This window comes from Bubalus bubalis, chromosome 8, assembly GCF_019923935.1.
Source record: "Bubalus bubalis isolate 160015118507 breed Murrah chromosome 8, NDDB_SH_1, whole genome shotgun sequence".
NCBI classification, from domain to species: domain Eukaryota; kingdom Metazoa; phylum Chordata; class Mammalia; order Artiodactyla; family Bovidae; genus Bubalus; species Bubalus bubalis.
This window is the reverse complement of record NC_059164.1, coordinates 99,153,226-99,297,404: the sequence shown is the minus strand read 5'-3', so window position 1 is coordinate 99,297,404 and position 144,179 is coordinate 99,153,226. Positions and strand designations below refer to the sequence as shown.

Here is a 144,179-nt window from a genome sequence, read left to right as displayed (position 1 = left end):
AAAGGAGTCGCTTACACCAACATCAAGATCATTTTACATGCCTACCAACAGCTTACATTTAATGTAAAAGAGGAAGACAAGGTATTTCGGCTCCAGGTAATATTCTACTGCCATTATCTCAAGAATCTGAAATTTTTCTCTAGTCTTTTACCTTGAGACCATAATTTCCTCTTTTATTTATACCTGATTTTTTGTTGTTTAGCAACTAATCTCTAAACATGACTTAGTCTCTAAGTCATGTCCATTTCTTTACCACCCCATGGATTAGTAGCCCACCAGGCTCCTTGGTCCATGGGATTTCCCAGGCAAGAATACTGGAGTGGGTTGCCATTTCCTTTTTCAGGGAATCTTCCTGACTATAGAGGGTCACCCAAAAAGCACTTGACAAGTTGATTGCATTCCTTTAAAAAATACTTTACAATAGTTTGAAGCAATAAAAAAAAAAAAATACTAAAATGCAATTCATGTGCAGGCTGGTAAACACGAAGTTTAAATCTTCATTATTTAATTCAGCTTGACTCGTCTTAAATAGTGGCTCAACCAAGGCAACTTTGTCCTTTGGGGGACATTTGGTAATGTATGGAGATACTTTGTCACAACTAGGGATGGGGAAGGGCAATGCTACGGACACTGGTAGAGGCCAGGGGTGTTGCTAAACCCTACAATGCTCAAGACAGCTCCCTACAACAGACAAAAAAATCATCCCTCCCAAACGCCCAGGTCAAGAAACCCTAATGTGAACACAGTGACTTTCCCCGGCGTTTCCAGTTTTCCTTCCTCACATCATAGTCCTTTCCCTTCCTGGTCCAGAGATATCTTGTGGCTCTCAGGTCTTTAAAGAAGCAAGATTCTCTCCAAATGGTCCAGAGCCCAGCATCAAACTTGAACTGTAGTAGATGAAGCCTGCTCTTTGGTTCTGAAAATTCTTTGGGCAAATTTGTCTCAGTAAATACCCCTTCAGTTCAGTTCAGTTCAGTTCAGTTGCTTAGTTGTGTCCAACTCTTTGTGACCCCATGGACTGCAGCACGCCAGGCTTCCCTGTCCATCACCAATTCTGGGAGCTTGCTTAAACTCATGTCTATCAGGTTGGTGATGCTGAAAGGTTGTTGCTGCATCATGCAAAGATGCCGGGATTCTTGGCCCCTGGAGGAGAAGAATTCAATCCGGGGCCAGAGACAAAGCTTGATCACTCAGAGCTTTGTGTAGTAAAGTTTTACTAAAGTAAAAAGCAGATAGAGAAAGCTTCTGACATAGGCATCACAAGGGGGCAGAAAGAGTACCCGCCTGCTAGTCTTCAGCTGGATGTTATATAGTCACTAGCAGTCTGTTAATGAAAGAAAGGAATGTCTTAAAACTCAGAATGGCACCAGGCCCTCACCATAAGATGCATTTTGGGATAATCTTGGCAGCAAATGGTTCATCCTGGGCCATAAAATGATTAACTTGAATCTTGTAGAAGGACAGATTACCGTACAAATAGTTTCATTTACATAGATTAAGGGAACAATATCTGAGTATAACATACCAGTTTGTCAAGTAGGTTCTGAACTATTAGGCAGAACCAACTTGAAGATAGAGTTTGGGGTAAATGTATACTATGTTAACATAGCTTAAGACAAACATTTCCATAAGAAAAATGCATTGGTTATCTCAAGGTTTGAGAATAGTTAACTTCAGGTGAAACCAAGTGTCATTATGGCAGCAGAGTATTTTAAGAGAAACCTCCTTTTAAATTTGTATAGAGAAGGAAAAAATATCCCTAGTTTGTTTCCTCCTGCCAATTAAGAGAGATAAAAATGTCTGACACTTGCAGGCTATTTCCTCCCTTTGGAGATCCCTGGCCTTCCTGCCTGTTACCCTCTTAATGCCAGTCAACCATCTCATCCTCTGTTGTCCCTTCTCCTCCTGCCTTCAATCTTTCCCAGCATCAGGGTCTTTTCCAATGAGTCAGTTCTTTGCATCAGGTGGCCAAAGTATTGGAGCTTCAGCATCAGTCCTTCCAATGAATATTCAGGATTGATTTCCTTTAAGATGGACTCCTTTAGGATTTAGGGGTAGATAATACTGCTTGGTTTTGAGCCTTTTCTGAAACACTGTCATGTATATTTGAACCTGAGATTTAACACACTTAACTGCTGTTCTCAGCAAAGATGCACATTTGTACACCCACCCCCACAGTTTCTCTGAACAGTATCATCCTAAAGCCCTGATGGGCTTCCAGCTTCTCCACCTAGAGCTCACATGGCCTTGGAAAGTCAGACAAGCTCTCCCTGCTTCATTTCCACATCTGCAAGATAATATAATGAAACTATTAATAACTATTAACGACAAGGTAGTTTTATGGTCAGATGAAATAATACAAAAGCATTTCGTAATCAGTGAAACAGTAGAATGCTTTTGCCATTATCGTTCTTTTTCTTGCCAGTTCTTTTTCATACCTTACTCCCCTGTGGTTAATCTGTAGCCTTCCTGATAAGGATGTCACAGAGAATGCCAGTCAAACATTTGCTTTTAGCAACAAAATCAGCATATCTATAACATGAGTTTTTGTTACTCTTGCTCCTACCCATAGAGGCAATGAATCTATTGATGCATAATTACATGTTTTAAAGCATAGAGAAGGGATGACAAGGGACTTACTTCCCTGGCGGTCCAGTGGTTAAGACTCGCCTTCCAAGGCAGACAGTATAGGTTCAATCCCTGGTTGGGAGCTAAGATCCCACATGCCTCCTGGCCAAAAAGACAAAACATAAAACAGAAGTAATATTGCAAAAGGACAATATTGAAATTGGCCCCTCCCCAAATCTAGCAGAAAAAAACATTATAGACGTGATTCGGGATTTTTACTAAAAGACACCTGGGGATAGAAAATAAAATGAATTATCACAAAATACCATATTTTCTCTTAGGCACAATCTTATGATTTGTGGCTAGGGAAAAAAAGAAAAGCCACCATCAAATAAATCTAAGAAAGGACAAAGAATAAACAAAATTCTATAATCTCTGAAACAGAAATTTACTCCAACCCATAGAAAATAAACATAAATGTGTCAGACAGATCAATACCTAATATTTGTGTTAGGCTTAACATTTATAAAATGTTTTTATTGATGACTTAGTTAGTTTATGTTATAAAAACACAGTTCATGGAAGTTTGAATTAGCGTCTTCCTTGTCCCTTAGGATGTTTCTCAAAACTTAGTATAAATAATCCATTTACCTTGGAAAGCCTTACAATGTTGAGACCACTGTTCATAGAGTCATTGCTATATCTAAGCATTTGAAGCTTTCCCAAAGAACTTGAGTTCCCCATTGCTTCTGTCCTCCAGTATTGAATGGGGGAACAAGCCACATAGGAAAACTATAAGAAAATGAGTGACGCAAAGGACAATCCCAGTCCACTGGCTGTAAACGTTGGAAGGTATTAATGAGTTGGCTGTTGATGAAAAGGTCAGTTTTCATTCCAATCCCAAAGAAAGGCAATGCCAATGAATGCTCAAGCTACCACATAATTGAACTCCTCTCACATGCTAGCAAAGTAGTGCTCAAAATTCTCCAACCCAGGCTTCAACAGTACGTGAACCATGAACTTCCAGATGTTCAAGCTGGATTTAGAAAAGACAGAGGAACCAGAAATCAAATTGCCAACATCCGTTGGATCGTCAAAAAGGCAAGAGTTCCAGTAAAACATCTACTTCTGTTTTACTGACTATGCCAAAGCCTTTGACTGTGGATCACAACAAATGTGGGAAATTCTGAAAGGGATGGGAATACCAGACTACCTGACCTGCCTCCTGAGAAATCTGTTTGCAGGTCAAGAAGCAACAGTTAGAACTGGACATGGAACAACAGATTGGTTCCAAATCAGGAAAGGAGTACATCAAGGCTGTATATTGTCACCCTACTTATTTAACTTATACGCAGAGTACATCAGGAGAAACACGGGGCTGGATGTAGCCCAAGCTGGAATCAAGACTGCCAGGAGAAATATCAATAACCTCAGATATGCAGATGATACCACTCTCATGCCAGAAAGTGAAGAACCAAAGAGCCTTTTGATGAAAGTGAAAGAGGAGAGTGAAAAAGCTGGCTTAAAACTCAACATTCAGAAAACCAAGATCATGGCATCTGGTCCCATCCCTTCATGAGACATAGATGGGAAAACAGTGGAAACAGTGGCAGACTTTATTTTTTTGGGCTCCAAAATCACTGCAGATGGTGACTGCAGCCATGAAATTAAAAGATGCTTACTCCTTGGAAGGAAAGTTATGACCAACCTAGTTAGCATATTGAAAAGCAGAGACATTATTTTGCCAGCAAAGGTCCATCTAGTCCAAGCAATAGTTTTTCCAGTAGTCATGTATGGATATGAGAGTTAGACTATAAATAAAGCTGAGCGACAAAGAATTGATGCTTTTGAACTGTGGTGTTGGAGAAGACTCTTGAGAGTCCCTTGGACAGCAAGGAGATCCAACCAGTCCATCCTAAAGGAGTCCTGGATGTTCATTGGAATAACTGATGCTGAAGCTGAAATTCCAATACTTTGGCCACCTGATGCAAAGAACTGACTCATTGGAAAAGACCCTGATGCTGGGAAAGATTGAAGGTGGGAGAAGGGGACAACAGAGGATGAGATGGTTGGATGGCATCACTGACTCAATGATCATGAGTTTGAGTAATCTCCAGGAGTTGGTGATGGACAGGGAGGCCTGGTGTGCTGTAGTCCATGGGGTCACAAAGAGTTGGACATGACTGACCGACTGAACTGTTGATGACAGAGCCTTTTGAACAGCAGGTCTTAAAGACCCATCGTCTCCGCTTATCATGTTGCTCCCCTGAGTTACCTCCCAGACTTTACAGCAGCATGAAACACTTACCCCAGAGACTGCAGAGTGACTGAGTCTATTCACAGCAAGGTGAATCCTGGGTGTCAAGTATCCAACTACCCACATTTGATATCTACTTGTAATTCCTAGTAAACCACCTTTCAATTTTATAAAATGTGATTCTTTCACGCCATATGTATTCTTTGGTAAGTATGTATAAAGAAGACATTTCAGGATTATTTCGTTAGTAATGTTATATATGCAGATACTTTGATGTGTGTATCCTAAATGGAAAATCCACTCCCCTGCAGCTACAAGCACATTTTTGGAAATTATTCTTGATGTATATGAAGTGAAGTGTTAGACACTCAGTCGTGTTCAGCTCTTTGTGACCCCATGGACTGTAACCTGCCAGGCTCCTGTCCATGGGATTCTCCAGGCGAGAATACTGGAGTGGGTTGCCATTTCCTTCTCCAGGGGATCTACTCCAACCTAGGGATCAAACCTGAGTCTCCCACATTGCAGGCAGATTTTATTTACTGTCTGATCCCCCAGGGAAGTCAAATACTGTGTCTCTATATTATTACTGGAATCAGCACTGACAATTAATGGTGCCTTCTCTTGAACACATATTGTTGTTTAATAGTCCAGTGAGATTTCAGCTCTTCAAGAGGTCATTAGTTGTATCATGGACTCAACCGAATGCGGCAGACTTTGCAAGCTAAATCTCTGATTCTTCATCCATCCTGTCTGGTCTAGTTCCCTAAGGGTCCATTTCAGCATTTTCTATCACTTGTGGCAGCATGATCTTTGCCTTTTCTATCTAGGTTCAGGATTGCAAAAGTGACACCGCAGAGACTATTCATCTCAAACCCAGGAATATGCCTGAAAATTCAGGTGCTGCCAAAGCTGAGTAGTGGTCCCTGGCACTAGGATTCCACATCGGTTCAATTCAGTTCAGTTGCTCAGTCGTGTCTGACTCTTTGTGACCCCATGAATCGCAGCACGCCAGGCCTCCCTATCTATCACCAACTCCCGGAGTTCACTCAAACTCACGTCCATCAAGTCGGTGATGCCATCCAGCCATCTCATCCTCTGTTGTCCCCCTCTCCTCCTGCCCTCAATCTTTCCCAGCATTAGGATCTTTTCCAGTGAGTCAACTCTTCGCATGAGGTGGCCAAAGTACTGGAGTTTCAGCTTTAGTATCAGTCCTTCCAAAGAACACCCAGGACTGATCTCCTTTAGAATGGACTGGTTGGATCTCCTTGTAGTCCAAGGGACTCTCAAGAGTCTTCTCCAACACCACAGTTCAAAAGCATCAATTCTTCGGCACTCAGCTCTCTTCACAGTCCAACTCTCACATCCATACATGACCACTGGAAAAACCATAGCCTTGACTAAATGGACTCGCCTCTTTCACTTTCATCAAGAGGTTCTTTAGTTGCTCTTCACTTTCTGCCATAAAGGTGGTGTCATCTGCATATCTGAGGTTATTGATATTTCTCCCAGCAATCTTGATTCCAGCTTGTGCTTCTTCCAGCCCAGCATTTCTCATTATGTACTCTGCATGTAAGTCAAATAAGCAGGGTGACAATATACAGCCTTGACATACTCCTTTTCCTATTTGGAACCAGTCTGTTGTTCCATGTCCAGTTATGACTGTTGTTTCCTGACCTGCATATAGGTTTCTCAAGAGGCAGGACAGGTGGTCTGGTATTCCCATCTCTTGAAGAATTTTCCACACTTTATTGTGATCCACACAGTCAAAGGCTTTGGCATAGTTAATAAAGCAGAAATAGATGTTTTTCTGGAACTCTCTTGCTTTTTCCATGATCCAGCAGATGTTGGCAATTTGATCTCTGGTTCCTCTTCCTTTTCTAAAACCAGCTTGAACATCTGGAAGTTCACAGTTCACATATTGCTGAAGCCTGGCTTGGAGAATTTTGAGCATTACTTTACTAGCGTGTGAGATGAGTGCAATTGTGTGGTAGTTTGAGCATTCTTTGGCATTGCCCTTCTTTGGGATTGGAATGAAAACTGACCTTTTCCAGTCCTGTGGCCACTGCTGAATTTTCCAAATTTGCTGGCATATTGAGTGCAGCACTTTCACAGCATCATCTTTCAGGATTTGAAAGAGTTCAACTGGAATTCCATCACCTCCACTAGCTTTGTTCATAGTCATGTTTTCTAAGGCCCACTTGACTTCACATTCCAGGATGTCTGGCTCTAGGTCAGTGATCACACCATCATGATTATCTGGGTTGTGAAGATCTTTTTTGTATAGTTCTCCTGTATATTCTTGCCACCTCTTCTTAATAGCTTCTGCTTCTGTTAGGTCCATACCATTTCTGTCCTTTATCAAGCCCATCTTTGCATGAAATGTTCCCTTGGTATCTCTAATTTTCTTGAAGAGATCTCTAGTCTTTCCCATTCTGTTGTTTTCCTCTATTTCTTTGCATTGATCTCTGAGGAAGGCTTTCTTATCTCTCCTTGCTATTCTTTGGAACTCTGTATTCAGATGCTTATATCTTTCCTTTTCTCCTTTGTTTTTTGCTTCTCTTCTTTTCACAGCTATTTGTAAGGCCTCCCCAGACAGCCATTTTGCTTTTTTGCATTTCTTTCCCCTGGGGATGGTCTTGAGCCCTGTCTCCTGTACAATGTCACGAACCTCATAGGTATGAATTAATAAAAGGAAAAACAGCATATTTTCCAATTGGTTGTATTTTGTTTATAACAATATATTTGTTTCTATAAACCAAGGTAGTAACAATATATTATCCTCTAATAATTAAATATAAAGTGAAACATAATTCAGAACAAGGAAGAAATTCACACATCTCAGTAAATTCTCACAAACATCTGCAGTAAGTCAAGATCTTCCCATGTCTCTAAATATCTCTGTTTGGTCAAGTTATCTCACCATCTTCCTAAAATGGCCAAAGCTGTTTAATCTCTAATGACTCCCATTCTAAAAATGAATCTAGATCCTGTGAAGTGGTGGTACCTAGGCTCTAGCACTGTATTTGACAACTCAAGGTGTGTGCCCAGCCCAGACATTGTGACCATCCAGATTCACAGCCATCCCCATTCACCCATCCACAAGCATACACAGCACGGTCTGTATGCTGCCCCTAGGCCCAGCTTTGACCTTGGACATCATCAACACTTGCTGCCTGGAACTCAGTGCTCATACCCAAGCATTAATTTGTGAGTGCTTAATCGGGAGGAGCCTGGTAGGCTGCAGTCCATGGGGTCGCGAAGAGTCAGACACGACTAAGCAACTTCACTTTCACTTTTCACTTTCATGCGTTGGAGAAGGAAATGGCAACCCAGTCCAGTGTTCTTGCCTGGAGAATCCCAGGGACGGGGGAGCCTGGTGGGCTTCCGTCTATGGGGTCGCACAGAGTCAGACACGACTGAAGCGACTTAGCAGCAGCAGCAGCAATCAGGACATGAAGGACAGAGTTCTTTGAAGCCTCATCTCTCTCTCTCTCTCTTTTTTAAAGATACTTGAACCATATGAGAATATATCCATTCATATTTTTTATAAAGTTTTTATGAGTTTTTTACAATATTGCTTTCGTTGTTTATGTTCTGGTTTTTTGGTCATGAGGTGTGTGGAATCTTAGTTCCCTGACCAGGGATCAAACCTGTGCACACCATGCATTGGAAGGTGAAGTCCCAACCACAGGACCATCAGGAAGTCCATCTTGAAACCTCATCTTGAAATGGTTTACATATAAGGGTCTTAATTCTTCATGACGTGGAATCTAACTGAGGCATGCACGCATGCTCAGTCACTCAGTTGTGTCCAGCTATTTTGCGACCCCATGGACTATAGCCCACCAGGCTCCTCTGTCCTCGGGATTCTCCAGGCAAGAATACTGGAGTGGGTTGCCATGCCTGCCTCCAGGGGATCTTCCCAAGCCGGGGATCTAATCTGCCGCTCCTGCATTGGCAGGCGAAATCTTTACCACTGAGCCACTAGTATACTCTAAATAAAAACTTGACCATAGCAAGAGAAATAGGAAACTGAATTTTATACTCATTAGACTGTCTGTGTTGATGTTAGTGCCATCTTGGCACTGCATTGTTTTTACCACATAGTCAGTAATATTCTATAGGTCATTCTTTCATCTCCCCCAAGAAAACCCCCACAGCATATTCAGCAATCCACAATATTGTTGGGACTTGCCCTGGCTGTTCATATACACCTCCCTACTAGGTGAGCCCACCCAACTCCTAATTCTGCCAAGCCTATACCCGCCTTAGCCTTTGCAATTACTGTTCCTTCTTCCTGGAATGTTCTCCCTGCAGAAGCTTCAGTGGCTCACTCCTTCTCATCCAAGTCTCAACTCAAATATTCTGCTTCAAAGAGGCTACCTTTCATTACCCTACTTAGCAAACTTTGCCTCCCTCCAACAACATTCACTATTATAACACCCTTCTTTCGTTTCTTCATAGCACTAAATACTACCTAAATTAGCTTACTAATCTATTTGTTTATTATCCCCCACTAGACTATTGATCTACCTGAGAACAGGAATCTTATCTGTTTAGTTACCACTTCCTTCTCAATTTCCCAGTGTCAGGCACTGAATAAATATTTATTGAATTAACTACTTGTTGTAAATTCATATTATGTTTGACTATCTGATAAAACTATGTCCGCCTCATTGCTCTTTCTTGTCACCTGCCTTTAAAATATTTTCTATTGCAATGACTGTAATTCATTTAACTGAATTGGACATAAGCTCTACTCTAGACGCTGAACATATCTAGATATGCTCTCGGAGAAGGCGATGGCACCCACTCCAGTACTCTTGCCTGGAAAATCCCATGGACGGAGGAGCCTGGTAGGCTGCAGTCCATGGGGTCGCTAAGAGTTGGACACGACTGAGCGACTTCACTTTCACTTTTCACTTTTATGCATTGGAGAAGGAAATGGCAACCCACTCCAGTGTTCTTGCCTGGAGAATCCCAGGGACAGGGGAGCCTGGTGGGCTGCCGTCTCTGGGGTTATACAGAGTCGGACACGACTGAAGCGACTTAGCAGCAGCAGCAGCAGCAGCAGATATACTCTAGATATTAGATATCTGCTCTAGATATTAGATATTGTCACCCTGCTTATTTAACTTATATGCAGAGTACATCATGTGAAATGTCAGGCTGAATGAAGCTCAAGATGTAATCAAGATTGCTGGAAGAAATATCAATAACCTCAGATACGCAGATGACACCATCCTTACAGCAGAAAGCGAAGAGGTATTAAAGAGTCCCTTGATGAAGGTGAAAGAGGAGAGTGAAAAAGCTAGCATAAGACTCAACATTCAAAAAACAAAGATCATGGCATCTGGTCCCATCAGTTCATGGCAAATAGATGGGGAAACAATGGAAACAGTTAGAGATTTTATTTTCTTGGGCTCCAAAATCACTGTGGGTGGTCACTGCTGCCCTGAAATTAAAAGACGCTTGCTCCTTGGAAGAAAAGTAATGACAAACCTAGACAGCATATTAAAAAGCAGAGACATTACTTTGCTGACAAAGGTCTGTCTAGTCAAAGCTATGGTTTTTCCAGTAGTCATGTACGGGTATGAGAGCTGGACAATAAAAAAGGCTGAGCGCTGAAGAATTGATGCCTTCAAACTGTGGTGCTGGAGAAGACTCTTAAGAGTCCCTTGGACTGCAAAGAGATCAAACCAGTCAATCCTAAACCAAATCAGTCCTGAATATTCATTGGAAGGACTGATGCTGAAGCTGAAACTCCAATACTTTGGCCATCTGACGTGAAGAGCCCACTCTTTGGAAAAGACCCTGATGCTGAGAAAGATTCAAGGCAGGGGACAGCAGAGGATGAGATGGTTGGATGGCATCACCAACTCAATGGACATGAGTCTGAGCAAACTCCAGGAGACGGTGAAGGACAGAGAGGCCTGACATGCTGCGATCCATGGGGTCACAAAGACTTGGACACAACTGAACAACAACAACAACAACTACTTAGATATATGACTTAATAAAGCTAATTTTATTTTTCTGATTCTTAAATTAATATTTGTTGGTAGAAAACTTAGAAAATATGGGAAAATATACAGAAGAAAGCAAGATATCAACCATACTCCCATAACTCAGAGAATGACATGATTAATATTTGATTCCTTCTAGTTTTTATATGCATATACACACACACAGTTAACGGTTCTGCACCCTATTCTATTGTATGTGGAGAAGAGACTAGGGGAGCGTGAGAGGGGTTTCTCCACACCAACAAGAAACGTTCAGATATCAGCTGGATGTCCTACAGTTCTACCCAATTATGACACTATCTAAAATGGCAACCAACTCCAGTATTCTCACCTGGAGAATCTCATGGACAGAGGAGCCTGGCAGGCTACATCCATGGGATCGCGAGAGTTGGACATGACTTAGCAACTAAACCACTAAACCACCACCACCACCACTGGGGGATAGCACCAGATTCCAGAGGCAGAGGGGTCAGTCCTACAATCCTGCCCCTCCCCACCTCAGTTTCATATGCTAATCACAAGCCCAGTTATTATCTGTGCCTCTGAAAGTTCCATCCCTCTAATCACGTGGTTGGTTCTACTGGCAACCAGCCCCCATCCATAGATGGGATTCCAAAGTTATTTTATTAACACTATAAAATTCACCTTTATAGTTCTCAGCACTTAGGAGATTCTAAAGGTTTTAGGAGTTTTGTGTCAGAGACAAAGACCTAATATATATTTCTAATGATAAGTCACAATGGCACCATGATACTCCTTTTAAAAATTTACTTCTTTATTTATTTTTTACTATGCTGGGTCTTCACTGCTTCATGGGCTTTTCATTAGTTGCGGCGAGCTGGGGCTTGTTTCTGGTTGTAGTGCTTGGCCTTCTCACTTCGGTGGCATCTCTTGTTGCAGAGCGCAGGCTCTAGGGCATGCAGTTGTAGTTCCTGGGCTCTACAGCACAGGTTCAATAGTTGTGGCACACAGGCTTAGTTGCTCTGTGGCATGGATTGAACCTTTATCTTCTGCATTGGCAGGTGGATTCTTTACCACTGAGCTATGAAGGAAGCCCTTAAAATACTCTTATAAATCCATTTTTGTATGTTTTTATTATCTCAAGTTTAACATGCATACCATAGTTCCCCAGTACTGCTGAACATTGTCAGTGCTTATCTGTGGGAAAGTAAGTGGTGTGGTTTAAGAGAGAGATCAGAGACTGCAAGAAAGACTGTTTTCACTTTTTTACTCTATGTGCAGTGATGTTTCCTTAAAATTTTAAAAACAGGCATATATTCACATAGTACTTTTGTAAATGGAAATTGAAGAACATGGCCCTCCTAAGATCATGCTTTGGCAGCTCAGATGGTAAAGAGTCTGCCTGCAATTCAGGAGGCCCCAGGCTTGATCCCTGGGTCAGTAAGATCTCCTGGAGAAGGGAATGCCAACCCACTTCAGTATTCTTGCCTGGGAAATCCCATGGACAGAGGAGCCTGCAGGGCTACAGTCTGTGCGGTCGCAAAGAGTTAAATATGACTGAATGACTTTCACTTTACTTAAGATTATTCTTTTTATGTGTTATTTTGAAGCAACCTCAAAATTTGTTCTGAAAACTCTTTAGGCCTGTTTCCTGGCATTATCTTGACTCATCACCATGCAAAATTGAGGTAACTATTCAGACACAAATTTTGGTTAATTAAGGTCTTTCTTTAATTATGCTAAGAGAATTCACCCATATATTGATTCATGAAATATTTATTGAGCACCTACTATGAGCCTGTGAAATGAAAATATTTCCTGCCGTATCAGTAGACAAGAAATGTCACAGCCATCAGTGATTTCTGGCCTCCAAATGTGAAAGTGTGTGCTCTGTGCTAAGTCACTTCAGTCCTGTCCAACTCTTCACATTTCCTGCATTGGCAGGCGGGCTCTTTACCACTAGCGCCACCTGGGAAGCCAGGCAAAATGTTAATGAGGGCTCCCCAAACTGTGATCCAGCAGATGCTGCAACCCTCTGTGTTGATTGCTGAGGAGCTGGGACAATGCAAGAAGCAAGGTGAACAAAGAAACAGGGTTGGCCTCAGATAGCTGAGGTATACATGGAAGGAATGAATTCAGTGAGCCCAGAGACTTGCTTCTTCCCATACATAGAATGCTAAATTCCTTAACTTGATCCTTGATTGTTCAGACTGCCTGCTCCCTTTGTTGCAAACTCATTTATAGCCTGACTTCCCCTCCTGCCTCCTTGGAGCAGTTTTCTCAGAGCTACTGAGATGCTGTCTCTTGGACTCAGAGTCCTAAACTTTCCCACCAAATAAAATAGCTCTCTACTTTTAGGTTGTGACTATATTTTTTAGTCAACAAGCCAGTGTAGTGATAAATATCTGGTATATACCTTATAGCAAGATAGACAAGATTCTTATCCTCATTAGGCCTACTTTCTAATGCAAAAAGCAGACAATAAATAGGTATCATTCAGGATAGGCTAGATTATTCTGCAATAATATACAACTCATTGATACTACTTGTCTACCACACATTGGCAGGGGAATCTGCTTCTCATAGTTACTCAAGAACTCAGACTGAGGATTTCTTCTCTACTGGAAAAGAACATCGGAGGAGCCCCCAATGGCAATTAAATGTTTGTGGGAATTCTCTGACTGTCCAATGGTTAGGACTCTGCACTTTCACTGCTGAGGGCCTAGAATTAAGAGATCTCATATGCCATGCTGTCTGACCAAAAAAAAAAAAAAAAACCAAACCTCTTAAGGCCCAAAAGTGATATATCACTTACGTTCCTGGCTCATTTGCCAGAACTAGTCACATACCCCTACCCAGTCACTGGGGGGCCAGAAAGTACTCCCAAAGGGGAAGACTGAGCAAGCAAGACCAATGACTACCACAGTCATCCCTGCTCATCAGATATTAGGTTTACTTTTCTTCCCATTTGCAAAATATACACATATTCTCTTCCAGAGAAATAACACAAAAAATTTCATCCTATCACAACATCAAGCTCAAAGTCCAGGATCTGATAGTAGTCAAGCCTAGATTTGTATCTTCTCTGGATCTAGAGACATATGAAGAAACGTTTGCACCACACCCCTTACCTAATAGATAATGACAGAGGAGAAACTGGGTAACTGCCATAAACACTCCCATTTGAAATGGAGAAAAACAGGAGAGATAGCAATCAGTGTCCGGCAATTGTGGAATCCTACCAGGCAGACAACTGCAAGGGTGTTGCCTCCCAGTCTTTCCACTAGGGTGGGGGATGTTACCTGTTAGGCCCCAGTTCTGATCCATGGTACATTCCCCTCCCCCACTGCATTGTTTTTTCTCAGATCCTTAGCTCCATCTTCTACCTTCGAAGGAAGGTCTTTTCCTTCATTCCCCTGTGCCCTATAGACGTTGTTCAGTCGCTCAGTCGTTCAGTTGTTCAGCCAACTCTTTGCAACCCCATGGACTGCAGGATGCCAGGCTTCCCTGTCCAACTCCTGGAGCTTGCTCAAACTCATGTCCACTGAGTCCAAGATGCCATTCAGCCATCTCATTCTCTGTCATCCCCTCCTCCTCCTGCCTTCAATCTTTCCCAGCATCACGGTCTTTTCTAAGGAGTCAGCTGCTTGCATCAGGTGACCAAAGTAATGGAGCTTCAGCTTTAGCATCCGGTCCTTTCAACAAATAATCAGGACTGATTTCCTTTAGGATTGACTGGTTTGATCTCCTTGCAGTCCAAGGGACTCTCAAGAGTCTTCTCCAACACCACAATTCAAAAACATCAATTCTTTAGCGCTCAGCCTTCTTTGTGGTCCAACTCTCATATCTATACATGACTACCAGAAAAACCATAGATTTGACTATACAGACCTTTATTGGCAAAGTATTGTCTCTGCTTTTTAATATGCTGTCCAGGTTTGTCATAGCTTTTTCTCCAAGGAGCAAGTGTCTTTTCATCTCACTGCTATCACCATCTGCAGTGATTTTGGAGCCCAAGAAAGTAAAGTCTGTCACTTGTTTCATTTCCCCATCTACTTGCCATGAAGTGATGGGACCAGATGCCATGATCTTAGTTTTCTGAATGTTGACCTTTAAGCCAACTTTTTCACACTCCTCTTTCACTTTCATCAAGAGGCTTTTTAGTTTCTCTTCACTTTCTGCCATAAGGGTGGTGTCATCTGCATATCTGAGGTTATTGATATTTCTCCCAGCAATCTTGATTCCAGCTTGTGCTTCATCCAGCCCAGCATTTCTCATGATGTACTCTGCATTTAAGTTAAATAAGCAGGGTGACAATATACAGCCTTGACGTACTCCTTTCCCAATCTGGAGCCATTCCTTTGTTTCCTGTCCAGTTCTAACTGTTGCTTCTTGACCTGCATACAGGTTTCTTGGGAGGCAGGTAAGGTGATCTGGTATTCCTATCTCTTGAAGAATTTTCCACATTTTGTTGTGATCCACACAGTCGAAGGCTTTAGCATAGTCAATGAAGCAGAAGTAGATGTTTTTCTGGAATTCTCTAGCTTTTTCTGTGATATTTTTTGATGTTGCTTTCTCTGTGATGTTGGCAATTTGATCTCTGGTTCCTCTGCCTTTTCTAAATCCAGTTTGTATATCTGGAAGTTCTCATTCACGTACTATTGATGTCTGGCATGGAGAATTTTGAGTATTACTTTGCCATCATGTGAAATGAGAGCAACTGTGTGGTAGTGTGAACATTCTTTGGCATTTCAATGAAAACTGACATTTTCTGATCCTGAACAAAGAATAAGTCCTCAGGTTTTGAGCAGTTTTGTCAAACTACTTCCTGACCACAGAAAGGTGAGGACCAAGGGTCATTTTAAGTTTCACTTACAGTTTCCTTTAGTTCTCACTGGTAGATATTTTGGCACTACCCTAAAAATTTTAGTCATCTTCTTTATTTGACTCAAGTCATCTGAGACACAAATTTTTATATCTCTCTTGTGGGTAACTTGAGCCCATGAGGCTTTGTTAACAGGAAGACCTGGGCCAGTGTATCCAACTTACCGGGCACCACTTTAATCCACTCAGAGGTTTTAGTCATGAATGTCATATCCTTGTCATATGAATGTCATGAATGTCATATCCTTGATTTGATCCTTGACATAAGGCTGAATTCTAATTAGCCTTTGTTGCTCATCTCATTTAAAGATAAGAATCATTTGTATCTTCCAACAGTGCAAGTTTCCAAATTTCTGGATTCTTTATAATCACTTCCATTTCTAACTGTAAACTCAACAATTACTCTCTGGTTCATCTTTTCCTATAATGTCTTATGTAATCAGTAATTACCAACATTCGAATGTACCTAACAAACATATACAGAATATTTTATCCGACAGTATCAGAATACACATTCTCCTCAAGTGTACATGGAAAATTTTTTAGGATAGATCATATGAAAGTGTTAGTCACTCAGTCATGTCCAACTCTTTGCGACCCCATGGACTGTCGCCCACCAGGCTCCTCTGCCCATGGGATTTCCCAGGCAAGAATACTGGAGTGCCTCACCACTTCCTTCTCCAGGGTCTCTTCCCAACCTGGGTCTCCCACATTGCAGGCAGATTCTTTACCATATGTAAAGGGGAAGAAGCCCTTATGTAAGGCAACAAAACAAGTCTCAAAAAATTCAAGATAGAAATTATATCAAGTATCTTTTCTAGCCACAGTGGCATGAAACTGGTAACAGGAGGAAAGCTGGAAAATTCACAAATATGTGGAAATTTTTTTTTATTAACTTGTTTATGTTAATTGGAGGATAATTACTTCACAATACTGTGATGGTTTGTATCATACATCAACATGAATCGGCCATCGGTATACATGTGTTCCCCCCAAAATATGTGGAAATTAAACAACACAATTCTGAACAACCAGTGGATCAAAGAAGAAATCAAAAAGGAAATTTAAAATATCTTAAACCCAATGAAAATGGAAACACAACATACCACAACTTATGGGATATAGCAAAGCAGTTATACGGGGGACATTATGCAAGGTGAAATAAGTCAGACGGAGAAAGACAAATACTGTATGGTCTCATTTAAATGTGGGCTGAAAACTCCAGAAACAGTAGATAGGTGGTTACCAGAAGCTGTGAGGTGGGGGAAATGGGTGAAAGTGGTCAAAGAGTACCAAATGCCAGTTACAAGATGAATAAGTTCTGGAAAATCTAGTGTGCAGCACGGTGACTGCACTTAACGATACTGTATTGTATACCTGACAAATGCGGAGAGTAAATCTTCCAAATTCTCACCACAAGAAAAAAAGTAACTATGAAGTGACGGTTGTGTTAACGATACTTGTTGAGGCAATAATTTTGCAATATATACATGGGAAATCATCATGCTGTATATCATACACCTATTCAGTGTTATGTCAATTATATCACAGTAAAGCTGGAAAGAAAATAAATAAAAACATGTCCTTCACCTCCCCAACACCCCACTCCACCCTCACCAGGCAACACATAAAAATAGTTACCAACACATGCCACCAGCTTTCCATTTCCCATTCTCTTCCAACAGAGCTGCAAGTTTACGGCATACACTCATTATATGCTTCATCATGCTATCACAGGACATTGTTTTGCCAAATGTTTCTTTCCTGCGAATATGAATCACCAGCCATATGGCTTCCAATATCACTTCCTTTGTTGTGTACCACCTAGCCCCTAAATCAATGCCATCTATTGAAGACTTTTGTTCTAGTGATAGCCCACCACTGTCAGTCAAGATTGGCTCAGTGTTGCTGCGGTCATAAACACCACAATCTCAGTGGCTTGAAACAATGAAAGTTTTATTACTATTTTATTCATTATGGGGTGGCAGGGGAATTCTGCTCATCACGGTCGCTCAGGAATACGGCTGACGGCAGCCACTGTTTGGAATGTTGCTGGTTGCTGCGGGAGAGAGAATAGGGCCCTCTGAAGGGTCTTGCATTGGCAAGCCTGGAAGTGACTCATGTTACTTCTGCTCATAACTAATAGGCCAAAATTAGTTACATGACATTATCCAACCACAAGGAAGCCAGGAAGAGCAATTCTCTCTTGTGCCTCGGATGCCAGACAAAAGGAAAAATTGCTGAATGCCTGCCAAAACAGGTAACCAAAAAGCAATGAATATATTTGTGATAAGTGAGCTAAATTAAAAAAAAAAAAGTAGGTTATAGGCTAGACACGATTGAGGGACCTATTTAAAGTGAATAGTCTGGGAGGCATCTCTGAAGAAGTAACATTTGCGTTGAGACCTCCAAGTGAGCATGAATTAAGAGAACATTCCAGACAGGAAGCAATAAGCTTAACAGCCCTAGGCTGGAATAGGCTTGATTTTTACTGAAACTGCCAGAAGATGAGATCTATGAGAAACAAAAAAGTAAAGGGATGTGAGGGGAGTGTTATGGATGGGAGAAACCATCAGGGTCAAATCACAGAGGACCCTGAATGCCAGAGCAAACAAATAGAATTTATTCTAAAATGCAATAGGAAGTCACTGAAAGGTCTTAAGAAATGCATGTTTGATTTATATTTAAAAAAGTAACTGGCTCTGTGGTAAATTACTTGGAAAAGGGTGAGAGTGAAAACAGGGATGCCAGCTGGGATGCGATTGTAGCAGTGCAGGAGATGACAGGGTTAGGAAGGGCCGTAGCGGGGTAGTCAGCAGGAAAGATGCCAAGAAGTGAACCACTTAAGATATATTTTGCAGAGCTTACTGATGGATGAAATAAAAGAAAGGTTGGGAGCGGCAGGAGTAGTCTATGACTCGCATTGTCAAAGATGAACAAAGCAGGACATTAGTTAATGTGGTAAGAACAGATTTTTATTGGTAATAACTATTGCTGTAAGGAAAAAAGAGTCCAACATGAACTGAACAAAACTTCAGTTTGTACAGAGATGAATAGGTGTTTTAAAGAGAGAATGAGGGAAAGGCGGGGGAGTCAAGTCAGGGGAGTAAAAAATTACAAAAGATTAGTTAGTGTCAATGTGTCTGAGTCTTTCAATCCCATGCACTGTAGCCCGCCAGGCTCCTCTGTCTGTGGAATTTCCCAGGGAAGAATACTGGAGTGGGTAGCCATTAGGAGGGCATGACAACCCACTCCAGTATTCATGCCTGGAGAATCCCAAGGACAGAGGAGCCTGGCGGGCTACAGTTCTTAGGGTTACAAAGAGTCAGACTCAACTGAAGTGACTTAGCACACATGGACACAGTCAGTGTCAATGCAATTAGGCCAGCTGTGTCTGCTAGTGGTGATGACTGGAGTTAGGATTCTACCCACCTGCAGAAGCTGGGAGAGAGAGGTCCCAGTCTTGGGTGTTGACTGGAATAAACAGGGGCTTTGGCACCCTTGAATTTTCTCATCCAGGAACTTTAAGAGGATTGGGATTATTTTAGGATGTGGCCTCGAGAGGACCTATGTTCCTGTTCGAGTCTTTATAGACAGAGGTTGAAGCCTAGTCAAGGAGCTTCTGACTATAGTTTAGTCAAGGAGAGAAAATTTGTTGCTATGTTTTTGGTTTTAGTGGCAGGGTGCTTGATGATGTCATTCACAGAGAAGGGATGGTCTAGGGGACAACTAAATTTAGAATACAGAAGAGACCAGATCCTATTTTGGACACATTAAGTCTGAACCATTCAAATGAGTAAGAAGTTAAATATCAGAATGGATCACATAAGAGAAGTCTGGGCTAGAGATATAAATCAAGAGCTTTCAGCAGGATGTAACTCAGAGATCACAGAGGTGGGAGTTAGAAAAGACATAGGAACTTCAGGAGTTACCCAACAAACTCATCCTTGAGATTTGTTTCCAGAAATGTATCATCGTTAGGTATGTGAAATTGTATTTCTAATTGTCAGAAAGGAAAATTAACAGAATAACAATCAAGGTAGCTATTAAATATTTGGAGATTTTTTTCTATTTTTCTTTTGGTTTGAATCCTATCTCTATTTGCTACTGCTAAATCATAGGGCTTCCTGGGGGGTGTGAGTGGTAAAGAACCCACCTGCCAACTCAGGAGAGGTGGGTTCTATCCCTTGTTTGGGAAGATCCCTTGGAGGAGGGTACAGCAACCCACTCCAGTATTCATGCCTGCAGAATCCCAGGACAGAGGAGCCTGGCAGGCCACAGGCCATGGGGTTGCAAAGAGCTGGACACAACTGAAGCAATTTCATAGATAGCATATTCAAAAGCAGAGACATTACTTTGCCAACAAAGGTCCATCTAGTCAAGGCTATGGTTTTTCCAGTGGTCATGTATAGATGTGAGAGTTGGACTGTGAAGAAGGCTGAGCGCCAAAGAATTGATGCTTTTGAACTGTGGTGTTGGAGAAGACTCTTGAGAGTCCCTTGAACTGCAAGGAGATCCAACCAGTTCATTCTGAAGGAGATCAGCCCTGGGTGTTCTTTGGAAGGAATGATGCTAAAGCTGAAATTCCAGTACTTTGGCCACCTCATGCGAAGAGTTGACTCATTGGAAAAGACTCTGATGCTGGGAGGGATTGGGGGCAGGAGGAGAAGGGGACAACAGAGGATGAGATGGCTGGATGGCATCACTGACTCGATGGACGTGAGTCTGGGTGAACTCCGGGAGATGGTGATGGACAGGGAGGCCTGGAGTGCTGCGATTCATGGGGTCGCAAAGAGTCAGACATGACTGAGTGACTGAACTGAACTGAACCGAAGCGATTTAGCCACATATGCACAAATCATAGGTAATATATATGCATGTATTGAACACTGTTCTCATACACACTTAACATACATGGAAAACTGTACTGAGATAGGTTAAAAAACTTGCCTGAGGTGACACAAAATTAATATAGTTTGGGTCCTTTATTAAAACTAAGCATTCTGGTTCCAGTCTGTTTTCTGATCCCCTATTCTCTACAACAAGCCTGGAAAAGTAGCTTGGTTTATCATTTATCAGTTTCAGTTCAGTTCAGTCGCTCAGTCATGTCCGACTCTTTGCAACCCCATGAACCGCAGTATGTCAGGCCTCCCTGTCCATCTCCAACTCCTGGAGTTCACCCAAACTCATAACCACTGAGTCAGTGATGCCATCCAACCATCTCATCCTCTGTTGTCCCCTTCTCCTCCTGCCTGCAATCTTTCCCAGCATCAGGGTCTTTTCCAATGAGTCAGCTCTTCGCATCAGGTAGCCAAAGTATTGGACTTTCACCTTCAACATCAGTCCTACCAATGAACACCCAGGACTGATCTCCTTTAGGATGGACTGGTTGGATCTCCTTGCAGTTCAAGGGACTCTCAAGAGTCTTCTCCAACACCACAGTTCAAAACCATCAATTCTTTGGTGCTCAGATTTCTATATAACACAACTCTCACATCCATACATGATCACTGGAAAAACCATAGCCTTGACTAGACGGACCTTTGTTGGCAAAGTGATGCTTTTTAATAAGCTGTCTAGGTTGGTCATAACTTTCCTTCCAAGGAGTAAGCATCTTTTAATTTCATGGCTGCAGTCACCATCTGCAGTGATTTTGGAGCCCAGAAAAATAAAGTCAGCCACTGTTTCCATTGTTTCCCCATCTATTTGCCATGAAGTGATGGGACCAGATGCCATGATCTTAGTTTTCTGAATATTGAGTTTTAAGCCAACTTTTTCACTCTCAAGAGGCTCTTTAGTTCTTCTTCACTTTCTGCCATAACAGTGGTGTCATCTGCATATCTGAGGTTATTGGTATTTCTCCCGGCAACCTTGATTCCAGCTTGTGCTTCATCCAGCCCAGCATTTCTCATGATGTACTCTGCATATAAGTTAAAAAAGCAGGGTGACGATGGGTCATAAGTAATAGACTATATATATATACACATACATATAATTGTTCCAATAAGAGTTTTTATTATCTCTCTCTGTGTTGATATGTGCACACCTGGATCATTAGGGTTTAAGCACAATTCACCTAGTGGCTGTGCCCCAGGTTATTACAGTCAGTCTCTAGGAAAAGTGGAACTGGTTTTGCTAGAACGGTCCTGAAGCCTCAAAGCAAAAGAACAAAAATTCTTAAAACAAAATTTTTTTAAAAATACAAATTGCACCGGTCAGTTAAGTTTGCTCTGCTCTATGGCATCAAACTAAAGTCTTAAGTCTCTGGACAGCATTTGCCAGTTGGGGAGATGAGTCAGTTTTCCCTCCATAGAACATTATGTGTAGTATTGACACACAGCATTCATATCGTTGTCTTAAGTATGGAAGAGTTCCTTGAGGGCAGGAATTGTTTTATGCCAACCCCCCCCCTTTTTTTTTAATCTCCTTGGAAGAAAAGTTATGACCAACCTAGACAGCATATTATTAAAAAGCAGAGACATTAATTTGCCACCAAAGTCCATCTAGTCAAAGCTATGGTTTTTCTAGTGGTCATGTATGGATGTGAGAGTTGGACTATAAAGAAAGCTGAGCGCATAAGAATCGATGCTTTTGAACTTCGGTGTTGGAGAAGACCCTTGAGAGTCCCTTGGACTGCATGGAGATCCAACCAGTCTATCCTAAAGGAAATCAGTCCTCAATATTCATTGGAAGGACTGATGCTGAAGCTTAAACTCCAATACTTTGGCCACCTGATGCAAGGAACTGACTCGTTTTAAAAAAAAAAACACTGATGCTGGAAAAGATTGAAGGCAGGAGGAGAAGGGGACGACAGAGGATGAGATGGCTGGATGGCATCACCGATTCAATGGACATGAGTTTGAATAAGCTCCGGGAGTTGGTGATGGACAGGGAGGCCTGGCGTGCTGCAGTCCATGGAGTCGCAGAGTCCGACGCGACTGAGCAACTGAACTGAAGCTTTTTTTTTTAAAAGTATATTCTCTGTGCCCAGCAGAACCTGACATGTAGTAGGAGCCCAAGGATGCTCGATAGTGGAGGAAGGAAAGGAAAGATCAAGGGAAGGAAGGAGGGAAGGAGGGAAAAGAAAAGGGAAGGAATTCAATTTCTATTGAACACTTAGAAAGTAAGCAGGGTGCGCTCCGACATTATGAGTTGTTTCTTTAAGTTTTTCCCATTCACGCTGCGCAGTTCCTCCATTAGCGCTATGGCCCTTCTCGACCTCCAACCCAGTCGTCTAGTCTCCTAGACACGCCCACTACTCCCCGGCCCGCGTCCCCCCCCACCCCGCCGGCGGCTCAGTCACTGCGTCTGCGCACGCGGAGCGCTCCGCCGCGCGCCTTCGGGGCGGGGTCCTGAGCAGGGCGTTCCGCCGCGGGGAAGAGGAAGAGGAAGTTGGGGGACGGTCCTAGCCGGGAGTGAACCGGAAGTGCAAGCGCTGCTGCTTCTCCTCGGCCAGGCGGAACCTGCTCTGCTGGGCCCGGTGGCCGCAAAAAAAAAAAAAGAAAAAAACAACTTTTCTTTCTCCCGCCCTAACGGTCGCCGTGGCCAACTGCCTCGCCCGCCTGGCCGCCTACCCCGCCTTCTCTTCTGTGCGGCTACCGCGCGGCCCTGTGTCCCTCTCGCCCGGCGGTATCCGCTTGCCGCTGCCACCGCCTCCTCGTCTTGCTGTCCGGCCAGCCGGCCCGCCCCGCTGCAGTGATGTGCGACAAGGAGTTCATGTGGGCCCTGAAAAACGGAGACCTAGATGAGGTGAAAGACTATGTGGCCAAGGTAAGTGGGGGAATGAGTGGAGTCGGCGAGAGCACGGAGGTGGGATGGAGAGGAGGCTGAGGAAGCGGGGGCGACCTCCTGGATGGAGGTGGCGCGGAGAGAGTGGGAGGCCGGGAGGGTCTAAAGCCGAAAACTGAGTCCACAGAAAACGGTCGCGTTCTGGGTCAGATAACTGCCGTGGTGACACAGGGTCTTGCCTTCCTGGCTTCTCGGGGGAGGGCAGAGTGGGTGACCAGCTCTTCTAGAGTCGCTTATGAGCATTGAGGACTTGAGTTCGGCCCTGTTCGACGCCAGCATTACTTCCAATCTTTCTTTGGATGAGGTAATTCTCCATCTTGGACCTGCCCACTACTGAACGAAGTAACTTAAGTGATTAGAATCAGAGTAACGTTTTCTATTTAACTTTGGGCCTGTTACGAATTTTTAAAGTATTCCTTGACCGTGGAAAAAAAAGGAGTACCGAAAATAGCAGTAGTTAAAATTCTGAAACTTGGTGTCACTTCTCTGTGAACTCTTAACTTTGGGTGTGGCCTCTTTCCTCTCCCCCGCTGCAACGAATAACTTAATTTGCTTCCAGTGGTCAAGTTGTCAGTTAGCATCTGGGAGTGTTTAAGATACTTGAGCAGTTTTCAAACCAGCGGGTTAACTTCAGTGATTCCATCTTTCTCCTAGATTCCATCAGAAGTGCTTACATGTGTAATAAAAAGTAATGTAGTTTAGTCACAGTACATTTAGAGGGAAAATCATGATGAAGAAAGCTAATCTCAAACCTAAACCCAAGTGTGAATCCATGTTGTGATGGAGTGGTAAACTTAAAATTCCAATGGCCTGCCTTTGGACCCTCAAATTACGCCTTGTGTAATTATGAGAGAACTTATATGTGATTCTAACATGGTGATGATCTAAAAAGAAATCTTCCAAAACAAAATAGGACTTTATTACATAAATATGGAGCACATGTTGTTTCTAAAATGTATAACTTTGTGACATGATCATGGAGGGCATCTTGCTCAACGTCTAAAAGCTTGAGAATCTGATCCAGCTTCTAGTTCTTCAAAGGCTGTGACCACTGGTATAGGATGCTGTGTTTCTGCTTCACAGTGGAGTGTTAGAAGCAAGTAAGCAAAAGCAGAGTTTCTTAAAACTTAGAGGATTGTGCAGGGCAAGCTACTGTTAGTTTTTACTCTATTTAATACCATTGCAATCTAGACATTCCGCATGCAGATTATCTTCTTAGTCCTTTGAGATGGATTTTTAGGATACTGTTAACTGCCTTCAGCTAGTGGGAGTCTGAAACCAGTCTTTTTGGATGTTTCAATGTAAGGTTAAAGGAAAGAAGTTACTGGGAACTTTTCATGGTGTGATTCCAGTGGTGAGACACTGCATGCAGTACTCTGGAAGTGAGTGGGCTTTTGTTTTTCTGCTAATGGTGGCACCTAGTTTATTTTATGTTCTTGAGATTTGAAAAGTTAAGGACTGAGCTTGCAGCTACAAAAATAACATGCTTTACATAGTGTCTTCCTGTTACATTATCCTTGTGCATCTTGTGAAGTAAATCTTTCTATTGGTCCCATTTTACAGATAAGATTACTGAGATACAGGGTGCATATGGGGGGGAAAAAAAATCTAGTTACAGAGATAACAAAAGGAAGGCAGAACTAAACTGCTGACTCCCAGACTTAGACTCCTTCACTGCTCCAGAGTCTCACAATCTAAACTGTAATTGTGAAAATTTATGATACCAAGATCTCTAGCAGGACATTTCCAAGGTCCACATGCAGGCAGATTATGCACAGTTTTCAGTCTCACAAAAACATTTGTGTAAAAATAAGTGCTAGTAACAATGGATTGATTTGTTTTCGGTTTTTAAGTTAGGTCAGTCTATTCTGTTTAATTTTGATTTTTCCCTAATACTACCATACTGCCTACACTCATTAACAAAAAAGATGTGCATAAGAGGGAAGGATAGACATCAAAAGAAAGTATTAACTGATTTATGCAAAAAAAGTAATTCTTTGAACAGATCATGGAGCTTTTTCTTTTCTTAGTTTTTATTGAGTAAAAACTATGAGACTGTTGAGTCTCTTAAAATACCTTTTGCTTTGTTAATGAAAAATGATAAAAAACAAAACAGCCAAAAACTAGCCCTCCATTTTTCACTGACTGAGCTCTCCTATTGTGCCTTTTTATATTTCAAGTCCTCCTAACATGGTTTCTTCTGCCCAGCCTCCATCTTCCCTGCTTATTCATAGATTGACCTTTTTCATCTGGTGGGCAGTCATTATTATTTTCTAAGTTTATGTGATCTGCATTTATCTGAGTTGTGTACAGAGAAAGTACATAAAGAAACATGTCTTGTTATCTAGTTTTCCTTCTAAGGGGTGAGCATCTTTAAAATACTCCCCTGAGTATACCTGTGAAGATCTCTCACATTGTTAACATATAAGAATGGACCTGTAGGTGAAGCAGTTTAGTATTTTTCCTTAAAATTAATGTTTTAAAAAGCAATAATTGTACTTTTCTACTGACTTCTGTACAGAAGTCTGGAGTATGGATAGGCATAAATTGTTGGCTTGGGGTGAATTCTTGAATTCTGAAAAATAAATTCAAAGTTCCCAAACCACTGAAAATTATATGTTCCTAAATGAAAAAAGCAACATATAAAGAAAAACAGATTATTCCATGTTACATGCTTATCTGAATCATCATTAAAACAGTATCTGAAGCAGTTTGGTTTCTTGACTATAAGAAACTAAATATAAAGACTATATTAATTCTTCCATTTTTATTGGGCACCGTTCAGGCCCCCAGCACTTTGCTAATCTTGGCATGATAGTGATGCTCAGAAAATTTAAACATTAATGTTCAGCTGACCTCTGGAAAAAGCATTCATACTGATAAGGTAGCATGTAGATTAAAAGTAACATCTCACATATGACAATTTGTTCAGTTGGAAAACAAGCGAAAGACACAAAGTAGGATATTCATCAGCAATGGTGGTAGTAGTCACTGTCTTTAGTCTGTGTGATTCATCTGAATGCCTTATTTTTGCCTTCCATTTCTGCCTTTATGTTAATTTCTCCCATTGGAGTTAATTCAGCCTTCATTTGAGCTCCAGACATAGTAAATAACTGCATTCAGATAAATCCTGAATGTTTCTATTTTTCTTGTCCACCTTCTAATGACTTCATGACCCACCCATTTGCCCAAACTAGAAATTGGGGAATTTCCCCAACTTTTTGAGTGGTATCAAGACTACCTTATTTCTTAGTTCCTTTCTCGTAACATCACTACTTTAAATTAATTGCTACTTAACCACCTGGACTATATTTTCCTTGACTGTAGTTTCTCTCTCGTCCCTGGTCAGCTGGAACATCTCAGCTGGAGGAGTCTCTGTGTAATAGGAATCTGAGCGTCTTTTTCAGCCAACCTCCTTCGTTACCCTTATACTTTTGTGATTCCCCATTATTGATTTTTAAAAGGGCCAACTCCTCCTTGGTTTGGCATCCCAGATCATGAAGATCTGGCCTATGCTGGCCTTTTTAAACTCTCCTCTCTACACGTACTCTGTTCCAGACCTCGCCAAGCTGTTTCTTACTTGTATATTGTCTTCACCTGTGATCTTTCATCCTTCTTGACCAAGTCAGCTCACCGCAGTCCCTAAGTCCTACCTGGTGAGCTATTTATCCTCTTAGCTTAACTACCACCTCCTCCAGAAAGGCATTTTGACTTCACATGGAGTGCTGCTGCTTCTACTGTTTCACTTACCAAATTGCTATGATTTTGTTTGTGTGTCTGTCTGTAATTAAAGGCTGTGAGCCTCTGGAGGATAGATACATATATCCTTTTTCATCTTTGTATCTCCAGTATGGTGCCAAGGAATCTCACACATTAAAAGCATATGTTCCAAATAAATCCTTTATATTCTTAAGTTCACTGTAGTTTTAACATCCTGCATTAGTTACGTAATAATAATTATCATTGACAGGATGACTTATTTTGGCAGGTACTGGAAAGTACTCTGAAAGAGTTTTACCTCAATTTTTATTTGCCTTTTACCACAGCATTTCAGTATAGGTAATTGCATTCCCATTTTAAAGATGAGGAAATTGAAGCTAAAGAGAAGTTAAGTAATTTAACAAGATCACAAAATAAGTAGCATACCTGGAATTTAAACACAGAGCTGTCTCTACAGCCCATATATTTTTCACCGGATCGGTCTGCCATGAAATGGTTATCTGGCTTCTTAGCTCACAGTAACTTACTTGCGTGAGCACCTTAAGAAGATGAGAAAGGGGCTTGCAAGAGGCAAGCACTGCTGCTGCTGCTAAGTCGCTTCAGTCGTGTCCGACTCTGTGAGACCCCAGAGACGGCAGCCCACCAGGGCCCGCCGTCCCTGGGATTCTCCAGGCAAGAACACTGGAGTGGGTTGCCATTTCCTCCTCCAATGCATGAAAGTGAAAAGTGAAAGTGAAGTCGCTCAGTCGTGTCCGACTCTTAGCGACCCCATGGACTGCAGCCCACCAGGCTCCTCCGTCCATGGGATTTTCCAGGCAAGAGTACTGGAGTGGGAAGAGGCAAGCACAAGTTACTTGATTGTGAATAAGGCGATGGCACCCCACTCCAGTACTCTTGCCTGGAAAATCCCATGGACGGAGGAGCCTGGTGGGCTGCAGTCCATGGGGTCGCTAAGAGTTAGACAGGACTGAGCGACTTCACTTTCACTTTTCACTTTCATGCATTGGAGGAGGAAATGGCAACCCACTCCAGTGTTCTTGCCTGGAGAATCCCAGGGATGGGGGAGCCTGGTGGGCTGCCGTCAGTGGGGTCCCACAGAGTCGGACACGACTGAAACAACTTAGCAGCAGCAGCAAGGATATAGTAAGACAGCTATAGTTTTTTAAAATTTTAACTGTTTACTTTTAAAATTGTTACATTTGGAAATAATTAGCATGGCGACTTCTCTGTAAACTTTAAGTCTTGTCAGGTGCTATCTTTCTTAAAGTGTTGCTAAAGAAACTGATGGCTTGTGGAAACGTGTGTGCGTGCATGTGCGCATGTTCAGTTGTGTCCGACTTTGCGACCCCATGGACTGTAGCCCGCCGGGCTCCTCTATCCATGGAATTTTCCAGGCAAGAATACTGGAGTAGGTTGCCATTTCCTACTCCAGGGGATTTTCCTGACCAGGGATCTGACCTGCGGCTCTTGCATTTCCCGCATTGGCAGGCAGATTCTTTACTACTGTGTCACCTGTGAAGCCCTCATAGTCACACATAATCTTATCATTTGTATTAATAATTATCCTATAGAAAAGTTAAGTTGTGTCTGTTTGCTTTAAGAAGAAACAAAAGTTAACTGAGGTATTGCGATTTCTATTCAGAATGGTTTAAATAAATGGCATTTTTTCCAAAAAGTATGTTCTTAAAACTTTATTTGAATACTGTGAAGCCATGTAGAAGTGTAACTGCTTTTATTTATCACATCAACCCATGAACATAGTTAATTTGTTAACCCAATATTAGAGATTTTAGAGATGAAGAAACAAAGCCAAAGGTTAAACAACTTGCCCAAGGTCCTAGAGCTCTTGAGTAACAAAGCTGAGATTTTAAGTCAGTCTCTCTGACGTCAGAGCTCTTATTACTTAAGCATAACATTGACTTTCATTTTTCAATAATGCTAGATACCTCAGGGATGCTATATTATTGAGTATAATTAAGTATTCAAAATAATCACAGCAAGATGGTAATTATCCATTGAGACTACTTAGAGGTGAGCTTTGTGTTTAGTTTTGAGACTCCAGCTCAGGTGAACGCTTGTGAGTTGTATGGATAAGTAGTTACCTTAGAATCTCCAGCAGGTCTGATATATGTACTCTTGTTTACATGTGCTTCTGTTTCACTTGCTGTGAAACACTAGACATCAGGTCTCTCTAACTTCTCTTTCTCTGTGGTTGTCTTTCCCACTCCAGCCCCTTTCTAGTTACACCTGCTTTTGACATTCTGATAGGTTGAAAAGCAACAATTGTTCATCTTGTGAAAGAAAAGGATCTCTTGAACATGAGGGAAAGTATCAGCTCTAATCTTAAGAAATTGTATGACTTACTGGGATCACTTTTCACTTTCCTAATAAAATAGGCAATTGAAAAGAGGTCCTGATTCAAACTATCTTGCATATATCAGTTTTACATAGTTTCCTGTTTTTTGTTTCTTTTTTACATATTTGTCACTGTGTTTAGGCCCTTTCTGCAGCAGGGCCTGTGACCCAGTCAGAAAGCCAGTAGGTCAGCTTGTGTAAAAGGGTGCCCTCAGTAGATACAGAATAGTTTAGATACTTTTCTCTGTCTCTTACTTTGAATTTAAAATGAGAAGATCTTTTTTACATTGCAGGAGGAGTGTTTACTCATATATACATCAGCTATTTGTCATGTTTTGCTTTGAGATTCTAAACATTATAAAAAACTAGGGCAAACAAGTAAAAGTGTAATAAAGCTGATTTAAATTTTAGAGTAACATACTTATTATTTAAGGGATAAAGCTGTATTGATAGAATCATCAGTTCAGTTGCTCAGTCATGTCTGACTCTTTGCGACCCCATGGACTGCAGCACACCAGGCCTTCCTGTTAATAAAATGCGACAAAGTACCCCTTGCCCATTATCCCTACTAGAGTGTTTTTTTATTTAAAATACAGATTTTATTAGGTTTTTTTAATCAGAAAAGTATAAAAAAAGACAAAATTTGGTCTGTAATTCTGCTCTCTAGAAAATTACTGTTAACTTTAACAAGTGAAATTAACTCAGATACAGACTAGAAAGGAGAAGGCAATGGCACCCCATTCCAGTACTTTTGCCTAGAAGATCCCACAGACGGAGGAGCCTGGTAGGCTGCAGTCCATGGGGTCGCTAGGAGTCGGACACGACTGAGCGACTTCCCTTTCACTTTTCTCTTTCATGCATTGGAGAAGGAAATGGCAGCCCACTCCAGTGTTCTTGCCTGGAGAATCCCAGGGACGGGGGAGCCTGGTGGGCTGCCATCTGTGGGGTCACACAGAGTCGGACACGACTGAAGCGACTTGTTAGCAGCACAGACTAGAAAGTACAGCACCTGTGGCTCTCTGTGCAGTACCTGTGAACAGAGTTAGCCATTCTTCACAGGGCCACGTAAGTAATTCCAGGAAAACATTGGAAAACCCACTTACTCATCCATTTCCCCACTTTAAAAAATTATGCACACTTCTGCACTTTGCTTTTTTTTAATTCCTTAATAATTTATCTTAGGTTCCACATTACATTTATTCATCCCTCCTTTTTAAGTGGTGCATATTATTCCATTTTATGTATATACCATAATTTAACTAATGCTCCATAATAAACATCTTTTTTCTGGCTCACATTATTGTGATTACCTTTATATATATATATATAGATATGTTTGTATGTGTATACACACCTTGACAGTTTCTGAGGCCATAGCTCTATGACCCTCCTGATGAGTTTTATCAACTTAGACACAAGTCAGTAGCACACGACCATTCCCTAATGACATTGCATTTTTGCTATCTGAATAGGTGATTTGCATTTCTTTAATGAGGAAATGAAACATCAGAACTTTTAGCATTTGTATTCATTTCCTCAGATTTCTTGTTTATACCTTTCATTTTTCTAGTAGGTAATTGGTCTGGTTTTTAAAATTGATTTGTATGAGCCCTTTATAAATTAATTTTTTATCATACATTTTGCAAGTGTTTTTCCCGGTTTGTCTCTTGGCTTTATCTTTTTTTGTTGTTTTCAGTTCAGTTCAGTCGCTCAGTCATGTCCGACTCTTTGCGACCCCATGAATCACAGCACGCCAGGCCTCCCTGTCCATCACCAACTCCCGGAGTTCACTCAGACTCATGTCCATCGAGTCACTGATGCCATCCAGCCATCTCATCCCCTTCTCCTCCTGCCCCCAATCCCTCCTAGCATCAGGGTCTTTTCCAATGAGTCAACTCTTTGCATGAGGTGGCCAAAGTATTGGAGTTTCAGCTTCAGCATCATTCCTTCCAATGAACACCCAGGACTGATGCTGTTGTTTTACAGCAGTCTTGACTTTTTATATGATTGAATTTGTCACTTTTTCCCCTTTTGTGACTTGGATTTTGTGTACTATTTGAAGAGACTGTTTCTTCTCTATCAGATTATGAGTAAAGTTGGTCTTTTTTTTTTTTCCCAGAACTTCTGGTTTTCTTTTTTATTGTTTTCTGTTTTAGGCATTTGATCATTTTGTTAATTATTTTATGGGAAGGTATGAAATAGTAATATAGTTAGTGTATTTTTTTAGACAGTTTTCACATTTATTGTGTTTCTTCTTTGCCTGCTAATCTGAACTATTATCTTTGTCCTAAAGAAAATTCCAATGTTTCTTGCTCTTTTTCAATCCATACTAAGCAATTTTAATGGTATCTTCATAATATGTTTTAGTATGGGATAGAGCCACTTTCTCTCTTATATTCCCTTTAGAATTTCTGCAATAGTTTCTTTAAGAATTCTTCCTTTTTTTCTGTCATTTTAAGGAAACTGAGCATTTTTGGAACCACCCTTACCTTTAACCCATATGTCTTCATAAACATTGCATTTTCTTTTTCCTGGAATGCTTGCAGCATGTGATCTGAAGACATGCTACTTTAGATTTTAATTCTTTATGAAGTATCTCAAAGTGGGAAGGTATGATACAGTATGGCAGTATTCTTTATCAAAGTATTTGGAACAGCAAAGTTCTGTTTAGGTAATCAAATCACAGCTGAATTGATAATTAAGAATTACTTTATGGTACTATATCCAGGCCACCTTGTAATGAGAAATGTGAGTGAAAGTAGTTTTTATGCAACGGACTTATTTTTTTAAGTCTGCAAAACACTAATATGGGTGTAGAGGACCTGTGGTCAATGAAATCAACGAGAGAAGAAACAAAAATGTAAGCTGACCTGAGAGAATGAAGAGACACAGTCACATTACCTTCAAGTTCCCCAGACCTGTACAATAACTACTGTATGTAAATATAACCTTGAGCTTCAGGAAAAGTTTAAAAGATTTGATCTACTTTTATCTCTTATTTAAAATATAAGACAAGTGTGGTATATTTTGGAAAGATTTCTGTTTGACCATATAAAATAATGAGTATTTTGATACTTGGGTCTAAATTATTAGCCATCTGAAAAATTTAGATATCAGAAAAAGATAGATAATGTTTTTCCCATAGTATAATAAATGCCGTAATAGCAAAGTCCTTGTCCTGAGGGAATTTGGAATATTGTTACTGGTTTAACATGATTGAGTGTATTGACTTTGGAATTAAATCCTCCAGTTCTGGCTAGCTTATTAACCTGATCACTTTCAATGAGTTAGTTAACTGCTTAGAGCTTAAATTTCCTGAATTGGAGAAAAGGGGGATAATGATACCTACTTAATATATGTAAACTGTATACTATTTTCCCTGGAATATAGTGAGTGCCGATAAATGTTAACCATTGTTATTAATAACAACAACCCAACATTTGTTTAGAAGTAAAACTACTTAAAGATCATCTAGTCTACCTTCCTCATTTTGTAAATGAGGAAAAATTAGATATTAAAGGATTTGACTCAGATTATACTGCTAATTAGGATTAGGACTTCAGTTCACTTTTTCTGACTTGAACAGGTGCCTGTTTCACTGCATTGCACTGTTTTCTAATGAAGTGCTTTGTATAGCTATTACCACCGTTATATTCTTTTTTTGTTCCACTCTATTTGCTTGGTAAATTTCTGCTTATTTTTGAAGTTTTTGTTTTGCATAACATTTCCTGTGTTGTTAATCTCTCTTTTAAGCCAGTGTAGTATGCTAATAATATAGAGCTTTCTTGTTGTATTATGTTTAAGTGTAGAGTTGCTTAAACTTAAGACTTACAGGCTTTTGGCTTGACTAACAAGTCATTGGATTTGAGTTTGAAAAACTGTATGTGGCTTAAGAAACTCTTTCTGTGGAATATCTCTCTCAAGTTTTGAATGTTCCAAGAGTTTTGTCTTAATGAATGGTTATAAAAGCAAAGGTGCCAGGTATAGGAGTGTATCACTTGTTATTATTTAAGTGTTTGACTAATGCTTTTCAAACTGAGAACACAGAGACTCCTTCTCAAAATATTTCTGCAAGTCTCGATTTAATTTACAGTGTTTGTAGACAGGCATTTGTTTTCTTGGGGGTGGACCTTGCAGCCTTTGAGCCCCTTCCTGTTTTTGAAGAGTTCCCTGCTATATATATGGCTTCCCTAGTGGCTCAGAGGGTAAAGTAGTCTGCCTGCAATGTGGGGGACCTGGGTTCAATCCCTGAGTCAGGAAGATCTCCTGGAGAAAGAAACGGCAACCCACTCCAGTATTCTTGCCTGGAATCCCATGGACGGAGGAGCCTGGTGTAGACTACAGTCCATGCGGTCACCGAGTCAGACACAACTGAGCGACTTCACTTTCTTTTCTGCTATTTATATATAGTATGAATCTTGGTGAAATGCAAGGCCCAGCTCCCACTGCACAAGCAGAAAAGGACAAATAAATTGCTTTCTTTTGCCCAAAGTTTAGGAAATGGGCCATAACCCAAACATGGCTAATTGGGTGCTTTTATCTGGAGCCGATACTCAGCCACAGGAAAAGATGAAGTGTCTGCAATAAAGCATCCAGTTTCCAAAAGGAGAAGTAGTGTCTCTTGTGGCATCTTTTCTCTACCCAGGTGGTTCATGTCACAAATTTTGATTTTGATTTCTTGCCTTTAAGCTTCCTCACTTGGTTCCTACCCATTTACTGAGGGTGGTTCTTCAAATGTCTCAGCAATTCTGAGAGCTGCTTTTAATATCTGTACGTTTCTGTTCATCACTGTAAATTGGTTTCTGTTGCTTGCAGTTAAGAACCCTATATTAATTTTTACCTGCTTGTCTGCCCTGTTGTGCTATATAGTTTTTGAAGTTAGACCTTATCTTTGTATTTCCAGTATTTATCACAGTATCTCTTACCCACCTGTAGTTTAGTTAAATTTGAGTTGACGTATCTCCAACAGTTGACCCTTCCTTCGTTTTTTCCAAAGCTTTTTTTTTTTAACCACATTCCTCTTTAAAACATATGTTCTTAGTATAAATAATATTTCTTCATTTCCTCATTTAAAAAAGCTCAGTTTCAAACTACTCTGTTCACCTTTTCCTTATTACTATAATAGTTGTGAAAAACAGTAGTAATGATAGCAGTTGTATAGGTATAAAACTAACTTCCACTTATAACCTCTTATGACAATCATTTTAGAATTTCAGTAAAGTATTTTCAAATTCTTAATTTTGTTACAGCATTATTTACAATAGGCAAGATATGGAAGCAGCCTAAGCATCCATCAGTAGATGAATGAAGCCTGTGCCATGTGTATATATGATGGAATATTACTCAGCCATAAAAAGAGAATGAAATGTCATTTGCAGCAACATGGATTGACCTAGAGATTATCATATTAAGTGAAGTAAGTCAGAGAAAGACAAATACTGTATAGTTTGACTTACATGTGGAATCTAAAAAGCAAAATAAGTGAACAAAACATAACAAAACAGATGCATAGATAAGAGAATAAATAGGTGGTGGCCAGAGGGGAGGAGAGTGGGAGAGTTGAGTGAAATAGGAGATGAAGAGTTATAATCTTTCAGTTACAAAATAAATGTGTCACAGGAATGAAATGTACAGTGTAGTGAATATAGTTAATATGGTAATAACTTTCTATGGTGACAGATGTTAACTATACTTATCATGGGGATCATTTTGAAATCTTTAGAAGTGTGATTATCACTGTGTTGTGCACCTGGAATTAATGTAGTGTTGTATGTAGGTCATTTATATTTCAGTTAAAAAATAAGATTACATACATGAAAAAAGCTTTTAGTAACAGCATTTGAAAATACTACCAAGAAAAACACTCAAATATGTAAATAAGTCTTAAATGTGTTTCCGTGTTCAGTTCAGTCGCTCAGTCGTATCCAACTCTTTGCGACCCCATAGACTGCAGCACACCAGGCCTCCCTGTCCATCACCAACTCCTGGAGTTTACTCAAACTCATGTCCATTGACTCGGTGATGCCATCCAACCATCTCATCCTCTTTCGTCTCCTTCTCCTCCCACCTTCAATCGTTCTCAGCATCAGGGAGTTTTCAAATGAGTCGGTTCTTTGCATCAGGTGGCCAAAGTGTTGGAGTTTCAGCGTCAGCATCAGTCCTTCCCGTGACTCTTCAGGACTGATTTCCTTTATGATGCACTGGTTGGATCTCCTTGCAGTCCAAGGGACTCTCAAGAGTCTTCTCCAACACCACAGTTCAAAAGCATCAATTCTTCGGCGCTCAGCTTTCTTTATGGTCCAACTTGCACATCCATACATGACTACTGGAAAAACCATACCCTTGACTATACCAACCTTTGTTGGCAAAGTAATATCTCTGGTTTTTAATATGCTGTCTAGGTTGGTCATAACTGTTCTTCCAAGGAACAAGCGTCTTTTAATTTCATGACTGCAGTCACCATCTGCAATGGTTTTGGAACCCCCTAAAATAAAGTCTGTCACTGTTTCCCTATTGCCCCATATATTTCCCATGAAGTGATGGGACCAGATGCCATGATCTTACTTTTCTGAATGTTCAGTTTTAAGCCAACTTTTTCACTCCTCTTTTATTTTTATCAAGACACTCTTCAGTTCCTCTTCAATTTCTGCCATAAGGATGGTGTCATCTGCATATCTGAGGTTATTGATATTTCTCCTGGCAATCTTGATTCCAGCGTGTGCTTCATCCAGCCCAGTGTTTCTCATGATGGACTCTTCATATAAGTTAAATAAGCAGGGTGACATTATACAGCCTTGACGTACTCCTTTCCCTATTTGGAACCAATCTGTTGTTCCATGTCCAGTTCTAACTGTTGCATCCTGACCTGCATACAGGTTTCTCAAGAGGCAAGTCAGGTGGTCTGGTATTCCCATCTCTTGAAGAATTTTCCACAGTTTATTGTGATCCACACAGTCAAAGGCCTTGGCATAGTCAATAAAGCAGAAATAGATGCTTTTCTGGAACTCTCTTGCTTTTTCGATGATCTAGCAGATGTTGGCAATTTGATCTCTGGTTCCTCTGCCTTTTCTAAATCCAGCTTGAACATCTGCAAGTTCATGGTTCACGTATTGCTGAAGCCTGGCTTGGAGAATTTTGAGCATTACTTTACTAGCGTGTGAGATGAGTGTAATTGTGCAGTAGTTTGAGCATTCTTTGGCATTGCCTCTCTTTGGGATTGGAATGAAAACTGACCTTTTCCAGTCCAGTGGTCACTGCTGAGTTTTCCAAATTTGCTGGCATATTGATGGCAGCACTTTGACAGCATCATCTTGTAGAATTTAAAATAGCTCCAGTGGAATTCCATCACCTCCACTAGCTTTGTTCATAGTGATGCTTCCTAAGGCCCACTTGACTTAACGTTCCAGGATGTCTGTCTCTAGGTGAGTGAGCACACCATCATGATTATCTGGGTCATGAAGATCTTTTTTGTACAGTTCTCCTGTGTATTCTTGCCACCTCTTCTTAATATCTTCTACTTCTGTTAGGTCCATACCATTTCTGTCCTTTATCGAGCCCATCTTTACATGAAATATTTCCTTGGTATCTCTGATTTTCTTGAAGAGCTCTCTAGTCTTTCCCAGTCTGTTGTTTTCCTCTATTTCCCTGCACTGATTACTGAGGAAGGCTTTCTTATCTCTGCTTGATATTCTTTGGAACTCTGCATTCAGATGCTTATATCTTTCCTTTTCTCCTTTGATTTTTTCGCTTCTCTTCTTTTCACAGCTATATGTAAGGCCGCCTCAGACAGCCATTTTGCTTTTTTGCATTTCTTTTCCACGGGGATGGTCTTGATCCCTGTCTCCTGTACAGTGTCACAAACCTCAGTCCATAGTTCATCAGGCACTCTATCAGGTCTAGTCCCTTCAATCTTTTTCTCACTTCCACTGTATAATAGTGAGGGATTTGATTTAGGTCATACCTGAATGGTCTAGTGGTTTTCCCCACTCTTCAATTTAAGTCTGAATTTGGCAATAAGGAGTTCATGATCTGAGCCACAGTCAGCTCCCGGTCTTGTTTTTGCTGACTGTATAGAGCTTCTCCACCTTTGGCTGCAAAGAATATAATCAATCTGATTTCGGTGTTGGCCATCTGATGATGTCCATGTGTAGAGTCTTCTCTTGTGTTGTTGGAAGAGGGTGTTTGCTATGACCAGTGTGTTCTCTTGGCAAAACTCTATTAGCCTTTGCCCTGCATCATTCTGTACTCCAAGGGCAAATTGGCCTGTTACCCAAGGTGTTTCTTGACTTCCAACTTTTGCATTCCAGTCCCTTATAATGAAAAGCACATCTTTTTTGGGTGTTAGTTCTAGAAGGTCTTGTGGTGTTCTTAGAACAGCTTCTTTAGCATTACTGGTTAGGGCATAGACTTTGTATTACCATGATACTGAATGATTTGCCTTGGAAACAAACAGATCATTCTGTTGTTTTTGAGGTTTCATCCAAGTGCTGCATTTCGGACTCTGTACTGTGATGGCTACTCCATTTCTTCAAAGAGATTCTTGTGCACAGTAATAGATATAATGGTCATCTGAGTTAAATTTACCCATTCCAGTCCATTTTAGTTCACTGAGTCCTAAAATGTTGACATTCACTCTTGCCATCTCCTGTTTGACCACTTCCAATTTGCCTTGATTCATGGACCTAACATTCCAGGTTCCTATGCAATATTGCTCTTTACAGCATCAGACCTTGCTTCTATCACCAGTCACATCCACAGCTGGGTGTTGTTTTTGCGTTGGCTCCATCTCTTCGTTCTTTCTGTAGTTAGTTCTCCACTGATCTCCAACAGCATATTGGGCACCTACCAACCTGGGGAGTTCATCTTTCAGTGTCCTATCTTTTTGCCTTTTCATACTGTTCATGGGGTTCTTAAGGCAAGAATACTGAAGTGGTTTGCCATTCCCTTCTCCAGTGGACCACATTTTTTCAGAACTCTCCACCATGACCTGTCAGTCTTGGGTGGCCCTACAGGGCATGACTCATAGTTTCATTGAGTTAGACAAGGCTGTGGTCCATGTGATTAGATTGGGCCATTTTCTGTGATTGCGGTTTTCAGTCTGTCTGCCCTCTAGTGGAGAAGGATTAAGAGGCTTATGGAAGCTTCCTGATGGGAGAGACTGATTGAGGGGGAAACTGTTCTTGTTCTGATGGGTGTGGCCATGCTCAGTAAATCTTTAATCCAGTTTTCTGTTGATGGGAGGGGCTCTGTTCCCTCCCTGCTATTTACCTGGGGCCAAACTATGGTTGTTCCAACAACACAAGAGAAGACTCTATGCTTGGACATCACCAGATGGTCAACACTGAAATCAGATTGATTATATTCTTTGCAGCCAAAGGTGGAGAAGCTCTATACAGTCAACAAAACAAGACCAGGAGCTGACTGTGGCTCAGATCATGAACTCCTTATTGCCAAATTCAGACTTAAATTGAAGAAAGTAGGGAAAATCACTAGACCATTCAGGTATGACCTAAATCAAATCCCTTATGATTATACAGTGGAAGTGAGAAATAGATTTAAGGGCCTAGATCTGATAGATAGAGTGCCTGATGAACTATGGACTGAGGTTCGTGACATTGTACAGGAGACAGGGATCAAGACCATCCCCATGGAAAAGAAATGCCAAAAAGCAAAATGGCTGTCTGGGGAGGCCTTACAAATAGCTGTGAAAGGAAGAGAAGGAAAAAGCAAAGAAAAGGAAAGATATAAGCATCTGAATGCAGAGTTCCAAAGAATATCAAGCAGAGATAAGAAAGCCTTCCTCAGCAATCAATGCAAAGAAATAGAGGAAAACAACAGAATGGGAAAGACTAGAGATCTCTTCAAGAAAATCAGAGATACCAAGGAAACATTTCATGTAAACATGGGCTCGATAAAGGACAGAAATGGTATGGACCTAATAGAAGCAGAAGACATTAAGAAGAGGTGACAAGAATACACAGAAGAACTGTACAAAAAAGATCTTCACAACCCAGATAATCATTATGGTGTGGTCACTGACCTAGAGCCAGGCATCCTGGAATGTGAAGTCAAGTGGGCCTTAGAAAGCATCACTATGAACAAAGCTAGTGGAGGTGATGGAATTCCAGCTATTCCAAATCCTGAAAGATGATGCTGTGAAAGTGCTGCACTCAATATGCCAGCAAATTTGGAAAACTCAGCAGTGGCCACAGGACTGGAAAAGGTCAGTTTTCACACGCTAGTAAAGTAATGCTCAAAATTCTCCAAGCCAGGCTTCAGCAATACGTGAACTGTGAACTTCCAAATGTTCAAGCTGGTTTTAGAAAAGGCAGAGGAACCAGAGACCAAATTGCCGACATCCGCTGGATATTCGAAAAAGCAAGAGAGTTCCAGAAAAACATCTATTTCTGCTTTATTGACTATGCCAAAGCCTTTGACTGTGTGGATCACAATAAACTGTGGAAAATTCTTCAAGAGATGGGAATACCAGACCACCTGATCTGCCTCTTGAGAAATTTGTATGCAGGTCAGGAAGCAACAGTTAGAACTGGACATGAAACAACAGATTGTTCCAAATAGGAAAAGGAGTACGTCAAGGCTGTATAATGTCACCCTGCTTATTTAACTTATATGCAGAGTCCATCATGAGAAACACTGGGCTGGAAGAAGCACAAGCTGGAATCAAGATTGCCGGGAGAAATATCAATAACCTCAGATATGCAGATGACACCACCCTTATGGCAGAAAGTGAAGAGGAACTAAAAAGCTTCTTAATGAAGGTGAAAGTGGAGAGTGAAAAAGTTGGCTTAAAACTCAACATTCAGAAAAGTAAGATCATGGCATCTGGTCCCATCACTTCATGGGAAATAGATGGGGAAACAGTGGAAACAGTGTCAGGCTTTATTTTTCTGGGCTCCAAAATCACTGCAGATGGTGACTGCAGCCATGAAATTAAAAGACGCTTACTCCTTGGAAGAAAAGTTATGACCAACCTAGATAGCATATTGAAAAGTAGGGACGTTACTTTGCCAACAAAGGTCCGTCTAGTGAAGGCTATGGTTTTTCCACTGGTCATGTATGGATGTGAGAGTTGGACTGTGAAGAAAGCTGAGCACTGAAGAATTGATGCTTTTGAACTGTGGTGTTGGAGAAGACTCTTGAGAGTCCCTTGGACTGCAAGGAGATCCAACCAGTCCATTCTAAAGGCTATCAGCCCTGGGTGTTCTTTGGAAGGAATGATGCTAAAGCTGAAACTCCAGTACTTGGCCACCTCATGCGAAGAGTTGACTCATTGGAAAAGACTCTGATGCTGGGAGGGATTGGGGGCAGGAGGAGAAGGGGACGACAGAGGATGAGATGGCTGGTTGGCATCACTGACTTGATGGACGTGAGTCTGAGTGAACTCTGGGAGTTGGTGATAGACAGGGAGGCCTGGCATGCTGCGATTCATGGGGTTGCAAAGAGTCGGACATGAGCAACTGAACTGAACTGAAGTGAAACTATGGTGGAGGAATGAAGATAATGGAGACCTCCTTCAGAAGGTCCTATGCATGTACTGCTGCACTCAGTGCCCCCAACCCTGCAGCAGGCCACCACGACCCACGCTTCTTCAGAGACTCCTGGACACTCCCCGGCAAGTCTGGGTCAGTCTCTTGTGGGGTCCCCGCTCCTTTCTCCTGGGTCCTGGTGCACACAGGGTTCTGTTTGTGCCCTCCAAGAGCCTGTTTCTCAGTCCTGTGTAAGTTCTGGAAGCTCTGTGGTGGGGTTAATGACAACCTCCTCCAAGAGGGCTTATGCCATACCCAGGTCTGCTGCACGCAGAGCCCCTGGCCCTGTGGCAGTCCACTGCTGACCCGTACCTCCACAGGAGACACTCAAACACAGTTCTGTCTCAGTCTCTTGAGGTTCCCTGGGTCCTGGTGCGTACAAGGTTTGTTTGAGCCCTCTGAGCGTCTCTGGCGGGAATGGGGTTTGATTCTAAATGTGAATCCGCCCCTCCTACCATCTTGCTGGGTCTTCTCCTTTGCCCTTGAGCATGAGATAGCTCACAGCCACTCCAGCGCCTGCCGTCTTACTGGGGTTTCTCTGACCTTGGACATGGGGTGTATCTCCTCACAGCCACTGCTCCTGACCTTGGATGTGTGGTATCTCCCTTTTATTTACTATGTATTTATTAATAATTGATTTAAATTGTTATTTAATCCCAGTATAACTTGTTTTATTTATTTTTTTCTTTTTTTTTTTAGAGAGGCTGTAATTTTATTTTATTTTATTTTTAATTTTATTTTATTTTTAAACTTTACAAATTGTATTAGTTTTGCCAAATATCAAAATGAATCCGCCACAGGTATACATGTGTTCCCCATCCTGAACCCTCCTCCCTCCTCCCTCCCCGTACCATCCCTCTGGGTCGTCCCAGTGCACTAGCCCCAAGCATCCAGTATTGTGCATCGAACCTGGACTGGCAATTCGTTTCATACATGATATTATACATGTTTCAATGCCATTCTCCCAAATCTTCCCACCCTCTCCCTCTGCAACAGAGTCCATAAGACTGTTCTATACATCAGTGTATTGTTTTAAAAAAATAAACCAAAAATTAAAAAAAAGTTTAAAAACCATACAGTCTCAGTAAAAGTAAAGATAGTTTTTATGCTCATTTCCTTGTGAAAAATAAAAATAATTTTTCTTTCATTGGTATTAGTGGACAAGCATTAAAATCTATACTTAATTCCATACATACATACTAAGTAGTACATACTACTACTACTTTTATACATACTACTACTACTTATAAGTAGTAGAACTTACATACTACTTACAATATAAAAGCATGTGGACCATCAAACCAATAAAATTGAAAGCTTTCTAGCTACAGACTAAGTCCTTAGAAAACACCTTTAGTGTTATTTTTAAAACCCCCTGAAGAAGAGTAATTATTCTTCTACTCTTGTTTCCAGTAGACCTAGGTTTGACTCCTGGTCCACCTGTTTACTTTGACCAGACTATTTAGTTTCATCAAACCTCAGCTTTCCCATCTGAAAACAGGAATTATAATAGTACCCAATTCATATGTTTTCACCATAAATTTTATCCAATTATTAAAGGAGATAGTTAAGGTAAAATTTAACAAAGCAATGCCTAACATATTGTAACTGTATAGTAAATGTATGCTGGTTTTTTTGTTTTTAGACCCTTTTCTTAGTGTCTCTTTTGGCTTAGGTTTTGTAAGCCTTACAGTCTCTATCACAGCTTTTCATCTCTGCTATTGTTCAAAAGCAGCTGTAGATGATATGTAAACAAATGAGCGTGTCCAATAAAATCTTATTTACAAAAATAGGCAGCAGACTAGATTTGGCACATGGGACATAGTTTCTTCACTCCTGTGTAACACTCAAGTTCCAAAAACTAGGTTGTCCAATAAACTAAATTTCATTTTTTCCCCTTGAGTTTTTGAGAACTAAAATAAATAAAATATATGATCAAATATAAAACTTATTTTGGGGATCAGCCTTTCCAAAAAAATTATCTTTATGGTTTAGATACTGAACTATAAGGAAAAGCAAGTCATGGAAAGCCATGTGTAGATTGGGATAAGGGAAGAGAGGCTGAATGAAATTCTCTAGAAGTATTGAGCTTTTATTGTAAATTTGAACTTCAGGCAAGAGACCTAAAATTACTCTGAAAATTAGGAATAGTTACTTATAAACATGCAAACAAGCTAATTTAAATCTTAAAACTGAAAGGGAATTTTACAGTCTTTTCGGCTGTCAAAGGTCATCCATCCTCAAAAATGTGCCAGAATGCTTCTCTTTCTAGCATTAGTGCCAGTCACATGACCTGGCTTGATTTCCACCTCTAGAAATGAAAAAGAAGGCTATTTAGGACAGTTCTCACTGGTTCATTCACAGTTCATTCAGCCAGTATCATTTGAGACCTGCAGTGTTGGCTAGTGTATTCCGTAACTCTTTTCTTGGGTAGGTTCTGATAAGAGGGTGTATGAAAGGGAAAGTCGCTCAGTTGTGTCCAACTCTTTACGACCCGGTGGACTGTATAGTCCATGGAATTATCCAGGTCAGAATACTGGAGTGGGTAGCTGTTCCCTTCTCCAGGGGATGTTCCTGACCCAGGATTCGAACCGGGGTCTCCTATGTTGCAGGTGGATTCTTTACCAGCTGAGCTACCAGGAAAGAACAAAAAAGGTGTTTAGGACCAACAACAAATAAGGTAGATAGTTTATGTAGGTTGAATTATTTCCCTGTTTAATACATGATCTATGAATAAAACTTAGCAACTGTAAAAAGGCTTTAAGAAACATACAACTGTATAAAAAGAATAAACAGCCTTAAAAGCCAAGAAGTTATGTTTGGTTGCAATATAGAGGAGAATGAATGCTATAGAACATCAGATTCAGAATGGAAGATAGAATATATGCCTTCTCTTTGAGTACTTAGGCCAGCTATGGTCCCACATAATTAATGAACATACAGATGTGTATGAAATTTAATCCTTACATCTACCATGTAGGTCTTGTCTCCATTTTATGGTTAGGAAAATGGAAAGTAAGTAAATTGCCTGCAGTTCTACAGCTGATAAGTGGAAGGATTGGATTTGGTCTGACTCATTCCAGCAGAGTATTCTTTCTGCATCATTTGCATTGAAATATTTCAGAACCACATTTGAAATACATAGGTGGAAAAAATTGAAGATCGAGTGTTACAGTAAATAAAGCATTGTTACCAGCTTTTGCTGGTTAGGGAAGAATGTATAAGTTTGAACTGATTGATAGAGATACAAGTTTTCAGAAAAAAGACCCCAGATTGGAAATAAAAGGGTCCTTGTATTTCTGTTTAAAATTAATAAGCCCAAATGAGGAACAAGATAGATGATGCTGGCTAAAATGATTAACTGAACTTTGTTTTTTTCTTTTTTTAGTCTGTAAGCTTCTGGGCAAAACAACATTAATTCCTAAGGGGTTAAGTGAAATAAGCAATTCTGTCAGGAATAAAAGATGCAAAGAAATATATTTAAGCTGTCATTCACATATGATGGTGACAAAAAGAAAACAATCTTAAGAAAGTATATACCCCCTCTTCTCACTCAGCAAATTTCTACAGAGGCCATGCCTGAATTTTTAGAGAGAGAATTTTTCTTTTTCCTCTCTTGCCCCCCTCCTTTCTGTCTTTTCCCCATCTCTCTTCTTATCATAGGATTATTTACAGATATTGTCTTTTAAGAATGTAGACCTTTAGAGCAGAACACAGGGTCTTTCCCAGGCTCCATAAGAGTTTGGCAATATATTCCAATTAGAGAGCCACGAATTAGTTTATTGAAAATGAAGCTACTTTTTATCATACTAATCTTTTTTCCAGATTCAGTTACTGCTATAATGTTTTGGATGGACTTTATTAATTTTGGTAGTTTTTATTTTTATAGAAATACATATTTTGTTAAATTAAAAATTTTATACCACCAATTCAGTTCAGTTGCTTAGTCATGTCCGACTCTTTGTGACACCATGAACTGCAGCACACCAGGCCTCCCTGTCCATCACCAACTGCCGGAGTTCACCCAAACCCATGTCCATTGAGTTGGTGATGCCATCCAACCATCTCATCCTCTGTTGTCCCCTTATCCTCCTGCCCTCAGTCTTTCCCAGCATCAGGGTCTTTTCAGGTGAGTCAGCTCTTCTCATCAGGAGGCCAAAGTATTGGAGTTTTAGCTTCAGCATCAGTCCTTCCAATAAATATTCAGGACTGATTTCCTTTAGGATGGACTGGTTGGATCTCCTTGAAGTCCAAGGGGCTCTCAAGAGTCTTCTCCAACACCACAGTTCAAAAGCATCAATACTTTGATGCTCAGCTTTCTTTATAGTCCAACTCTCACATCCATACATGACTACTGGAAAAACCATAGTCACCAGTAAAAAAATTCTAATACTTCACATTTTCAGTTATTAGGTTGGTACAGAAGTAATTGCAGTTTTGCATTGTTGAACTTTGCAGTTTGATATTAGAATACATTTCTAAATAAATGTGGTTATGTTATACATCACTTTAACGCACATTTCTCACTTTATATTTTTGCTAATGATTTATTACTTGCTGTGTTGTTGTTCAGTCACTAAGTCGTGTGTCTGACTCTTTGGAACCCCACAGACTGTAGCAAGCCAGGCTTCCCTGTCCTTCACTGTCTCCCGGAGTTTGCTCAAACTCATGTTCATTGAATCGGTGATGCTGTCCAACCATCTCATCGTCTATCACCCCCTTCTCCTCCTGCCCTCAGTCTTTCCCAGCATCAGGGTCTTTTCCAGTGAGTCGGCTCTTTGCATCAGGTGGCCAAAGTATTGGGGCTTGAGCGTCAGTCCTTCCAGTGACTATTCGGGGTTGATTTCCTTTAGGATTGACTGGTTTGATCTCCTTGCAGTCCAAGGGACTCACAAGAGTGTTCTCCAGCACCGCAATTTGAAAGCCTATTTTATATTTATTTTAGACTAGGGAAATGATTTTAGAGCAAATTTGAGTGATTTTCTTATTCGAGTTCAAAATGAGTTGTAAAGCAGCAGAGATAACATCCAACATCAACAACTCACTTGGCTTAGGGACTGCTGACGAATGTACAGTGCAGTGGTGGCTCAGGGAGACAAGAGCCTTGAAGATGAGGAAACGCAGTGATGGGCCATCAGAAGTTGACAACGACCAGTTGAGAGGATCATTGAAGCTGATCCTCTTACGGCTACAGGAGAAGTTGCAGAAGAATTCAACATTGACCCCTGTACAGTCATTCAGCATTTGAAGCAAATTGGAAAGGTAAAAAAGCTCAATAAGTTGGTGCTTCATGAGCTGACCACAAAAAAAAAAGTTGTCGTTTTGAAGTGTCATTTTCTCTTATTCCGTGCAAAAACAACGAAACATATATTGATCAGATTGTGACCTGCAACCAAAAGTGGATTTTATACAACTGGCAACAGCCAACTCACTGGTTGGAGTGAGAAGAAGCTCCAAAGCACTTCCCAAAGCCAAATTTGCACCAAAGTAGGTCATCGTCACCGGTGGTCTGCTGCCCATCTGATCCACTACAACTTTCTGAATCCCGGTGAAACCATTACGTTTGAGAATTCTGCTCAGCAAATTGATGAGATGTACTGAAAACTGAAAAGCCTGCAGCCAGCATTGGTCAACAGAAAGGGCCCAGTTCTCCACGACAGCACCTGATGACTGCATGTTGCACAACCAACATTTCAAAAGTTGAATGAATTGGACTACAAGGTTTTGCCTCATCCATTATATTCACCTGACCTCTCGCCACTGATTATTACTTCTTCAAGCATCTCGACAACTTTTTTGTAGGGGAAATGTTTGGACAACCAGCAGGAGGCAGAAAATGCTTTACAAGAGTTCGTTGAATTCCAAAGCACGGATTTTTATGCTCCAGAAATAAACAGACTTACTTCTTATTGGCAAAAATGTGTTGATTGTAATGGTTCCTATTTTGACTAACAAAGATGCGTTTGAGCCTGCTGCTGCTAAGTCACTTCAGTCGTGTCCGACTCTGTGCGACCCCATAGACGGCAGCCCACCAGGCTCCCCCGTCCCTGGGATTCTCCAGGCAAGAACACTGGAGTGGGTTGCCATTTCCTTCTCCAATGCATGAAAGTTAAAAGTGAAAGTGAAGTCGCTCAGTCGTGTCCAACTCTTTGCGACCCCATGGACTGTATAGTCCCTGGAATTCTCCAGGCCAGAATACTGAAGTGGGTAGCCGTTCCTTTCTCCAGGGGATCTTCCCAACCCAGGGATCGAACCCAGGTTGCCTGCATTGCAGGCGGATTCTTTACCAGTTGAGCCACAAGGGAAGTCCAAAACTGAACTACTTTTTCACCAGCCTAATAGAAACTATCCAACTGTAACCTATTGCTTTTAACCTTTTCTTCTTTCAAAGAAGAAAAGTGTGCTTTTAATAAGTAAATCAGTTATATAAAACTAATTTAAATGCCTGAAGTAGTCATTTTGAAAAGAAAAGAAAATTTGAAGATTCTGTATCGGTATATAGATGGTATGGGAACATATGGTAAAGATTTAAGGCCTTAAATTATTGCAGGATTCCACTTTAAAGTGTTTTGGTTTTTTTTTTTTTTTGGTTGGAAAGATAGATGCTTAACTCTTTAACTGATTAAAAATACTTAAAAAGACTCACACATTTGCACTTAACATGTTTTCTGGCACACATTTTATTGATATCTCTTTGCCTTCTCTTAGTTCCATGTAATGCTAATAAGTAAATTAATGAACATAAAGCCTGTAATTTGAATATATACTTTCAGAACCTTGAATAGTCCTAGGTTAAGAATCCCAGAGATGGAGATACATAATTATTTGTAAAACTGTGTTAAAAACACAGGACTTATTTTGTAGTTCTCTGATTCTTAAACAAGGAATATGTGTTTTGTTTTTTACTGCGAACAGTTTTGTTTTTTCTTTTTGGCCAGATTCTCAGCCATTGCTGCCATTGCAGTATGCCCACTACAAGTGAGCTACAAGTGGTAGTGCCTCTACAAGTATTAGTAGTTTTGTCAGTGAAAATAACCCTCAATTGGGAACATGTCTGAGGTGACTGATCCATTGGATTTTAGAAGGTGATCCCTTTCATCAGGATCAGCCTAGTATGGATTTGTAGCTAGTAACAAAAAACTATTGTTTAAAACACATTCAAAATGTTTTATGAAACTGTGTCTTCATATATTACATTTATTAAACAGATGTTCACTAAATAAATGATTATTTGTTACGGGTGTCATTGTTCATTATTTTGAAATGAATTCATATTTATAATATTGAGAGTTCAATGCATTTGGTGTGCAAGAACTCTACTGTTAACTTTGTAAAAACTATGTAGGGTAAGGGCAAGTTGATTTTATTTTATACTTCTCAGACTTTCTACCTTTTTGTTGTGCCATCTGTTTTTCTTGTATCATAAAGTTCCATATAAAGTATTTAAAGTACTGATATTATATATTTGAATCCATGGCTATGTTGTAATTTATAACTCTGGTACTGTTTTACCCACTAATGTCACCAGTGCAATAATACATGATTTTTCTTGCAAAGTAATACCCTTAAGTGCGGACTTTTAACCTTGAGTGGCAGGGGAGGGAGGAGGACAGGAGAGTCATAGGAAAGGAGAATTGATTGCATCCATCTAGTTCTCAAAAGGATCTGTCGTCATGACAATACTAAACACTCAGCCTACAGACTTCTGAATTCTAAGTGGGGAAATGTAGGGTTAGCTGTAACTGAATTATTGGGGACATTGACTCAACTATATGGGATTTAAATTTAATAGTTTTACTGCATTCTACAATCAGTCAGGTGTCTAGTATTAATTTACATGCTGTGCTGCAAAATGGTCACACCTGTGCATCAGGATACTGATTTCTTATATGGCAGTACAGTATGTACTTATGCTTTAGAACTCAGCAATGTGTACGTATCTTATAGATCAAAAGAAGATAGTTTCTTTTTACCTGAAGAAAGACCTAAAAAAGAAATCATTCAAGTGAACCGCATGCTGTGTATTAGAGGCCTGTAAGAAGTACTGGGTAAATATCTCCAACCAAACTACACTTTTGAGATGCATTTTAAAATTTTTACCATTAAGGATAGGAAGTCTAAAACTATTAAAAGTATATTTTTATTCCATATTAAGTCATTTAGAAGAGTGAGGAAGGCAAAGATGGAGACAAACGGGAGGAAATTTAGTGAAAGGAAGTGAAGTGAGTGAAGTCGCTCAGTTGTCTCCGACTCTTTGCGACCCCAGGCTCCGCTGTCCGTGGGATTTTCCAGGCAAGAATACTGGAGTGAGCCGCCATTTGCTTCTCCAGTGAAAAGAAGAGTGAGCTCTGAAAAAACAGAAATACTAGTTAAACTAGACTCTTGTCGATTTACTCTGTGTTTGGATTGTGGGTGTTAGAACAATTCTGATCATAAAGCTCCTTGAACTTGCCTTTTCTTCACCAGTGTATACACCTAAACTGTTGCCCTTTGTTTGCCTAACTCATAGCTGCATTTACAATGAAACAGTAACAGCAGTCCAACAGGAGAAATTTTTCTCTCTGGACCATATGTGATTAGAATAGTAAACCAAACCAGAGGCCTAATTTTTTAATTGAAATATAGTTGATTTAAAATGTGTTAGTTTCAGGTATACAGCTGAGTGATTCAGTCTTAAATATATTTGTTGTTATTCAGTCACTCAATTGTGTCTGACTTTTTGCAGCCCCATGGACTACAGCACGCCAGGCTTCCCTGTCCTTCACCATCTCCTGGAGCTTGCTCAAACTCATGTCCATTGAGTCGATGATGCCATTCAACCATCTCGTCCTCTTTCTTTTCCATTATAGGTTATTATGAGATATTGAATATAGTTCCCTATGCTATACAGTAAATCCTGTTGTTTTATATATGGTAGAGAAAGTCAATGTTAGTTGCTCAGTCGTGTCTGGCTCTTTGTGACCTCGTGGTCTGTAGCCTGCCAGGCTTCTCCATCATGGAATTCTCTAGGTAGGAATACTGGAGTGGGTAGCCATTCCCTTCTCTAGGTATCTTCCCAGCCCAGGGATTGAACCCAGGTCTCTTGCATTGCAGGCAGATTCTTTACTGTCTAAACCACCAGGGAAGCCCATGTATGGGAGTACGTACCTGTATTGTGATTATTGTTATTTCATAGCACAGGGCAAAACTTAGGTCTCTAGTCATAGAAAACAAACCGAAAAGGGGAGAGAAGGGGGTAAGGGATAAATTAAGAGTATGGGATTAACAGGTACCTGGACTGGAGGTTGTGGTCCCTGTTTAATGTGAGGTTGTTTAGTGTTTAATGTGAGGTTGTTTAGTGCTTACGTTTTTGTGTCAGAAAATTTTGTTTCAAAAAAACCATTAAAGATTGTTTTTGCAGATGAGATGAATGAGACTTGGAGAAATTCAAGTAACTTGCCTAGGATAACCAAGCTAATAAACAGCAGAGCCAGAACTTGCCTTTGGACCCATTATATTCTGGAAACCACTCTAATTCCATTACAGGAACATGAGTATTATTATTTTTATTTAAGATTAAGAGGGGAGAGGAGGAATGGAGTTTGAACTTTTGTTTGACTTAGCACAAACCTATTGACTCATTGGAAAAGACTGATGCTGGGAGGGATTGGGGGCAAGAGGAGAAGGGGACGACAGAGGATGAGATGGCTGGATGGCATCACTGACTCGATGGACTTGAGTCTCAGTGAACTCTGGGAGTTGGTGATGGACAGGGAGGCCTGGCGTGCTGCGATTCATGGGGTCGCAAAGAGTCGGACACGACTGAGCGACTGATCTGATTGTCAAAAGAGAAACTGAGAACTTCAGTGACCATAGTCCAGCTCATGCTGAGTAGGTTACAGCCATGACTTGACCTGATGAACTTTGCCTTTTTTGTTCATGTCTGTATTTCTATCACTGAGGACAATGTATAAGCTCATAATGGGAGCTCGTAAATATTCGTTGAATGACTGACTAAATAAATGACTGGTGGCTAATAATAAGCTCTTTACAGTTTCAAGGTCTTAGGGAAGATCTAGAGCTGTGTATACCAGGGTAAGAGGAGTATGTGTAGAAAGAGCTTGCAGCCCTTCTTTATCCAGAAAGCAGAATGGAGATCAGATTAAGAAATATCAGATAGAGGTGAAAGTCATTGGCAAAATTTGGAGCCTAAATAACAGGGAAAGAGGAGCATCCACAGTCTGAATAGGAGAAAGAGCATCAGCAGAGTTCAGAATCAGCAAACTGGCAGATAGGGTGTCTGGATGGGTAGGGATGGGGTGGGGGTGGTATCCTTACAGGATTTGATTGTTTTCAACCAGTTGATTACAAGATGAGTGGGTTGGGGTGGGGTGGTTCTGAGTTCTTTGATACTTTTAACTATTTTTACTCTTCTAAGGTGAAAGTAAACAAAGGACAGGAGATCAAGTAAAGATGCCAGACTGCTTTGACTTAATCACGTAAAAAAAGTGGTTCAGCATTTCAGGCTTCGTAATTAGATAATAATTTAACTTAAGTCATTGTAAGACGTCTTTACCTTTGGCATAGAATGTTGCTCTTTTTTTTCTTCCCCCCTAATTTGTATTTCAAGAGAAAACAGTCAAATTGCTACACAGTACCACAAAGCCAGATATTAGTTTGCAAGTTTTATTTAAAGTGAAATACTAATTCAGCAGCTACTTTGGCCCCAAATATCAATACTTGTATTTTTAAATTATTATTCATCAGTTAGTGCTGTAATTGCTATATGTTGTTCTTAATTCATTTCTTGTTTCTGTTTGCTGCTGTTGCTGCTAAGTCGCTTCACTCGTGCGACCCCATAGATGGCAGCCCACCAGGCTCCCCCGTCCCTGGGGTTCTCCAGGCAAGAACACTGGAGTGGGTTGCCATTTCCTTCTGCAGTGCATGAAAGTGAAAAGTGAAAGTGAAGTCGCTCAGTCGTGTCCGACTCTTCGAGACCCCACAAACTGCAGCGTACCAGGCTCCTCTGCCCATGGGATTTTCCAGGCAAGAGTACTGGAGTGGGGTGCCATTGGCTTCTCCGTGTTTCTGTTTAGAATACTTATTTTTATAAGGATGTATTTTGAACAGTGTCAGGTTTGGGAATAATTATTTTAAAGGAAATATTGATGGAATGTATTATTTTTTATGTATGTGTAGATATATTTATAAATATATATAAATACTGGGGTTTTTTCTCAAGTATTAAGAACTCTATTTAATGAACTGTTATTAACACTAATTTTCCCAAAACTGGAAGGATAGATCTTTGAAGTCAGATGTTTTTGAGATTAATTTTCAATTTTCTTAGGAAGATAGATTGATGTTTCTAATCAGACTTTGTTATGGATTTTTAAATTTGTAAAGATTGTTATTACCTTTCAGTTAATATGAAAAGTTATCACAGTATACTTAAAATTTTTGTCAGATTTCCCTAGTGATCCGGTGGTTAAGACTCCATGCATCCACTGCAGAGGTCACGTGTTAGAGCTCTCTCAGGGAGATTCCACATACTGCCCAGTGCAGAACCCTCCCCCCACCAAGATTTAAAAAAATGTTTTTTGTTGTTTCAAGACGTAAGCAGAATTAGAAATGTTTCCGAAATCAAATGTGAAGTAAAAGAACTGTGACTTCAAATTGATACTTTTGATTTAACCAATCATCTCACAAAAACTCACTTAGTTTTTTTCACAGTCAGTTTTGGTTCTGACTATAAGTGATACTCTGTAATACAATTAATATTTTTACCTTTATTTTCAAAAGAGTCTGTAATTCTAGTATTGTGTTCCTTTTTACTCCGTCAGTAATTTAGGATGTTGTGTTTGTTTTTTGTTTTTTTGTGTTATTTTTGTTCTTTGTTCCCTCGGTTTTTGTTCTGCTTTGTATTTGTGCTAAAGCTTTTGGTATTAATTTTTAGTTTTATTGCATTGTGATTAGGGAATAGGTTCTGTATGCTTCTGAACTTGGGAATGTATTGAAGTTTTCTTTGGTCTGTGAATTTTAATACTCCATGGAAATGGAAGGTGTTGTTTCCGTAGAGTCCATAGTTTAATATATACTCATGCAGTCTCATTAATTATTAATCAGGCCCTGCTATATTCTTACCTACCAGAGACTCAGATTATTATGATAGACCCTCACTACAGTGCTGTTTTTTTAAATGTATACTTCTTTTTGTTGATTCTTTCATCTTTCTTTAACAGGAGATTGATAGATTTTTTTGAAGCATAGTTGCTGTACAGTGTTATGTAAGTTACAGATATACAATGTAGTGAATCACATGTTAAAGGTTATATGCTGTAGTTACTGGAAAATATTGGCTCTGTTCCCTAGTTGTGCAGTGTCTTCTGGACGCTTACTTTATGCCTAATGGTTTGTATCTCTTACTTCCTTACGCTTCCTGTACCACGCCTCTCCTGTTTCCTCTCCCCACTGGTAACCATTAGCATGTTCTCTATGTCTGTGAGTCTGTTTCTTTTTTGTTATATTTGCTAATTTGTTGTATTTTTAGATTCTCCATATAAGTGGTATCATGTAGTATTTGTCTTTTTCTGTCTGATTTATTTCACTTTACCGTAATGCCCTGAGTCTGTCCATGTTGCTGCAAATGGCAAAATTTCAGTATCTTTAATGGCTGAGTTAATATTCTGTTACATACATACATACACACACACACACGTACATACATACATATATATGAAAGTTGCTCAGTTGTGCCGGACTCTTTGCAACCCCATGGACTGTAAGCTTGCCAGTCTCGTCTGTCCATGGAATTCTCCAGGCAAGGATACTGGAATGGATAGCTGTTCCCTTGTCCAGGCACCTTCCTGGATCTTACTTCCTTATCCTAGAAGATCTCCAGGGAATCGTCCCAACCCAGGGATCAAACCCAGGTCTCCCGCGTTGCTGGCAGTCTGAGCCACCAGGGAAGATACATACATAAATCGCTTTTTAATCTTTTTTATCCATTCATCTGTCAGTGGACATTTAGGTTGTTTCTATGTCTTGGCAATTGTGAATAGTGCTGCTATATACATGTGTCTTTGCAAGTCAGTGTATCTGGTTTTTTGGATACATACCCAGAAGTGGAATTTCTGGGTCATACGGTAGTTTTATTTTAGTGAGAAACCTCCATACTGTTTTCCATAGTGATTGCACCAATTTACATTCCCACCAACGATGTCCGAGGGTTCCCCTTACTCCACATGCTCGTCCGCATTGGTTGGTTGTGTTCTTTTTGATGATAGCCTTTCTGACAAGTGTGAGGTGCTATCTCATTGTGGTTTTTGATTTGCATTTCCCTGGTGATTAGTGATGTTGAGCATCTTTTCATATTCCTGTTGGATCCTTATTTCCTCTTTGGAAAAATGTCTGTTCAGTTCTGCCCATTTTTTAATTTTTTTTTTTTTTTTTAATGTTGAGTTGTGTGCACTGCTATTTTTGGTAGTTGTTTTATTGATACTTTTAAGATAAAAATTCATGACTACCTTCTACATTTTAAAAAATGTAAAATAAACATCTTTTTCCCATTTACTTTCCTTTGTCTTTAATTCTACTTTGTTGTATATTAATATTAGTTGTCTTAGTTTTTTAGATATATGTGCTGATATGTTTTTGCCCATTCTTTTATATTCTTTCTCATATTACTTTGTTTTTAGTTGTGTTTCTAGTATCAGCTTCTATTGGGTTTTTTGTTTGCTTTTCTTTCTTTTGTAATTTAACAAAATCCAAGATTGATTCTTTTTATCTTCAGTAGAGTAACCTATTCACATTTAAAATTTCTGCTTTTTAGACTTTGTTTTCACTTTGTTTAAATTTGCTTTCATTTTTTAGGTGTAGGAATTTACTTCTTTTTCTTCCATGACTTGAAAGTCTACTTAAATCTACTAAAACTTTAATTTCATCAGAAAAAAAATGCTTAGGTCTAGATTTTGCTAAGCAGCAGCCTTTAGTTTTTCAAAAGAAAAATGTCTGTCTTGCTTTGACTAAAAGTAATATGTGCTCATTTTTTAAAATATAATATTACTGAAATACAGAGATACGAATTTTCTCATAATCTTCTTCTTAAAGATAACTACTAATAAATTTGTTGTATGTATTCTCTGAAATTTTATGATTATATATAATCATCATTTTCTAAGTTTTGAAATAAAGGGGATCATACATCCTTTACTGATTAAATAGCATGGTCATCTCACATTTCAGCAATCTGGAACTTAGATGAGTTACCTTGTCTGTGCCTCAGTTTTCTTGTACAAGAAGAGGAGTACTAACTTCCTAAAGCTTTGGTGCTAATGAAGTGAATTAGAGATTAATACCCAGAAAGTACTTACAGTAGTGCCTGGCATGTTGTAAGCATTCACGGAGTATGTGCCATTCTCATTTTCATTTTGAATGATTCTGCATAGTATTTCAGGGAGAATATGCTGTATTTATCTAAAAATCTCCCATGTACAGCATTTAGCTCAGTGTGTCACTTAATAAGACCTTGTATCTGACAAAATCTAATAGGCTTTTTATTTTCTACCCGTTACTATATATAAATGTGTGATTATTTATACTTGTTACATGGTATATCTTCTCTCTCAGGATTTATTTTTTAATCATATTTGTCTAAATAAAGGCTCACGTAACTTTACTTTTCATTATTTTATGCCAAACTCCCCATTTTTGTGTTCTAATTTTGAATTCCTCCCTTTTGTTTCACTGGATCAGCAGTTCTCAAAGTATTCTAGATCTCCTGGGGCCCCAGAGACCTTTCCAAGAGATTCATGGGTCAAAACTCTTTTCATAATCGTATTAAGACTTTTATTTTCTCTTTTGATTGTGATACTTTTACTGATGGTGCAAAAACAAAAGTAAGTATACCTGCTGTGTGAATCAAGGCATTGGCATCAAAATGTGTAACTGCCAGTTGTTGTGAACGTTACCCACATACATGTGTAGTTCAAAAACAGGCCCTTGTTGAAGTACTACTAAAAATGTATTAAATGTTTGTTAAAATTTTATATATCTATTTTTTGGCTGAGCTGGGTCTTTGTTGTGTGTGGGCTTTCTGTAGTTGCAGCGAGTGGAGGCTACTCTAGTTGCCGTGTTGAGGCGTCACACTGCGGTGGCTTCTCCCTTGTGGAGCATGGGCTCTAGGTTGTGTTGGCCCAGTAGTTGCAGCGTGTGGGCTCAGTAGCTGTGGCACGTTGGCTTAGTTGCCCTTCAGCATGTGGAATCTCCCTAGACCAGGGGTCAAACCCATGTCTCCTGCATTGGTGGGCAGATTCCCAACCCCTGGACTACCAGGGAAGCCAGGCTTTTATTAAATCTTGATTGTGGGGCGCACATCTTTACTATTCTGTGTGAAGATGTCCTACATTTGTTGGACTTGCAACTTAAACTAGCTGCTTTTATATGAAACTTTTAAATATATATATATATTTTATTGAAGTAGTGGCTCAGACAGGAAAGAATCTGCCTACAATGCAGGAGATTGAACCCAGGGTTCAATCCTGGGGTCGGGAAGATGCCCTGAGAAGGGAATGGCAACCCACTCCAGTATTCTTGCCTGGAAAATTCCATGGACAGAGGAGCCTGGTGAGCTACAGTCTATGGGGTCACAGAGAGTTGGACACGACTCAGCGACTAATACACACACACACACACACACACAGTTGACTTAACAGTGTTTCAAGTACACAGCAAGATGATTCAGTCGTACATATACACATTATTTTTGAAATTATTTTTCATTTTAGGTTATTGCAAGGTATTGACTACAGTTCCCTGTGCTATGCTATAAGCTTTTCCTGCTTGTTGCATATCTGTTTGTTTGTTTGTTTTAAATTAGAAATCTAGTCAAACAAGTGGAATCAAAATGTCATAAATTTTTTAGTTAGGCAAAAATTCATGTTTTCTAAAATATATATGCTGTTTATATATGTAAGTATATAAAAGCTTTTGCCCCTATGCTTGATAAAGGCTTGAGAACCTAAAAAGAGATGGAAAAATAAGTGAAATGAAATGGGAGCACTGAATATGAAATAGAAAAAGTGAAACAAACTAGATAAAAGTAAAAGATCATCAGATAGTCCAGTTGTTTTTAAACATGGCTGGCTCACTAGAAACATATCTGGAACTTTGGAGGAGAAAAAAGCAATACTTGGGCATTTGTATTTTTCAAAAACTTGCAAGATCTGGATTTTAAAAAGTGATTAAAGGTTTTCCTATTCAATGGTAGTTTTGGTGATACAGAATTCTGTTATTTTTCTGTTGATCAATCATGATTACAGTGGTGTTACGTGAGTAATAGTTACATAATCACAGTAGTAAAAGATGTTCATCTGTTTTCACAATCAATAGCCAGACAAAAAATAAAAGAATTACAGTTGCAAGCCATAATGGGAACATGATTAACCTAACAGTGTAAAATAAGTGCATACATTTGTGGAGGGGGGGCGTCAAGGAGAGTGATGTGGTAAGTGAAAGAGCATAAATGCATGTTTTCATACAGCCTGTCTTTGTCTTTTGGTTGATGCATTTAAGCCATTTACATTTAAGGTAATTTGCAATATATATATGGCTTCCCTGATGGCTCAGATGGTAAAGAATCCACCTGCAATGCAGTAGACCTGGGTTTGATCTTTTGGTTGGGAAGATCCCCTGGAGGAGGGCATGGCAGCCCACTCCAGTATTCTTGCCTGGAGAATGCCCGTGGACAGAAGATCCTGGTAGGCTACAGTCCATGGGGTTGCAAAGAATCGGACACGACTGAGCAACTAAGCACAGCATATTATCCTATTACCATTTTCTTAATTGTTTTGGGTTTGTTGTCCGTCTTTTTCTTCTTTTGTTTCCTGCCTAGAGAAGTTCCTTTAGCACTTGTTGTAAAGCGAGTTTGCTGGGGCTGAATTCTCGTTTGCTTCCTTGGAAAGCTTTTGATTTGTCCATCAAATCTGAATGAGAGTCTTGCTGGGTAGAGTATTCTTATTTGTAGGTTGTTCCTTTTTATCACTTTAAATATATTGTGCCATTCCCTTCTGGCTTGTAGCTTTTCTGTTGAGAAATCAGCTGCTAACCTGATGGGAGTTTCCTTGTTTGATGTTTTTCCCTTATTGGTTTTAATATTTTATCTCTGTCTTTAATTTTTGTCAGTTTGATTACTGTGTGTCTTGGTGTGTTCCTTCTTGGGTTTATCCTGCCTCGGACTCTGTGCTTCCTGGGCTTGGTTGACTATTGCCTTTCCCATGTTAGGGAAGTTTTCAGCTATTAACCTCTTCAAATATTTTCTCAGGTCCTTTCTGTCTCTCTCCTCTTTCTGGGACCCCTATAATGCAAATGTTGGTGAGTTTAATGTTGTCCCAGAGGTCTCTTGGGCTTCCCTTGTGGCTCAGCTGGTAAAGAATCCACCTGCAATGCGGGAGACCTGGGTTGGGAGAAGGGAAAGGCTACCCTCTCCAGTATTCTGACCTAGAGAATTCCATGGACTGTGTAGTCCATGGGGTCACAAAGAGTCAGACATGACTGAGTGACTTTCACTAAAGAGGTCTCTTAGGCAGTCTTTTTTTTTTTTTTTTCCATTCTTTTTTCTGTATTCTGTTCTGAAGCGGTGCTTTCCACCATTCTGTTCTCTCGATCATTTATCCATTCTTCACCTCAGGTATTCTGCTGTTGATTCCTTCTGGTGTATTATTCATCTCTGTTTGTTCTTTAGTTCTTGTAGGTCTTTGGTAAACACTTCTTGCATCTTCTCGATTGTTTTCCCGATATCCTGGATCATCTTCACTATCATTATTCTGAATTCTTTTTCTGCAGGGTTGCCTGTCTCCACTTAATTTTGTTGTTTTTTTTCTGGGGTTTTATCTTGTCCCTTCATCTGGGATGTAACTTTCTGCTTTTTCATCCTGATTAACTTTTTGTAATGTGGTTTTCATTCTAGCCACTGTGAAACTGTGATTCTTCTTGCTTCTGTCTGCTGTCTAATGGAGGAGGCTAAGAGGCTTGTGTAAGCTTCCTGATGGGAGGGACTGGTCATGGGAAAAACTGGGTCTTGTTCTGGTGGGCAGGGCCTTGCTCAGTTATGCTTTAATCCAGTTTTCTGCTGATGGGTGGGGTTCACCCCCCCACCCCAATTTGTTGTTTGGCCTGAGGCGACCCAGCCCTGGTAACTCTATGATAGGATTAATGGCAGCCTCCAAGAGGGCTTATGCCAAGGGGGACCTTCCAGGACTGCTGCTGCCAGTGCTCTTGTCTCTGTGGTGAGCCCCTGCTGACCCCTGCCTCTGCGGGAGACCCTCCGGCACTAGCAGGTAGTTTTGGTTCAGTCTCATGTGCGGTCACTGCTCCTTTCCTCTGGGTCTTGGTGAGTGCAAGGTTTTGTTTGTACCCTCCAAGACTGGAGTCTCTTTTTTCCCCCCAGTCCTGTGGCAGTCCTGTAATCAAATCCTACTGGCCTTCAGTGTCAGATTCCCTGGGGATTCCCAATCCATTTGTTGCTTCCCCAGGCTGGGAAGCCTGACTCAACCTTCACAACAGTGGAAGAGCTTCCTTGGTATTATGTTTTCTAGTTTGTGGGTCACCCACCCAGCGGGTATGGGATTTGATTTTATTGTGTTTGCACCCTCCTACCGTCTCACTGTGGCTTGTCTTCAGACATGGGGCATTTTTTTTGGTGGGTTCTAGTGTCTTCCTGTTGATGGCTGTTCAACAGCTAGTTGTGATTTTGGTGCTCTCCCAGGAGGAGATAAGCACACGTCCTTCTAGTCCACCATCTTGAACTGGAAGCCCACATCAGTTTTTTTTGTTTGTTTGGTTGGTGGTTTTGTTTTGTTTTTAACCAACTGATTACATTATGAGTTCAGTTATTCAGACTTGGATATTTGGCAGATACTGTCTTGAGGATGAATTTAATGAGACTCAATTCAAGGAAAACAGGTGATAATTTTTATTGCCAATGACAAAATTCAGATTTTCAGAGAAAACTAAAATTTTGGAACATTTACCTCTGCCGTTCTGAGCTTGACGACTTCCCAGTACTTAAAAAGACTTTTTCAGTGAGATCTGAGATGATATCAATGAATGTGATGTTTTGCTGTTGTATAAAGAAAGTTGTCAACATCAGGAAGATTTGCATAACTAAATATAAACCAATGTATTCTAATATATTGGAAAACCAATATTGGTAAACCAGTATATTCTAATACATGGATAATCCAGTATATTCTAAATGGCCAATGCAGGAGATTACAGAATCATGCTGCATGGATATTTATTATAATGTCAAAGAAGAATATCCATAATTGACTAAAAAGACTTAAATTTTTTTTTACTTGTTAAACTACGTATCTTCAGGAGGCCAAATTTTTCTTCATATATTTCAGCCAAAAGAGTATGTCAAAATAAATTGAATGTGGAAGCAGATATGAGAATCAGCTGTCTTCTATTGAAGCAAGCATTTTAAAAATTTACAAAAATAATATACAGTACCACCCTTCTCAATTTTGGGGTGGGGGAAATATGGTTATTTTTATTAAAATTGCATTTACATTAGCATGTAATGTCATTATTTCTATATGAATTAATAAACATTTAAAAGGCTTTCTAATTTCACATTCAGTAAGTACCTACAGATATAATCCCCTTTAAAAAAAAAAGTTCTTTGGGATCTTGGAACTAAAATGTTGGCAAATACTGCACTAGAAATCTTAAGATTTTCCTCACCTTTTTCTCCCACTCAAGGGAGCACAGGTGATCTATTTTCTGATTTGCTGATTCCCAAGACTGCCTTTACACATGAATGTTGATTTGCATAACGTATTCTTTCCAAACTGGAGATCAGAGATTCTCAACCTTCTGCCTACCCTCCAGCACCTCACACATCTCCCATTAGTATTAGTGTCAATAACTCCTCAGGGGATTGGATACCTTTATTGTAGATTGTTCCTCCCTCTTTAAAACTCTGTGTTGTGGAGAGGTCAAAATAAAATCGGGCTAATTTAATTTTCTTTTGTATTAATGTATTTTTCTTTTTTACACTTTTTGTTTTTGCTTTATTCTTATAAAAAATTGAAAAGCTGTATTGATGGAGGGGATATGTTCAGTTTTGTTTGTAATATAATTAGCTTTTATGGTCAGCAGACTCAGGTCTTTCTTGAGCTCAAAAAAACTTACTTTTATCACTATTTCTGTTCCCTTTGTTCTGTTTCTGTGTTTATAGGTTTGAACTTTTGACATACCAATTATCCTTTTTTTTAAATTAATTTTATTTCTTTATCACCTTTATATTCTGGAAGATAAGCTTGTTCTCAATTCTTGATTTAATTTTTCTTGAGTAGTGCTGCCCAGTTCTACTGACTTTGGTGCAGATTTTAATTTTGCTATTACAGTTTTCATTTTCTTGCTACATTTTACTTTCTTAGCCAACTTGCTTTTCCAATCAGCTGGCATCTCAGTTTGTTCACTGTGTATGTTTGCCGGTTTTCTTCTTAAAATACCTGTTTCAAAGAAACCATGTCTTTTGGATTCCATTTTGGTCACACTATAAGTGCTTGCTAAAATTAAGTTTCTTGAGATTCAATGTGATATTCCTTTTCTTTTGCTAAATGATTAATTTTTATGCATTCCCATATTGTTTTTCTTCTGTTACTTACCTTTTAAAGTGGGAAAGCTGTCCAGTTTCAGGGTATGTGAACAGATAGGATGTGATGATTGCTTCTGCCTCGTGTGCTAGAATTCTAGTTTGAGGTGACTTTGTTGGCCTGATATGAGATCTTTTATGCTTTATATTGATATTGCCTGCTTCTAATAAACTTCAGAAAAAATTCTTCAGACAGGAATGTGCCTTAGGTCTCTGACTCTGTCTCTGCATAAGATGATCCTTTGTGAGTAGAGAAATAGTAGATCACTTTTTTTCTCTCTCATGGGAGCAGGCTCTGCAGCTAAGAATGAATATGCAAGTAGTTTTTTGAACTTTTTTTTGGATTGTCCTTTCCTGCTTGTTTTCCCAGAAGTTAGGACAGGCATATCAGAAAATGTTTCCCTCAGAATATGTTACTTATACTGGAGTTCAGTTTACTTTCAAGTCTGTGGACATAATTCAGATAATGTCAGAACCTGTAAACATTTATATTCTCTTTTTTGCAGTTCTTGACTGTTAGATAAAGGAAATCTCAAGCATTTCATTGAAACTACGGATGATAGAATGTTATGCTTGGGGCCATATGGGAAAGGATGGTTAGAAGAGAGTGTGACGAACTAGATCTAAGATAATTTGAATGGTAGTACGCAAATACACTACCTATCTCTTTATGCAGCAAATTGAAGGAAGCTTTCTGACACTGGTGGGGCTCATTCCCTAGTCTTTTTCTTATTTAATTTTTTAATAAATGTCTTTAGGTGACCATATGAGGATAGGGGAGATACAACTGGAGGGAGGGGCAGATGAGGAATAACAAAACTCTTTTAATAAAATCTAGAAAGAACTTGGGAGCCTGGAAAAAGAAGGTGACTTTTTTAAGATGCAGTTTAATAGCAGTTTATGTAATGGCCCTCCATGTATACTCAGAAAGTAACTGAAATTCAAGATGACAGCAAATCATATAGAAAAAAATCTCATTTTAGTACCATGGCTACTAAACAGTAATCTAATGAAAGGGGGAACTCCTTGTTCCATGTGTCCCCAAAGAACAGGATCAAAACCAGTAAGCAGTGAAATTTACAGCATTTAAAGCAGGGATAGACTGACTTGTTGTAAGGTCTTGAATTGCCTTTCATTAGAGAGATTCAGTTGTATGCTGGGCATACACAAGCAGGGATTCAGATGCAATATGAGCGGTTGAATTAGATGACAGAGTCCTTTCCAACAGTGAGATTATGTGGCTTTCAGACACTCTTAACAGTGTTTTTTAAATACCTCTTTATATTTGTTTTGTATATGTTTTGGTAAGCAAAAGGTTACATAGTGTGACAAACATGGTATAAATGAATACGTTAATTCTTTAAATTGGACTTTTATGTACAAGTCACCCATAGACATGGTAGGTAGGCAGTATAAGGCATTGTCCTTTAATGGTGTTATCATCAAAATGACATATACCTAATTAAATAAAGGTAAATGTAGTAAAAGACATATAAATAAGAACTATAAGAATTAAATGGAGGAAATTGTTTATCAAGAGTATCAAGGGTGGAAGGCGGGGAGAGTATCAGGTAAAAGTTTCATAGAGAAAATAGATCTTCAAGGGCAATGGAATTTCAGTAGACCAAGAAGAGCAACAAAGTGAAGTTTCCCAGATACGTTGGGAGCAGTGTGTCTGAGAATAAAAAAGTCCAGAATGGTAAGTTGGTGTTGAAGATGACTTGAGTATCATGGTGAAGATTTTCTGTTTAACAAAAGGGAGCAGGTGAAATGTTTTTGCGTGAGGAAGAGGTGTGACCAGTGTTCCTGTGTTACTCTTCAGGAACATTGATTTACATTTTTTAAATTGTTGAAAGTGGGAAAATTGATTGGGAAACTATTCAAATGAGAATTCTTGAGACCTCTGATAATATTATCAGTTAACATTTATTGAGTGCTTCCTGTACCAGATATATTACCTTATTTCAGTGAAGCCTCACGGCAACAGGGGCTTCTCTGGTAGCTCAGCTGGTAAAGAATCTGCCTGCAGTGCAGGAGACCCCAGTTCGATTCCTGAGTCAGGAAGATCCACTGGAGAAGGGATAGGCTACCCACTCCAGTATTCTTGGGCTTCCCTGGTGGCTCGGATGGTAAAGAATCTGCCTGCAATGCAGGAGACCTGGGTTTGATCCTTTGGTTGGGAAGATCCCCTGGAGAAGGGAAAGGCTACCCACTCCAGTATTCTCGTCCATGGACTATATAGTCCATGAGGTCGCAAAGAGTTGGACACGACTGAGTGACTTTCAGTTCAGTTCACAGCAACAATGTATTATAGGTGCTTTCCAAATGAGCACCTGGATTTCCTGTTGGCCTATGAAAATTCCATATAGCATAATATATTATTTAATTTCCCCAGGTACCACTCTCTTACATACACATACATCTGCACTCTCCAAATCAGTAGACACCTTGTTGAATACTGTTATTCCTTAATTTAGCCTTTTAGAATATGCTGTTATAATTAGCAGTCAAAACAAATTTTTATTAAAGGTTTAAAAGAACCATGTTTAGAATTATGGTACAAATGAAAAAGTATAAGATGTGGTGTCTGACCCCTAAGGCCATTGAATTAACAATACAAGATATAAATAGATGAAAAGTTAAATTGCAGTAAAAGATGAATTGCCAACAAAGTTGTCGAACATTAAGTTCATTAAGGTTCCTCTGTATTTTGTGGTACTTAACTAAATGGCATTCATTTATTTGCATGCTAGCTTCCCAAGAAGGTAGCAAATTCTTTTAATCAGAGTTCAGCCTTCCTATTTTATCCCAAGCAAGTAGCACAGTGTCTAACTTACAGTAGGCTCAGTAAATGTTGAATTAAATTGATTGCAATTAGTATGTCTTTTTCAGATACCATATTGCATCTTTTTAAAAACCATTGCCTACTTTTGTTGGCAAAACAACTCTAAGAATAGGTTTGAAAAAAAGTTTTTTACTTTGAAATGTAGATGTATTTTTTACATGATTCGTGTTGTTGTATTAAACCTTCCTGCTTGATCCAGTTTGTGTGGAAAGTTAAATGTACCTATATGTAGCAGCCATTTTCCGCTTCCAGTCTCTTAAGCTACTACTTTGTTTTGTGGCCAGAGGTATAGAAACACCTGTTTTCCCTGGTCTCAAATATAAGGGGGGGAACAGTTGTAGACTTAAGAGGCCATCTGCTCCAGCTGCAGAGTTTTCCAAGGTCTTCCAAGCTTCTTGCTTCCTCATTGTGGGCAGTAGCAGAGGTAACTTAGTACTAAGGGTTTCTGTCTGGTGGTCTTCCCACTGTTTAAATACTACTTCCCATCATAAAGTAGAAAAGTTAAAGGAAGGGGTTCCTAACTTCTCAGGGATCATGGTACCCTTTGAGAATCTGATGAAAAGTGACCTGGGCTCTTTACCTAGAAAATGTATACACACAAAAGAATTTGTAAGCTTTTTGAAAGTCTCTTCACTGATTGTCAAGTAGAATATATCATATATAGAAACAAAATAGCTTCAAAACAGATTTCTTGGTACAAAAAAAATATAGTAAAAAGTATAATTTTAATGTAACAAAAATCTGTTGTATATTTAACAACCAACAGGCTTCACATTGCGATGACGGAAAGGAGAGTAAAATGATACTGGATAAATTATTCTTGCTAAAAAGGGAAAAGGGAAGCTAAACCAGCCTGGATGTGTTGACAAGTTATATTTGTCAGCCTGCTTTACCTGAACTGTATGTGGTAAACAGAAGCTGTGTGCAGTTATTTGTCATCTGCCTGGTTATTTACACACCCATCATGGTGAGAATTTATTGCTGTCCAACTCTGTGACACATGATATGATTCTATTGCATGATGTTACTGCATGATGTCTTTAAAAACATAAAAACTATCACTGAAGAAGTAATTAAGGTATATACTATTACTGGACTATAAAGCTAACCAGTTTTTATCAACTGAATTATATATGGTAATCAATTCATAATCAAGATCTCAAAAATTAGTTTTAAACATCTCCTGCTGCTGCTGCTAAGTCGCTTCAGTTGTGTCCAACTCTGTGCAACCCCATAGACGGCAGCCCACCAGGCTCCCCCATCCCTGGGATTCTCCAGGCAAGAACACTGGAGTGGGTTGCCATTTCCTTCTCCAATGCGTGAAAGTGAAAAGTGAAAGTGAAGTCGCTCAGCCGTGTCTGACTCTTGGCGACCCCATGGACTGCAGCCTACCAGGCTCCTCCATGGGATTTTCCAGGCAAGAGTACTGGAGTGGGGTGCCATTGCCTTCTCCAGACATCTCTTATAAGTGGACAAATCAGAAGAGGAAACAACAAAGAAATAGAGAGCAGAAGGAAAACTACTATAACGTGGTGTCCCTAAAGCCAGAGGAAGAGAGGGTGCTTTAAGAGGGGAGAAGTGATCCACTTTGTCATGTTGGGACCTCAGTTAAGGTGAGGGCTAAGAGATAACCTTTGCATTTCACAACATGGAGGTCTTTGATGTCAGCAAAAATGGCTATAGTATAATAATGAGGGTGGAAGCCAGATTAGAACAGGAAGTAAGAAACCGGAGATAGCAGATATTCACAGTTGTTTTGGCAAGTTTAGCTATGAAAGGGAGGAGAAAGAATAGTAACTGAAAGGTGGATGTCAGGCCTAAGGATAGACTTTAATGTTGCTGTTGCTTTTTTAATGGAGTTGTGAGTGGCATATTCTGATGAAAGGGAGCAAGTAGAGCAGGAGAGGTTGAAAACACAGGCAAGAAAAGGGATAACAAAGGAATGAGTTTTTTTGTAAGACAACAAAAAAGGATGATACCAAAACTTACGTGAGGGATTGCCTTTAGATAGGAAAGGATTTGTCAGTTGCAGGAAAATAGAAGTTCAGGAGGAAATTCATGTCTGAAGACCATTTTCTGTTTGGAGAAGAATACAAGGTTATCTGCTGAGAATAAAAAGAAAGGAGGAGGCTTACAAAAAGTGGAAGAGATTTAAAATAGTCTCTGTAAAAGCAAGAAAAACAGGAACATGGTAAGATTGCCATGTAATGCTAAGGGACCTGTTGAAATTGTGCATCTCTCACTTCTATCCCCAGAATCTGGGAGACAAAATTAGGGTTAGATTTTTCTCCGTAGCTGGTCATGTTTCATGAAGTTAGAATGAAGGTGAAGAATATGTCTGACATCCTCTCTTCTGATCGCTGATGCCTACTGAGAGTGAAGAGAAAGGAACTAGATAGAGCACTGCCTATCTTCCCTATTTCACCACCACTACTGAAGTTAACACCTCTCCAACTGCTGGGGAGCTGGTTAAATTGTCATTCCAATCCCTCCGTCAGTAAACATAGCACTGGTCTCAAGTTACTGCTGCTATTACTGGATAAGGAGTGCATTATCAGTAGTTGCTTGAAGTAGAAGATGGTGTGTATGACTTACTTCCAAGTCTTTCACTTGAGCAATTTCACATTTGTTCAGTATAAAAGCTTCTATTATGTAAAATTTACTATGTATCAGAAACTATCTAGGCATTAGAGCTGCAAAAGTAACTAATAGTGACATGATGTGTGGCCTGCGTTCATAGAGGATACAGATAGAGGCAGGTTGAGTGGAATGTATAAATACAAGCTGCTTTGGGTACCCTTGTGAAGGTCATACTACTCAAAGATGACTTTAGAGGAAGTTTGATTAAAGCTTGATTCTAAAGGATTAGTAGGAATTAACTGGGTAAAAGACAGTGGAAAGGAATGGGGTCAGCATAATGGGGCTGGAAGTTGAGGTGCCGAGTAAGATTTTTTTTTCCAGCACTGCAGACAATTGTTTTGATATCTGAAGCCCACCCAGCTAGTAGGGGCCATACTGATCCACACTTTTTCCACCTTAAAACTTTTCTTCCATCTAGTTTGTTGAGTTGTAGAATACAGAGGTCAGGAGCTTTTCATTTAGCATTAACAATGAAATAACTTGACCCCAAGTAGCTTTTCCTTTTAAGTCTCCCATGAAAGTACTGTTAGTCATTACTGCCCCTCTTCTACATCAGATTTTAGTTAGCATCAAGAATAGAGCCACAGAGACTTGATTTAGGAAAATCTATGTTATTGAGGTATAATTTAAATGCAAGAAATTGCAGATATTTAAAGAGTACAACTGGATAAGTTCTGACATGTATACAATCATGAAACCATCACCACAGTCAAGATAATGAAGTTGGTGGATTCCATCACCCTCAAGTGCCCCTTCGTAGTCCCTCCCTTCCATAATACCCCAGTAAGCAACTACTATTCTGCTTTTTTATTAGTATATATTAGTTTCTGTATTTTATATCTTTATGCCAGTACCATGCTTTATTGATTACTGCAGTTTTCAATAATTTTTGAAGTCAGATATTGTTAGCTCTCCAGTTTGTTCTTTTTTTTCAAAGTTGTTTTGGCTGTTCTAGATTGTTTGTTTTTCCACATGAAATTTAGGGTCAGTTTGTCAATTTTTTTTTAAAAGCCTGCTAGGATTTTAATTGGTATTGCATTGAATCTATATATCAATCTGTGGAAAATTAACATCTTTGCAATATTCAGTCTCCCCACCCATGAATGTGCTTATCTCCATTTATTTATTTAGATCCTCTCTTAATTCCTCTCAACAGTGTTTGGTGATTTTAAGTATATAGGTATTGTATTTTTTGTTAAGACTTATTACCAGATATTTTATAAATTTGTATGCTATTGTAGATAATACTGGTTTTAGTTTTTATTTGTAATTATTAACTGCTGGTGCTATATTAAAATGCAGTTGAGTCAGTATATTGATCTTTTGTTCTTTAACATTGCTACTTATTCTAGTAGCTTTTTGGTAGATTCCACTGGACTTTCCTCTACATAGCTATCATCATCTGTAAACAAAGACAGTTATACTTCTTCCTTTTCAAAATGGATGAGGTTTGTTTGTTCCCTGGTTGCACTGTTCAGAACCTCTAGAACAGTGTAGAATATAGGTGATAGAAGAAAGATGTCTTGTCCTGGTTTTAGGAGAAAAGCATTCATTCAATCTGTCACCAGTTAAGTATGATGTTAATTGTACTTTCTCTGTAGAGGCCCTTCATTAGTCCAGAGAAATGTCCTTCTTTTCCTAGTTTGCTGAGCTTTTATCAGTAAAGGATGTTGGATTTTGTCAGATGCTTTTTGAGATGATTGTACGGTTTTTCTTTTTTTCAGTTTGTTAAAATGGTGAATTATGTGGACTGTCTTCAAATACTCAACCAACCTTGTATTCCTGGGATAAATACTACTTAATCATGGCCTCTTGTACTTTTATACATTATTTGATTGAATTTGCTAACATTGTTTAGAGTTTGTGTTCGTGAGGGACATTATCCTGTGCTGTTCCTGACTTGTAATGTCTTTGTCTCAGAATCAGAGTATGTTGACCTCAAAGAACACATTTTAGCCTTCCTATTATTTTAGAAGAGTGTGCAGAATTATTATTATTCATTTTTTCTTAAGTGTTTGGTAAAACTTACCAGTGTAGCCATCTGTGACCTGGGAGTTTCTTTGTGGGAAGATGGTCTGTAAAATCTGATATTAGCACTTTCTGTGCTTTTTTTCCCCCTAATCATTCTAGCTAGAGATCTATCAATGGTATTGATCTCAAAGAAATAGCTTTTGATTTCTATTATTTTTCTGTTTTCCATTTCATTGGTTTCTGCTCACTTTGAATTTATTTTTTTTTTAATAGACTTTATTTTTTAGAGCATTTTCAGGTTTGCAGCAGGGTACAGAGATTTCCATATGTCTTTTTCCCATGCATTTTCTTACGGTAGAAGGACAAAGATGGTTAATTCGAGACCTTTCTACTTTCCCAATATAGGTATTTAGTACTATAAATTCCTCAAAGGCCTACAGAAGAAGATGCTTTCTTTCCTGTCAGTCACACTAAGCCTTTCCAGTATTGTCATTTTTGTCTGCTAAAATAAGAATTGTAAAGGCAGTGTCTGCAGGGGTAAAGGGGAGTTTAAACTCACAACTGTTCCTTTTCATATGCCTTTTGCACATTTATACCAAGTTGAGAAGGACGGTATCACGTATTTTAATTCAGGAACACAACTTTTGACAAAGCTGTCTTAACTGACAACTGCAGTTATTTCTTTACTTTCTTCCACTGAAAAGGCCTATCTAGTTAATCCTCTCCAGTTAATAATTAGCATGAATAATGGAAAGGAAGTGAAAGGAAAACTAGTTTTATCTAAATCATTTTAAGCAATACTTCTTTGCCTCAAACAAAGCCTCACATTTCTGCAGTTGTGAATAAAGATTAAGCTGGTACTCCAGGTTGGCCTTACTTTTAAATTTGTTTCTGAATATAAAGTATAATAAGTCATATCTTTATATTTCAGCCATTATTCTGAACCTTCATTAACCTAATTTTGGATAGTCTTTTAGAACTAGTATGAATCAATCCACAGCAATAATACTTAACCTTTATTAAACATACTACCTTGTCTAGTACTTTGTTAGATACTTTGCATGGATTATTTCATTTGATGATACACTAAAATCCAGTGAGGTGTGTTTTTAGTCCCATTTTATAGATGGGAGTGAAAATGGGAAGAAAACAAAGATTTCGAAAGTAGTCTTAAGGTCCTACAACTCTGGTAGAATTGGAGCTCTTCCCCAGTCTCCAGTGATATTAAGTATGTTATACACCTTCTTTCTGCTGCTGCTAAGTCACTTCAGTCGTGTCTGACTCTGTGCGACCCCATAGACGGCAGCCCACCAGGCTCGCCCGTCCCTGGGATTCTCCAGGCAAGAACACTGGAGTGGGTTGCCATTTCCTTCTCCAGTGCATGAAAGTGAAGTCGCTCAGTCGTGTCTGACTCTTAGCGACCCCATGGACTGCAGCCTACCAGGCTCCTCCGCCCATGGGATTTTCCAGGCAAGAGTACTGGAGTGGGGTGCCATTGCCTTCTCCCACATCTTCTTTCTACTAATGTGTTAATTTACTGTATAAGGAGCGTTGTTGTTGTTTAGTCGCTCACTTGTGTCGGACTTTGTGACCCCATGGACTGCATCATGCCAGGCCTCCCTGTCCTTCACCATCTCCCAGAGTTTGTTCAAACTCATGTCCCTGGAGTCAGCGATGCCATCCAACCATCTCATCCTCTGTCATCCCCTTCTCCTGTATTGTAGCTTCACCTTCAGCATCACAGTCCTTCCAGTGAATATTCAGGGTTGATTTCTTTTAAGGTTGACTGGTTGCATCTCCTTGCAGTCCAAGGGACTCTAAAAGAGTCTTCTCTAGCACCACAGTTTGAAGGCATCAGTTCTTTGGCACTCAGCCTTTTTTATTATCCAGCTCTCACATCCCTACATGACTACTGGAAAAACTATACAGAACTTTGTAGGCAAAATAATGTCTCTGCTTTTTAATATACTGTCTAGGTTTGTCATTGTCTTCCAAGGAGCAAGTGTCTCTTAATTTTGTGGTTGCAGTCACCAACCACAGTGATTTTGGAGCCCAAGAAAATAAAATCTGTTACTGCCATTGTTTCCCCACCTTAATCTTTAGTTCCTCTTCGCATTCTGCCATAAGGGTGGTATCATCTGCATATCTAAGGTTATTGATATTTCTCCCAGCAATCTTGATTCTAGCTTGTGCCTCACCCAGCTCAGCGTTTTCCATGATGTACTCTGCCTGTAAGTTAAATAAACAGGGTGACAATATTCAGCCTTGACATACTCCTTTCCCAATTTGGAACCAGTTTGTTCGTTGTTCCATGTCTGGTTCTAACTGTTGCTTCTTGACCTGCATACAGGTTTCACAGGAGGCAGGTAAGGTGGTCTGGTATTCCCATCTCTTGAAGAATTTTCCAGTTTATTGTGATCCACGCAGTCAAAGGCTTTGGCATAGTCAATAAAGCAGAAATAGATGTTTTTCTGGAACTCTCTTGCTTTTTCGATGATCTAGCGGATGTTGGCAATTTGATCTCTGGTTCCTCTGGCTTTTCTAAATCCAGCTTGAACATCTGGAAGTTCATGGTTCACGTACTGTTGAAGCCCGACTTGGAGAATTTTGAGCATTACTTTACTAGTATGTGAGATGAGTGCAATTGTGTGGTAGTTTGAGCATTCTTTGGCATTGCCTTTCTTTGGGATTGGAATGCAAACTGACCTTTTCCAGTCCTGTGGCCACTGCTGAGTTTTCCAAATTTGCTGGCGTATTGAGTGTGGCACTTTCACAGCATCATCATTTAGGATTTGAAATAGCTCAACTGGAATTCCATCACCTCCACTAGCTTTGTTCATAGAAAGATGCTTTCTAAGGCCCACTTGACTTTGCCTTCTAGGATGTCTGGCTGTAAGTAAGTTATCGTACCCTCGTGATTATCTGGGTCGTAAAGATCTTTTTTGTACAGTTCTTCTGTGTGTTCTTGCCACCTCTTAATTTCTTCTGCTTCTGTGAGGCCCATTCATTTCTGTCCTTTATTTTGCCCACCTTTGCATGAAATATTATTCCCTTGGTATCTCTGATTTTATTGAAGAGATCTCTAGGCTTTCCCATGCTATTGTTTTCTGTTTCTTTGCATTGTTCACTTAAGAAGTCTTTATCTCTCCTTACTATTCTTTGGCACTCTGCATTCAGATGACTTGAATAAACAATCCATTAGAAGTTACTGCTGTGAATTACTCATATCCTCTTAACTGAAAAAGGTTGTTTTATCATCGAGGAATTAAAAAGGAGGAAAATTATTTTTTATTAAATTCTTGACATAGAGACAATATATTTAAAACATACATCTGGCCTGGAACTCAGAAACACTGTGTGTAATTTAGTTTCCTGACTTAATGCTCTGAGGCCTCCACTGATCGTTGTGACAGGCAGGTGGTTTTACCTCTTGGAATGCTTTCTTTTTTTTTTTTAAAGTACCAGCCCTTGAAAAATAAGATGATAACGCTAATATTTTCTGGAGGATGTAAAACCCTGGAGGTAAACTTTTTCCTTAAGGGAAAAAAATAGCTCTGTATATTTAGTGATTTCAAATTGTTTGAATTTAATGATTTTATTGTTTGTAAAATAGATGCTTTATCTATATTATGACCCTTAACCTTAAAATGAAAATACTGAGTAATGGATTTGACTCAGTATTTAAATAAATACTTATTTATATAAGTAGCTTATAATAGCTAATCATATATCTGTTAATTTTAGCTATACCACTTTATTTTCAGTGCTTTGCATGGATCAGTTACTTTAATTCTCACAACTCCATTAAATGTATGTTTAATCATGTGATTATTAAATTACTATCTGCCTCCCACACTGGGTGGTAAGCTCTGTGGAATCAGAAACCATTTCGGATTTTGTTTACCATTGTTCACTCTGTGCACAGAGCTGACCCTCAATAGAGCTTAAATTTGAATGAATGAATGAAATGAATTCTTAATAGCTAATACTGATTACCTTTTGATAGTGATGTCTGCCTCCATCAAAGTAGTGATGCTTTCTCTGAAGTATTAAAATACATGTTATATGATCTGTGTAAAATCTTTAAGTATTTAAACTCAACATTTTTTCTTTGCTGGTCACATCTTGACCTCATGGTGATTAAAATTCCTTAGAAATAGAGCACAATCATATATTTCATTACATTTAGCTTTTTTTTTAATAATTGTTTTCAGCTTGACTAATGGTTTGAATTGCGGTCATACTGTGTGCTAACCATTGTGCAGAATTTAATTTCAAGTTCTTGGTTGCTTGTTTCACTTTGCAGGTAATGTAATTCTTTGACGAAACACTTGTAGCTTTAAGAAGGTAAAGCTACCAGATGCCTCATTTCCGTTCTTCAGTCTACCATCCTTACGAATACTGTTTTCATTTGGCTTCTAAGGGAGAAGATGTCAACCGGACACTAGAAGGTGGAAGAAAGCCTCTTCATTATGCAGCAGATTGTGGACAGCTTGAAATCCTGGAATTTCTGCTGCTGAAAGGAGCAGATATTAATGTATGTAAAGAACATTGTCATACTAGAAAAAAAATTCCTGTTGCATGCTATTGGGTAGTTGTTTTCAGTAGATTTGTAAAATAGTTACTGGTGGAAATCTCATGTGAAAGTTAAGAATATAGTCTGAAATTTTGCTGAATTTCTGTAGCTTAGAAATACATGGTTGTGATTTTTTTTTTAGTAAGCAGAACAAGTTTATTTTTTTAAACTGATAAAACTGGGGGGTGGGGGACACAGGATAGATAGATTCATGCTTCCTTTTCATGTTCTAAAGCAGTTTGAGAGTTAGCACTATCTGTAGGTAGCAAATGGCTATCACCCAATGGAGGATAGGCCCTGTAGTCATACGAAAAATCTAAAAGTGGATTTTTGGACAACAGTCAGGCAGCAGTTATCTCTTGATTCTTGCCTTTTGTAGCCTCTGCATTTCAGAGTTTCAGAAAAATGTTTAACCATAAAGAGCAAGTGAGATGAACTTTTCACATCTCAGGGGCTGCCATGTCACCTGGCCCAACTGTGGGCATCTGTTACCTCTTCATACTGGCGAGCCTACAGTAGTGGGGAGTTGAGGCTCATAGAGGTTAAGTAACTAGTCACACAGTTAAGTGCCAGAGTCCAGATTTGAGCTGGGGTCAAAGTCCTGCTCCCTCTGTTTCACTGGCTTCTAAGGAGAAACTGCTTGTGGGCCTAGGCCTCTGTCAGCTCTGTAAGAGGCTAAAAATGGGAGAACATTGATTTTCAGTTATTTACAAACATTCTCTAATGATCTAGAGAGAAGGAAGAAATGAAAAATGGATCAAGTGATCTATATCTCATTCTTTCATAGGCTCCAGATAAACATCATATCACACCTCTTCTGTCTGCCGTCTATGAAGGTCATGTTTCCTGCGTGAAATTGCTTCTGTCAAAGGTGAGGTCAATTGCTGGTTTTTATTGTTTTATAACTCTTCAAGCTAAGTAATTGGTTATTAATTTACTTAAATTTTGTGTGGCATCAGGAACAGAAAAATCAGAGGTAACAGCCAAAATTGAAGACTAGATCAATGTTGCTTGAAAGAGCTGATCCACACCCTGTTACCAGTTCTTGGTGGGTAAAGAGCCTGAGCTAGAAAATAAGTCAACACAGTCTCCGTCATCAAGAATATCTTGCAATTTTCTTTTTAAAAGTTAGCTGAACTAGACATTGTACTTAATACAGAAAATATTGTCCTGTGCTAGTAACAGTTTGCGGACTGGTTCCAGATTCACATACCACACTTTTATAACCTTGCCTTTGGAATTTGTAAACTTCTTTGTAGTGATCTTTCTGAGCAAGATTATTGAGGATTGCTGTAAGGGACTCTCCAAGTCATTTGGTTTCTTGATGTGATTGAGATCATGGTACATTTGGAGTTTTCCAGTGTTTTGTCTTTGACCTTGATTTGAGAGCTTGTAATCAGAGTCCAGCCTTAAAAATTAACCAGTCAGTTGCAACCATTCTAACTGTATTAGATGGAAACTGCAAATGTTGGAAGACAAGAAATCATCGTAAAATAAGGCACTCACGTTAATCCCAAGATTATCTTTTCATGGCCATATTCTGGAAAATGTTCATAATGTTTAATTTGGAATTTTCAAATAGGTCCTGCTAAAAGAAGCAAGAAAGAATTAGAAATAAAATGAGTAAATATATATGAAGCATTTTGCATAGTACCTGACACATTATAATAGTCAATAAATAGTAGCTTTTATTATGTTTAAGACTAAAGAGGATTTTATGCTTCATAGACTCAGTTTCAGTAGGATTTGGAGAACATTGGGAAAGAAAGTAGTACTTTTGTCCCAACACTTTATTGACAACTTTTCAAAGGTACTATCTGAAAGCAGTTAACCCAGGTCCTTTAAAATTAGGGGGTTTTACCCATACCTTCTGCACAAATACCGGATTTCTTGAAATGTGTGGTGGTGGTGGTTTTTGCAAGTTTTGGAGAGTTGGGAGGTTTGAGGTAATTTTTAGATATTATATACCACACTGATTTAAAAAGCTAAAATAAAGGAACACATTATTCTTTGCCACTGTAATGGATCCAGCATCTTTGATAGAATGTGGTCATGAAGATTTCCAGCCACTGTATCTTTCCCGTCCCCCACACTCATGTAAAGATTAAAAAAAACCTTTGAGAACTATGGATAATTTCAGCCTTGGGGGAATGTTTTTGTATTATGTTAAAAACTGGTTGTCGGAGGCTACAAATACTAATTTACAATTCATGAAAGATTTAATTGTAATATTTTATTGGTTAGGACTCTTTATTGAAAGTAACTAAACCCAGCTTAGACAGGCTCAAGCAGTAAAAGAGATCATGTTGACTCACACAGTTCTAGGTTGAGGCACAGCTTTTCTGTGGGTTTAAGCCACATGACCAGAATCTGATTTCTTTGTCTCTGTCTCTCAGCTTTCTTCCTTAGGGTTGGCTTAATTGGCCCACCTCAATATATCTTCTGAGTGTAGAGCAAAAGAAGCAGCAATACTGTATTATATTTGAGAGATGCTCACTCCAGTACTCTTGCATGGAAAATCCCATGGACAGAGGAGCCTGGTAGGCTGCAGTCCATGCGGTCGTTGAGGGTTGGACACGACTGAGCGACTTCACTTTCACTTTTCACTTTCATGCATTGGAGAAGGAAATGGCAACCCACTCCAGTGTTCTTGCCTGGAGAATCCCAGGGACGGGGAAGCCTGGTGGGCTGCTGTCTATGGGGTCGCACAGAGTTGGACACGACTGAAGTGACTTAGCAATAGAGCTTAAAAGTTCTCAGAGGAAAAATTTTTAACTATGTCAGGTGATTTTTATTTAAACTTATTGGGGTAACCATTTCACAGTACATAGACATATCATTTTGTTGTATACCTTAAAGTGTCAGTTATATCTTAATTACCAATTAATAAGTCAGAATAAAAACAAGAAATGAATGACGACGACGACTCCTTTCTCTGTCTTTCTGTGACCTTTTGTACCTAGCCAAGGCTTTTTGTTCTCTGAAAATAAAAACCTCCAGGGATGCTTTTTTAGCTTAGGGCTCTGGTCATTTACCAAATGAGGTACCCCTAAGCCAGCTCCTTCTTTGTAGCCAAATTTCAAACTGTAGATCAGAAATGTATTTGTTTCTGATAAGCCTTTCTTTCGACCTCAGTTCAGTTTAGTCGCTCAGTCGTGTCCAACTCTGCGACCCCATGAATCGCAGCACGCCAGGCCTCCCTGTCCATCACCAACTCCCAAGGTTCACTCAGACTCACGTCCATTGAGTCAGTATGCCATCCAGCCATCTCATCCTGTGTCATCCCCTTCTCCTCCTGCCCCCAATCCCTCCCAGCATCACAGTCTTTTCCAATGAGTCAACTCTTCGCATGAGGTGGCCAAAGTACTGGAGTTTCAGTTTTAGCATCATTCCTTCCAAAGAAATCCCAGGGCTGATCTCCTTTAGAATGGACTGGTTGGATCTCCTTACAGTCCAAGGGACTCTCAAGAGTCTTCTCCAACACCACAGTTCAAAAGCATTAATTCTTCGGCGCTCAGCTTTCTTCACAGTCCAACTCTCACATCCATACATGACACTGGAAAAAACCATAGCCTTGACTAGACGGACCTTTGTTGGCAAAGTAATATCTCTGCTTTTCAGTATACTATCTAGGTTGGTCATAACTTTCCTTCCAAGGAGTAAGCATCTTTTAATTTCATGGCTGCAGTCATCATCTGCAGTGATTTTGGAGCCCAAAAAAAGAAAGTCTGACTCTGTTTCCACTGTTTCCCCATCTATTTCCCATGAAGTGATGGGACCAGATGCCATGATCTTCTTTTTCTGAATGTTGAGCTTTAAGCCAACTTTTCGACTCTCCTCTTTCACTTTCATCAAGAAGCTTTTTAGTTCCTCTTCACTTTCTGCCATAAGGGCAGTGTCATCTGCATATCTGAGGTTATTGATATTTCTCCTGGCAATCTTGATTCCAGCTTGTGCTGCTTCCAGCCCAGCGTTTCTCATGATGTACCATGCATAGAAGTTAAATAAGCAGGGTGACAATATACAGCCTTGACGTACTCCTTTTCCTATTTGGAACCAGTCTGTTGTTCCATGTCCAGTTCTAACTGTTGCTTGCTGACCTGCATACAGGTTTTTCAAGAGGCAGGACAGGTGGTCTGGTATTCCCATCTCTTTCAGAATTTTCCACAGTTTATTGTGATCCACACAGTCAAAGGCTTTGGCATAGTCAATAAAGCAGAAATAGATGTTTCTCTGGAACTCTGTTGCATTTTCGATGATCCAGCGGATGTTGGCAATTTGATATCTGGTTCCTCTGCCTTTTCTAAAACCAGCTATCTGGAACTTCATGATTCATGTATTGCTGAAGCCTGGCTTGGAGAATTTTGAGCATTACTTTACTAGCATGTGAGATGAGTGCAATTGTGCAGTAGTTTGAGCATTCTTTGGCATTGCCTTTCTTTGGGATTGGAATGAAAACTGACCTTTTCCAGTCCTGTGGCCATTCTGAGTTTTCCAAATTTGCTGGCATATTGAGTGCAGCACTTTCACAGCATCGTCTTTCAGGATTTGAAATAGCTCAACTGGAATTCCATCACCTCCACTAGCTTTGTTCGTAGTGATGCCTTCTAAGGCCCACTTGACTTCACATTCCAGGATGTCTGGCTCTAGGTGAGTGATCATACCATCGTGATTATCTGGGTCATGAAGATCTTTTTTGTACAGTTCTTCTGTGTATTCTTGCCACCTCTTCTTAATATCTTCTGCTTCTGTTAGGTCCATACCATTTCTGTCCTTTCTCGAGCTCATTTTTGCGTGAAATGTTCCCTTGGTATCTCTAATTTTCTTGAAGAGATCTCTAGTCTTTCCCATTCTGTTGTTTTCCTCTATTTCTTTGCATTGATCGCTGAGGAAGGCTTTCTTATCTCTCCTTGCTGTTCTTTGGAACTCTGCATTCAGATGCTTTTATCTTTCCTTTGCTCCTTTGCTTTTCACTTCTGTTCTCTTCACAGCTATTTGTAAGGCCTCCCCAGACAGCCATTTTGCTTTTTTGCATTTCTTTTCCATGGAGATGGTCTTGATCCCTGTCTCCTGTACAATGTCACGAACTTCATTCCATAGTTCATCAGACACTGTCTATCAGATCTAGTCCATAAATCTATTTCTCACTTCCACTGTATAATCATTAGGGATTTGATTTAGGTCATACCTGAATGGTCTAGTGGTTTTCCCAACTTTCTTCAATTTAAGTCTGAATTTGGCAATAAGGAGTTCATGATCTGAGCCACAGTCAGCTCCCGGTCTTGTTTTTGCCCGCTATATAGAGCTTCTCCATCTTTGGCTGCAAAGAATATAATCAATCTGATTTCAGTGTTGACCATCTGGTGAGGTCCATGTGTAGAGTCTTGTGTTGGAAGACAGTGTCATGACCAGTGTGTTCTCTTGGCAAAACTCTATTAGCCTTTGCCCTGCTTCATTCTGTACTCCAAGGCCAAATTTGCCTGTTACTCCAGGTGTTTCTTGACTTCCTACTTTTGGATTCCAGTCTCCTATAATGAAAAGGACATCTTTTTTGGGTGTTAGTTCCAAAAGGTCATGTAGGTCTTCATAGTTTCAACTTCAGCTTCTTTCCACCTAGGACAAACAAAACAAGAAGTGATTACTCTTCAGATAGCGAGAGCACAGACCATTGTTCCATATTTCTTATTCCCAAAACACTATGCTGTTGGTCATTAAGACCTTAAATCTTCTACTTAAATAAGTTCCTAAAAAGCTGGCTTGATTTGAATGTATGATAAGCCATTATGTGTTATCCCAGAAGGATCTTCATAGATATATACTATATTGCTAAATTATCGGTTTTAAGTTGAGTTTCCTAACTTTAAAGTAGTTTTTAATTTTATTTGTGCCTGTAATTTTGTCCTTTGATTATATCTGAGCCTTAATTTTTGTAGCTAAATAAGTGACATTCAGTGGTGGCTATATTGATGGCAAACCAGTTGTAACCATGTAGAGCTGTTATTTTAGATGAAAGAAAGATTTTATCTTTTTGAAAGCAACACATTACCTTTTTAAAGCAATGTAATACAATGTAGTATTTTTTTTTTCAAAATTAATTACATTGATTTTATATTTGCATAAGCTTCTTAATGGATACCCAGTAGTTCTGTTAACAAAATTTTTAAAGGAGGAAATTGTGCTCTTTCAAAAATCCTTAATTAACTAAAATAAGGCTATTCCATGGTCTAGTGCATTTATTTAAAGTCCAGTCAGAGTTGATATTATGTAATCTGGTTTGTCCTGCTTTTTATCAAAGTTAGAATCCTTATCAATTACTATGAATTCATTTGAAAGTACATAGTTTAGAAGTTTTCCAGATTTGTTGACAGCTCTAATATACAACTGATTCTTGAACAAAGGTTTGTATTGAACCAGCACACTTACATGCGGATTTTTTTCAGTAGTAAATGCTGAACATACTGCACGATGCATGGTTGGGTGAATCCACAAATGCGGAGGAACCACAGATACGAAGAGCCAACTATAAGTTACAAATGGTTTTCAGCTACACAGAGGGTCAACTGTATTATTCCACTGGTACATCATTAGCATAAGGGAAAAGCCAAAATAATATTTTAAAACTCAGTATGATCACAAGTAATGGTAAAAACAAAAATTACAAAAACAAGAGAGTTGCTAGAATGTATAAAATCAAACCACATGATTTGATTTTATATTTAAATCAAGCTATGCCATTTACTGGGCAATTTTAATTTTAATGCAGTGGAAGATGAAGTTATGACACAAGTGGGAATTTAAGATGTTTAATTCTTTATTATCCATATAGCAAAAAAGGAAGCTAACATCTATGGAAAATATAACTTTTGTTTTTGTAATCTCCAAGTACATAAGATGACCGTAAAGGAAGTTAAACAACTTCCTAAAGTCTAACAGAAAGTAATGGAATCAAGATTTTTTCCAAGATATGACTCCATACATGTTCTTTCTCCTTGAGAGTTCATTTTCAGACTTATCATTATGGAAAATTATGAGAAATGATTATATTTTTGCAGGTAAAAGCTGTTTGGCTTTTTTGTATTGTTATTTTTTATTGTTACACTCATGATTGAAAAAAAATGTAGAAAACACTTGTGAGCCTTTCACTTCAAGACTGAGGTCTGAGCATATGCCAGGGTATCCCCCTTTAACCCTCTGATAATAGAAAAGAGGTTTTTTAAAATAAATGAATCGACATCCGCTTTAAACCATAAGATGGGATTCATGAGACAATAAATTATCCTTGAGAGACAGAAAGCAGGTGATATGAAGCTGAAGAAGAAGGCATTCCCAAATATAAGCAAGAGAGGACTGTTGCAAGTTAGGAGTCGATCCAAGGCAGCTTGAAGCCCAGAAGTGGTCAGCACCCAGGGAATAAGCAAGAAATTACTATGTGAATAAAAACAAATATTGAAATATGAAATGATCATGAATGTTTAAAAGTATAAGCTAAAACTGTAGAACTACTAAATAATACTAAATAAGATTCAAGGAAAATGAACAAAACTCCTGGTACTCACCAAATCCAGAGTACATGAGAAACAGTGGTTTGGTGAAAGGAGACAGATGAAACAGATTAAAAATTCAGGCTCCAGAAGCATCCTGGGGAATAGAGTAGTCTTAGGGAGTAAGAAGCCCGAGTGAGGGTATGAAACAGAAGTGGCAGCTGCCCCGCAGTCGCTAAAAAGATCAAACCTAACAGACTTCGACCTAATGTTAAAAGATCAAACCTAACAGACTTCGACCTAATGTTATAGCAAAAACAGACCATGTAAGCACCTGTCATTTTAAATTGTAATTATCTCACAGTTGAATAAATTTTTTTTTCCTGAATAAAAACAGGAAACTTTTGTAATAAAAGATATTTAAAAGATGTATAAAAATATTACTGACTTCCTGGCTAAAATCTCAAATGCCTGAGTAATAGTAATGTTGCAGGCACACATTATGTAGAAGAGAGTTAATCACAAAATGGTACTCTCGAACTATGTTATGGCTGATGGATATTCGTAAGTCTAAAATTCATTTATTTTTCACAGTTACATATAATTTGGCAGCATCTTAATTTCTGTGTGGTTAAAAAAACAGTTCTCTGTGAGAAGTAACTGTTTGCCTGTAACATTAATACACCATCAGGCTAGACATTCCTCTAATATTAACATTTTCTCTAATCTAGTATAATATTTAATATATATCAGATTTCTACATTTACACTTACTAAAATTCTTTATAATTTATGTAATTCTTTTGATAATAAGACATTTTAAGACGTCTCCTTGTTTTCTTAATTCTAAGGAAAACTGTCTCTAAATAATCCACTTTAGGGTATTGTGGGGAAAAGGGAAATACTTAACATCAAAGTAAACATTTATGTTTACTGTCATTTAGAATTCAGACAGATAAGCATTTGTTACTATAGTGTATGTTTATACTCTGTCCCTTATATGCGATATACTACTATTAAAAATGACCACTCAATCTCCTATTAAATAAGAATTCTTTTAAACAAATAAAGAGAAAAGGCACCCTAGCATGAGAGAATCACAAATCTTATAATAATGAGTTTTTAAAACATAATTACTGTTTTATTCTTACAGAATCAAACTGACAATATACTTGTTATTATAAATTCATTTGTTGGTAGAGACATTTAGCATACTAAGCTATATCTGAGAGAGAAAAGTCCAAAATAAACTTGGCTTTTTTGTCTTCCGTTATTTCTCTGCTTTACACTGTATCACAGAATGTACCTCCTTAGGATGTCTCCTGTAACCTTTCAAGAGAAATATGTAACCACTGATGTTTGTGCAACTCTGATGCACAGCTGATTCAGACCACTCTATGTTCATCGTGTGGATAAATGAGCGAAAAACAGATTTACTCAATAGCCTTCCTTTTATAAAAAAGAAGTTGAAATGATTAACATCCTATGTACAACTGCTGTAGAGAATAAAAAGTACTAAAACTGCTAATATTAGAAAAGCATCTTACCTGATAATGCTGATGATTTTGCTCAATAATTTGTTTTCTATGCTGTACTTGAAAAAACTCAATCAGCCAGTTGATAATAAAATTTGCATATCCCTTTCAAATACCAGCATTGTCAAAAGAGGTGTCTATGGTACAGATTCTGTTGCTTGAATTGAGAATCAAGATACAAGGGCTTAGAAGTCAACCCTTTTTCAGCTTAAACAAGTAGATGTGTGGTAGGTAGAAACATTTTTTTACTCAAATTACTCATTGTTCCACTCCTGGTAAAATCTAAACAGTTTTGCATATTTTCAAAGCACACATATTATTGATTATTGCTTTAACCCCCAAAGTTCTTTTCCATGTAACATGGGCCAAGTTTAGTTTCAAAAAAATTTTAGGACTAGTGACCTGCAAAGAACTGAGCAATACCTTTTCTGAATTGCCTTATTTTAAGAAACTGCATGAGGAAAGAACTAGCAGGCTTGATATAGCTAGAAAAGTGCCCCCAGATACTGGAGAAACCAGTTGTTATACTGTTTTGATTACACCTTACAAATCTCATCCACAAGTATGTCCTTTGTAAGCTTTTTTTTTACCTATTTAGCTCTTTCAGACTGGAGTGCATCGTTATTTTAGATAGTTTCTGTTAGTGACATAAAGTGTGTCCTGTGATGTCACACGCCTCCAAGTTTGGCTTTCAGTTCTAAATAAGTTGGTCGCTTTAAATAAATTCCTTATCGTCTCAGCCTGAATGTTCTCTTCTGAGACATGGGGCTAGTACTTACCACATAGAGTTGATGAGAAGGTAAATGAATTAGCTCCTAGTTAAAATAGTACTTACACCTAAGAAATGTCATTTAAGTGCTTTACATATATTGATTCATTTAATTATCACAGTAATCCCATGAAGTCAGTATGATTTTTAATCCCCCATTTTACAGATGGGGAAACTGAGGCACCAAGCATTAGGAAGCTTGCCCAGGATCGCACAGCTCATTAGGAGGAGGATGAGGATTCAAGCCCCACTACTTTGACACCAGAGCTGTAACATAAGAACAAATCCAAGATCATTATATATGCAGCTGAAAATGAACTGTGGTCACTGTCTCCAAATGAGAAGTACAGGGAAACATAGAATGTGTCTCATTGCTCCGGGGGTGGAGAAGGGGCTTCATTTGTTAGCTTTTGTTATGTAAATAGGTTGGGGTGGCTACTTTTCTCTTTAAGAGTTAATCGAGGTTATAAGAATCAGTTTTTTATTTTTTTTCAAACTAAAGGTTAAAATAGCAACACAGCCCACCACATAAATTAGAAGTCCTCGCAAGTATAGTCGTTCATATTGTCGTTCATTGTCATGCCATTTCCTGTTGCTTGTTTAGCACATTGTTTAGAGAGGCAGACGGGGTGCATGGCCCTGAAGTTAGCAAAGACAGATTTAATACCTGGTCCTATGACTTCCCCAGGTTTGATTCCTGAGTTGGGAATATCCCCTGGGTAAGGAAATGGCAACCCACTCCAGTATTCTTGCCTGGAGAATCCCATGGACAGGGGAGCCTGACAGGCTACAGTCCACAGGATTGTCTGAGTCGAACATGACTTAGCGACTAAACCACCACCTGTGACTTCACAGCCAATAAAGCACAGTTAGAAGATAATTAAAGACTGTGACAAATACTCTTAAGAGAAGTGGAGTTCAACTGTAACAAAACTCCTGCTACAGAGATTTAAACAAGAAAGTGGCTTCCCCTTTTTGTGGCTGAATAATATTCCACTATTTAACTCTTATTTTTAAGAGACATTAACAGAATTTTTGATGGAGGACTTTGTACAGAGATCATGTAAGCCTTACCATTTTATTTACAGATTGTAAAGCAAATAAAACATCTGCAAAGAGGTTAAGGAACTTGCCTAAAGTCACACAGCTACTTTGGGGTAGAATTGGGATTTCACAGGTTCAGTATGTCCTTGATCCACACCACCTGCTTGATTTTTTTTTTTTTTTTTGAAGTGTAGCTGTACAATGTTGTATAAGTTACAGGTGTGCAGTATATTTTTTTAAATTGAAGTATAGTTGATTTACAATATTGTGTTTGTTTCAGGTGTATAGAAAAATGATGTGATTATACATACATATGTGTATATCTGTTCTTTTTAAATTCTTTTCCATTATAGGTTATTATAAGATACTGAATATAAACCCTTGTTTATATATGGTAGTGTGCATCTGTTACAGTTTATCCCTCCCCTACCCCTCCACTTTCTATGTCTGTGAATCTGTTTTTGTTTTATATATAAGTTCATTTGTACTGTTTTTCAGATTCCACATGTAAGTGATGCCATATAATGTTTGTCTTTGACTTGCTTTATTTAGGATAATCTCTAGGTCCATCCAGTGATTCACAATTTTTTTAAGGTTATATTCCATTTATAGTTATTATAAAATATTGGCTATATTTTATATCCTTTACATTTGTGACAACATGGAGGGACCTTGAAGGCATTATGCTGAATGAAATAAGTCAGAGAAAAACACCATATTATCTTACTTACCTGTGGAATCTAAAACAAAACTCACAAATACAGAGAACAAATGATGTTGATGGTTGCCAGAAAGGTACAAGCTTACAATTATCAGATAAATAAGTCCTGGGGATGTAACATAAAACATGGTAACCATAGTTAACAATACTGTATTATACATCTGAAAGTTATTAAGAGAGTAAATCTTTTAAGTTCTCATCCTAAGGAAAAAACTTTGTAACTCTGTGTAGTGATAGATGTTGACTAGTCTTATTGTGGTATATCCATATATCAAATCATCTAGTGTCATTTTCTTTGAGATATAACTGACATAGAACAAGTGGCCTGAAGGTACGACAGTCCAAGGCTGAATGACTGGCTCCCCTTGTCCTTAGCATCTCACACTCTCTTCTCCCCTGTCTCCCCTAGTCCCTGCTGTCTCAAGACAACTAAGGATTCTCTTGTCCCTGGGGCTTTATGGAGAAAGAAAGCTGTCCACAGGAGAGGCTAGCTCTGTGCCAGAGGGCAGCTTACTGCTTTAAGGGAGTCTTGGGATTGAGTTTCTTCTCTGTAGGGGAGGAAAGCACAGAAAAAAAGGGGACTGTACTAGATTTTAGATAAGCCAAGCTACAGTGTGAGCCTTGAAGTGTGGTCAGCAACATGCCCTTGCATACAGGAGGAGAGAAGCCAAGCCAAGTCACTGTCTGGAAAATTCCAGAAGGGCTTCACAGAGAATAACAGTAGAATAAGAGTTGAGTGGTTAAAGGGAGAGGACAAAGAATTGCTTTGTTCCTTTACATTTTAAGAGTCCTGTGGGACATTTAATACCAGATATATTCATTCAGGCATTCATTTTGTATTTGATTCTGACCCGCTTTCTTTCCAAAAGTGAGTTGAATATATCAAACCATGGTTGCTAAGTTTTTATTTAGTGGTTATATAGTGGTTATATTCTATCAGTTCAGTTCAATCGCTCAGTCGTGTCCAACTCTTTGCAACCCCATTAATCATAGCATGCCGAGCCTCCCTGTCCATCACCAACTCCTGGAGTTCACTCAAACTCACGTCCATTGAGTCAGTGATGCCATCCAGCCATCTCATCCTCTGTCGTCCCCTTCTCCTCCTGTCCCCAATCCCTCCCAGCATCACAGTCTTTTCCAATGAGTCAACTCTTCACATGAAGTGGCCAAAGTAGTGGAGTTTCAGATTTAGCATCATTCCTTCCAAAGAAATCCCAGGGCTGATGTCCTTCAGGATGGACTGGTTGGATCTCCTTACAGTCCAAGGGACTCTCAAGAGTCTTCTCCAAAACCACAGTTCAAAAGCATTAATTCTTAGGTGCTCAGCTTTCTTCACAGTCCAACTCTCACATCCATACATGACTACTGGAAAAACCATAGCCTTGACTAGATGGACCTTTGTTGGCAAAGTAATGTCTCTGCTTTTTAATATGCTGTCTAGGTTGGTCATAACTTTCCTTCCAAGGAGTAAGCATCTTTTAATTTCATGGCTGCAGTCATCATCTGCAGTGATCTTGGAGTCCAAAAAAAAAAGTCTGACACTGTTTCCACTGTTTCCCCATCTATTTCCCATGAAGTGATGGGACCAGATGCTATAATCTTCATTTTCTGAATGTTGAGCTCTAAGCCAACTTTTTCACTCTCCTCTTTCACCTTCATCAGGAGGCTTTTTAGTTGCTCTTCACTTTCTGCCATAAGGGTGGTGTCATCTGCATATCTGAGGTTATTGATATTTCTCCTGGCAATCTTGATTCAAGCTTGTGCTTGCTTCTTCCAGTCCAGCGTTTCTCATGATGTACTCTGCATAGAAGTTAAATAAGCAGGGTGACTGTATACAGCCTTGACGTACTCCTTTTCCTATTTGGAACCAGTCTGTTGTTCCATGTCCAGTTGTAACTGTTGCTTCCTGACCTGCATGTAGGTTTCTCAAGAGGCAGGTCAGGTGGTCTGATATTCCCATCTCTTTCAGAATTTTCCACAGTTTATTGTGATCCACACAGTCAAAGGCTTTGGCATAGTCAATAAAGCAGAAATAGATGTTTTTCTGGAACTCTCTTGCTTTTTCGATGATCCAGCAGATGTTGGCAATTTGATCTCTGGTTCCTCTGGCTTTTCTAAAACCAACTTGAACATCTGGAAGTTCATGGTTCACGTATTGCTGAAGCCTGGCTTGGAGAATTTTGATTATATTCTATGATCAGTGGTTATAGTCTAAGGTTGTAAAACAGTGTCTACTGCTGCTAAGTCACTTCAGTCGTGTCCGACTCTGTGCAACGCAACATACAAAGAAACATCCACCAGTGTTGTGTGTGTATTTATATCTAAATGCTAATTTTTTAATTAATTTGATGAATTTTTCATTGAAACACAGCTGCTTAGTATTCTAACAATTGATCAGCATAATTATAATCATCTTTGCCACAAAAGCCTTTTGTCAATATAATATCAGATAACCTCAGTACAAGTTTAAGAATTTCAATCTTAAAACGTTACTAATCCAGTTTTTTGGCCTATTTGTCCAGATTAAGAACTGGTAGTATAAAGCAGAATTAGGCTCTCTGAAGTAAGTAGATAAAGATATGCTCTTGTTGATTAATGCCAGCATACCTTATCTTTTGGCTACATTGTAAAGTATTCTATTGAAGGGCAGAGATAGTATGACTTTAATTTTTTAAAAACATTTCCTATAGTCTGTGACTTACTGTCAAATAACACCATTTTCAGCAACATGGACATACCTACAGAATGTCATACTGAGTGAACTTTAAGTCAGGCAGAGGAGGTGAAATAGCATATGATGTCGGTTGTATGTGGAATCTAAAACGAAATGATACAAATGAACTTACGTACAAAACAGACTCACAGACTTTGAGGACAATCTTATGGTTGCCAGGGCTGGGGCAATAGGTGGGGAGGATGGGGAGAGGGTAGGTTTGGGATGGACATGTACACACTGCTATAATTAAAATGGATAACCAACAAGGACCTACGGAATAGCACAGGGAACTCTGCTCAGTGTTACCCGGCAGCCTGAATGGGAGGCGAGCTTGAGAGAGAATGGATACATGTATATGTATGGCTGAGTCCCTTCCCTGTTCACCTGAACTATCACAACATTGTTAATCGGCTACACCCCAATACAAAATACAGAGTTTAAAAAATAATGCATGATTATCTAAAGCTATAACTTGTGAAAAAAATCAAGAAATTTCTTGTGAGGCCTTAAAGCTTTTTTACTCCTTAGAATAACAAATGACCTCTCTTTCTGCTGAGGCCACTTAACTTGGCCGTAGCAGCCTTTTCGTCCTCCAGGAAACTTGATCATGACTTGAATCATGCTGTAAATGTAAGATGAACCTAGTCCTGATCTAGTCTGTTATTACATATAGTAATAGTCTATATCAATTAATTTTAAAAGCATTTACTTTTTATAGTATCATTTTATTGCCTGTTAGACACTGTGCAAGGCTTTGTGAACTTAGAGACTGTTAAGCTTAGTACTGGTGTCAACATATTCGGTAAAATGTAAAACAAGGGCATTAAAGTGTTTTGATCGCTGTGGCAGGAGTTTATATGTAACCCAGCAGGGATCTAAAGGAAGGAGAGGTCATATGTCCTGGGAGTCAGAGGCCTAGTATGATACAAATAAGAATGTCATTACAACTTCAGGGACCACAAATGTAGCTTCAAAAAGCAGTTGACACTTGAGTCCTCGAAACTTAGTGTCTAGGAATCTAATAGAGAACTGCATTACCTTTCAAAGCAGAAGCATCAGTGTGAGAAAAGTCACAGAGGCAAGAGAGACCTGACATGTTAATGCGTTAGGGTAAGGGAAATATTTCAGCACAGCTGCAACATGGGATTTAGCAAGAAACATGACTCGAGAGGTGGGTAGTGAGCAGCTTATACCTTATGTATCATGTGATTTATCTTGTTTTCTTCTGTGAGGATGCCATTAAAGGCATTTATGTAGGTGAGTATTAACGATCAGACTTGAATTTTACAAAGATCACCCAAACAGATGTATGGAGTCTGAGTTGGAGTAGCAGGAGAATTGAAAAAAGAAACTATTGCATTAGAATTTACATATGAAAATACTGAACTGAGATAGTAGCAAGGACAGGTGGGAAATTTTAAGAACATTATTGTCTAAAGACTTAGTGACTGATCATACGTGAAGTAAGCAAAAAAAAAAAAACTGCATAGTATCTCCACATTTAACATGATAGAGAATGCTCCAGATGAAGAAATAAGTTGGTAAAAAAACATTATGGATTCACTTTAGGAAAGGCTCCATTTATAGTATTTCTGGGACTAAAGTAGGTAAGACTCAGTGTGTGTGAGTGGTGGGGAAAGCTTTAAAGATCAGGGTAGACGTTCAAAATGAATATATAAGTCAGAAGTTAAATCATAACGTGGATGAGATCTGGCAAAAGCATACTGAGCAAGTGGTGAAGATGCCTGCCAAAAACCAGAACCATGGAGAATCCAGCATTTAAATAAAGTTGAGAGAAAGTAAAGGGGAGGAGGGTGGAGTGGAAGGAGTAAGAAGGAGAGGCAGGCTAGACAGAATTTAGAGATAATATTCCAGAGTATTTTCAGGACAGCATAGGTTAGGGTGCAAATTGCCTTTCATGTCCAGTGTTTACTCTTCTTTTAAAAAGAGAACCTTCATGTTTTAACTTGGTGCATAGTGGCAGCCTAGCTAGTCTTTGTATCTCAGTTTGTCTTGCAGTGGCTGGGGCTTTGTGTCTAAGTTTGGCCCAATGGGGTGTGCACAGAGTGTGCCATTTCTAGATCATCACCTAACATATGAAGCAGATGTGGAGGTGAGCACACTAAGCGTTATTGTTCTATGAGCGAGAAATAAGTTAACTTAGTTTAATCCATTGTGCTTTAGCCTCTGTTATAGCAGTTTAGCCAAACAGATAGGATAAAAAGTTGTTATTTGTAAATGAATGAATAGGACTGAGGAAGAACTCAGCTGTGGATCTCCCGATTCTATCATTTGAGAGGGGTGCACAGGGTTTTGATACTGGAACAGTAGAAACAAAACTAATCATAGTAGTCTGCCAGGTGCCACAGTGAGCAGTGTTTACCCAGAAGTAATTTTTAATTAAATTTAATTGGAGGCTAATTACTGTACAATACTGTGGTGACTTTTGCCATACATTGATGTGAATCAGCCACAGGTGTACATGTATCCCCCATGTCAAACCCACCCCTCTCCGCATCCCATCCCTCTGGGTTGTCCCAGTGCCCTGGCTTTGAGTGCCCTGTTTCCTGCATTAAGCTTGGACTGGTCATCTGTTTCACATATGGTAATATACATGTTTCAGTGCTGTTCTTGCAAATCATCCCATCCTCGCCTTCTCCCACAGAGTCCAAAAGTCTGTTCTTTATATCTGTGTCTCTTTTGCTGTCTCACATGTAGGGTTGCCGTTACTATCTTTCTAAATTGCATATGTGTGTTAATATACTGTATTGGTGTTTTTCTTTTCTGACTTAACTCTGTGTAATAGGCCCCAGTTTCATCCACCTCATTGGAACTGATTCAGATGCATTCTTTTTAATAGCTGAGTAATATTCCATTGTGTATATGTACTGCAACTTTCTTATTCATTCGTCTGCCAGTGGGCATCTAGGTTGCTTCCATGTCCTAGCTATTGTAAACAGAGCTGCGATGAACGTTAGGGTACATGTGTCTCTTTAAATTCTGGTGTCCTCAGTGTGTATGCCCAGGAGTGGGATTGCTGGGTCATATGGCAGTTCTATTTCCAGTTTTTTAAGGAATCTCCACACTCTTCTCCATAATGGCTGTACTAGTTTGCATTCCCACCAACAGTGTAAGAGGGTTCCCTTTTCTCCACACCCTCTCCAGCATTTATTGTTTGTAGACTTTTTGATGGCAGCCATTCTGACCAGCGTGAGATGGTACCTCATTGTGGTTTTGATTTGCATTTCTCTGATAATGAGTGATGTTGAGCATCTTTTCATGTATTTGTTAGCCATCTGTATGTCTTCTTTGGAGAAATGTCTATTTAGTTCTTTGGCCCATTTTTTGATTGGATCATTTATTTTTCTGGTATCGAGCTGCATGAGCTGCTTGTATATTTTTGAGATAATTCTTTGCTTTCAGTTTTTCGCCATTGAGGATAATGTTTGCTGTGGGTTTATCATATATGGCTTTTATTATGTTGAGGTATTTTCCTTCTGTGCCTGCTTTCTGGAGAATTTTTATCATAAATCAGTGTTGAATTTTGTCAAAGGCTTTCTCTGCATCTGTTGAGATAATCATATGGTTTTTATCTTTCAGTTTGTTAATGTGGTGTATCACATTGATTGATTTGCAAATATTGAATCCTTGCATCCCTGGAATAAAGCCCACTTGGTCATGGTGTATGATCTTTTTAATATGTTGTTGGATTCTGTTTGCTAGAATGTTGTTGAGGATTTTTGCATCTATGTTCTTCAGTGATACTGGCCTGTAGTTTTCTTTTTTCGTGTGGCATCTTTGTCTACCCAGAAGTAATTTAAGCATTGTTTTTATATTTTAACTGTAAAAATCTATCAGCATTCAGGACCAGATAGCTTTACTGGTGAGTTCTACCAAACATTTAGAGAAGAGTTAATATCAGTCCTTCTCAAACTCTTCCCAAAAACATCAGTACAGATGGGACCACTTCCAGTCTCATTTTACAAGGCCAGCATTTCCTCATCCAAAACCAGACAAGGATGCCACAAGAAAATTGCAGGCCAGTATCCCTGATGAACATAGATACAAAAATCCTCAACAAAATGTCAGCAAACCAAACTCAGCAATACATTAAAAGGTTCATACTCCATGATCAGATTATTCCAGGGACACAAGGATGATTCAGAATCTGCAAATCAATCATTGTGATATAATGCAATAACAAGGATAAAAATCATATAATTATTTCAGTAGATGCAGAAAAAGCATGGACATAATTTAACATTCATTCATAATGAAAACACTCAATAAACCGGATGGAGAGGGAATATACCACAGCATAACAAAGGCTGTATTATGACCACAACCTGTATATCATACTCAACTGCAAAATACAAAGCTTTTCCTTTAAGATAATGAACTAGATGAGGATGCCCACTCACACCACTTATTTAACATAGTACTGGAAGTCCCTAGCCAGAGTGGTTAGAGAAGAAAATAAATAAAAGGTATCCAATTTGAAATGGAAGAAGTAAAATGTTCTCTATTTGCCAATGACACAACATATATTATAGAAAACCCTAAAGACTCCACTAAAATAACTGTTAGAACTATTCACCTAATTCAGTGAAGTATCAGGATACAAAGCCAATATCCAAAAATCTGTTGTGTTTCTATATACTAATTACAAATTATAAGAGAATTTAAGTTCCACTTAAAATAATTGCATCAAAAAGAATGAAATACCTAGGAGTAAATTTAACCAAGAAGGCAGAAGACTCATTCATATGCTGAAAACGACATTGGTGAAATACATTGAAGAAGACACAAATAAATCGAAAAATACTTTGTGCTCATGCATTGGCAGAATTAATATTGTTAAAATGTCCATACTGCCCAAAGAAGCTTTAATGCTGTTCCTATCAGAATTCCAATGGCAATTTTTATAGATTAAACAGTGCTAAAATTTGTATGGAACCACAGCAGATCCTGAATACTCAAAGCAATCTTGAGAAAAAAGAACAAAGCTAGTGGTGTCACACTTCCTGATTTCAAACTGTATTACAAATATGTAGGAAGCAAAATTGCTTCCCAGGTGGCCCAGTGGTAATAAATCTCCCTGCTGATGCAGGAGACACAGGAGATGTGAGTTCAATCCTTGAGTTGCGAAGAGTAGGAAATGGCAACCCACTCCAGTATTCTTGCCTGGGAAATTTCATGGACAGAGGAGCCTGGTGGGCTATGTCCATGGTGTCACAAAGAGTCAGACATGACTGAGCATACATGCACAAGAAGCAAAACAGCACAGTATTGACATAAAACCAGGTACATAGTGGAACAGAAAATAGAGAACCCCAGAATAAACCCATGTGTGTGTGTGTGTGTATATATACACATGAAATTAAAAGACGCTTGCTCCTTGGAAGAAAAGTTGTGACCAACCTAGACAGCATATTACAAAGCAGAGACATTACTTTGCCAACAAAGATCCATCTAGTCAAAGCTATGGTTTTTCCAGTAGTCATATGTGGATGTGAGAGTTGGACTGTAAAGAAAGCTGAGCACCGAAGAATTGATACTTTTGAATGTGGTGTTGGAGAAGACTTTTGAGAGTCCCTTGGACTGCACAGAGGTCCAACCAGTCCATCCTAAAGGAAATCAGTCCTGAATATTCATTGGAAGGACTGATGCTCAAGCTGAAGCTCCAATGCTTTGGCCACTTGATGCAAAGAACCGACTCATTGGAAAAGACCCTGATGCTGGGAAAGATTGAGGGCAGGAGGAGATGGGGACGACAGAGGATGAGATGATTGGATGGCATCACGGACTCAGTGGACATGAGTTTGAGTAAACTCTGGGAGTTGGTGATGGACAGGGAAGCCTGGTGTGCTGCAGTCCAGGGGGTCACAAAGAGTCGGACACGACTGAACAACTGAACTGATGATACACACACAGTCAACGAATTTACCGTTAAGCAGCTAAGAGTATACAATAGGGAAAGGACAGTGTGGTCAATTAATGATATTGAAAAGTGGACAGGTATATGCAAAAGAATGAAACTGGACCACTGTCTTACACCACACACAAAAATTGACTCCAAATGGATTAAAGACTTTAAAATAAGACCTGAAACCATGGAACTTCGAGGGGAAAAAAACGGATGATAAGCTCCTTGCCATTCATTTTGATGGTAAGTTTTTTAATTTGGCACCAAAAACGAAACCATCAACAAGATGAAAGGGCAACCTATAGAATGGGAGAGAATTATTTGCAAATCATATATATGATAAGTGGTTAATACCCAAAACAAAATATTCACATAACAGGAAAAAAACTCAGTTTAAAAAAATCTTATTTTAAAATGGATAGAGGATCTGAATAGACATTTTTTACAAAAGATATTCAGATGGCCAGCAGGTACGTTAAAAGGTTCCTCAACATTAGTAATCATCAGGGAAATAAAAATCAAATCCACAATGAATTGTCACCTCATGCCTATTAGAATGGCTGTTATCACGGATATAAGAAACAGTAAAAGTGTTGGCAGAGATGTGGAAAAAAGGGAACTCTTGTGCACTATTGGCTGGAGAAGGCAATGGCACCCCACTCCAGTACTCTTGCTTGGAAAATCCCATGGATGGAGGAGCCTGGTGGGCTGCAGTCCATGGGGTCGCAAAGAGTCAGACACGACTGAGCGACTTCACTTTCACTTTTCCCTTTCATGCATTGGAGAAGGCAATGGCAACCCACTCCAGTGTTCCTGCCTGGAGAATCCCAGGGACAGGGGAGCCTGGTGGGCTGCCGTCTCTGGGGTCGCACAGAGTCGGACACAACTGAAGCGACTCAGCAGCAGCAGCAGTGCACTATTGGCAGGGTGTAAGTTGGTACAGCCTCTGTGGAAAACAGTATGGAGGGGCCTCAGGAATTAAAAATAGGACTACCATATGATCCAGCAGTTCTACTTCTGGTGGTTTATCTGAAGGAAACAGAAATCCTAACTCAAAAAGATATCTGTACCTTGTGTTCACTGCAGCATTATTTACTGTGACCAAGACTTGAAAATAACCTGTGTGAATAAAGAAAATGTGATATATGTGTGTGTGTATATATACACATACACACTGCAATGGAATATTATTCAGCTATTTAAAAAAAGGAAATCCTGCCATTTGTAACAACAGAGAGGCCTTGAGGGCATTGTGCTAAGTGAGATATATTGGAGAAAGACAAATACTGTATTATCTCATTCATATGAATCTCAAAACTCATTTGGGGGCAAGGAATGGGTGAAGGTAGAGAAAGTATCTTACAAAGCAGAGATACTGTCAGAATTGATGGAACAAGAAGCACAGGTTTAAATAAATGCATCACACATTTACAGAGAAACAAAACTGCTATTTTTAAGTATAAGAAATCGGGAGGATCTGAGGTAGAAGGTGTTAGTGTGCTAGAGCTGCATCTGTGTGGTGGGGAATCAGAAGGTAATATCTAAAGTTAATAACTCTAGTGGCATGAGTGTATTAGTTAGAGCCATGAAACGATCCTTAGAACTAATAACAATTGATTGAAAATGGTTTCCTCGAGGAAGGGATGAGGCCAGATATTTCTTAAGTTCTCCAATCAGCTACCAAAAAATCATTTTCTTTTAATATCTTTTTCCACATTGACAGAACTGCTTTATCATTTTTAGAAGAACTGGTTTGAGTTCATTAAATTTATCCCTAACATTTATTTTTGATGCTATCATAAATGGAATTGTTTTCTTGGTTTTATTTTTAAATTTTGGATATTAAGCCTTTTAATAATACGAAATGTCCCTCTTTGTCTCTGGTAATACTTCTTTATCTTAAAGTTTTTTGTGTGTGGTGTAAGAGTCACTCTGTTTCTCTTATGGTTACTCATTTATTTTTAAAAGCGGTACATGCACATACATATTTAGGACATAAAGAGTAGATAGAAACACTAGAATGTTAATGTTAGTTGTATCTGGCTTATAGAATAATGAGTATTATGGGGGCTTTTTTGGTGTGTCTTCTGAGTTCTGTGATTAGTTTGTGTTATGATTAGGGAAAAAGAGATGGCTTATATAAAATTTTAGATACTTTTATCAGCTAGATTTTGGGGGTTGCAAATAGCAGAATTTGACTCTCACAAGTAGAAGATAATTGGACTAATCATAGAATCAGTTGGCAAGTGAAGTACTGGGCTGAGAAGAGGCCAGAACTATGCCAGCTGTGAGACTTTAGATAGGAGAGACTTCTCTGCTGCCTTTTCTGGGTGACGCCACAGCGCGCTCTGACTTCTTGTTCCCTTTCTTTTGCTCTCTTCAGTCAAGATTCAAAATCCAGAAGTGAGTGTCCTTCTCTGATGGTTGGCAAGAAAAGTACCTGGCACCTTAAGTTACAGTTTGAGGAGTCCACACAATAGGGACAAATGATTCCCTAGGATGAAATTAGGATGCTGTTATCAAAAGAAGGGAAGTGAACTCTGGCAGCTAAAAAGCAACAGATGTTCACTGTGATATTTGACTTTTTGTTTATGCAGAATTACAGTTTACAATGCTAGTCATAAAAACAGTTACCAATAAGAATAATTGTTTTGTTAAAAATAGAACCACCATATGATCCACTTCTGGCCTTATAAGCCAGACGAAACTATAATTCTAAAAAAGATACATGCACCCCTCTGTTCACTATTTACAGTAGCCCAAGACATGGAAACAGCCGAAATGTCCACAACAGATGAATAAAGATGTGGTACATATTTTACGGTGGAATACTTCTCAGTCATAAAAAGGAATGAAAGTATGCCATTTGCAGCAACATGGATGGGCCTAAAGATTGTCATACTAAGTGAAGTAAATCAAAAAGAGAAAGACAAATACCATATGATATCACTTATATGTAGGATCTAAAATATGACACAGATGAACCTGTCTATGAAACAGAAACAGGGACACAGAATAGACTGGTGGTTGCAAAGGGATAGTGATGTGGAAGAGGGATGGATTGGGAGTTTGGGATTAGCAGATGCAAACTGGCATATATAGAATGGTGAACAATACGGTCCTACGTAAACCATAATGGAAAAGAATATGAAAAAAATGTATACACGTATAGCTGAGTCACTTTACTGTGCAACAGTAATTACACAACAGTGTCTTTCAGCTAGACTGCGGTAAAAAAAATTTTAAAGAATTTGTTTTGAATACAACTGACCCAATTATTGTCACTTAACCTGTGTTGGCGTGCTCGCCACTGAAGTTCTCACTTGCAGATTTCTCTGTCACTTGACTGTAAGTTCCGTGTGTCTCATAGTGCAGTTAAAATCACTTAGAAAATGAGAAAGCAAACCTTTATATTCGTAATGGGGAGGACTTTGTGATAATTTAACACTTGCTAGAATTTCTGTCATCTCCTTCCTGGCTCACCTAAATCAGCTTGTACTTACTCATTAAGACCCAGCTCAAGCATTACCTCATCCAGAAAGACTCTTGCACCCTCCTACCTCATCCCATTCTGGTTTATGGGCCACTCACCACTGTGCATAGTGCTCTTTTTGTTCTCATCCCATTGTATCATATTTGTTCATTTGTTTGTCTCTCACACGAGCCAGACTGGCAGAGTGTATCTTGTTTTTCCTTTGATTCTCCAGCCCCTACGCCTGGGAAGTCCCATCGAGAGAGGAGTCTGATTGGCTACCATCCCTGAGGTCATAAGAGTCGGACACGACTTAGTGACTGAATCACCACCAGCCCCCTTACACAGTGTCTATACATCAGTCAGTCAGTAAATATTTGTTGAATGATTGAATGGGTTTCCCAGAGAAAGGGGGCAGGGCATTCCCTATGGAACCCAGCAATGTAAAGGTATGGAATGGCTTAGGAATGGTGAGACACTCTAGAGGATTAGCACATTGAACGATGAGTGGGAGGAGAGACTGGTGAATTTGACTGACTTTGGTCTCTACATGACCATGTACTCCAAGTTTAGACAGTTCTATAGGCCTCAGGAAGAGGAGAGACTTGGCAATGGAGGAGGACAGGACACTAGAGGTTATTTGGTGAATACATCCTGGTTGGGCTGGAGCTCTCAGAGCCCTCAGATGATGGAGTGTTGCTGGCACTGGGAGTTAGAGAGTTCAGACACAGTTTGGGAGCAAATTCACCTCCCATGCACCAGGTACTTGTTTAAATACCAGGGACACAGTAGTGGATAATATGAATAAGATTTCTACTTCCCATTGAGTTTTTATTCTAAAAAGGGAAGATGGATAAGAACAACAGACACCAACCAAAGCATATGTACACATTCTCAAAACTGAAGTGCCATGTTGGAAGTAAAATGTTCAGAACAGCACTCTCCTCCTGAAGCACAAGGGAGCAAACTGGAGGGAATCTCTCTGGAGTATAGCAGGGACCCTCCTTTCCTGGCTTACATTCCAGTCATTTACTGCTCAGTTTTTGGAAGTATAATGACCAGTATCATACATGTTCTTCAGGAATTTATCTAAAAGATTTGTAAGTTCTAGATTTTAAAAATGTGTGTAATATTTATACACTCTCCAAAAAATGTTGCAAAGAAGAAGGTGTTGTCACAGTAATGCTTTTTTTAGCAAAAGTGTTCTCTCCCCACCCTCCTCACTATATACTACACACAGGGATCTTCCTGTTGAAAACTTAATTGGTTAGGTATTATAAATAATACTTAACCAGAAGGCAATGGCACCCCACTCCGGTACTGTTGCCCGGAAAATCCCATGGATGGAGGAGCCTGGTAGGCTGCAGTCCATGGGGTCGCTAGGTAGTCGGACATGACTGAGTGACTTCACTTTCACTTTCAACTTTCATGCGTTGGAGAAGGAAATGGGAACCCATTCCAGTGTTCTTGCCTGGAGAATCCCATGGACGGAGAAGCCCGGTAGGCTGCAGTCCATGGGGTCGCACAGAGTCGGACACGACTGAAGTGACTTGGTAGTAGTAGTAGTAATTATAAATAAAAACCAGTCATAGCCTATGTTATTGGCAAGGTGTGTTTGTAGTTTGTATATTTCTAGTGCCTGAAAAATAATCTGATATTTTTACAGCTTAAATCTGTATCCTTGACAACTGTTTGGGGCTTTTCCTTCAGTGGAACAGATTCCAGGAGCAAAGAAGTTTTGCATGTGCCAAGTAATCTAGCCTTTCATTCTCTTCTCTTGGTTGTAGGCTTGTTTAATGATAAAGGCTCTTTCCTCTGTTCCAGGGTGCCGATAAGACTGTGAAAGGTCCCGATGGACTGACTGCCTTTGAAGCCACTGACAACCAGGCAATCAAAGCCCTTCTTCAGTGATGGACGGATGGGCTAACAGCTCTGGAAGAATGACTCTCCTGTGGCCTCACACTGCTGCCTGTCTGTCTGTTACTCTCTATCTGCCAGCTTCTTCAGCTAAAATACTTTTAGAGGGGTGAGGGGAGAGAGAAATTCATAACAAATCAGACTACCAGGAACAAAAAAAAACAATGTTTGGGAGGAGAGGGAAAAAACAAGATCAGGCTTTTACTAGGATTCCTGATCAGGTCAGCCTCTTTTCCATTTCCAGTTTAAAAGAAACAACTGATACCCATGGGAGAGCAAAGACAAAACATACCGTTAATATTTGACCTTTTCAGCTCCCTAGCTAATTTATTAGATTGTGTTGAGGGTCTGATTATACCAAGGCCAGCTATATATTTGGTAGCCCTGTCTGTGTGAGCAGTAGTGGCTGCTGTGACGAAACTTAGGGTGCTGAGACAAGCAATTAGCTCCAGCCTTCTGCCTTAAGATGCACCCTAGCGGGGATTTCCCAGCGTAGTTAGGAGCGCTGCCTGAGGTTGGTGACCAAATCTCCCCTGGTGACTTCCAGCTTTACATGCGAGCTCGGTTAAGGCGAGGGGGCGCACACTCCTCCGCTGCTGGACGGCTGGACTTTGGGTTTCCTCTCCCCCTTCACATGGATTTCATGTCTCTTTAGGTAAAACTTACTAGTTTTATTTATAAAATCGCAAATTTTGGAAGTCTAAAGGAGAAATCATTCCAGTCTGCATTTTTTTTTTCCCTCCTCTAGATTCAGACATAGAACATTGAAACACTTTCCAACTCCTGCTGGTAGTAAAAGGGGATTTAAAAATAGAATCATAGCCATAAGCCTGTTAGATACAGAGAGAACAGTTGTCTTAGTACCTATGGATTTTCTTCATTTGCTGTTTGAATAGATTGGCCTCAGTTCTGTTTGTTTGAAGAATCAAGGAACATTCTTTTGGAATGCCTCTCTCAGACCCACCTTGGATGCTGATTACTTACTGCACCAAAGCTCTCACTGGGGTGAGATTTACTGTTCGGACCAGTTTAACCCCATCTCTTAAAAATACCCGTGTCACCAGGTTTCCCAGAGCTGTTGATAGGCTTCTGCTGAATGTATGCCAGCCCACCTGCCTAATATATTTTTGTTTCTTTTCTCTTTTATGCAGTGCATAAAATGGGACACCTTCAAATTATATTCTGTATTTTTAAAAATACAGTGCCCTAAAACGGTGTTCTGACCTGCAGAAAATAGTTAGACACATTTTCTAATGTTTATTTCTTGAGCAGTACAGCTGATTAAAACATACATATACCCTTAAATTTGCTGTCCTGCATATAAAATAAGATTCATTTGACTTGCCATGCATATATGCTTACTAAAAATACTAGCATTTTTCCTTAGCCATGTCATGCAATAATTGAATGTACCTCAAATTTTTAAAAGTGGGGGGAGGGTGGGTTAGGGACTTGTATTCAGATTGTGGTTAATAAAGAATTAATGACAATTTTTTAAGGCCATGTAGCATCTTACAACAGGGTTAAACTAGTACCAAGAACAGTCAGCCTGGCCAATAACAAATCTTACCAGTTGCTGATTGGTTGGTTGATGTGTGGGTTTGTTTGTGTGTATTTTTCCCTGGTGAACCCTTTTTTTATCCTGTGTCTTTTTCACTTAAAACTAGCCTAACCCTGGAATTTTCCTGCGTCCAAGAAAACAATCACAGAATACTGGTTTAAATACTTTGATACCTGTGGCTAATTCTGCTGTCTTGATGCAGGCTATTAGAGTTGGATTAGAAGTCAGTAATTAGTGCTTTATGCCATCACTGAACTGAAACACAGTGATCCTCGCTGAAGATGGAGGGCACTCTGTCAGCGTGTACTGTCAGCGTACAAGGTGTTCTGATAGCTTTGTTTTCGCTTCTTGGCATACTGCTGTTTAAAAGGCTCGACTTTTCCTCTCTACACAGTTTTCACCTTTACTTTCCGAGTGTTTTCTGTAGCAGGCTACTGTAGAGAGTGTGCTGTTCTATCATTCCAAAACCTGGTCTGCTTCCTCCAGTCACCTGGTCCAGAGACCATGTGATTCTTTGTACAGTTTATCCTGGTGTTCCCTGTAATGCAGTAGAGGCTACTTTGCCTTCCCTCTTCTTTCTCAGCCATTTTGTAAACCCCGTAATTATGAAGCGGTTGCTTGAGAAAATAACAGATAAACATAGAATAGACTGACCAAGATGGTTTAGAGGTTTTTTTTTTTTTTAACTAGGTTATTTATAATGTATTTCTGAACCACTTGGCAGAGAAATTTACAACACTTAATGTTCATATTTTGAGTAAAGAAAGCTAAAACCTTGTCTGCTTTTTTGGTACTACATGCATTAGTAAAAGGTTAAGTAAGTTTTGTTCTCCACTGCAGTAATATTTAACATCTCAGACAAAAATCTTGCATGTTCTGTAGTTTTGTATTAAGTCAGTCTTTTCATATGCACTATTTCAAGTGAAAACAGGTGGTTTGCCTGTCTACATTAGTATCCTAACAGGTTCCCCCTGGCAGCTTCAGACTGGCGTCTGTAGACTTAGAGTTCAGCTAACGGCACCGGAATCGACCCAGTAGTTCTCTGCACAGTTCACCTTCTAAACCCAGTGGGTGGGGCCTGAAGAAGTAGGTGGATGCCATGGGTGGAAGCTGCCAGCAAGCAGACCCTTCATTCATTGATTTCCTTCCCCCAAATAATGGATTTCAAATCTGTATGTACCTATTTGATTTTTTTCCCCTAAAACTTCAACTAAGCTGCTGTTTTCTTCCATGCAATATTGTATACTCAATTGTGTATAGAAGAAGCTGGTGCGAGTGCCCTCCTACATAAGCAATTGCAGTGTTTGCATGCAAAATTTTAAAAAATTTAAATTGTCCTGATTCTATTTTGTAAATGGAGAAACAATCATATCTTTCTAAGGAGTAATGGAGGAAGACTAGTGCTTTGTGCATTTTGATATATTTGAGTTCATTTTTTCCACAGTGTAATACATTTGACACAGTTGGGGTTCTCATTATCCTAGTTCATGTACATCAGAATGCTAAATAATACTGTGTTTAAGTTTTGTGTTGCAAGAACAAATGGAATAAACTTGAATTGTGCTACAGCCAGCGTGTCAGGGTTTTTCATTTTTCTCTTCCCTTGGTTACTTTGGGTTATTATCACCTTCCTCCTCTGGTCTTCTTTATAACTGTATTGGTACTTTGCCTTAAACTTTAATCTGAATTTCCCCCCATTTATTCCACTACTAGGAAAGATTTAATTGAAATAAACTGTACTACTCATCTCATTGAGAGGTTCTGCTCATCTGTGTCAGTTTCCCAGTACACACTGTTGGTAATAAATGAGGAGGAGTTTCTATGAGCAGGCTGTAACTGGGAAACTTCGAAGCGTCAGGATCTTAATAGGTGTTAGAATAGCATCAAGCTAAACCTCTTTAATCCTTTCATACACTTATTTAAGCTATCACAGAACTTTCACAATATATCAGACTGTTAGATTTTGTCCTCTCCTAGACTAGCAACTGTAACCTGGGAACGTGATAGAAATGTCCAGCCCGGCCCAGCAGTCTGGTACAGTGAGCCCTCCAGGTGAATCTAATGCACATGAGTTTGTACAAGACAATAAAGAGAAAAACAAAAAGCCTCTAAACAAGATGTCATCAAGGGTGGCTAAACTTCAGTTATGTTCTGGGTAAAAAGATTAAGATAGAATAGCAGTTCCAAAGATGTAACACTGGTAAGAATGATGTGTGTATTCACTTAGTTGTGTCCAACTCTGCAACTCTATGGATGGTAGCCCGCCAGGCTTCTCTGTCCATGGGGATTCTCCAGACAATACTGGAGTAGGTTGCCATGCCCACCTCTGGGGGATCTTCCCAACCCAGGGACTAAACCCAGGTCTCCTGCATTACACACAGATTTTACCATCTGAGCCACCAGGGAAGCCCAAGAATACTGTAGTGGGAAGCCTATCCCTTCTCCAGGGGATCTTCCCAACCTAGGAATTGAACTGGGGTCTCCTGCACTGCAGGCTGATTCTTTACCAGCTGAACTATGACCCTTCATTATTAGGATTTTTCCCTGAAGGATGTCCCATCAATTGCTGTGGACAGTATTTCCATGGTCTCCAGCAGCAACTCATGGTTACAGTCCTCATAGCTGAATTGCTGAGGCTTGAGCCTTGTCCAAGCTCGCTCTTTGAATTCCTAAGGGGAACATGCAAGTAATTTGGGGAGATATGTCATAAATATCAGGCTTATGTCACAGGTCATGGGGATGGCTCTAGTCCAGCTGTGTCCCTGCTGGCTTCTGCCTGGCAGTCTCCTACATACAGCAGGAGAGCCCTCTGGGAGACAAGGTGCCTTTTCAACTCTGCTGTCCTATGGAGGACAGTGCTTTGGATATGGATTCTCTACTGCAGTGGGTGTACCACCAACTCGGAAACAGCCATCCTTGTGCCAACAAACCATCTCCTGTTTTAGATCCACCATCTTCCCCAGACACTAACCAGATCATCACACATCAGCCATAGGATATTTTTCTAGAGTCAGACACGACTGAAGCAACTTAGCACACACAGTAGAATTTATCAGCAGTTTTAGGAACACTGATACATAGCAGACATTGACTGTATTTGAACCACTAACGTCAAATCATCATACAGTCAAATGCAAGATAAACTTTGGTATTTGAACCACTAACGTCAAATCATCATACAGTCAAATGCAAGATAAACTTTGTTTTAGTAAATCCTAGCTAAAGGATTACTGGTTATTGGGATCGTGGGGCTACACCTAAGTGTCATTGTACTTAAATATTGGCCAAGCAGCCTCAAAAGTACCACTGAACTTACAGACCCAAATCAATTATACGCTGAAGAAATGCTGACCATGGGGTCAAATGCAGGTCACTGAGCTATTTGTAGCGCATACTAAAACACAGCTGTAAATAGAGTAGCAACACAAAGGATGGTCTGGCCACCCTAGCAACTTCTATGCATTCAGCAGCTGCAGCAGAGCAGCCTTATTCACATCATTTGGATAGAACGATGGGTCACAGGTCTGGCAGTGTTGACAGGCCACAGCATCTTATCACACAAAGAAAAATAATGCATAGACAATTCTTAGCCACTGGATGCTGATTTTGAAGACACTACTAGATAACTTTTTAAAAAGAAGCTGTGTTTTTCTAAGGTTTTTTTAACTAACAAATCTAAGGCTGTATCCGATATCTGTGTATCTTCCTGATATCTAATAATGTCCTATATGTTTATGCACACCCACCAAGTCTAGCCATGTACCACTGTTGGTGAATTGTGAGTCCAATTTCAGTAGGCTTAAAAGTACTCGATCTAATTTATATTAATTTTACTAGTAAAATTTTAATAATATTTATTGTATTACAGCTAGGAGTTGTGCTGAGAACTTTATACCTTGGTGGTGGTTTAGTTGCTCAGTCGTGTCCAACTGTTTGTGACCCCATGGACTGTTACCCGCTGCAGGCTCCTCTGTCCATGGGATTTCCCAGGCAAGAATACTAGAGTGGGTTGCCATTTTCTTCTCCAGGGGATCTTCCCAACCCAGGGATTGAACCTGGGTCTCCTGCATTGTGGGAGGACTCTTTACTGACTGAGCCAGCAAGGAAACCACCCTTTTATATTATCTTATTCAATTTTCATAATAATCATATGTTTAAAATATCATATGTTAAGGAAAAGAGAATATAAGGTTAAATATAACTTGCTCACAGCCAGTAGTTATGTTTGATTTTAGAGCCCACACTCCTTCAAATTAAATGAAGAGGAAAAACTATTCTCTTCCAAAACCAGAGCTTATACCTGCTCCCTTGCAGAAAGTTCAAGGAAGCCCAGCAGTCCTGGTACCTCTTTTTCTTAATAATAGATCTCCAGAACTTATTTTGCATAACAGAAACTTCATGGGGGAGGGAAGGGCTGGGAGTTCAGGATTAGCAGGTGCAAGCTATTATATATATGATGGATAAACAACAAGGTCTTGCTGTATAGCATTGGGAAATATGTTCAATGTCCTGGATAAACCATAATCAAAAAGAATGTGAAAAAAAAGAATGTCTGCATCAAACCAGGCAATCCTAAAGGAAATCAACCTTGAGTATTCATTGGAAGGACTGACACGGAAGTTCCAATGCTTTGACCACCCAATGTGAAGAGCCAACTCCTTGGAAAAGACCCTGATGCTGGGAAAGATCGAGGGCAGGAGGAAAAGAGGGCAAAAGAGGATGAGATGGTTGGATGGCATCATTGACTCAATGGACATGAGGCTGAGCAAGTTCCGGGAGATACTGAAAGACAGGGAAGCCTGGCGTGCTGTTCAGTCCATGGGGTTGCAGAGTCTGAGATGACTGTGTATAAGTCAGTCACTTTGCTGTACAGTAAAGGCTGGCACAACACTGTAAATCAACTATACTTTAGTAAAAAGATAAAATTGTAAAAAGCAGATCTGCATAACATTTATTTTGCACAACATAAACTTCATAACCTTTAGCCAACACCTCCCCACTTTCCCCTCCCCTAGCGGTTGGCAGTCTCCATTCTGTCTCGTGAATTTGAATACTTTTGATACCACACACAACTAGTTCCTGACTTATTTCACTTAGCGTAACACCCTCAAAGTCCATCTATGTTGCTGCAAATGGCAGAATTTCCTTTTTCCAGGGCTAAATAATATTACACCTATATCACATTTCCTTTGTCCATTTGTATAGCAACAGATATTTAAGTTGTTTCCATGTCTTGGCTATCATGAATAATGCTGCAAGGAATGTGGGAGTGCATTCAACTATCTATCAACTATCTCTTCGAGATCTTGGTTTTACTTTCATTGGTTATATACCCAGGAAAGGAATCACTGAATCAAATGGTAATTCTATTTTTAATATTTTAAGGAACCTCAATATTGTTTTCCATAATAGTTGCATGAATTTACGCTCTCACAAACAATAAGGTTCCCTTTTCTCCATATCCTTGCCAACATTTGTCCTTTGTGAGGTTTTGTTTTGATAACAGCCATCCCAACTGATGTTAAGGTGATATCTCATTGTGGTTTTGATTTGCAGTTCCTTGATTAGGGATGACTTCCCTGGTGGCTCAGACGGGTAAAGCGTCTATCTACAATGTGGGAGACCTGGGTTTGATCCCTGGGTTGGGAAGTTCCACGGAGAAGGAAGTGGCAACCCACTCCAGTACTCTTGCCTAGAAAATCCCATGGATGGAGGAGCCTGGTGTCCTGATTAGGGATGCTTCCCAGGTGGCTTAGTTGTAAAGAATGTGCCTGCCAATGCAAGAGACTCAAGAGACACAGGTTCAATCCCTGGGTCAGGAGGATCCCCTGGAGTAGGCAATGGCAACTCACTCCAGTATTCTTCCATAGGAAATCTCATGAACAGAGAAGCCTTGCAGGCTACAATCTATGGGGTCACAAAGGAGTTGGATACAACTTAGCGACTAAACAACAAAAATGATGATTAGTGACATTGAGCTCTTTTTCATATATATGGTGGCCATTTGTATGTCTTCTTTGGAAAAAATGTCTATTCAGACATTTTTAAGTTAAAATTTAAATCAAATTTTTAAATCAAATTATTTGGGAATTTGCCCATTTTTAAAATCAAATTATTTGGGGTTTTTTGTTTTTGTTTTTTTTTTTGCTATTGAGTTATAGAAAGAAAGTGAAGTCACTCAGTCATGCCCTACTCTTTGCGACCCCATGGACTGTAGCCTGCCAGGCTCCTCCATCCATGGTGTTTTCCAGGCAAGAGTACTGGAGTAGGTTGCCATTTCCTTCTCCAGGGAATCTTCCCGACCCAGGGATTGAACCCAGGTCTACCCACATTAAAGGCAGACGCTTTACTGTCTGAGCCACCAGGGAAGATCCCATTGAGTTATATAGTTCCTTATATATTTGAATATTAACCCCTTATCAGCTATATGGTCTGCAAATATTTTCTCCTATTGCATAGGTTGACCTTTCATTTTGTTGATTGTTTCTTTTGCTGTGCAGAAGCTTTTTAGTTTGATGTAGTCCCACTTAGTTTTGTTTTGCTTTTGTTGCCTGTGCTTTTGATACTATATCAAAGAAACCAATGTTAGAAGCTCTTTCCCTATATTTTCTAGGAGTCTTATTGCATTGGGGCTTTAAGTCTTTAATCCATTTTGAGTTGAGTTTTGTATATAGTGTGAGATGAGAATTCAATTTTATTCTTTTACACATGGATATCTAGTTTTCCCAACACTATTTATTGAAGACTATCTTTTCCACATTGAGTCTTCTTGGCTCCTCTGTCAAATATTAGCTGAGCATATGTATATGCCAGAATTTATTTCTAATTTCTTTTATTCTGTTCCACAGTCTGTCTAAATGTCTGTTTTTATGCCAGTACTATAGAATTGATGCTTTTGAACTGTGGTGTTGGAGAAGACTCTTGAGAGTCCCTTGGACTGCAAGGAGATCCAACCAGTCCATTCTGAAGGAGCTCTGCCCTGGGATTTCTTTGGAAGGAATGATGCTAAAGCTGAAACTCCAGTACTTTGGCCACCTTCGCAAAGTCAACTTTGCAAAGAGTTGACTCATTGGCAAAGACTCTGATGCTGGGAGGGATTGGGGGCAGGAGGAGAAGGGGACAACAGAGGATGAGATGGCTGGATGGCATCACTGACTTGATGGACGTAAGTCTGAGCGAACTCCGGGAGTTGGTGATGGACAGGGAGGCCTGGCGTGCTGCGATTCATGGGGTCGCAAAGAGTCAGACACGACTGAGCGACTGATCTGATCTGATCTGATCTGATACTGTTTTGATTATGGTAACTTCGCAACATGTTTTAAAAATCAGGGAGCTTTGTTCTTCTTGCTCAAAACTGCTCTGGCTATTCAGGGTCTTTCATGGTTCCAAATGAATTTTAAGATTGTTTTTCTATTCCTGTAAAAATGTCTTTGGGATTTTAATAAGAATTACATTGAATCCATAGATCACTTTGGTAAATATGGACATTTCAACAATATTAATTTTTCCAGTCTGTGAATGTGGGACATCTTTCCATCTGTATTTCTTTTATCAGTGGTTTGTAATTTTTAGTGTACAAGCTTTCACCACTTTGGTTGTTAAATTTATTCCTAAATATCCTATTCTTTTTTACACTATTGCAAATGGAATTGTTTTCTTAATTTCCTCTTTGTTTTTGGCTACACTTCACGGCTTGTAGGATCCTACTTCTCTGACCCAGGATTGAACCTGGGCCTTCAGCAGTAAGAGCACAGATTCCTAACCACTGGACCACATTAGAATTCCATTTTCCTTTTTGGATAGTTGTTTGTATATAGGATTGATTTTTGTATCCTCTGACTTTACTGAACTTGCCTATTATTTCTAATAAAGTTAAAATTAAGTTTTTGAAACTAAACACTATGAACCTGGAAATCCTATCATGTACCCAGGCTTATCAAAAATTACTATTTAAGGGAATTAGAATTTTATGACATTTTGATGTTTGTTTCACATTTTAACTGAGCATCTATTATGGTCTGGGCATTATGCTAACTATTTCCTATGAACTAACTCATTTACACGTCATAAAACTATAAGGTAGGACTATTTTCAAATGAGAAAACTAAAGCTCAGGGAAGTCAGGTAACTTGCATATACTCAACTGCCATATACTAGTGGTAGGCTGTGCGTTCTACATCAATTGCCTCTCCAACTCTCACTGAACCAACTTACGACATTTTATTCAGTAAATACACATTTTCCAAGTTCTTAAACATTTTATGATTCTATAAGAAAACATTTTATGAGTTTGTTTATGATGTTAAGCAATTAGATGAAAAGTATCACGTAACATGCCTTGATCGATCACTTCTCATGACAAAATCAAATTCTGCAGAGATGACATTTAATTTTTCATTTGAAAAATAGCACTACTTGAATGTACTGTTTTTCTGGCATCTAGAATTAATATATAGATCAAGAATCAGCACACTATGTCCCACAGACCTAACCTGCCCCACCACCTGTTTTTTTATAAATACAGTTTTTTACTGGAACACAACTTTACATCCATTCACTTACATATGATTTATGGCCTCTCACACACTTCAAAAGGAGAGGTGAGTAGTTGTAACAGAGATTTGATAGCTCACAAGGAAGGAAAGCTTAAAATATTTACTCTCTGGCCCTTCACAAAAAAAGCTTGCCAACTCCTGATATAATTGTTTAGTTCAGATAAGTTAAAGAAAACTCAGTAGGATTGACCGGGACCTAATTAGAGAGTGATCAGCAAGTCATTGGAGAATGTAATGTGTTAAATGAAACAAATTATTAATAAAAGCCAAGCCTATAAATGGGCTTCCCTGATAGCTCAGTTGGTAAAGAACCCACCTGCAATGCAGGAGACCCTTGTTCAATTCCTGGGTCAGGAAGGTCCACTGGAGAAGGGATAGGCTACCCACTCCAGTATTCTTGGGCTTCCCTTGTGACTCAGCTGGTAAAGAATCTTCTGCAATGTGGGAGACCTGAGTTCAATCCTTGGGTTGGGAAGATCCCCTGGAGAAGGGCAAGGCTACCCACTCCAGTGTTCTTGCCTGGAGAATTGCATGGACTGTATAGTCCATGGGGTCACAAAGAGTCGGACATGACTGAGCGACTTTCACTTTATTTCAAGCCTATAAATAATGCACCTCTCTTCATACCTAGAGTAGATTATTACAGTAATGATCTCCAGTGAGTCATGTCTGGGTATGTAGGATTTGGGGCAACCCTTTCCCACACTGACACTCGGGCTTGGCCATGTGACCTATTGGGGCCAAATGGGACATTGAACATGAAACCAGGAGAAGCAGGAACAGGTGTTGCCTTGTTGGGGCTTGCCTCCTTAGACCTTAGCAATCTCAGCAAGGAAAGTAATCCAGAGTTATACCTCAGAAGAGACCACATGAGGAGCTGAGGTATCCTAGTCCACAACACCAGCTACCCACCAGACAGATGAGTGAGACCATCTTGGACTATCCCACCCCATTTGGGCCCCCAGAGAACTGTAGCCATGAGTGACCTCAGGTGAGATCAGAAGAAACACCAACTGGACCTAGCTCAAATTGCAGAATTATAAACAAATATATATGGTTGTTTTAAGCCACTAGGGTTTTGGGGTTTTTTTGTTTTTTTTATGCAGCAAGAGACAATGACACCCCACCCTAGATGGAGGAAATCTGCTGATGAAACCAGGAGTGTCGCCTGGGGACAAGAAGATATGTCTCATTAAAAGGAAAGCATCATCCTTTTAATCACGACCAGATCACGACCTCCTTATTGCAAAATTCAGATTTAAATTGAAGGAAATAGGCAAAACCACTAGGTCATTCAGGTATGACCTAAATCAAATCCCTTATGATTATACAGTGGAGGGGATAAATAGATTCAAGGGACTAGATCAGATTGACTGAGTGCCTGAAGAACTATGGATGGAGGTTTTAATATTGTACCAGAGGCAATGACCAAAACCATCCACAAGAAAAAGAAATGCGAGAAGGCAAAAAGCTTGTCTGAGGAGGCCTTACAAATAGCTGAGAAAATAAGAGAAGCAAAGACAAAGGAGAAAGGGAAAGATACACCCATCTGAATGCAGAGTTCCAAAGAACAGCAAGGAGAGAGAAGGTATTCTTCAATGAACAATGCAAAGAAATAGAGGAAAACAATGGAATGGGAAAGACTAGAGATCACTTTAAGAAAATTAGAGATACCAAGGGAATATTTCATGAAAGAATGGGCACAATAAAGGACAGAAATGGCATGGACCTAACAGAATCAGAAGAGGTTAAGAAGAGGTGGCAAGAATACACAGAAGAACTATGCAAAAAAGTTCTTAATGATCTGGATAACCATGATAGTGTGGTCACTCACCTAGAGCCAGATATCCTGGAGTGTGAAGTCAAGTGGGCCTTAGGAAGCATTACTATAAACAAAGCTAGTGGAGGTAATGGAATTCCAGTTGAGCTATTTCAAATCCTAAAAGATGATGCTGTGAAAGTGCTGTACTCAAATATGCCAGCAAATTTGGAAAACTCAGCAGTGGCCACAGGACTAGAAAAGGTTGATTTTCATTCCAATCCCAAAGAAGGGAAATGCCAAAAAATGTTCAAACTATTACACAATTGCACTCATTTCACATGCTAGCAAGGTAATTCTCAAATTCCTTCAAGGTAGGCTTCAGCAGTATGTGAACCAAAAACTTAAGAGATACACAGGCTGGATTTAGAAGAGGCAGAGGAATCAGAGATCAAACTGCCAATATCTGTTGGATCATAGGGTTTCAGAGGTGGCACTATTGATAAAGAACCTGCCTGCCAACGTAGGAGACCTAAGAGACAAGTGCTCAATCAGGAAGATCCTCTGGAGGGGAGCATGGCAACCCACCCCAGTAGTCCTGCCTGGAGAATCCCAAGGACAGAGGAGCCTGGTGGGCTACAGTGCATGGGTCACAGAGTCAACACAACTGAAGTGACTTAGTACACACAGTACACACACTGGATCATAGAAAAAGCAAGAAAGTTCCAGAAAAACCTACTTCTGCTTCACTGACTACACCTTTGACTATGTGGATCACAACAAACTGTGGAAAATTCTTAAAGAGATGGGAATACTAAACCAACTTACCTGCCTCCTGAGAAATCTGTAGGTAGGTCAAAATGCAACAGTTAGAACCAGACATGGAACAATGGACTGGTTCAAAATTGGGAAAGGAGTACATCAAGGCTGAATACTGTCACCCTGCTTATTTAACTTACATGCAGAGTACATCATGCAAAACGCTGGGCTGGATGAAGCCCAAGCTGGAATCAAGACTGCTAGAAGAAATATCAATAACCTCAGATACGCAGATGACACCACCCTAATGGCAGAAATCAAAGAGGAACTAAAGATACTCTTGATGAAGGTGAAAGAGGAGAGTGAAAAAGCTGGCTTAAAACTTGACATCCAAAAAACAAAGATCATGCCATCCAATCCCATCACTTTGTGGCAAATAGATGGAGAAACAATGAAAACAGCGACAGACTTTATTTTCTTGGGCTCTAAATTACTGCAGATGGTGACTGCAGCCATGAAATTAAAAGACGCTTGCTCCTTGGAAGAAAAACTATGACAAACCTAGACAGCATATTAAAAAGCAGAGACATCACTTTGCTGACAAACGTACATCTAATCAAAACTATGGTTTTTCCAGTAGTCATGTACAGATGTGAGAGTTGGACTATAAAGAAGACTGAGCACCAAAGAACTGATGCTTTCGAACTGTGGTGCTCGAGGAGACACTTGACAGTCCCTTGGAAAGCAGAGATCAAACCAGTCAATCCTAAAGGAAATTAACCCTGAATATTTATTGGAAGGACTGATGCTGAAGCTGAAGCTCCAGTACTTTGACCACCTGATGTGAAGAGCTGACTCACTGGAAAAAACCCTGATGCTGGGAATGACTGAGGGCAGGAGGAGAAGGGGGCAACAGAGGATGAGATGGTTGGATGGCATCACAGACTCAATGGACATGAGTTTGAGCAAACTCCAGGGGATAGTGAAGGACAGAGAAGCCCGGTGTGCTACAGTCCATGGGGTCACAGAGTCAGACAGGACTGAGTGACTGAACAACAACCATTAAGGGTCCAGCATTTCCTTTTCTTTCAACTCGTGAAGAAAAGAAAAAATAGGCTAAAAGCAAAATACTTTGGCTTTCTGTCTAAGAAAGGTTGATGCTGCTGCTGCTGCTAAGTCGCTTCAGTCGTGTCCAACTCTGTGCAAACCCATAGACGGCAGCCCACCAGGCTCCCCCCGTCCCTGGAATTCTCCAGGCAACACTGGAGTGGGTTGCCATTTCTTTCTCCAATGCACGAATGTGAAAAGTGAAAGTGAAGTCACTCAATCATGCTGGACTCTTAGCTACCCCATGGACTGCAGCCTACCAGACTCCTCCGTCCATGGGATTTTCCAGGCAAAAGAGTACTGGAGTGGGGTGCCATTGCCTTCTCTAAGAAAGGTTAGGTGCTATAAATAATAAACTCTTGTGTTTCTGAAGAATCCTCTTTATCCCTTTCTATCTGCCCAGACAGAAAGTGTCTCTCACATTCTTGTAGGTTTTTCTTGTTTGCCTCTTGGAGGAGTTAAAAGCTAGTGGGGATTCGCTGGTACGAGTCAAAATATCCATGCCAAACTAGTGGCTTTATGGTAAAATACTATAATAGCTTAAGTAGTATGGGGAGGGGGGATAGAAAAAGGGGACAGCATCGAATAAAGAAGAGCCACCAGGGTTAAGCTTCCCTCCTGCCATTCCCACACTAACTGCCAAGTGAGCCTACGCTGACCATCCCACTGTGTCAGGTGGCACTGACTGAGGCTAAGACGTGGGAGGAAGGTGGTGAGTGGCAGCAGCATTGAGACCAGACGAGACATTGAGTAGACCCTGCGGAGCATCGCCTGGCACCCTGCGAATGACCCTGCCTCCAGGGCAGGCCGGGCAGTGATGTCCCAAGGCCATCTCTCCGCACTGCATGCTCACTGGTCAAGGAGCAGCAGCAGCAGGGCCCCACCCAGCCTCTCTAACCAGACTGTCCTAATGGGACCATGCAGGAGCCAGCAGCTCAGAGCTCTCTGTCAGTTCAGTTCTGTCACTCAGTCGTGTCTGACTCTTCTCAACCCCGCGGACAGCAGCACGCCAGGCCTCCCTGTCCATCAGGGAAGAGCTCTCTGTAGGGAGCCACTAATGTTTCCAGGTCCAGGGAGAGGTCGACCAGGGCTTGGCTTGCTTTACCAAACAAGAGTGAGGTCCCCAGGCTTCACCGCCCCAAGGAGGATGTGCCTTCTAGATATCTACTCCTCACACTCAGCACAAAACACTAGAGAGTGGCTTGCCATCTTTTTCTTACTCCTCCTTTTCTTTTTGAAAGCACCATTACATCAGTCCTGAGTTCATCTCATTTCAGTAGCTGTGAGTTTAAATCTTGGTTTCACGTCTTTATTAGCAATTCTTTTCATGATGATGAGAATCAATACAAACCCTAATTAAAACCTGGACATCTGCCACCCAGTTGCCACAGGCAACGGAGCCCTTCACTCGGGAGGTATGGCCAAGGTTTGACGATGTGGAAGAAAGAAGGGAGTTCTCCCTGAGGATAGCTGAGCCGGAAACATTTATTTTGATTGTGTGACCCAGTGGATTCTGTTTTAAAAGTTTAAACTCCCTCATTTAAAAGAGAGATGTGTGTTTTAAAAGGAGGTCTTATAGAGAACAGACTTGTGGGGGCCAAGCAGGAGGGGTAAAGGGGAGGGATGGAATGGGAGGCTGGGGTTAGCAGACATAGGCTATTATATATGGAATGGATAAATCACAAGGCCTACTGAAGTAGCCCCCAGCCTTTTTGGCACAAGGGACCAGTTCCATGGAAGACAATTTTTCCCCAGACCTGGGGGGTAGTGGGTGGGGTGGGGACAGGGATGGTTTGAGGATGATTCAAGCACATTAGAGCATCGTGTGCTTTATTTCTATTTTTATTACATCAGCTCCACCTCAGATCTTAGGCATTAGATCCTGATGGTTGGGGACTCCTGTTCTACTGTATAGCACAGAAAATGATATTCAGTATCCTATGATAAACCATAATGGAAAAGAATATTTTTTAAAGGAATGTACATATAGATATAACTGAATCACTTTGCTGTACAGAAATTGACATTGTAAATCAACTATGCCAAATAAATAAATAAATGACTAAATATTAGGGAGTTTAAAAAAATCTACCACCTCTGGCTCAGAATGTTTTCATTTAGTTCAATTTCCTTTTTTTCTGAGATAGTTAAAAAAAAAAAAAAAAAAGATAGTGACTATTTTCTTATAATATAGAGTCAAGCACACCACTTAATGTGCTTTCCAAACTGTGGAGCGTTGAACAAAAAGAAAATATCTTTATGACAATTTTTCTCCTGCCACAGTTATTTGAGTTATTCTGCCTTGTACTTCGCGACATATTTTAGGAAAGAATTATGTTCAATGCCTTGCCATGCCTGTGTGCGTGCTAAGCTGCTTCAGTCGTGTCTGACTCTTTGCCACCCCATGGACTGTAGCCCGCCAGGCTCCCATGTTCATGGGATTCTTCAGGCTAGAATACTGGAGAGGGTTGCCATAAGCTCCTCCAGGGGATTTTCCCAACCCAGGGATCGGACCCTCATCTCTTGTGTCTCCTGCATTGGCAGGTGGGTTCTTTACCACCATGTCATGAGTTAACTTGACAGTCTTTTTTGCCAAAAATCACACCCACACTTTTAGCCCTACTCTTTCTCTTTGAGGTTGTCGTCTCCTTGTTAAGAAGGAAAAAAATAGGGGCTTCCCTGGTGGCTCAGTGGTAAAGAATCCGCCTGTCAATGTAGGAGACAGGGGTTTGTTTCCTGGTCCACGAAGATCCCACATGCCTCAGAACAACTACTGGGCATGAGCTTTAAAGCCCGGGAGCTGCAGATACTGAAGCCGGCGCACCCTAGAGCCCGTGTTCCGCAACAAGAGAAGACAGCACAGTGAGAAGCTGGTGATTGTTTACAGTGAACAATGTCGGATTTGTGATCTCCGAAGATTTAGCTTCGGGACCAGGGACCAGGCTAAATTAGCATGAAAAGACACAGAGAAAGCTTCTGACATAGACAATCGCAGGGGGAGAGTCCCCAACCCCACCCCCCAACCCCCTCCACCCCCACCCCCCTACCCACCACAGCTGGTCTTAGCAAAGCCTTCTATACTTTTATCAGACTCACTCCCACAACAGACATTTTAAGATAACAGGATTAGTAAGATGGTTTTTGTTAAGGAGAAACATATCCTCGAGCAAGATACATTGTTACATTGGCTAAGACAAAGCAATGCAGAAAAAAATGTTTGTCCTTTTCTCCTCAAGAGCCCTGGACCCCTTTCTCCTTCTCGGGGACCTGGACTTCTCAATCTTCCTAGGAATTAACTCTCTCACCAGCACACTGCAACCAGAGAGTAGCCCCCGCTGACTGCAACTAGAGAAAAGCCCACGCAGCATGGAAGACCCAACACGAGCAAAAATAAATCAATGAAACTTTTCAAAAAGAAGGAAAAAGTATATGCTTCCATAAGCTTATGGGCTAACATGTCAAAGGGGAGGACATGGAAGCCAATTCCAGGTGGAGGAACATGGGGCTGCCCGAGGCTGATCTCAAGCAGAAGCCTGCAGACTCGCACTTCCTTTGTTCATGCTGTGTTCTGTCCTTTCCTGCACACAGTGACACTTAACGTGCAGATGAACTTGCATCCTAGATGAACCTGTCCAGGTGGTCACACCTGGCTGATTCCCAGGAGGTCAGACAGTCCTGACACCAAGGACAAACCAGGTTCCTCATGTCCAAAAGTAAATCCATCCAACCAAATTTGAATTAAAAGGTCCTCATTGCCCAATCCTGCTTCCTCCCTTAAGGATGCTTAATGGGTCTAATTAAGTTTCATTAGGACCACCCAGGCCTCCAGGGAATAAAGTAAACAGCTGACAGCAGTACTGGTCAGCCAGGTTTAAACTGGATGACTAATGGAGGCAAACACGTGGGTAATCAGGCAAGAAGAAAGTGCTGAGAGCCCTGCTGATTCTGCTGCACAAGATGGTCACGAAATGATTCAAGGTGTTTAAAGACGGTGTATTTTGAGAAAACAGTTGTGCCAGGTTTCAGGAAATCTGAAGACATCCTGTTTCCAGTCACAACAGGGAGGGTTCCAGGAGTGTGGGGGCATGAACAAGAACTTATCCTGGAGATAAATTTCAAGCCAGCTTGATAGAGTCCTTCTGCATCCTAACTCCTAAAGCACTTTTAATCTCGTCTCATCCTCAAGGAGACACCTCCACAAAAAGCCTATCACACCATCAACCCAGGAAACCAGGGTTCATTTGTTATGACAGGAGTCCCCACCCTGCTGGAGAGAGAAGTTGTACAGGACTAGAAGAGTTCCTTGCACAGATGTTTAATATCAACTCAAGAAACAGCAACCCCAAAGCCAGTTCAGGGATACAGACAATAACTTAAGAGCTCCAGGAGCCAACCCCCTCCACCAGAATGACTCCCAGATTTATATCTTTCTTGAAATCTCACCCAAGCTCTGGGCCTGGACCTCCAACGACCTTCAACATCCACAACTAAACTTATGATCCTCACTGCCACCCACTCACAAAAAGAAAACACTTCAGTCCTGCTAGGAATATTTATGAAAATCCATTAATTGAATATATACCACAGTATCATTTTTAAAATCATAATGATCCAAAACTTCATCAAAATTGCTTGATTATACACCCTCAGTTTCAGCTTCTCTCGTAGTCATTTCTTCCTTAAAAACCCTCCATGGTCAGAGTCTTCCCTAGTGGTCCAGTGGCTAAGACTCTGAACTCCCAATGCAGGGGACCTAGGATCAATTCCTGGTCAGGGAACTAGATCCCACTTGCCATAACTAAAGATCCTGTGTGCCGCAACTAACACCTGGCACAGCCACAGACATAAATACGTAAAAATAAATATTAAAAAAACAATCTGGCCAAGCTTAACTCTCCATTCACACTCTTGCAGGCTGGATACTGCTACAACCCCCAGCAGAAAGGCCCTCTGACTCCAATCAATCAACACACTCCATTTAGACTAACCTTATCATTATCTCACTCTTCACCAATTCACCCCCGTTGTGAGTTGAATTGTGTCTCCCCAAAAGGTAAAAGTTGAAGTCCTGACCTCCGTACCTCCTAATGTGAATTTCTCTGGCAATAGGGTTACAGGTGTAATTAAGATGAGGTCATACTGGAGTAGGTGGTCCCTTCGTCCAGCGTAACTGGTGTTCCTACAAGAGGTTTAGCTATGAGAGGAAGATGCCACGTGAAGACAGAGGCAGAGACTGGACTGAGACAGCCGCAAGCCACAGAAGTTAGAAAGGGACCAAGAAGGATTCTACCCAGACCCAGAGTCTCAGAGGGAGTAGAGCCCTGCTGACAACCTTGATTCCTAACCAGAACCATGAGACAATAAATTTCTGTTGTGTTAAGTGATCCAGTTTGGGCTACTTTGTGATGGCAACCCTAGGAAACAAATACAAGCCCTGTTCCCTTCTAAAACCTTCATTGATTCCTATTCCTTCATTATATCAAGTTCTATTCACTGGCCTGGCTCCTGAGGCCCCTTCCCACGTCGCCCTCCCTGAACAAATATATCTCCCACTATTTCTTCAGCACTTTTTCTAAACTTCAATCTACACTGACCTCTCCCTTCTTCAAAGTCTTGCTGCCTATCGTCCCACTAAAATATCCTTTCACTCTACCAGGTATATTTATTTCTGCCTTTCCTATCAATTCATAAGCACCTTGAGAAATGGACTATGATTTTTTTTTAACCTCCCCGAGTACTGTTGCTGTTGAGTCGCTAAGTTGTGTCTGACTCTTTTATGACCCAACGGACTGTAGCTCGCCAGGCTCTTCTGTCCACAGGATTTCCCAGGCAAGAACACTGGAGTGCATGGCCATTTCCTTCTCCAAGGGATCTTCCCAACCCAGGGATTGAACCTGCATCTCCTGCATTGGCAGGCAGATTCTTTACCACTGCGCCACCAGGGAAGCCCCCCAGAGGATCAGATACTCTATAAGTACTCATAGATTAATTAATCTAGTAGCCTTTACACATGCTTTGCCCTTGACCTGAAATACCCAAGTGGGCTGTGAGCTACGTGCCAGGGACCATTGTTTTAATCTTTGTGTCCCCAAAGTCTTACACCATATCTGGCATTTCATAAACTTTCAATAAATATTTTTACTTAATTCATTTTAAAAACCCTGTCTCCAGGTATATCTGTTTTGGGAGTCATATCTGCCTGCTTTTAAAGAAATGACTAATGAGATTCCACTTCTTCCATGGCCTCATATGGAGTCATTAGTTGGGCCCCTGCCTGGAGCTTCAGGGAGCCTTATTAGTCCCCTGCGACCCATCCAAAAGGGGAGTCTTCCTCCCCATTATCAGGCTTCCTGTTTAACAATACATGACAGGGTTTGTTCTTCTACCCCATTGTTACCTGTGTTTCCAAGAGCCCTTTGAAAGCATAAATAAATGATTGTTGACTGATCTCCTTTCCCCGGGATTTTGCCAATGCTGAGAATCCTGAAAGCTTTCCAAGGTGTGATTTGTCACTGAAAATGCCAAGTGGGGGAGTTGTTGGCCTCTCTACTCATAGGGGTGCTTGATAATTCAAAGTCCCTGTTTCTTCCCACAGAGTCGGGCAGACTAATGTGCTGTCACAAATTCTCCAGTGATAGAGCTGTGCAGGGGGCTTTCCAAACAGCGTAAGCCTCTGCAAGGTCAGGGAGACCTCTGCTGGGCGAGGAAGTCGTCCAGACTTCCAAGATGCTACATCCAGAAAGCCTGCAGGGGCCACCCTGTGACTCTGAGGGTCAGAGTCAGGGAAGGCGCCCAGAGGAAGAATACAGCTGTTCCAACGCTGTCAGCCTACCAATGCCCCTCCCCTGCCACCTTTCTACCCACTTTCTCTAAAGCATATGAATTAGCCTCCCTAACAGACAGCATATTAAAAAGCAGAGACATTACTTTGCCAACAAAGGTCTGTCTAGTCAAGGCTATGGTTTTTCATGTATGGATGTGAGAGTTGGACTATAAGAAAAGCTGAGGGCTGAAGAATTGATGCTTTTGAACTGTGGTGTTGGAGAAGACTCTTGCGAGTCCCTTGGACTGCAAGGAGATCCAATCAGTCCATCCTAAAGGAGATCAGTCCTGAATATTCATTGGAAGGACTGATGATGAAGCTGAAACTCCAATACTTTGGCTACCTGATGCAAAGAGCTGACTCATTGGAAAAGACCCTGATGCAGGGAAAGATTGAGGGCAGGAGAAGGGGACAATAGAGGATGAGATGGTTGGATGGCATCACCGACTCAATGGACATAAGTTTGGGTAAACTCCGGGAGTTGGTGATGGACAGGGAGGCCTGGTGTGCTGCGGTCCATGGGGTTGCAAAGAGTCAGACATGACTGAGTGACTGAACTGAACTGAAGAGACAGCTAAATATTTTCTTGGTCATGACTCTCAGAATACAAAACCTCTGACCATCCACTGGATATTTACAAGGTTAGATCAGGGGAGGAGAGGTGTAGTGTGGAAGGTTGAAGAAGCTAAAGAAGAAAGGGGAATTTCCAGTTTCCAGGTCCATATGTAAGGAGTTTAAAGTCACCACTCCACCTTGAGAAATGGAATGTGTGTGCTTGCTCACTAAGTCCTTGCAATCCTATGGGCTGTAGCCCACCAGGCTCCTCTGTCCAAGGGGATTCTCCAGGCAAGAATACTGGAGTGGGTAGCCACGTGCTCCTCTAGACAAATGGAGTATGCCTGCCGTATCAGTAAACAGAGGATGTCACCATCATCAGCAATTGCTGCCCTCCAAAATGAGCCAGTGAGCTCTGAGGAAACTCAGGATGTGAAAACAGGATACTGGCTGCATTTACTGAGGTGCCTATCAAAGGAATGGTTTCAGTGAGCCCAGACTCTTGCCTCTTCCCTTATATAGAAAAGCACTAAATTCCTTAACTTGGGAGATCTGGTTTTCTTTAATTAACAACAATCTTTCGATGTTCAGACTACCTGCCCTTTGTTGCAAAACTTTTATATAACCTGGCTCATCCCCTTGCCTCCTCAGAGCAGTTCTCTCAGGGTTACTTGAGATGCTGTCTCCCAGGCTTGAAGTCCTAAAAATTCCCTGTCAAATAAAACATAACTCCCAATTTATAAGGTTGTGAATATTTTTTGAAAAGACAATTCTGGCCACCTGATGTGAAGAGGTGACTCATTGGAAAAGACCCTGATGCTGGGAAAGATTGAAGGCAGGAGGAGAAGGGGACGACAGAGGATGAGATGGTTGGATGGCATCACCAACTAAATGGACATGGGTTTGGGTGGACTCCGGGAGTTGGTGATGGACAGGGAGGCCTGGTGTGCTGCGGTTCATGGGGTCGCAAAGAGTCAGACACGACTGAGCTGAATTGAACTGAACAAGTAGAAAGCTGAACAGATTGAAAAATCAACAATACTTCTTGAATCTTGTTGGAAAGCGGAGAACACAGGGCAAACCACTGCCCTTAGGTTAGAGAGACAGATGGGAGAATATAAGAGTCACAACTTACTTGAGCAGAGACTCGGGAGAAGAAACAGCAGCAACCAGGGCTCAGCTAGGAAACGTGCATTGTTGGAGGCTCAGTGTGGACAACTCTAACGGTTAAAAAACTACAGAGTGACCAAGTCATGGCTGGCCAGCAACACACTGAGATTTCCCTCCTGGAGAGGGACAGCAAAGGAAACATTTTAAAATTGACCGCAGCTGCTGATCATCTCAGTGAGGCCTGCTCTCAGGTGAAACCAGTTAACCAGAGCCTGACCCACTGATGTATTATTATCAGAATCTAACTGACCTGGGAAAGGGGGATACCCAGCTCCAACTGGCTCTCCATGGGAGAAAAGATATACCCAGCCCCAGCTGACTCCAGCCTTCATATCCCACCTCAGAAGGGAGCAGAAAACTGAGAAAAACTCATGAAGTTCACAGTCCAGAGGCACAGGCTCCCCAAAACATGGAGACCTACTTATGGGACAGGGAACGCCTCCTCTCCCCGTACCCATCACCACCACATTGCTGTCATTGTTTAGTCGTTAAGTCGTGTCCAAGTCTTTTGAGACCCCATAGACTGTAGCCTGCCAGGCTCCTCTGTCTGTTGGATTTCCCAAGCAAGAGTACTGGAGTGGGTTGCTATTTCCTTCTCCAGGGGATCTTCCCGACCCAGGGATTGAACCCACGTATCCTGTATTGGCAGGTGGATTCTTGACCACTGAGCCACCAGGAAAGATAAGCCTATTACCAGGACTTCCTTTCACCTGGTGTATCATGTTCAGCTAGCAAGAAAACATTACAAGGCATACCAAAAGGTAAAAACACAATTTGAAGAGACAGGGCAAGCCACAGAATCAGATATGCAGGGATGTTGGAATTATCAGGCCAGGAATTTAAAACAACTCTAATTATTACACTAAAGGGCCTTCATAGATCAAGCAGACAGCATACAAGAACAGATGGGCAATGTAAGCAGAGAGATGGAAATCCTAAGGAAGAACCAAAAAAGAGATAGGAGCGATAAAAAACCTCTGTAACAGAAATGCAGAATGCCTTTGATGGACTCGTTAGTAGATTGGACACAGCTGACAAGAGAATCTGAGCTCAAGCCTGCTATCAACAGAATTCTCAAACCAGAAAGCAAGAGAACAAAGACTGGAAAAAAAAAAACAAAAGCCATAATATCCAAGGATATGGGACATTTACAAGGGTATGATATACACATAATGGGAATATCGGAAGGAGAAAGGAACAGAAGACATATTTGAAACAATAATGACTGAGAATTTCCCCAAATTATTAAACACCAATAGTAGTATCAAAATTAATATCAGACATCAAACCACTGATCCAGGAAGCTCAGAGAACAAACACCAAGCAGGATAAATGCAAATAATAACAACAACAACAAAGGCTACACCTGTGTGTGTGTGTGCACGTGCTGTGTGTGTTAGTCACTCAGTGGTGTCTGACTCTTTGCGACCCCATGGATTATAGCCTGCCAGGTTTCTCTGTCCATGGGATTCTCCAGGCAAGAATACTGGAGTGGGTTGCCATGCCCGTCAAATTGCAGAAAATCAAAGATAAAGAACAAATTCTGAAAGGAGCCTTTTTTTTCTTTGCTTTGCTCAATGGCTTCAGTCATGTCCACTTTTTGCGACCCTATAGACTGTAGCCCACCAGGTTTCTCTGTCCATGGAATTTTCTAAGCAAGAATACTGGAGTGGGTTGCCATGCCCTCCCCCAGGGGATCTTCCCTAGGATCGAAACCATGTCTCCTGCATTGCAGGAGGATTCTTTACCCACTGAGCCACCTGTGAAACCCAAAAGAAGCTAGAGGGTGGGGAGCAGGGTGTACAATAGCTTATCTATAGAGGAACAAGATCCCCTGGAGAATACTCTAGTATACTTGCCTGGAGAATTCTATGGACAGAGGAGCCTGGTGGGCTATATATTCCAGGGGGTCACACAAGAGTCGGACATGACTTAGCAGCTAAAATAACAACATAGAGGAAAGAGATAAGTTTTAAGGGTTATCAAAGGGTTCCCTAGATATTTTTGCCAGTGCTCAGCAACTTTCTGACCCCAAATACTCAAAATACTTTGCACATTCCCAAAATAGAGAGTTTAGGAATGTGAAAAGGTGGGATAAAGCATGGATGTGGCTTTCCAGAAATGCGTGAGTAAGCTGCAATGACTGAAGCAAAACACCCACTTCCTCTTCAGTATCCATCTTACGCCCCTGGTGTCCTCAGCAGCGGGCACTCCTGGGCCTCCTTCACAAGGAATCTGCATTCACCTAGCGTAGATTATCACATCATCCTGTAACCCAGGAATGTTTGCATTTTAACTGGGGACTGAAGAACTTTCCAGATGCGACAGTTCATCCCTAAGGTAGCCGTAATATGGCAGGATGACTTATTTTCAATCACACAGGTTTCCAGAAGACTCAGAATTCTAGGCACTATGGCAGATGGGAACAAAGACAAACATTTTTATAAGGAAAAAAATCTCTCTTTATCATTGGCACCCCAGTAGCAGACGTACACCCAGCACCCAGATCTTGGTTCCAAAATACAGTCCTCCAATGAAAGGAACCAGGGCTCCTTAAAGAAGTAGCTGATTCTAGCTCTGGGCAAGAACAACATGAGATGATCTTGGAGCATCTTGAGGTACCAGAAAGAAAGAATGTGCTCAGAAAGGATGAAAGAGCATAGAAACCAACATGAACGTGTTCCCAGTGGCCAAGGCTAGAACATTCTGAACAATAAAATAATGATATTTAATTGTAATCTACAGACTAAAGTAAACATACATGAGTTTATCCTCAAATTTTAAAATAATTGAACAAATAAGTAAATTGGCAATGAGGTATAGATCTTTCTTACAAAAAAATTCCAATTAAGAAAAGTGGAAGGAAAGAAGGAAATATAAAACCACCATTTGTAATAATTATTGCAGGCAAAAAAATCACCACTGCATGCTTAAAATTAGTGGCAGAAACTTAAGAAAAAACTTTTGCATTTATTAATTTCAAAAGGAAACATAGTAACTTTAGAGTGGAAACATTCCTCAGACATACCTTAATCCAGTGATCGAGGAAAAAACACTACTAATAAAATGTGTTAAGATCATGTCACCCTGGCATCAAGTTAAGGACCCACCCTTCTGACCTCTTGTACAAACTTAGTTACCTCCTAAAGGCCCTGTCTCCAAACAGTTACAGTGATATGGCTTCAACATGAATTTGAAGGGGAAACAATTCCCACCAAAGCATTTCCCAAAAATATATAGCAATCTATCCATGAAAAAGCATCAGACAAACCCAAGTTGTCTATGGAACAACTGACTAGTACTTTTCAAACACTTCAAGGTCAGGAAAGACAAAGAAAGACTGAAGACCTGCCACAGGTTAAAGGATTCGAGGCCCTTTCAATGCAACACAGCATCTGGGATAGAACCCTGTAACAGAACAAAGACAATAATGGGGGAACAGGTTCAACCTGAATAAAGTTGATAGTTATGTTGTTTGTTTTGTAATTATGTAATTAATGTTCATGTCGTGGTTTTAATCATGGTCCTATGGCTGGATAAGAAAGTGTGTCTGAAATGTTTTGGGCTATCTTTGCAACTGTTCTTTAAGTCTAATATTATTTCAAAATAAAAATCTTCTCTGGGACTTTCCCAGGAGTTCCATGGTTAAGACTCTGTGCTTCCAATGCATGGGATGTGGGTTCAATCCCTGGTCAGGGAGCCAAGATCTCCCCTGCAGTTTGGTGCAGCAAAAAAAAAAAATTCAATCTTGAAAAATTTTCTTTTTCTCTAAATGTCCCTTTATATCCCATTCTTTGCAATAGGGGTGAGAATAGAGAACTAAATGATTGACCATGTTTTCTCTGGGGGTGGCAGAAGGGACCATGCTGCAGAAGGACTCCCTGCACAGTTCCTCCACCCCACAGGAGGAGAGGGAGCCAGGAGCTGGAAAGTTTCAAAAACAGAAGACAGATTTTAAAAGCTAATTTCATGGAGACTGATGTGGAACACAGAATCTGCAATAAGGGAGATGAGCACTGGCCTACTCCCAGGTGCCTGGCGCAGAGACAGGCCAGGCGCCTTCATTTGAAGACTGTCAGCTGTTTGTGTCCACAAAAGAGAGAGGACTCGGCTTCCACGTGAGCAGCCCAGGGCCGCCCTCCCCTCCAGCTAGTCAATTCTGTTGCTCTGAGGGCTTCGAGCCTGATTATTGTGGGGATTAGCACCTGACAGTCTGGGAGGCCTAGATAATTCTGCTTATTTAGGGCAATCCCCCATAAAGTGGAAGGCCAACACCCTCCCCCACCACCCAGCCATCTTCCAACTCTGTGGTTTTAAGTGTTTGTGTTGATGCTGTTGTTCATTTTACAAAAGCTCCCTTTTGAGTACCTCCCCTGATGAAGGCATAAATAAGTCCCAGAAGACAGAAAATACCTCTTGAACAAGAACGAAGCACTAAGACATAGTAGGCTCTCAATACAGAATTTGCTGGATGGACTAGAGAGCCCTCAGTGGGCAACACCCAGAAAGATGATCTATTGAAACTGTGGTGTTTCTGGCCCTTAACCTCTGATGCACAGTTATGAGCCAGACTATAAGGTAAATTGTGGAGCTGAGGAGTAGCTGCAAACATTTCTAAAGATGCAATCCTTAAGGAGTGACTCCTTTGTACAAGACACACCGTGAACGCTAGATTCAAAGTAAAAACAGTAATAATAATAACAGCTTATATTGAATGTTTACTGGGTGCCATGTACATAAACCTATGTAGCAAGAACTATTATAGCTCCTGGTTGGCAGATGGCTAGTAACTGGTACTAGAGGCAACCCAGGTACTTGGAATGGAGCCCATGCTTTCAATTCTTATGCTGCCATTTTTCACATTCCTCAGTTCTGGTCCAACTTGAATGAGGAACTCTGGGCAAGTATTTAAAATTCTGTGGGGCCCCAATGATCTGCTTATAAGAAAGTGGGTAATAATTCCATCTTGCCTACATCAAAGGATCTACTACACAAGAGAATATTTACAAAAGTTGAACATATAGTAGGTCACAAAGAAGTTCCCTAAAATTTCAGGGACTCTATAGAGCGACCATATCTTCAGCCATAAAACCATCATTTACGGTTTCGGCCATCTTTGGCAATTAAACCCAATTAAACCCAAAATCAGACCCCCAAAAGATAGTTGAAACTTATTTTAAACCTGTGTGTGTGTTAAGTCGCTTCAGTCGTGTACGACTTTTTGCGGCCCTATGGTCTGTAGCCTGCCAGGCTCATTTGTCCATGCAATTTTCCAGGCAAGAATACTAGAGTGGGTTGACATGCCTTCTTCCAGGGGATCTTCCTGACCCAGGGATTGAACAAATGTCCCTTATGTCTCCTGAGCTGGCAAGTGGGTTCTTACCACTAACACCACCTGGGAAGCCCAATTTTAAACCTGCATGCACTTATAAATAAGTGATGGGTTTAAAAAAGTTGTCTCATTAAAACAACAAGCTGATTATATATTTATCTACAAAATCTAATTCCTAAGCTGCAGTGGGGAAAAATTGAGAAGCAGCCTATTTTAGACTTTAGGACTCCCAAAAGATCTAGACATTACAGGAACCAGGAAGCTCTGAAAGCGAGGATGGGGGAAGGTCTGAGAACATGAGGACTGACTGGAAGTCGGCTTAGGAAGCACATGGCCCTCAGGGTGCCTTCCACTCTGCACAGCCAGTGACCGTCTCTCCCATCTCCTCCTGCCCAGACAACCCAGGGGAACAGCAACGTGCATTTTCTGGAGACAGTAAATTGCAGGTCTCTGGCCCAGGGAACACCAGGCATGGTTGATGGTTTTGATACTGAAATACAGTGCAGTGGCATTAGGTTTTGACATTCAGTCAAGACTTACACTGAATACTGACACCCTCTCATCTCAGCCTCAGCTGCTTTCCCTCATTCTCGCCCAGCAGCCAGGTTTGTAGGCTTTAGGCAAGACCTTGAAAGAGGCTTCACGGGGGAATCTCAATCTAAGGTTCTGAAATACAGGTTCCCCCAGGAACTGGCCTGGCCAGAACTCCTGACAGTCAATAAGCTCCAGTGAGCTCAGGGCTGCCAATCATCTTTTATTTTTCTCATGGTGGTAAATCACATTTTATATAAAATGTACCACTGTAACCATTTGTGAGTTTACACTGCAGTGGCATTAAGTACATTTGCAGTGTTGTGCAATTACCCCCACTATTTCCACAATTTTCATCACCCCAAACAGAAGTTCTGTGCTCATTAAGCAATAATTCCCACTCGTTCCTCCCCCTCAGCCCCTAGTAACCTCTACTCTACTTTCTGTCTTGATGAATTTGCCTATTCTCAATATTTCATATAAGTGGAATCATACAATATTATATGTCCTTTTGTTTCTGGCTCATTCCCTCAGTATGTTTTCAAGTTACATTCATGTTGTAGCATGTATCAGAATTTTATTCATTTGATGGCTGAATAATGTTCCATTGCATGTACATACCCCACTTTGTTATTCCATTAATCTGTGAATGGACACTTAGGCTGTTTCCACTTTTTGGCTATTATGAATAGTAATACTACAATGAACACTGGCATACAAGCATCTGAGACCATCTTTTCAATTCTTTTGGGTATTCTAATCTTTTTGGGGGAGGGTGCTGCATAGCATGTGGAATCTTAGCTCCCAAACCAGAGATTGAACCTGTGCCCCCTGCATTGGAAACAGAGTCTTAACCATTGGACCACCAGAGAAGTCCCTCCAGTCAATTTTTAATGCCTCATGAGGTGACTACCAAGGATCACCAGACATTTGAGGAAAGAATTTATAATGAAAAACAAAACACAAACAGGAAAAAAAGAAACCTGGAGGAAACAAAGACTATATAGAGAAAAGAAATCAAAGCAAAAATGTATGAATATCCTAAGATGAAAGGAAAACACTGCAACTATAAAATAAGAATCAGTTCAGTTCAGGTCAGTCACTCAGTAGTGTCCAACTCTTTGCGACCCCATGAATCATAGCATGCCAGGCCTCCCTGTCCATCACCATCTCCCGGAGTTCACTCAGACTCATGTCCATCGAGTCAGTGATGCCATCCAGCCATCTCATCCTCTGTCGTCCCCTGCTCCTCCTGCCCCCAATCCCTCCCAGCATCAGAGTCTTTTCCAGTGAGTCAACTCTTCGCATGAGGTGGCCAAAGTACTGGTAGTTTCAGCTTTAGCATCATTCCTTCCAAAGAAATCCCAGGGCTGATCTCCTTCAGAATGGACTGCTTGGATCTCCTTGCAGTCCAAGGGACTCTCAAGAGTCTTCCTCAACACCACAGTTCAAAAGCATCAATTCTTCGGTGCTCAGCCTTCTTCACAGTCCAACTCTCACATCCATACATGACCACTGGGAAAAACCATAGCCTTGACTAGACGGACCTTTGTTGGCAAAGTAATGTCTCTGCTTTTCAATATGCTATCTAGGTTGGTCATAACTTTTCTTCCAAGGAGTAAGCATCTTTTAATTTCATGGCTGCAGTCACCATCTGCAGTGATTTTGGAGCCCCCCAAAATAAAGTCTGACACTGTTTCCACTGTTTGCCCATCTATTTCCCATGAAGTGATGGGACCACAGCCTTGTCTAATTAAATGAAACTAAGCCATGCCCTGTGGGGCCACCCAAGACGGGTGGGCATGGTGGAGAGGTCTGACACAATGTGGTCCACTGGAGAAGGGAATGGCAAACCCCTTCAGTATTCTTGCCTTGAGAACCCCATGAACAGTATGAAAAGGCAAAATGATAGGATACTGAAAGAGGAACTCTCCAGGTCAGTAGGTGCCCAATGTGCTACTGGAGATTAGTGGAGAAATAACTCCAGAAAGAATGAAGGAATGGAGCCAAAGCAAAAACAATACCCAGTTGTGGATGTGACTGGTGATAGAAGCAAGGTCTGATGCTGTAAAGAGCAATGTTGCATAGGAACCTAGAATTTCAGGTCCATGAATCAAGGCAAATTGGAAGTGGTCAAACAGGAGATGGCAAGAGTGAACATTGACATTCTAGGAATCAGTGAACCAAAATGGACTGGAATGGGTGAATTTAACTCAAATGACCATTATATCTACTACTGCGGGCAGGAATCCCTTAGAAGAAATGGAGTAGCCATCATGGTCAACAAAAGAGTCCAAAATGCAGTTCTTGGATGCAGTCTCAAAAACGACAGAATGATCTCTGTTCGTTTCCAAGGCTAACCATTCAATATCACAGTAATCCAAGTCTATGCCCCAACCAGTAATGCTGAAGAAGCTGAAGTTGAAAGGTTCTATGAAGACCTACAGGACCTTTTAGAACTAACACCCAAAAAAGATGTCCTTTTCATTATAGGGGACTGGAATAGTAGGAAGTCAAGAAACACCTGGAGTAACAGGCAAATTTGGCCTTGGAATACAGAATGAAGCAGGGCAAAGACTAATAGAGTTTTGCCAAGAGAACGCACTGGTCATAGCAAACACCCTCTTCCAACAACACAAGAGAAGACTCTACACGTCGACATTACCAGATGCTTAACACCGAAATCAGATTGATTATATTCTTCGCAGCCAAAGATGGAGAAGCTCCATACAGTCAACAAAAACAAGACCAGGAGCTGACTGTGGCTCAGACCATGAACTCCTTATTGCCAAATTCAGACTGAAATTGAAGAAAGTAGGGAAAACCACTAGACCATTCAGGTATGACCTAAATCAAATCCCTTATGATTATACAGTGGAAGTGAGAAACAGATTAAAGGGCCTAGATCTGATAGATAGAGTGCCTAATGAACTATGGACTGAGGTTTGTGACATTGTACAGGAGACAGGGATCAAGACCATCCCCATGGAAAAGAAATGCAAAAAAGCAAAATGGCTGTCTGGGGAGGCCTTACAAATAGCTGTGAAAAGAAGAGAAGCAAAAAGCAAAGGAGCACAGGAAAGATATAAGCATCTGAATGCAGAGTTCCAAAGAATAGCAAGAAGAGATAAGAAAGCCTTCCTCAGCGATCAATGCAAAGAAATAGAGGAAAACAACAGAATGGGAAAGGCTAGAGATCTCTTCAAGAAAATCAGCGATACCAAGGGAACATTTCATGCAAAGATGGGCTCGATAAAGGACAGAAATGGTATGGACCTAACAGAAGCAGAAGATATTAAGAAGAGATGGCAAGAATACACAGAAGAACTGTACAAAAAAGATCTTCTCGACCGAGATAATCACGATGGTGTGATCACTCACCTAGAGCCAGACATCCTGGAATGTGAAGTCAAGTGGGCCTTAGAAAGCATCACTATGAACAAAGCTAGTGGAGGTGATGGAATTCCAGTTGAGCTCTTTCAAATCCTGAAAGATGATGCTGTGAAAGTGGTGCACTCAATATGCCAGCAAATTTGGAAAACTCAGCAGTGGCCACAGGACTGGAAAAGGTCAGTTTTCATTCCAATCCCAAAGAAAGGCGATGCCAAAGAATGCTCCAACTACCACACAATTGCACTCATCCGTCTCACATGCTAGTAAAGTAATGCTCAAAATTCTCCAAGCCAGGCTTCAGCAATACGTGAACCGTGAACTTCCTGATGTTCAAACTGGTTTTAGAAAAGGCAGAGGAACCAGCGATCAAATTGCGAACATCCGCTGGATCATGGAAAAAGCAAGAGAGTTCCAGAAAAACATCTATTTCTGCTTTATTGACTATGCCAAAGCCTTTGACTGTGTGGATCACAATAAACTGTGGAAAATTCTGAAAGAGATGGGAATACCAGACTACCTGCCTCTTGAGAAACCTGTATGCAGGTCAGGAAGCAACAGTTACAACTGGACATGTAACAGCAGACTGGTTCCAAATAGGAAAAGGAGTACGTCAAGGCTGTATATTGTCACCCTGCTTGTTTAACTTCTATGCAGAAAACATCATGAGAAACGCTGGGCTGGAAGAAGCACAAGCTGGAATCAAGATTGCTGGGAGAAATATCAATAACCTCAGATATGCAGATGACACCACCCTTATGGCAGAAAGTGAAGAGAAACTAAAAAGCCTCTTGATGAAAGTGAAAGTAGAGAGTGAAAAAGTTGGCTTAAAGCTCAAAATAAGAATAGTATGCTCTAAAAATGGAAATTTCAAGGAGAACAAAACAGTTCTTAGGAAATAGATGTATAAGAACAGAAATACAAAGCTCAATAAGTAAATATGTTATAAGTTGGGGAATTCACCCAGAAAATAGAAAGACAAAGAGATGAAAACAGGGAGGAAAGAGAATAAAAATAGAAACTCTGAAAAGGAGAGGTAGAATCTGAGCAAACAGAAGCTCTATAGTTGAGAGAGGAAACAGAAAATAAAATAACAAAATATTAATAAAATAACATAAATAGTAACATTACAGAAAATAAATTATTATTATTATTATAATCAAGAAAATTTCCCAGTACAACATTGTAAATCAACTATACATCAATAAAAACAGAAAAGAAAATTTCCCAGAATCTTTGCACATGGTTGGTAAGATTATAAACTGGTTCAGCAACCCTGAAGCACCATATGGAAGTTCCTCAAAAAACTAAAAATAAAACTTTCATATGATCCAGCAATCCCACTTCTGGGTATATATTCAAAGGAAATGAAAACAGATTACCCAAGAGACACGTATGCACTCCCATGTTATTGCAGCATAATTCACAACAGCCAAGATATGGAAATAGCCTAAGTGCCCATCAGTGGATGAGCGGATAAAGATGACATGGTATGTATACATAGATATATAGATACACACACACGCACACACACACACAATGGAATGTTATCCAACCATAAGAAAGAAGAAAATCCTGCCATTTGCAACATATATGGACCTAGAGGATATTATGTCATGTGAGGTAAATTAGAGAAAGACAACTACTCTATGATATTTTTAAGATGTGAAATCTAAAAAAATCTAAAATCATAAAAGCAGAAAGGAAAATGGTGGTTGCTGGGGGCTATGGGAAGGAGCAGGAAATGGGGGAGCTGCTCTTTAGGGTACATACTTGTAACTGGTATATAATATATAAATAAATCCCAGAGATTTTACGCAAATGGTCCCCAACTTATGATGATTTGACTCACAATTTTCTGACTTAATGATGGTGCAAAAGCAACATACATTCAGTAGAACCTGTACTTCAAATTTCAATTTTGATCTTTTTGCAAGTCAGTGATATTGTATCATACTCCCTTGTGATGCTGGACCATGGCAGGGAGCCACACCTCCCAGGGAGCCATGTGAATGCAAAAGTAGACAACCGAGACACTTATAACCATTCTGTACCCAGACAACATTCCATTTTTCACTTTCAGACCAGTATTCAATCATTTACATGAGATTTTCAACACATTATTATAAAACAGCCTGTGTATTAGATGATTTTGCCCAAATGTCAGCTCATGTAAGTGTTCTGAGCACATTTAAAGTAGGCTAGACTAAGCTATGCTGCTTAGTATGTAAGGAAGTAAGCATTAATTGCTCAGTTGTGTCTGACTCTTTGCAACCCCATGGACTATAGCCACCAGGCTCCTCTGTCCATAGAATTCTCCAGGTAAGAATATTGGAGTGGGTTGTTATTCCCTTCTCCAGGGGATCTTCCTGACCCAGGGAATGAATCTGGATCTCCTGCATTGCAGGCAGATTCTTTACCATCTGTGCCACCAGGGAAGCCCCTCTAATCCATTTAGTAGGTTAGATAAATTAAATTATTAATAATTTTTGACATGATATTTTCAATTTACTATGGGTTTATCAGAATATAACCTTATCATAAGTCAAGGAATATCTGTACACAATATAGTGATTAGAGACAACAAAACTATACTAAAATCATTACGCTTGCTAACAGACCAGATCTTAATTGTTCCCAGAAAAAATGATAATTATGTGACGCAACAGTGGTGTTGGCTAACGTTACAATGGCAATCACGCTGCAATCTAAATGTATCAAATCAGTATGTTTTACACCTTCAACTTACATAATGTTGTAAACTAAATACATCTCGATTTTTTTAAAAAGTAAAGAAAATACCCCAGCGCTAACACAGATGAGATGGGTTCACACCAAGGAACATCATCATGGAACTTCAGAGCACAGAAGACTAAGGGAAGATCCTACGATTTCCAGAGGCAAAACCAAAATCACACACATAGCCTCTGGAGTCAAGGTGACTTCTGACTTCTCCCCAGCAAGTCTGGAACCCAGTGGACAATGGAATAACCTCTTCAAAATAGTTACGGACAGTGATCTCTGACCTAGAAATCTTTTCTGTTATTAAAGGCACTTGTACTCCATACACCCAAGTGTGAGATTTCACTGTGGCAGTATTTCCCCCCTCACCAAATCCAGTCATTCACACACTACCTTCATGATTTTTGCCATAACCACAGTCTGTATATGTTTTATTAATTTTCCTTAAATTAAGTCACTTTTTTTTTTAACTTTTATTATTTGTGATAAGTAAAAGACAAATATGAAAATAATATCTGCCTGAAATACCGGAGACCTGGATTTGATCCCTGGGTCAGAAAGATTCCCTGGAGAAGGGAATGGCAACCCACTCCAGGAATCTTACCTGGAGAATTCCATGGACAGAGGAGCCTGGCACAGGCTACAGTCTATGGGGCCGCAGAGAGTTGGACACAACTGAGCAACTAACACTTTCACTTTTATATAGACACAGGCCCCCTTGTCATTCCTGAGACTTACTAGTGAGTGGGACACAGTCTCTGTGTCCTTTCAGTGCAGCATTTTTAAGAAAAAACTTTTAGAATGGTTGGGGGATGGGGTGGAGGGTAGGAAGCGTACACTGAGGGGATGTTGTATAACCTTGACTCATAGTGACAATTAGTCCTTTCAAATCTCTTTCAACCTTCTGGATTCCATCAAAAAAGTTATGGTGTGGGTCTTTAACACCTCTCTATCTTTCTAATTTCCTTTTTCACGAAGAAAAAGGCTCCAGGATCAGAACCTTGGGAGGCCAAAAGGAGCCATTCAGAACTTGAAATCATTGCTTTCATTTTTTTTAATGTATTTTATTTTCATATTTGCCTTTTGTGTGCTGTGCTTAGTTGCTCAGTCATGTCAGACTCTTTGTGACCGCATGGACTGCAGCCCACCAGGCCCCTCTGTTCATGAAATTCTGCAGGCAAGATTTCTGGAGTGGGTTGACATGCCCTTCTCCAGGGGATCTTCCCGACCCAGGGATCTAACACAGATCTCCTGTATTTCAGGCAGATTATTTTCCGTCTGAGCAACAAACAAAAGCACTAAAGGGCCCCACCAGGCTCAACAGCTAAAACCAGACAAGAACACTAAACCCTGTTTTGGTTTTTTAAAAAATCTGCTTGTCTCTGTTCTTCAAAGCTCTGAAACCAAAGGAGGCCCTCCTGCAAAAGGGCAAGTTTCCTCTTAGGGACCAAAATAAGAGCTCACTGCAACCAAACCCCCCCCCCGCCTCCCCACCTGCATCTCCAAATTGACCAGTCATCTCAGTCTGCCACTTCAGAGTGGCTTCTGCAGGCCTCTCCCTGCAGGGCTGGGCCACATGTAAATGGTGGCCTCATGGGGCCTCTGGCAACACTTGTGGTTTCCCTCTGTTAACACAAGCACTGAGGCTGGTCTCCAGAGGCTTTAAGACTCACTAGTCCCTGACTGAGATGGGCGACTTCATAACTAATCCTGTTCAGAACACTCTCTGGCAAAGCTAAGCCATGTCTCAGACCCCAAGACTCTGTGTGGCCTGCACTGTCTGCCCTCCATGGCCCACTCCAGCCATGAGACAGGTCTGAGCAAGGTCTGCTAGTCAAGAGACCAAGGACAGTTTCTAGGAGTTGTGGTTGTATTAAGTCCACAAGAAAATTTTTAAAAATTCAGTTCAGTTCAGTCCCTCAGTCATGTCAGATTCTTTGTGACCCCATGGACTGCAGCATGCCAGGCCTCCCTGTCCATCACCAACTCCCACAGTTTACTCAAACTCATGTTCACTGAGTCAGTGATGCCATCCAACCATCTCATCCTCTGTTATCCCCTTCTCCCACCTTCAATCTTTCCTAGCATCAGGGACTTTTCAAATGAGTCAGTTCTTTGCATCAGGTGGCCAAAGTATTGGAGTTTCAGCTTCAACATCATCCTTCCAATGAATATTCAGGACTGATTTTCTTTAGGATGGACTGGTTGGATCTCCTTGCAGTCCAAGGGACTCTCAAGAGTCTTCTCCAACACTACAGTTCAAAAGCATCAATTCTTCGGCGCTCTGCTTTCTTTATAGTCCAACTCTCACATCCATACAGGACTACTGGAAAAATCATAGCTTGGACTAGACAAACCTTTGTTGGCAAAGTAATGTCTATGATTTTTAATATCACTGTTTTGAACAGAATTAGTTATGAGGTCGCCCATGTCAGTCAGGGACTAGTGAGTCTTCAAGCCTCTGGAACTCTCTTGCTTTTTCAATAATCCAACGAGTGTTGGCAATTTGATCTCTGGTTCCTCTGCCTTTTCTAAAACCAACTTGAACATCTGTAAGTTCACAGTTCATATACTGTTGAAGTCTGGCTTGGAGAATTTTGAGCATTACTTTACCAGCGTGTGAGATGAGTGAAATTTGAGTGCAGTTTGAGCTTTATTTGGCATTGTATTTCTTTGGGCAATTTAAAAAATTACTAATTTTAAAAATTACTCTTGGCCTAATAACAATTACTGCTCACCTAAAGCATATAACTTGGAGAGTCCAAAGGAATATGGCCCCTAAAGGCCTCTTTCATATGGCTTGTTTTCTATAAATGTTGGTGAACCCTGGAGTTCACCTTTAGACAATTTCTCATCTTTTCCATTTATGCTCTGTCCCTTATCAGATTATCCAGTCTTATGGTTTAAATGGCTATAGAGCTTGTTCAAGGTCATATTACCTAGGAAATGGTCAAGTCAAGTATTCAACAGGAGTCCATTTGTTGTCAAAGGCTGTGTTTTTAACCACTATTCCTGAAAGATGACTATTTTGGAGTCTCACATCAATTCAAAATAGTCACCCTCTTGGGCTCTCCTTGGCTATTCTGCTCTGATGGGCTCTTTTGTCCTTCCCAACCCAACAAACAGAAAATCCATTTGAGCTTCAGCTCCAGAGAGGCAGTCTCCCACTTTTTCCTACATGCCAGCCTCTGTACACTGGGCTCCTGGGCAGGCTTATGCAGCACTGAGGCTGCCAGTCCTTATCCACCAGCAGGGGAGGGCTGGCGAGCTCTGTTGAAAAGTGCAGAAGTGCCATCTTGTCCCCAGGGTGTGCAAGTGCTCAGGGCCAAAACAGGGCCCTGGTGGACACTGACCAAGGGCCAGGAATAGATAATTTCACAGGGGCTTTTGGGGAGGAGGCTCCACAGTTATTTTGAAACAACCTTTGGTAATATATGTGGTTAAACCCAAGTATCATGGTGAAGGGTGCCAGTCACCCACAATATGTGTTACTTTTTAGAGCTGGTGAGATCTGTTGTTTGACACCTTCTGGCATTGAGAATGAGTCATTACTGAGGACAGGAAGCAGTGCAGGAGTGCCAAGTGTGTATCTCCTCTCTGTTGACACTTACAACATCCAAGGACCCGGTGTTTAATGAGAGCCTACTATACAACTGGAAAAGGTCAGTTTTCATTCCAATCCCAAAGAAAGGCAATGCCAAGAATGCTCAAACTACCACACAATTGCATCATCTCACACGCTAGTAAAGTAATGCTCAAAATTCTCCAAGCCAGGCTTAAGCAATACGTGAACCGTGAACTTCCAGATGCTCAAGCTGGTTTTAGAAAAGGCAGAGGAACCAGAGACCAAATTGCCAACATCTGTTGGATTATCGAAAAAGCAGGAGAGTTCCAGAAAAACATCTATTTCTGCTTTATTGACTATGCCAAAGCCTTTGACTGTGTGGATCACAATAAACTGTGGAAAATTCTGAAAGAGATGGGAATACCAGACCACCTGACCTGCCTCTTGAGAAATCTGTATGCAGGTCAGAAGCAACAGTTCGAACTGGACATGGAACAACAGACTGGTTCCAAATAGGAAAAGGAGTACGTCAAGGCTGTATATTGTCACCCTGCTTATTTAACTTCTATGCAGAGTACATCATGAGAAATGCTGGGCTGGAAGAAGCATAAGCTGGAATCAAGATTGCCGAGAGGAATCTCAATAACTTCAGATATGCAGATGACACCACCCTTATGGCAGAAAGTGAAGAGAAACTAAAAAGCCTCTTGATGAAAGTGATAGTGGAGAGTGAAAAAGTTGGCTTAAAACTCAACAATCAGAAAACGAAGATCATGGCATCTGGTCCCATCACTTCATGGGAAATAGATGGGGAAACAGTGGAAACAGTGTCAGACTTTATTTTTTGGGGCTCCAAAATCACTGCAGATGGTGACTGCAGCCATGAAATTAAAAGACGCTTACTCCTTGGAAGAAAGTTATGACCAACCTAGATAGCATATTGAAAAGCAGAGACATTACTTTGCCAACAAAGGTCCGTCTAGTCAAGGCTATGGTTTTTCCCAGTGGTCATGTATAGATGTGAGAGTTGGACTGTGAAGAAAGCTGAGCACTGAAGAATTGATGCTTTTGAACTGTGGTGTTGGAGAAGACTCTTGAGAGTCCCTTGGACTGCAAGGAGATCCAACCAGTCCATTCTAAAGGCTATCAGCCCTGGGTGTTCTTTGGAAGGAATGATGCTAAAGCTGAAACTACCAGTACTTTGGCCACCTCATGCGAAGAGTTGACTCATTGGAAAAGACTCTGATGCTGGGAGGGATTGGGGGCAGGAGGAGAAGGGAACGACAGAGGATGAGATGGCTGGATGGCATCACTGACTCGATGGACGTGAGTCTGAGTGAACTCCTGGAGTTGGTGATGGACAGGGAGGCCTGGCGTGCTGCGATTCATGGGGTCGCAAAGAGTCGGACACGACTGAGTGACTGAACTGAACTGACCTGTATGACAGGCATTTTATCCATGCATTTCATCTCTACAGCCCTGTGACATTAAGTAGTGATATCCTTGCTTTAAAAATGGTAAAGCTGAGACTCTGAGAGCTTGCAAGTGGTGAGGCCTAGTTCCAAATCGAGTCTGCCTATACCCTAAGCTCATGAACTTTGTCACACAAATGTGCCTAATGGAAAGACAAGCACCCTTTAACTAAGGAAACTTTCTATCTCAGGAAAATAACATGTTTCTAACCAGTTATGTCCATAGTACTAGCCAAGTTACCAAAACAACAACAAAACAACTTCCTATCTGGATGGACTTTATTTATACTGGGGAGTGCTGAACTCGGAGCAGATGAATGGCCTGAGTTGTGGCATCTGGGGGGAGGGGGATGGGGGTGGGAGGACGGCTTACAGAGGTGGCACCCCCACTGTGGTGGGAAAAAAACAAAAAACCTTTACCACCCTAGAAAGCGGCTCCTAATATCTTTCCCTGCCTCTGAGAGGTATTCCTTTATGTTGTTTAAAAGGTTTATGACTGCAAGCATCTCTGCAAATTTCTCATGTTAAACTTACCTGGGGGGAGGGATTGACCAATCTGGGTTCCTCAAGGCTGTGATGCTGGGAAGACTTAGATCAGTTACAGGAATGGGGCATGCAGCTTGAGCAGTTCTAAAGCAATCATCAAAGTTGATCTCTCCCTAATTTATAAATTTGTCTGTTGATAGCTCTGTCATCAGTTCACTGAGTCACATCTGCACCTCAGCTCACACTACATATCAGGACCTCCATCTGTGCAATGGGGATAACATAAGACTCTCCAGATGGAAGAATCCTCCAGCAGCGATCTGGTTTAGCCCCTGCTCCAGGGACTGCACAAATTCTCCCCACAAAGTGAAGGAGGAATTCCACTCTTTAAGGTATTTCTCAGCTCTCCTATAAGCACTTGCCAAGGTCTAACCATTCCACAGAGAAATTCTCCCTTATATCTGATTTCAAATTCTCCAGGGAAATTTCAGCTCATTTTTTTTTTCTCTATCAAGACAGAAAATCCTTCTCACAAGAGATTTAAGTATATTCAATAACATTCAATAACATTACGAAATCAGGAAAGACAAGTTTGTAAAAGATTCAATCTTCCCAGCCCGCCTTCCTTGTCGTTTTTCTGCATCCTCTTCCCATGTTTATCCACATGTATAAATATTTGAAATTATTATTTGCTAACACAGGCACCTGGTGACTCAGACAGTAAAGAATCTGTCTGCAATGCAGGAGGTGCGGGTTTGATTCCTGGGTTTTGAAGATCCCCTGGAGAAGGAAATGGCAACCCACTCCAGTGTTCTTGCCTGGAGAATTTCATGGCCAGAGGAGCCTGGCAGGCTACAGTCCACGGGGCCTCAAAGAATTGGACACAGCTGAGCAACTAACACTTTCACTTTTCAACACAGGCACCGCTTTGTAGATTCCCTGTCTCACTGAAATAGTTCTTCATACACAAGCTTATTTTCATCTCTTTCAGGTAAATCCTCAATAACGTACTGTCCTTCCTGCACAGTTTATTCCCACAGTCCTCATCCATAGTCTGGAAAAGATATAAAGAGTTCTTTGTTTGAGGGGTGTGTGTCTCTCCAGTAAGTAGAAGGGACTATCTCGCCATATCTTCCTTGCACCCAAGAACATTCAAGTATAACATGGATTGTTAAGGTTACATCAAAGTTTTCTCATTTTCAGATTAGGGTTCCTGTCCCTTGCCTCCTAATCAACCTAGATATGGACACTTAATTCACCCACTTAGTTTTCAGGATACCTTGACCATGAACCTTAATGGTTGCTTCATGCTGTCCTGGGAAGGGAACAAAGAACCACAGGGCTAAGCATGAAACCAGATGTCCTGCCCAGTCATCACAAAGACACTCACATCAGTTTTTGGTATCTGCAAACTGAGCTATACCTTGACATTACAGGTCTGCTAAGCTCTGGTTTGCTGGGGAGAGGGTTCTGCCTGACAGTGGGGTCCCCATTAGTTATCAGAGTATGAATGGACACTCTTTCTACTTCAAGTTCTTACAGTTAAACATCACACAGTCCATGGCCATTGAACAAGATTGTTCTCAGTATAACTCACTGGCTGCTGAATTGGAAAAAAGACCTCCATTATGCTTTCAGTTACAGTTAAATAAGAGGGAAATATGAGGCCCTCTCTGAGCATACCCTGGGAAATAATTTTTTTAACACAGACAGTAATATTTGAGCACCAGCCCTTAGAAATAGCAACAAGAAAGGAATGCATATCTATAGGAAAATAAATGCCCATCCAGAATAAAAAGTTGATTTCAGTTATGAGCATAAGACTAGAGATGAGAAACACCAACGAGCATAATATTGAGTCCCACCTGACTCCCAAACTTTCTTCCACCTGACACTTGGGAAAAGAGTGAGTTTCTCAACTTGGCACAGTTCTTATTGGCAATCCAATTTCTGAGTGTCACTGTGTGCCCTTCTACAAGCATCAAGACACGATGACTTCTGGCAGGAGGCCCCAGGAGAATTGTCAGACATCCTGATAAATAGGAACAAACCCTATTTCACTGTTTGGCCACACATTTGATGTCAATCTTCCACAATTTTCTGATGTCCACACCGACTTTTCCCCATAGCCTGGAATAGAGCCAACACAATGAGTGCGCCTCTGCCCCTTCTGTCTAAGTCCTGCTCCTCTCAGAATAACGGACTGGGAGTCTTCTTCACAATGGTGTGCAGCTCCTAATAGCTGACTATTAAATTTTCAAGAATTCTGCGAGCAGGTTGCTAGCATCTTGGTAGCTGGAAATCAACCATGAGAAGGTGATTTACACCCAGAAACTGGCAGGTACGACAAATCAGTACCAGTTTTTAAACACTCACCAGCACATCACAGCCTATTACTGAATCCTAGGGATTTGACAGACATTCAGAAAGGGTTTGCGCTTGAGTTATTTCAAGTTTTAATTCTCTCCAGAAAAGACCAGCAAAGATAGAAACAGAGAGCCCTAAAATGTCCAGATTAGAAGGGATGCTAGAGGTCACCCAGTGAAAATACTGTGCCCAAGAGAGGTGACAGGAATGTCTTACTGCCCGTTCCAGACAAACAGGACGAGACCCAGACCTCCCATCTCCAGGTCACCATTCTCTGCAACATTCCACACAGATTCCAAAAAGACAAGCAAAAGACAGTCATGGCTCCCCCAGCCCCTATACTGCTGAGGAGATAAGGTCCCTGTATCTTCTACAAGTTGACCTAACACAACTATCCTCAGGCCACCCATGCTGGGGGCCTCGGAAGAATGTCAGAATTCCTGCCTGTGAGGGCCCTAAATCTCCACCACCCTGAGGACTTGGGGAGCTGGGTAGGCAATGAACTGTGACTCCCATTTTGTGGCTTGTGGAAGAGGAAGTACAGCAACTTTTCCAAGTCTATAAGAAAGCCAAGGCAAAATCGGGAACTTCTGACCTTCTGGATTTACTTAGCCTGGAAAATAATTGAAAGCAGCTCAAAGAATAACAGTGAAGTGTTAACGAGCTAATTAGCACTTGTGCGTTGTTTGGTAATGGTTCATATGGGACCAAAGTACCTGCCTTTGGTACTTAGAAGTTTGTTCTCGACACTTAATTAAATAGGGTACTAACTATTCAAAGGGAAAAGTTAGGTGTTAGATTATATGGGTGACTTCACAAAAAGATTACAGAATATTTTATAAGAAAAGTACATTTGAGTCAATCCAGTCTGAAATGGAACTGATACTCTAGTTCCTCTGCTTGAAGTAAATGTAACCACAGGTCCTAAGTTACTATAAACATACATCACCAGCCATAAGGTGAAAGACATTTTCAGTATATCCCCAGCACCTAGTAGGGTTTAATCCACCTCACTGATGCTAACTGTGTGATTTGGATCTATTTCAGGGAAAGGAAAGCATAGTTGTTCTCTGAGGACTCTGACTGGATCACTGGTTCCATTCAGTTCAGCGTTCAGTGAGTGCCTCCTGTCTCCAAGAAACAGCCAGCTTCTCAAACTGTAAGGTACGTGTGAGCTCCCTGGGGATGTCCCTGAGAAAATATGGATTCAGACAGACTTCCAGGTGATCCTGATGCTACAGATCCAAGGACCAAACTTCAAGTAGCAAAGAGCTGACAACAGAAATAAAATCATCAACGAAGTCTTTGCACCTTAGGATTATAGACAAGCACACTGAATTTTCAATACAATGTTGGTGCCGCAATAGACACACCAAATGCCCAGACACTGGGTCATGGAGAAGAGACACCTAACAGCTAGGGAGGGAGGGATTCCAAGGAAGACTCCTGGAGAGGAAAAGGAGGAACAAACCAGGGATGGCTTTGTATCTCTGGCTACAGTGTTTAGAATTTGTCTGATAAATAGCAAGGAGACCCTGAGGGTTATTGCACTGTGGAAGACATACGGCTTCAGCTGTGTTTAGAAAATCACTCTGGGGCTGCTGATGGAGGTTGCAGAAGAGATCCTTGATTTTTTCAAGTCCTATTGATTCTGCATCCAAATTATATTTCAATTCCATCCACTTCTTTCCATCACCTTTCCATTCCCTTAGGCCAGCCATCATTTCTTACCTGGAATAATGCAACCACTACTAACTACTTCTAATTATGTACCTATAACCTATTTCCAAGCAGCAACTAGAGTAATCTGCTTTGAAAGCAAATCAGATCAGGTTACTCTCCTGATGAAAATCCTCTAATGGCTCCCCCTAAGTCCCTAAACCCATTCCATGACCTATAAAGGCAATCCTTACAGGTCCTACCTATAGGACTACAATCCTACCTCATCCTAAACTGTTCTTGCCTTCACCTGACATCTTCCAGACACACCAAACACGGACCTGCCTCAGAGCCCTTCTACTCTGCTCTCCCAGCCCAGAACCCTCATTCTTTAGATATTCCAGAGACAGGCTCTTTCTCATTATTTGGTTCTCTGCTCAGATGTTACCCACTCAGACAAGACTACTCCGAATACCCACATTTAATTCACCATCAGTTAGCTTATATTCTATTTTCTTGTCTTTGGAGCACTTACTATTTGAATTATTATATTTAATGTAGATTTATTTAATGTGGGTTTAATTATAGAGTAACTTGTGTATCATACTGACACACGCTCTATTCTGTTTACCAGTAACTGCCCAGCCACAATAGTGCATATGCTAGGTGTTCTATAAATACATGGATTTGTTGGAAGTAAGATGGGTGCCAAAGGGACCTATTAAAAAGCTTTTGGAATCATCCAGGCAACAGTAAAGGAAGCCAAAACTAAGGTATTGGTAATAGATATGAAGAGATAAAAAGCTGAAAAATATTTAGGAAGCAGGATGAATAGAACTTGTTGATTGAAGGGAGATGTAACATATGAATAAAGGAAAACAAAGATGACTTGATGACTTCTATCTTACGAATCTAGTGAATGGCGGTGCCATTAAATGAGGTAGAGAATCCTGGAGCTAGAAAATGATGAGTTCAGTTATGATGAGTT

General features: G+C 40.3%; 2 protein-coding genes across 3 annotated transcripts; both read left to right on the top strand.

Moving 5' to 3' along the window:
- Nucleotides 1–23,043: 23,043 nt before the first annotated feature.
- Nucleotides 23,044–102,487, top strand: MTPN (myotrophin). 2 transcript variants are annotated; one of them, XM_044946911.2, is made up of 4 exons: nt 23,044–23,466; nt 73,626–73,739; nt 74,566–74,649; nt 74,738–75,472. In XM_044946911.2, the coding sequence occupies exons 1-4, from the start codon at nt 23,395–23,397 to the stop codon at nt 74,756–74,758; spliced, it is 291 nt and encodes a 96-aa protein (XP_044802846.1). In that variant the 5' UTR covers nt 23,044–23,394; the 3' UTR covers nt 74,759–75,472. The 2 variants fall into 2 exon arrangements, with proteins under 2 accessions (XP_044802846.1, XP_006041233.1); XM_006041171.4 differs by lacking the exon at nt 74,738–75,472 and adding an exon at nt 99,266–102,487 and having other exon boundaries at nt 23,062–23,466.
- LUZP6 (leucine zipper protein 6) lies at nt 101,201–102,487 on the top strand. The gene is given in 3 exon segments (XM_006041172.2): nt 101,201–101,233; nt 101,802–101,933; nt 101,935–102,487. Coding segments are annotated over 3 exon segments (240 nt in total). The 3' UTR covers nt 102,010–102,487.
- Nucleotides 102,488–144,179: the final 41,692 nt, after the last annotated feature.

What these genes read in the sequence shown, in the direction of transcription:
- MTPN (XM_006041171.4), top strand. Translation starts at nt 23,395, where the DNA reads ATGTGCGACAAGGAGTTCATGTGGGCCCTGAAAAACGGAGACCTAGAT. An exon ending in TGAAAGACTATGTGGCCAAG is followed by an intron (nt 23,467 to 73,625) that starts GTAAGTGGGGGA and finishes TTGGCTTCTAAG; the next exon opens with GGAGAAGATGTCAACCGGAC. An exon ending in TGAAAGGAGCAGATATTAAT is followed by an intron (nt 73,740 to 74,565) that starts GTATGTAAAGAA and finishes ATTCTTTCATAG; the next exon opens with GCTCCAGATAAACATCATAT.